Source organism: Cornus florida, unplaced genomic scaffold (assembly GCF_030987335.1).
Source record: "Cornus florida cultivar Cherokee Brave unplaced genomic scaffold, ASM3098733v1 CherokeeBrave_3.0.0_Hap2_Chr05, whole genome shotgun sequence".
Taxonomy (NCBI): domain Eukaryota; kingdom Viridiplantae; phylum Streptophyta; class Magnoliopsida; order Cornales; family Cornaceae; genus Cornus; species Cornus florida.
This window is the reverse complement of record NW_026775575.1, coordinates 96498823-96639964: the sequence shown is the minus strand read 5'-3', so window position 1 is coordinate 96639964 and position 141142 is coordinate 96498823. Positions and strand designations below refer to the sequence as shown.

The window sequence follows — 141142 nt, the reverse complement described above, 5'->3', positions numbered from 1 at the left end:
TAGAGATATTGAATAGAACGGGGTATTTTTTTTGCCGCTATAATTTTGAAAATGAACGTTTAAATGACCCTCAAAAGTAAGTAAATAGATCCGAAACATATAAAATGCGGTTAATCCTGCTGTAGAGCAAGCTATTATTGCAAAAATTGGTAAATACAACCAACTATCATTAAGAATTTCATCTTTGGACCAAAAACAAGCAAGAGGTGGAATACCACAAAGAGAAAGTGTACCTAATAAAAAAGAAATTTTTGTGATTGGTACATGTTTTGTTAAACCCCCCATAAGAACCATATTCTGACTTTTATCCGGAGAATATCCAACAATAGTTTCCATTGAATGAATAACAGATCCGGATCCTAAAAACAAAAATGCTTTCGAATATGCATGGGTAATCAAATGAAATAAAGCAGTTCGATAAGACCCCATACCTAGAGCTAACATCATATAACCCAACTGAGACATTGTAGAGTAGGCTAAACTTCTCTTAATGTCTTTTTGAGCAAGAGCTAAAGTAGCGCCTAATAATGCTGTTATTATACCTATCAAAGATATTAGATTCAGTATGTAAGGTATGACTGTGAAAAGAGGACGAAGCCGAGCTACAATAAAAACTCCTGCCGCTACCATAGTAGCAGCGTGTATAAGAGCCGAAATAGGAGTAGGCTCTTCCATGGCATCAGGTAACCATACATGAAGGGGGAATTGTGCAGATTTAGCAACTGCACCGGCAAATACTAGAACGGCACACACAGTAATAAATGATAAATTGACCGCATTTTTTAAAATCAAGTTATTTACTATTTCGAATAAATCCCGAAATTCAAAACTACCTGTTATCCAATAAAAACCTAAAATTCCTAATAATAAACCAAAATCCCTTACACGATTAGTTACAAACGCTTTTTGACAAGCATTTGCCGCAACTGGTCGTGTGAACCAAAATCCTATTAATAAATAGGAACACATTCCAACCAATTCCCAAAAAATATAAATTTGTATCAAATTTGAACTAGTAACTAATCCCAACATGGAAGTACTGAAAAAACTCATATAAGCAAAAAATCTCAAATATCCTTGATCATGAGACATATAATTATCACTATAAATAAGAACCATAATTCCAACACTAGTAATTAATATTGACATAATAGAAGTAAGTGGATCGATTACGTAGCCCAATTCTAAAGAAAAATCATTATTGATGATCCAAGACCATACATATTGATAGATAGAACTGCTATTCATTTGCTGAATAGACAGATCGATCGAAAAAATCAAGACTATACTTAACAATAGAACACTAGGAAAAGCCCATATACGACGGAGATTTTTTGTTGCCGTCGGAAAAAGAAGAAGCCCCACTCCTATTAACATAGGAACTGGAAGTGGAATCAAAGGTATGATCCACGCATATTGATATGTATGTTCCATAAAAAATAAAAAGTAATTAATTGTTTCCGATTCGCCAGATCTTGCCTTTTTCGAAAGGAGTCAATAAAAAAAATAAAGATATGCACTAACTTAAACTAACTTAAAGAGAATTTTAGAATTTTCTATTCTTATTTATTTTGAGTCTTTCCTAAATACTTCAAATATTCAAATCAAAAAATTAGAATGGTCAAATAAATTACTAGTAAAAAGTGAATACTTAGTTCTTAATTAAGATATTTATGAAGATAGACTAACTTACAATTTTTAGTATTATTACAAAAATTTCTCTCCCATAGAGCAAGGATGAAGAATTATACCAAAAAAGGGTCTTTGATTCTGATATTAATCATAGGATCAACTAAGATCAACAACTTGGCCTAATGAGACAAGAACTCACCATTGTAGTTAGTTTATTCAAAATTATTAACTAGTATTATGTCACGTATCTTTTAACAGATTAATTACCAGTCCCATTCAAATTTGAAAAGTGAAATTAGAAATACCCCTTCCTCGGGCTTGACCAATTGATTCGGGTTTGGAATAGCTTGATTTTTGTAGCAGAAACAACAAGACCATTCTTTTGAATTGTTGCCAGAAACGATTTCAAATGTTTCCAGTGTTCATCAATTGACTTGGAATAAATAAGAACATCATCAATATAAACAATGGAAAAATGACTATAAGGGTTGAAAATATTATTCATGATATTTTGGAATTCACTAGAAGCATTTTTCAATCCAAAGGGCATTACTTTCCATTCATAATGACCAAATGGAGTAGTGAAAGCAGTTTTGTACCTATCTTTCTTTCGAAGGCGAATCTGCCAAAATCCTGACTTCATATCAAATTTGGAGAAAATAACTGCTTGACTAAGGCGACTAATAAGATCTTTCTTATTGGGAATAGGATACCTAATCCATTCTAAGACCTTATTTAGGGGCTTGTAATTGATGACTAAGCAGAGAACACCTCTTTCTATTTCAGAATTTTTCTGAATATAGAAAGCTGGACACGACCAGGGCGACTTACTCTTTTTAATAATCTTCTTATGTAGGAGATCATTAATCTCTTTTTTACAAAATTCCATGACTTCAGGGCTCATTTAAATTGGTCTGGCTTTAGTAGGAATATGTCGTCTCCTAAAGCCTTTAATGTAAGGTAACTTTACAGAATGTCTTTTTCTGTGCCAAAAAGCAATTGGTAGATCAGAACAAACTGTATTTTTAATGTGTTGTTCAAAATCTTGAATTTTTGTTTGGAGAACTGGTTCAGTTAACTGATTATCAATTCTTTTGTATTTGACTTCTTCTTTTAAAAAACTCAACTGTTGAGTTTTGTTATGTAATAAATTTAGTGTCTTTGAAACAGAAGAATCAATAACTGATTTTAACTCATTTCTGGAAAGAGGACTAAGGAACTTAAACTGGACTTTTTGTCCAAAAGGTCGAGTAACTAATCTTTCATTATCAATAGTAAAGGGATAGAGGAGTGTGATACCCCTCGATTCTAGAACCACGGGTGATCAAGTCCGGGCACAGATCCGAAGGATACCAGACAATCAATATATAAACAAGCAGGAATAAAACTGAATTAAGAATAAAATAATTATACGCTGAAAAGAATTCTAATTGTAAAACCTCCAAAATAAAAGTTTTAATATAAATAAACTTTCCAATCCGTACAACTCGGGAATCCATATAGTGGACCCCTAATATTTCCAACTGGTAAAACATTTACAGAATTCAAATCCAAAACCAAAATAAGAAAGAAAATCCTATGTAGTTGGAAGAGTGAGTGATTAACATTTACAGAATTCAAATCCAAAACCAAAATAAGAAAGAAAATCCTATGTAGTCGGAAGAGTGAGTGACTGTATCTGCATCACCACGATCAAACCCTAAGCCTGGTACTCACGAACACCTGAAAAATAAAGGTGGGTCAGGCCCACATGCACGTTCCATCCTACTACAATCCGTACATAAACCCGATACGCAGATACATCCTAGATAGCTCGGCAATATCTACAATAGTCCATAGATATATAAATACACACTATAGGATGCTCACTAGCCTATAACATAGTTCAGCCTGGGTAGAAGGTGACATATAAAACACGCTTTTCAGCGGCCAAGTACCTAGACCTACCAGGGAACATTAGCTATATCTAGCTACTCAACCTTTGCAATATACGCACCCTAACCGTGATCAGGAGACTCAAGCTCGTATCACGGTACCATAAATATATATATAAATTCTTTCCTAATGCAGAAAAGTAAACAAACATCCGTTATGTCGTTCAACTGTTTTAGTTGACAGGACATGCATCCATGTAGGATTTAACTATTTTAGTTAATCCATTCCGTATGTATGGAAGGGGTAGGACTTAGCTTTTTGATCTAATCCATCCCTGATATGTCACCGTCCCATACCGGTACATATAATGCATATGATCCACACATGATGCACACTCAAAATGAACATCAAATATATCCAGAACCAACATAATAAAATCAGATATAGCTAAGCTCCTATCATGCATCCAGTATATGATTATATTCATAGAACCTCATTTTAAATTGTTAAAATAAGAATAAACAATTTAAACCATCCATTTCCATGTAATTGACAGAACAGAAATTAAGACAGTTCAGCAATTATCCTTCATAACATAATATAATGAATATCAGAATTTTAAATTGCACATTATACTAGAATTCCAAAACAACACATCCATACTAGTTCGTTTAAAATGTAAAAATGATGACTAGCATTTACATCCTCCCAAATCCTTTACGGCATGCAAATTTATAAATTAAATCTCATGGCATCTATGTAATTCCCCATTATAAATTTCTGTGTCGGATATAATGACACTCCAAAGTTTAAGTACATCGTATGAAACTTCAAAAGTATTTTGTACCAGTTTCATTTAATTTGCTAACACGAAACTAGCAACTAACCTTCCATTACTCCCGACAATATACAACTTATTAGATACGAGTACATGACGTCATAACCAACATTCCTAGAACTGAACTATGCTAAATATATCATGGATATAAATTCTAAGAATAATTACAATGTCAGTCCAAATTAAGTTGTCAAAACAACTTAGCAAAACAAGCATTCCTCCTTCCTTGACAGTAGGCCTATCATAAGCTTATGTTTTATGATATGCATTTAGGTTTAGTACCTTAGCATAAACCAACTATTTGAAAGCTTTAAGAAGTTAATTTTAATCATTTAAAACCCCCCATCACTTTCCAGTAATTACCTTTAAGCCCCTGACCTTCAGAAAATTACAGAAAACACCCGTAGGGGTTTTTTCCCCATGGGAGCCGGCTCCCCTTTATTGGAGCCGACTCCTAGGCTTCTAGAGCCGGCTCTCCCTCATGGAGAGCCGGCTCTCTCTTCATGGGAGCCGGCTCCCACCATTTAGGAGCCGGCTCTCACCCCTGAGAGCCCCTCTCTGCTTCACTGCTTCGTCTTTGCTTCCGGCAGAAGTTCCAACTGTCTGTCCTAAGTTTCTTAAGGATTTTAAGAGTTCAATTTAAGCCCTAATACTCCTAGAAACTCCTTTGATTTCCTTAAGAATAGTTTGGCAAAAATCTAATTTGAAGACAAAAACAGTTTATGCAAACAACCAATTCAGTTCTTCGCTTCCGGCGAAGTCCAGTGTCATATCCCAAACTTTTGTAGCATTCTTTGGATTCTATTTAAGTTTTTATAGTCCTAGAACCTCTCATACTCCAGTGTAAATCAAACGACAGAAATTAAACTCACAACAGAATAGTTTAAGCAACAACGGGTTTAAACTTTAAAAACACAGAACAGATTTCAGAAATCATCTAGCAATGCATAAAATCCGTTTTTAATAGTTTAATTAAGTTCCTGGAGTTTATATAAGATGCACAGAACACAAGTTTACAGGAAGGAGAGAATGAAACTTGCCTTTAGATAGAATTTTGAAACCTTACAGCCGCATGGTCTCTAAGTTTCAGAATTCTCTTATACTGCTCCCACCTCTGACCATTGTTCCATTCCTCTGTTCTTCCTCCTTAGCTTCATAGATTACTACTACATGAATAATGTTTTATTTTAACCCTTGCAGCCTGCACAAGAATATACACATTGAAGTGTATACAACCTTCTCTATGTATCTCTGTTTTTCCTCTTAAATTACCCCTACGTGAATAGGGTTTTCTCCCAAAAACCCTTGTAACATATATCGTTATATATATATAGACTCCTCTGAAACCCTAATCCCAAATCCAGTAATCTTAACCCTAAGTCCAGCCCAACTACAAGTCGGCTACCTAATTACTTAATCATAACACCATAAACCTAATTATCACCCAATATGGTATAAAACAAGTTACCACAACAGTTACGTTCATTATACATATATCTGGAATAAAATTAACTAACTAATTAATTAATTACCCTTAAACATAATTAAGAAAAAATAAATAAATAAATAATTATGACTAAAAACCACACAGAACACACATATAATTTCAAGTCATATGAATAACAAAATAAAACACACTTAAACAATATTAATTTAAACATACACTTAATCAATCAATTAATTTAACCAAGTACAATAAACACAATTAGTCAAATAAGCAAATAAAAACCCTTAAACACATAGCCAGATAAATCATATTTAAAATGCACATAAATCAACTAATCAATAAATCAATAAAATACACATAAAATAAATAAAGAAATTCCAGTTATATCCTTTTTAAAAATTAGGGGTATTACAAGGAGGTAGATGAATGGAACTCCTAATATTAGCTTATCCGTCATATTTTTTACCAAGACAAAAGATGTCTTAAAACATACATTGTTTTGGCAAATATGAGCTTTTGATAGCTTATATTTTATGTCCATTTTACTACCGTTGGCTGAGCTGAGTCTTTCAGAGGTTTTCTCATAGTATTTAGTTGGTATGAGACCTTCCTGAATGCAATTAAGATCAGCTCCAGTATCGATCAAAGCAATGACTTCAAGTTTGAAATTCTTGTTGATGATAAGGGTAACTTTAGCATACCATTTCTGGAATGAAATGTGACTTAAAGTCAGAAGTTTGTCAGAAGATTCAGAATATTTTGAATTCATCGAATGAGCAAAAGTTTCTTCATCAGAGTATTCAGAAGATTCTTTTCCTGTAAAGGAGATGTATTTGCTATACCAGGACAGGAGATGTATCTTCTTATTGTACCACAAACTGATAGAGGGCCTAACACTTATTTATTCATTCTTGAGGAGGACTCACAGGAAGCGACTGCGGTATCTCTTGACAGTATCCCGGTAGTACAGGAATTCCAGGATGTATTCCAAGAAATTCCAGGCTTGCCACCGAGTCGAGAGATAGACTTCGTCATTGATTTCGCTCCAGGCACTACGCCTATTGCTAAGGCGCCGTACAGAATGGCACCAGTGGAGATGCGAGAGTTGAAAGATCAAATTCAGCAGTTGCTCAGCCAGGGATTTATTCGCAGGAGTACTTCACCATAGGGAGCACCAGTATTGTTTGTTAAAAAGAAGGATAAAACTCTTCGTCTTTGTATTGATTACAGAGAACTGAACAAGGTCACTATTCGCAACAAGTACCCGTTGCCTAGAAATTGATGACATGTTCGATCAGTTGAAGGGAGCTATTTACTTCTCAAAGATCGATTTTAGGTCTGGTTATCATCAGCTACGAGTCAGAGAACAAGATGTTCCAAAGACAGCCTTTCTCACAAGGTACGGATCCTATGAGTTTCGTGTTATGCCTTTCGGATTAACTAATGCCCCAGCTGCCTTTATGGACTTGATGAATAGAGTATTCAGAGAATACTTAGATCAGTTTGTCATTGTTTTCATCGATGATATTCCGGTTTACTCTAAGTCAGAGAGGGACCATGCTAGACATTTACGCACCGTCATGCAGACACTTCGAGAACATCAGTTGTTTGCGAAGTTTGAGAAGTGTGAATTTTGGCAGAAAGAGGTCAAATTTCTGGGCCATGTAGTGTCAGAAGAAGGATTAGCAGTAGATCCAGCCAAGGTTACGGCAGTTATGGAGTGGGGACAGCCTACCTCACCGACAGAGATTCGCAGTTTTCTGGGATTGGTGGGGTATTATCTCAGGTTCATCCAGGGATTTTCCAAAATTGCGGGTTCACTTACTCATCTGACTAAGAAAAATGTACCATTCGTATGGGATGATTCTTGTCAGACTACTTTTGCTGAATTGAAGAGTAAGTTAACTTCTACACCTGTCTTAGCCACACCTCAGAGTGGATTTAGTATTTAGTATTTACCGACGCTTCTCTGAAGGGTTTGGGTTGTGTGTTGATGCAAGAAGAGCGACCAGTTTCTTATGGGTCCAGGAAGTTTAAGCCTCATGAGCTTAATTACCCGACTCACGATCTAGAGCTCGCAGCAGTGGTTTTTGCCTTGCGTATTTAGAGGCATTATCTTTTGGGAGAGACTTTTCGATTGTTTAGCGATCATAAGAGTCTACAGTATTTGTTCACGCAGAGGGAACTGAATATGAGACAGCGCAGATGGTTGGAGTTCGTGAAAGACTATCACTTCTTTATTCAGTATCATCCAGGGAAAGCGAATGTTATAGCAGACGCACTCAGCCGCCGACCCTATGTCAGTCTTTCAGCTTTGTTTGCAACAGAGTGGGATGCTTTAAAGACTGTTGATGAGTTAGCAGACGCTTTTATGGCATGTGTGGTAGTAACTCCTTCTATCATTCATCAGGTCATTCAAGCGCAACTCTTAGATCAACAATGTATTAAACGGGTTTCGGAGTTAGCCTCCGGAGATGTTCCTTTTTATTCTATAGGGACTGATGGAGGATTGAGGTACAAGGGACGTTTAATTGTGCCTTCAGCTAACAATTTGAAAAAAGTTGTGATGAGAGAGACACACACTTCTCAGTTCTCTGTACATCCAAGGGGAGACAAGATGTATCAGGACATGAAACGCCAGTTTTGGTGGGCCGGCATGAAGAGAGATATAGCTATCTTCGTCTCTAAATGTAGCACCTGTCAGATGATTAAGATTGATCATCAGAGACCGCCAGTATCGCTACAGCCACTTCCCATACCAGAATGGAAATGGGAGAGTATTTCTGTGGACTTTATAGAGGGATTACCTACTTCGCATCATAATCATAACTCTATTTGGGTCATTGTTGATAGATTGACCAAGTTCGCTCATTTTCTGCCTGTTCGTTCAAACTTTACGTCAGAACAGTATGCTAAGCTTTATATTGCAGAAATGGTGAAACTTCATGGCGTACCATTGTCCATCATATCAGATAGAGATCCGAATTTTGTATCAGGATTTTGGAGGAGCTTTCAGCAGGCTTTGGGTACAGAACTTTATCTTAGCACTGCTTATCATCCTCAAACAAATGGACAGACTGAGCGAGTTAATTAGATTTTAGAAGACATGTTGAGGGCATGTGTTCTTGATTTTAAGGGTAATTGGGACAAATATTTGCCGTTGTCAGAGTTTGCTTATAACAATAGTTATCAGAAAACTATTGGCATGGCACCATTTGAGGCTTTGTACGGTAGACCGTGTAGGTCTCCTGTCTGTTGGCTTGGAGTTGGTGAGAACAGCTTTCTGGGTCCTGAATTTATTAAGGACACGTCAGAAAAGATCGCTATCATTAGGGATCGGATGCGTACAGCTCAAAGCAGACAGAAAAGTTATGCTGACCGTCGAACTCGTGTTTTAGAGTTTAAGGTTGGTGATCAGGTTTTGCTTAAGGTTTCTCCTATGAAGGGAGTAATGCGGTTTGGGTCAAAGGGTAAGTTATCGCCTCGTTTTGTGGGTCCTTTTATGATTACAGATCGGATTGGGGCAGTAGCTTATCGTCTGGCTTTACCAGATAATTTTCATAGGGTACATAATGTTTTTCATGTATCTATGCTGCGAAAATTTCTACGGGAAGAAGATCGATATCAGCACATTGATGTGGGTGAAATTGAGTTGCAACCCGATGCAACCTATTTGGAACAACCTTACTGTATTCTCGATCGTAGGAATCAGATACTGCGCACGAAGACTATTCCATTAGTACGTGTACAGTGGAGTCATCATAGTGCTACAGAGTCTACTTGGGAACGGGAAGATATTATCTGTGCCAAGTATCCAGAGCTTTTTACTACAGGTATGTAGTGAATTTCGGGGACGAAATTCCTTTATTAGGGATGGAGAATGTAATACCCCGTAGTTTAAAAAGGGCTTATTTAAATTAAATTAAATTATTTCTGTATATTTAATGTGATAGTTATTCATCTATTATTGTGTATGTTAATGTATTAAATTAAATTAATTTAATTGTGCATGTATTCATATTTTATATTTTTTTATTTATTGGTAAGGTTTGTATTAAGCAGTATTAGTTACTTAAAGTAGTATATTCATATGGTAAAGTATGATTATGATTGTAATGTATTCTTATGTAAATATAAAAAAATAATAATAATAATAATATTAGTAATAATAATAATAATAGTTATAATAATAATAATAGTATTAAATCATAATGTCATGATGAAATTAGAGATTAGGATAGGATTTCATTAATGTTTATGGGTAGACTTGAAGCCATATGATTAGGAATGTGGTTACATGACTTGAAGCCATATGGTTGGGAATGTGGTTAGTTAAATGCAAAATTAGATATTTGTAATATTTATATTATATAAATTGTATATAAATTAGTTAGCCTACCTTAGAAGGAATGGACGGGAGTTAGAAAAAGTTATAACTTTCAGTGAGCCATTGTAAAAGTGTGGAAAGGAAGAGAGAGAAAGAAAGGAGCTTGGACCGGTGTAGGAGAAATTTACCCGACTACGCGCAAACGGCGGATTTATTTTAATTCCAAAAGGCAAGTTATTATCTATTTTTCCCCTTTGAATCCATAAATTAATTGTTTAAATTATTTAAATTATTATGGAGCCTTGAGAGCATGTTAGGAGTTAATAAATTATTATTTTTAGTTTATTTAATTAATAAAATTTTAATTATTTAGGATGGTAGATATTTAATTATTATCCTATACAATTAAATCTAGCTAAAAATAATTATTTAAGGCTTCAGGGATTTTTCTAGAATTTTCCTGTAATTTTATGCATTTTCCGGCGAGGCTCCGGCGAGATTTCCGGTCGCCGGCAGCGGGGAAGAAGACCTGAGCAATCCGGTGTGTTGCAGCGCAAGGTAACCTGTGTGCGCATGGATCCATGACCGGTTGATGGGAAATTGATTAAAAGATGGATTCGGTGTAGCGCGGGCCGCCATATGATGGTGCGCGCTAATCATCAGCCGCAGGATGAAAGGAACATAGGTGGATTGATCCGGTGTGGCGCGCATGTAGGAAAGATGATGCAGCCAACCAACCGGAGGACGCCGCGTCAGCAAGAAGCCATCAAAGCGCGCGTGGGAGCGCGTGCACGCGCGTGGAACTCTCCAGACGCGTGTGGGAGCGCGTGCAAGCGCGTAGGAGAGTGGGGAAGGTTGGGCTGCGCGTGGGGAAGCTTAGGGCGGCACGTGGGGGCGCGTAAAGGGCCCTTTCGGCTGCTGAAAATTACCAGACTACCCCTAGGGCCATTTTTGTGAATTTCAGAACCTTAAACTTTGATTTTTAGGGCTTGTGTTGGTATTTACGGGTTTGACGGGCCACGAAATTATTATTTTATTACCCGTTAATTATTCTTATGGCCAATTGATCTTTTCTAAGCATTTATTGGCTCGTTTACAGTACGGATATGAATGTGATTTATTTAACGACATTGTTAAATATAAATAGTGTTATTATCTTATTAAATGGTATCAAACATTACTGTTAAATTAAATAATGCCATGGTTTTAGTCATATAAATTATCCATGATATCTTATGGGATGTTTATACTGTTAAATGATATATAAACCATGATTATTATGCTGTGTGCATTTCAGGAAATAAATGGACTGTTTAATTATGTCGCATGTATATTATATGGATGTGTTGCCATATAGAACCATGTGAGCTGGCTAATAAGTTTAGACTCATTTATACCTTATGCATTCGTTGCGATAGACAGATGTGTGGCTGTCGGGGTATGTGGTTTAATATTATTGGCATGTGTTGCCTAATTGACGTACTCAGTATATTTAGTAATATTATTGGCATGTGTTGCCTAATTTATATGCTCAATATATGACGACGGCCGTTCCAATACGCCAAACTGAATGTAGTGAATGTGTGGTTCAAGAAAAGCCTTTTATGTCAAATTTAAATTTATAAAAACCACTACCAACACTACTACTAACGTAGCAAGAGTGAGTAGGGATCGTCCCAAGGGATTTTACGTGTTGGAATTTCAACTTCGACTCTAGCGTACCAAATGATTGCAAAAGAGAATTGGATTGGTTGATTACTTCTAGAAAAGAATTAATTAAAATGTAATAAGATAAAGAGTAAGTAAGAAGGAAAGGTCTTGGGGTGTAGAGATCACCACCAAACAATACTATTCCAAACCATAATCAAGTGACTAATGAGGGAAATGAATGTGTTGCAACAATGTTGTGTGTGTAAAAGACATTCAATTGGAAAGGGTGACTCAACAAGTGCAAATTGTCTCAATCAACATGAGTGAGGCCACAATACATCTATTGGTAGAGGAATATATTGTCTAGACATCATGTGAAGAGAACAAAATATCAAATCAAGTCACTGAACCTTTCATTAAGCTCATAGTCCAAACAATCCATAAGGATGACTTAGTTAAACATGCATTATCTAAACATCATGTGAGAGGTACAAAATATCTATTGGGAGAGGAATAAATTGTCTAAACACATGTGAAAGATACAACATATCATAACTAGTCATTAATCCTTCATTAAGCTCACAATCCACATACAACACAATATTAGAGGAATATGCCATTTGGACTTATAAGCATGGAACATCAAACATCAAGAGTAGATTGTCCTCCCATCTAACATTACACAACCACTACACTAAATCTACACTACTAGCATGAAAATAAAGCTATCTAGACTAGGGGAGAGGCACAAACCATCAAGAATAGGCATAAACCATCAAATGAACCAAAATAGCATTCATTAAGCATATCATCTTGATAATCTCTAGATCTATAGCATCAATACACATAGACATGCATCAAAAACACTAAATCTAGAGTTAAGCACATGAATATCCTACTCTAGCATACATAGACATATGGATAGAATAAAATAGTCAATTGGAAGCATTAAACCATACAAACCATGAAATAATCAAGATTTATATATACATGAATATCAAGATGTATCATACAACACTAATCCCTCAATAATACACAAGATTAGAGTATAGAAAGCATGCTTGGGGCTAACTCTAGCCCCAAGAGAATGTCTAGACACTCATGGTAGTGATGATCCAACCCTCAAGGGCTAACTCCATGGCTGCTCCTTGTTGGTGAAGATCTCCTCCAATGGTGCTCTAGCTTCCCTCCTTCCTCCTCTCCAAGAAAAGCCTCCAAGATGATTTTCAATGTGTGACAAGAAACTCTAGACTCCTCTCCAAAAAGTGTATCATATTCCTTATATAGGTAGGTCAAATACACCCTATGATGAGCTGTGGTCATGCAAGGCATATTCTCCAATCATTGGATGAAGGACGGAATAAATGAGCTGGACTTTAACTTTTTCTCGCTGGAGGAAGTTCGATCGATCGAACCTTAACTTGGATCGATCGAAGATGGGTTCGATCGATCGAACTGCATCTTGGATCGATCGAAGTGGTCTGACTTCTCCGGATAAGGACAAGGCTGAGATATTTCGAAGATATTTATGGGGAAAAGGACAAAAGTGGTTGGTAGGCGTACAGCTGTGGATAAGATCAATCATTTGAATAGGACAAAATAGGGTTCGATCGATCGAAGGTGATGTTGGATCGATCGAACTTGGAATTTCAGCAAAGGCCAAGGTTGGATCTATCGAGAAGTACTGTGATCGATCATATATGTTCGATCGATCGAACTCTAAGTTGGATCGATCGAACTTTTCAGCTGCACAACTTTGATTCCTTTTTGTTCCTTTCTTTCTCCACTTTGCTCCCTCCTTTGATTTATCTCAGGATTGCTTTAATTAAGCTCTTATTTGGCTGAGTTAGCTCAAATTTGGGATTAGTGCCTGAAAATATAAATAACACGTAATAAGTCTAAAACGGCAAAGTAAGATAAATAAAGGTACTAGAATGCTTAAGCTTAACGGGTTTAAATACGCACTTTTCAGTGCTCATCAGTATATTCATCAGTACTTTGAGAGGTGTTATCACTGTGTAGTTCGTTATAGTCTGTGTTGTCAGTACCGTACACCATGTATAATAGCTGATTTCCCGGGTAGGGAAAGGCGACACTTAACCACCTAGTGTGAGTCTAAGTGATCACCGTCTATTCTGGTTGAGGTTATATTATACATTGGGTAGTTCCCTTAGGATGTATACAGATATAGTACTCATCCAATTCATAATGATTAATTTATTTGATTCTCTGATTTGGGTTACAGTAGAGAGGACTTGCTCGTGGGGTTGACCCACCATTGTTGTTATTTCAGGATACGGTCAGTACCCGTTCCAAGGTTGAGGTTAGCAGTGTGAGACCACCATCCGAACTCATCTACTCTTACGATCCAGTGCAGGGTAGAAGTTTTATGTATTACTTCAGTTTCAGTTTTTATTTACTTTTGACGTTGAACTCTCAGGTTTATATTTAGGGATCCTTGACATAGGATTTCCAAGTTGTAATAGAGTACTGTATTAAGTAAAGGATTGATGGATATTGTATTATTTAGTATTCCTTTCCTGTCTAAATTCTTTTATTATTATCATTTTGTATTCCATGCTTGTATGTTGCCAATTATTTTTGATATCCCTCGTTTTTCGTGTATAAGCCTGATCAACTTATGCGTGGAAAATGTGGGGGTGTTATAGTTGGTATCAGAGCAATCTAGGTTCGAGTGTCTTAGGGATCTGTGATTACTATACTTCCGCATTGTGTATTCTGATAATTAGAGCCTAAGTATTAGGGTTCTTTGTATTCTTTTAGTCAGTCCATTATAATGTACTGACGTTAGATTTTTCTGAATCCAAAAGAAGGATGTCTCGGCATGGGACAAGGAATGCGAACCGTCATCGCAGTATTTCCCCAACTCAAAATGAGAATCAGGAATTTTCCCCTCAAGTTGCTGATATTATTGCACGAGCTGTAGCAGCAGGAGTAGCATCTGCTCTACGAAACCAGCAACCTCCTCCGATAGTACCTGTTCCTGAACCAGTGGCACAGCCAATGTCATGGGACAAAACTCGTCACTCGTTTATCAGAGGGAATCCACCATCGTTTGCGGGGTCCACAGATGTCCTGTTAGCATATCAGTGGAAACAGGAGAGCGAGCGTCATCTTCGGATGGTAATCTGTACCGAAGTGCAGAAATAGATGCTAGCTACGTTTATGCTGATAGGCAATGCGTTGCAGTGGTGGGAGTCTATTACTACTGTCGAAGAGAGGACCAGATTGACTTATGCTGAATTTCAGACTCGTTTTGATGACAAGTATTTTCCTATGTCAGTAAGATCAGCGATGAAGACTGAATTTCTGGATCTGCAACAGGAGGATATGACTGTGGCTGAGTATAAACAGAAGTTCATTAATTTGTCATTATTTGCACCAGAGGAGGTCAATACGGAAGAAAAGAAGAGAGACCGCTTTGTTAAGGGGTTGATATGGCCGATTAAAGTGGTGATCATAGGTAGTCCTGTATATACTACTTATATCCAGGTGGTTAATGTCGCTTTACAGCACTGCCAGATGAGGAGTGATTACCGGAAGTCCAAGGGAGATAAGCGGGCTAACCGAGACTACCAGACAGTGGAGAAAAGAAACAGCAGTGGTACCAAGTCCAATGATCGGGGCAGATTTCAAGGACATCAACCTTGGAAGAAAAACAAAGGAAACCCAGATGTGCAGAGGGATGGAGTCCCTAATCAGGGTAGATAAGGTGGGGTACCTCAGACTGGACAGGAACAGTTTTCGGGAGTCAACAGAGGAGGCAGGCAGGTCCTTTTACAGGACGTTGTTATCACTGTAGAGAGATTGGGCATCCGGCCAAGATGTGTCCCAAAGCTAAGCAGGGACAGTATGGGCAGCCGAGACCTAATCAGCCATTACCTCTACCGGCCCCACCGATGCCACGTGGGCAAGTTCAGAATTTTCCGACACTTCCAGCACCACCATTTCCTCCGGGACAACCTCCACAGCAGTTACATCATGGCAGAGTTTATAACTTCATGCCACATAATGCGCAGGCTCCTCAGGCTATTGAGGGTATGTTTTCTATACATGGTAGAACTGCTCGTATACTGTTTGACACTGTTGCATCACATTCTTTTGTGTCTAGATCTTTTGTTATCTTATCTGGTATGACGACTCAGTTATGTGACCAACCTCTTAATATTTATACACCATTGGGAGTTGGCGCAATTTTACGAGAGTGTAGCGGTGATATCCTTATAGATATGGGCCGGCTTCGATTTCTTTCAAATTTGTTAGTTTTCGATATGCATTCGTATGATGTTATACTTGGGATGGACTAGTTATCTCAGTACCATGATCAGGTTAACTGTTACGAAAAGTCTATTGTATTTGCTATACCAAGACAGGAGATGTATCTTCTTGTTGTACCACAACCTGATAGAGGGCCTAGCACTTATTTATTCATTCTTGAGGAGGACTCACAGGAAGCGACTGCGGTATCTCTTGACAGTATCCCGGTAGTACAGGAATTCCAAGATATATTCCAGGAAATTCCAGGCTTGCCACCGAGTCGAGAGATAGACTTCGTCATTGATTTAGCTCCAGGCACTACGCCTATTGCTAAGGCTCCGTACAGAATGGCACCAGTGGAGATACGAGAGTTGAAAGATCAAATTCAGTAGTTGCTCAGCCAGGGATTTATTCGCAGGAGTACTTCACCATGGGGAGCACCAGTATTGTTTGTTAAGAAGAAGGATGGATCTCTTCGTCTTTGTATTGATTACAGAGAACTGAACAAGGTCACTATTCGCAACAAGTACCCGTTGCCTAGAATTGATGACCTGTTCGATCAGTTGAAGGGAGCTACTTACTTCTCAAAGACCGATTTTAGGTCTGGTTATCATCAGTTACGAGTCAGAGAATAAGATGTTCCAAAGACAGCCTTTCTCACAAGGTACGGATCCTATGAGTTTCATGTTATGCCTTTCGGTTTAACTAATGCCCCAGCTGTCTTTATGGACTTGATGAATAGAGTATTCAGAGAATACTTAGATCAGTTTGTCATTGTTTTCATCGATGATATTCTGGTTTACTCTAAGTCGGAGAGGACCATGCCAGACATTTACGCACCGTCATGCAGACACTTCGAGAACATCAGTTGTTTGCGAAGTTTGAGAAGTGTGAATTTTGGCAGAAAGAGGTCAAATTTCTGGGCCATGTAGTGTCAGAAGAAGGATTAGCAGTAGATCCAGCCAAGGTTGCGGCAGTTATGGAGTGGGGACAGCCTACCTCACCGACAGAGATTCGTAATTTTCTGGGATTGGCGGGGTATTATCTCAGGTTCATCCAGGGATTTTCCAAAATTGCGGGTTCACTTACTCATCTGACTAAGAAGAATGTACCATTCGTATGGGATGATTCTTGTCAGACTACTTTTGCTGAATTGAAGAGTAAGTTAACTTCTACACCTGTCTTAGCCACACCTCAGAGTGGATTTAGTATTTAGTATTTACCGACGCTTCTCTGAAGGGTTTGGGTTGTGTGTTGATGCAAGAAAAGCGACCAGTTTCTTATGGGTCCAGGAAGCTTAAGCCTCATGAGCTTAATTACCCGACTCACGATCTAGAGCTCGCAGCAGTGGTTTTTGCCTTGCGTATTTGGAGGCATTATCTTTTGGGAGAGACTTTTCGATTGTTTAGCGATCATAAGAGTCTACAGTATTTGTTCACGCAGAGGGAACTGAATATGAGACAGCGCAGATGGTTGGAGTTCGTGAAAGACTATCACTTCTCTATTCAGTATCATCCAGGGAAAGCGAATGTTGTAACAGACGCCCTCAGCCGCCGACCCTATGTCAGCCTTTCAGCTTTGTTTGCAACAGAGTGGGATGCTTTAAAGACTGTTGATGAGTTAGCAGACGCTTTTATGGCATGTGTGGTAGTAACTCCTTCTATCATTTATCAGGTCATTCAAGCGCAACTCTTAGATCAACAGTGTATTAAACGGGTTTCGGAGTTAGCCTCCGGAGATGTTCCTTTTTATTCTATAGGGACTGATGGAGGATTGAGGTACAAGGGACGTTTAATTGTGCCTTCAGCTGACAATTTGAAAAATGTTGTGATGAGAGAGACACACACTTCTCAGTTCTCTGTACATCCAGGGGGAGACAAGATGTATCAGGACATGAAACGCCAGTTTTGGTGGGCCGGCATGAAGAGAGATATAGCTATCTTCGTCTCTAAATGTAGCACCTGTCAGATGATTAAGATTGATCATCAGAGACCGCCAGGATCGCTACAGCCACTTCCCATACCAGAGTGGAAATGGGAGAGTATTTCTGTGGACTTTATAGAGGGATTACCTACTTCGCATCATAATCATAACTCTATTTGGGTCATTGTTGATAGATTGACCAAGTTCGCTCATTTTCTGCCTGTTCGTTCAAACTTTACGTCAGAACAGTATGCTAAGCTTTATATTGCAGAAATGGTGAAACTTCATGGTGTACCATTGTCCATCATATCAGATAGACATCCGAATTTTGTATCAGGATTTTGGAGGAGCTTTCAGCAGGCTTTGGGTACAGAACTTTATCTTAGCACTGCTTATCATCCTCAAACAGATGGACAGACTGAGCGAGTTAATTAGATTTTAGAAGACATGTTGCGGGCATGTGTTCTTGATTTTAAGGGCAATTGGGACAAATATTTGCCGCTGTCAGAGTTTGCTTATAACAATAGTTATCAGAAAACTATTGGCATGGCACCATTTGAGGCTTTGTACGGTAGACCGTGTAGGTCTCCTGTCTGTTGGCTTGGAGTTGGTGAGAACAGCTTTTTGGGTCCTGAATTTATTAAGGACACGTCAGAAAAGATCGCTATCATTAAGGATCGGATGCGTACAGCTCAAAGCAAACAGAAAAGTTATGCTGACCGTCGAACTCGTGTTTTGGAGTTTAAGGTTGGTGATCAGGTTTTGCTTAAGGTTTCTCCCATGAAGGGAGTAATGCGGTTTAGGTCAAAGGGTAAGTTATCGCCTCGTGTTGTGGGTCCTTTTATGATTACAAATCGGATTGGGGCAGTAGCTTATCGTCTGGCTTTACCAGATAATCTTCATAGGGTACATAATGTTTTTCATGTATCTATGCTGCGAAAATTTCTACGGGAAGAAGATCGATATCAACACATTGATGTGGGTGAAATTGAGTTGCAACCCGATGCAACCTATTTGGAACAACCTTACTGTATTCTCGATCGTAGGAATCAGATACTGCGCACGAAGACTATTCCATTAGTACGTGTACAGTGGAGTCATCATAGTTCTACAGAGTCTCCTAGGGAACGGGAAGATATTATCCGTGCCAAGTATCCAGAGCTTTTTACTACAGGTATGTAGTGAATTTCGGGGACGAAATTCCTTTATTAATGGGGGAGAATGTAATACCCTGTAGTTTAAAAAAGGCTTATTTAAATTAAATTAAATTATTTCTGTATATTTAATGTGATAGTTATTCATCTATTATTGTGTATGTTAATATATTAAATTAAATTAATTTAATTGTGCATGTATTCATATTTTATATTTTTTTTATTTATTGGTAAGGTTTATATTAAGCAGTATTAGTTACTTAAAGTAGTATATTCATATGGTAAAGTATGATTATGATTGTAATGTATTCTTATGTAAATATAAAAAATAATAATAATAATAATAATAATATTAGTAATAATAATAATAATAATAGTTATAATAATAATAATAGTATTAAATCATAATGTCATGATGAAATTAGAGATTAGGATAGGATTTCATTAATGTTTATGGGTAGACTTGAAGCCATATGGTTAGGAATGTGGTTACATGACTTGAAGCCATATGGTTGGGAATGTGGTTAGTTAAATATAAAATTAGATATTTGTAATATTTATATTATATAAATTGTATATAAATTAGTTAGCCTACCTTAGAAGGAATGGACGGGAGTTAGAAAAAGTTATAACTTTCAGTGAGCCATTGTAAAAGTGTGGAAAGGAAGAGAGAAAGAAAGGAGCTTGGACCGGTGTAGGAGAAATTTACCCGACTACGCGCAACCGGCGGATTTATTTTAAATCTAAAAGGCAAGTTATTATCTATTTTTCCCCTTTGAATCCATAAATTAATTGTTTAAATTATTTAAATTATTATGGAGCCTTGAGAGCATGTTAGGAGTTAATAAATTATTATTTTTAGTTTATTTAATTAATAAAATTTTAATTATTTAGGATGGTAGATATTTAATTATTATCCTATACAATTAAATCTAGCTAAAAATAATTATTTAAGGCTTCAGGGAATTTTCTAGAATTTTTCGGTAATTTTATGCATTTTCTGGCGAGGCTCCGGCGAGATTTCCGGTCGCCGGCAGCGGGGTAGAAGACCGTAGCAATCCGGTGTGTTGCGGCGCAAGGTAACCTGTGTGCGCATGGATCCATGACCGGTTGATGGGAAATTGATTAAAAGATGGATTCGGTGTAGCGCGGACCACCATATGATGGTGCGCGCTAATCATCAGCCGCAGGATGAAAGGAACATAGGTGGATTGATCCGGTGTGGCGCGCATGTAGGAAAGATGATGCAGCCAACCAACCGGAGGACGCCACGTCAGCAAGAAGCCATCAACGCACGCACGCGCGTGGAACTCTCCAGATGCGCGTGGGAGCGCGTGCAAGCGCGTGGGAGAGTGGGGAAGGTTGGGCTGCGCGTGAGGAAGCTTAGGGTGGCGCGTGGGGGCGCGTGAAGGGCCCTTTCAGCTGCTGGAAATTACCAGACTACCCCTAGGGCCATTTTTGTGAATTTCAGAACCTTAAACTTTGATTTTTTGGGCCTGTGTTGGTATTTACGGGTTTGACGAGCCACGAAATTATTATTTTATTACCCGTTAATTATTCTTATGGCCGATTAATCTTTTCTAAGCATTTATTGGCTCGTTTACAGTACGGATATGAATGTGATTTATTTAACGACATTGTTAAATATAAATAGTGTTATTATCTTATTAAATGGTATCAAACATTACTGTTAAATTAAATAATGCCATGGTTTTAGTCATATAAATTATCCATGATATCTTATGGGATGTTTATACTGTTAAATGATATATAAATCATGATTATTATGCTGTGTGCATTTCAGGAAATAAATGAACTGTTTAATTATGTCGCATTTATATTATATGGATGTGTTGCCATATAGAACCATGTGAGCTGGCTAATAAGTTTAGACTCATTTATACCTTATGCATTCATTGCGATAGATAGATGTGTGGCTGTCAGGGTATGTGGTTTAATATTATTGGCATGTGTTGCCTAATTGACGTACTCAGTATATTTAGTAATATTATTGGCATGTGTTGCCTAATTTATATGCTCAGTATATTCATCAGTACTTTGAGAGGTGTTATCACTGTGTAGTTCGTTATAGTCTGTGTTGTCAGTACCGTGCACCATGTATAATAGCTGATTTCCCGGGTAGGAAAAGGCGACACTTAACCACCTAGTGTGAGTCTAAGTGATCACCGTCTATTCTGGTTGAGGTCATATTATACATTGGGTAGTTCCCTTAGGATGTATACAGATATAGTACTCATCCAATTCATAATGATTAATTTATTTGATTCTCTGATTTTGGTCACAATAGAGAGGACTTGCTCGTGGGGTTGACCCACCATTGTTGTTATTTCAGGATACGGTCAGTACCCGTTCCACGGTTGAGGTTAGCAGTGTGAGACCACCATCCGAACTCATCTACTCTTACGATCCAGTGCAGGGTAGAAGTTTTATGTATTACTTCAGTTTCAGTTTTTATTTACTTTTGACGTTGAACTCTCAGGTTTATATTTAGGGATCCTTGACATAGGATTTCCAAGTTGTAATGGAGCACTGTATTAAGTAAAGGATGGATGGATGTTGTATTATTTAGTGTTCCTTTCCTGTCTAAATTCTTTTATTATTATCATTTTGTATTCCATGCTTGTATGTTGCCAATTGTTTTTGATATCCCTCGTCTTTTGTGTATAAGCCTGATCAACTTATGCGTGGAAAATGTGGGGGTGTTATATAACTCTTCTTTTGTGATTTGGGTTTTTGTCTAGATGGAGCTACAGGTGGAAGACCATAATGGTCACAAAAAGTTCCCATTTCATATTTAGCCCTTTTCCTATCATCTTGTAACTGGTTCTTAATTTTCATATCAATACAAATCCTTAATCCTTCCTTTTGGATTAAACTAATGATATTGCCATATGTAAGAGTATCATAATCAATGTTGCCTGTGGCTTTACTAAGAGTATCTCTAATCTTATGACCAAAGAGATTAGGTAATCCATTAATGAATTTCTCTTTCCAGAATGGTTTGTTACTATCATCTCTCATCATAGCTCTGGATAAGAATACATCTTTATACCATCTAAAATCACTCATGGTTGGACAGGAGAGATTGTTAAGTTGGTCATGTATTCTGGAGGTGATGTTACTTGGAGTACCTATAAAATGGTCAACGATGGTATAAACAAGGGTATTGACACCATCAGGAATAGCACGACCTATGGCTTCATCAAAAATGGGAAGACTATCATTATCCTTTTGAATAACATTTTTGATTTGTGTTCTAGAATCTTCAGTTAGATGTTTCTCCCACCAAGATTTTAACATCCTTGAAAATCCTGAAGCAAGAAGAACAACTATTTATAGTTGACTAAGATTATGTGTAGTAACATAGTTATTAGCCACCATGGAAATATGACTAAGTTTATTAAGAATTTCTTGTTCGGATAACCCGTCAATATTCCATTCATAAAGTTTATCCGAAGAGACAGAAAATTGATTTTGAATTTTTCTTTCTTCGTATTGAAAATCAGGAGGTGTTGGCCTGGGGTACCAATTTTTTGTAAGACTAGTGGGATTAACGCGTTTATTGACCAATCGATTAATTTCTAGATTAGAAAAATCATGTTCGATTTGCTGGATATCAGAGGGGTAACTAGAGGTGGAAGAAGGACTATCAGAATCATCCGTATTATGAATAACAGTGATTGTTTTGTCTTCTTTAATAGCTTTGCCTTTCTCCATGATTTTGAGAAGGGTCTCAATTTGGAGAATGACAGAAGGATCAGGAAGGGCTTTGGGAAGGCCTTTGCGATTTGCAGGCATGGAAATAATGGGTGACTCAAGTGGGGTGGAAGTAACTTGAGGAATGGTAGGCTGAGTGAGGAAAAGTTCAATCTTATCGAGTTGGGTCCCAATAGTGTGTAAATATTGATTAGTAAAATTATTTTGTTCAATGATTTTTCGTGTGTCGTTATCGGTGACTGTGGTGGTGACCTTTAAAGGAGAGGTGGGAATTTCTGTTCCCATGTGATCTATGATTAAGGAGTCTAGTGGAGGATGGGAGGAGTAAATGATTGATTTATCTAGTTTTTTCCACTTGACCTTAGTTAAGACATTGACTTGATTATAGCAATTTTCTAGATAATCAAAAATTTTGATTTCTAGTTGGTACTCAATCATGAATCTTTGTCAGTGACAGAGGACTCGTTGTTGTTCTTTCTCAGTATATATATATAATATAATATAATATAATATAATATAAAAAACAATCAAAATCACTTAGAAATTTGTAACAATTATCAATCTTACTATTCATTCTTTATTTTTTTAAGTCCTATCAATTTATTAGATGATTCTTATTTTTTGATAATTTACAGTGGCTGAATTTTGTTGATTTTCTGAATTGTGGCCGAATGTTTATTGTTGAATTAGTAATTCTGAATGTGGTTATTAACAATTCTAAAGGTATTCACTTCAGTTCCAAAAGTACAAAGAAAAATAGATTAAAAGTTCTGAATATATTAGTAGTTCGTTAACTTGATTTATTGTTGTGCATTTGGATTTTGAAATATAAATACTTCGGGATAAAAAAAAATAAAAATAAAAAAAAGAACCCTGAAACTGAACCGAACCAATTAAACCGATTTCTCACAATTTGGTTTGATTTTGTTTCTTTGGTCAAATGGTTCGGTTTGGTTCAAAATTTTCTGTAATCGTTAGAATAGGTTTGGTTTCAAAAAACTTTCAAATCGATCCAAACCGAACTGCGTACACCCCCTATGTGATACCTAGCTCTAACTAATGAACATACATGAAAACTCTCAATTTGCTTTGATATATAAGAAATTGAAAGTTTATATATCTGTCTATTGATAGGGAATACCTCATGTAATAACTCTCGGGTATTATAAATTATCTCCTATTATTTTTTGTGGGTTTTATCACCATGTGTCCGTGCTTAATTAGTATTTGATACCAGGTACATTCATTAGGAGAATTTAAGTTTTTCTCATCAATAGCGTTCGGTCAATAACTCTTTGGTTTACACAACAACGCTCTTTTGGAAATTGGGAGTTCCAATTTTTTAGACTCGGTTTGGTTAAATAGAAATAGCAAAAAAGGAAAGGAAAAATTAATAATAAGCTAGAAAAGTAAAGTAAATGAGAAGAAAATTGATTTTCTAGTATGCATTTGATTATCAAGAATTTTTTTTCAAGAAAGTTGTAGAAAAATACGATTTTATAGTTTAAATAACATGAAAGTTATTAGAAAATATTTATAATTGCCTAAATTGCCTTATTATATAAAATATTAAAATAATAAAATAAAATTGTGTTTCACGAGTTCTTCTATACTTAATTGTTTAACCAATTGTTGATTCCTTATTTTTTATGTTTAATTGAACCGTAATGAGGTCCATTCATAAAATTATATACAAGTTGGGAAGTTTTGTATATAAATGAATTTGAGTATAATACTATCAATAACTAAATAAATAATTAATAATATTATATATAAAAAAAATAATGAAATTTTTGAGTTAATTCAAACTTTTGCAAACTACTACTATTTGATTTCCATATCTCATAGAAAACAATATATAGGGAAATGAAGTCCTTGTTAATTGGGACTGTCAAAAGACTAATAAAACAAAATGACGTTTATATGGATTTTCTCAAAAATAATGAAGTTGCTCGCCTGCCGTTCTTTGAAATCCAGGAGTAGTGAATTGAAAAAGCGACTTGAACGTGATATAAGTATGAAACATGGTAGGCAACCACAATAAAGACTGAAAATTTTTCTTGCGTTATTAATCAATAATATATTGTCACATAAGAAAGAAAGAAAAAAATATATATATTTTAATGAGTTCTATAAATTAGTGATACCACATTATTATTACAAATAAAGATAGGGAAAAAGTCACCGCTGTGACAACGAAAAGAAATTATTTCATAATTTATGGAGCATTGGTTTGATAGACAATTTAATTTAATATTTAATTTATATATTAATTAATAATTCACATGTCTATAATGGTGACCTAATCTAAAACTCTAATTGAAGTTTATCCTTTAAAAACAGTATTAAAGTAATAAGCATGAATTCACTCAAAATATACTCTTGACTACTCCATCTGTCTCACAATAGAAATATATATTTAACAATTAAAATTTTTAAAGACACATGTAATTAATACATTATCTTTTTTTAAAATTATCAAATTATTTTTTTTAATTTAACAAAATAGTTACCAAATTGAAGTTTATTATACAGTAGTAATGCGTGTTTGTGTAAATGATTCCAATCCGCGTGTTGTAAAGTCGCATCAATTCACGTGGTGTGTCTCATCGTGTGTGTTAATGCGTGTTTGTGTAATGATTCCAATTCACACACGATTGTACGTTCTACCCTTCTACTGCAATAATCAATATGTCTTTCAGCTAGCTAATCATAAAATAAAATAAAATAAAATAAAAAAGCAGTCCATCAATGAAGTGTTAAATATCAAAAAGTGTGTGTCAATCGAAAGTGACAAAAATGGCAAAAGCCTAATTCGATTTCGTGATTAAAATATACTATGTACATAGATTGACACATGATACAACATATCATATAAACACATCGGCCGTTTCACCCAACGTTGAATAATGGTGCCACCCCAAGTTGAATAGAGATATGGAGGGGGGCCACCATGTCCATTTCTGATCCAAATCATTTTCTTACTACGGTTAGTGACCATGATTAGTAGTTTAGTGACCATGATTCGTATTGGCAGCTATGTGATGTTGCAGCCTATTCGTAATATTTTTTTAAGAATCTTATATTATTACACATTTTTTTGAATCGGTCAATTAGATCAATTTATATGGATATTCGTTTGAGTATTATGACTGTGAACCATGATACAGACTCCTAACACTCGTATTAGTCTTGTGTGCCAACCACATAATTCAGAATCTCTATCATTTCTTACGAGTCCCTCTCGATTTGGTTTGCTTCTCCTACTATTTGACTCTTCAAAAAAAAAAAAAATCATTAGTTTACAATTCAATTTCGATTCTAGGTCCATTAAGATTGGACTAAACCATAAATTAAAATATATACATATATGATAATATTAATATTATTATAAAACTTAAGATAAATCACACAGTGTACACTAGTGCTTAGGGAAAAATTTTTGTAATCTCATTATATGTTTATTCTACTATTAGCCGTGCTTATTAGTAAATTAAGTATAATCCAATAGTTTTCATTCAGTTTTATATATTTGATATCCGGTGAAATATCAGATTTAAGATTCGACTCTAATGAGTGCAACCAATTAAATATCAACTAATAAAATATTACCGTACTACAAGATTAGTGATTTAATTACCGTACATTTAATTGCGTCTTATTATAAGAGGTTCTTGAATGAAGTACAATCTTTTACGCAATCTCTTACGTTTCAGTTACGTATGCACCCTAGTTTCTCAGCTTATTACTTTGGCGCCATTAAACTTCTATTTACGGCCAGCCCGGCCAGAAGTATATAGCAACTACTCCAGTTATTTTAGTTACTTCATTGCCACACATCCAACAACCAAATATGTCTCCCTTCACATTTTCTGTTCTCTTGGTGCTCATCGGAGCTCTCTGGTCATTCATACATTGCCGCCTAGCCGCCTCATCACCAAGGAACCACCATAAACTACCACCCGGTCCCCGAGGCCTACCGGTTATCGGTAACCTCCATATGTTGGGTAAACTCCCCCACCGAGCCCTCCAAGAGTTAGCCAAAAAATATGGTCCCATCATGTCCATGCAGCTAGGCTCTGTGCTAACCATAGTAATCTCATCGCCCCAAGCTGCCGAGCTTATCCTCAAGCCCCATGACGCAGTGTTTGCTAGCCGGCGAAAAGTCCAAGTGCCCAACCACCTGTCCTATGGTGGAAAGGGTGTGGTTTTTACCGAGCATGGTTCGTATTGGTGCAACGTTAGGAAATTCTGTACACTTGAGCTTCTAAGTGTGACGAAGATCGATTCATTCGCGGGTGTCCGAAGGGAGAAGATAGAGTCAATGGTGCAATTGGTAATGGATGCAGCGAAAGCAAGTGAGGTTGTGGATTTGAGCAATAAGGTGGGCGAAGTGATTGAGGACATGACGTATAAGATGGTTGTTGGGTGCAGTAGAGATGATAGGTTTGATCTCAAGGGTATTGTTCATGAGGCCATAAACTTGGCGGGAGTTTTCAACCTGGCTGACTATGTCCCTTTCCTTGGGGTACTTGACCTTCAGGTAATTAATATATACTGTACCTGTATATGTTTTCATTATTATTATTATTATATATATACACACACATATACGAAAGTTATGAATATTAAAAATTATTATCTCTGTGGCATATTAGTTGTGCATTATTTTATTTTTAAATATTTCAAATTAATTATCTATTTTAAAAAATTAAAGCAAATAAATCTTATCTTATCTTTATTATCCTTTATATTTATATCGAAACTCAAATGATAAAGAAATTTTTTTAAATATTAAATAGACTGACTATGTCCTTAAAAAGATGAGATCAAATCACAGAGAAGTTTTTCTTTTTTGGGGCGGGGTTGAAAACTTGTAGTCCCACCAGACGACCTACCAAAAGAATTTACCATGAGATTGAACTCATGTTAGTTATAGTGAATTATCTTTTAATTCTAATTAATTTTATTGTACATTCAAGTTAATTCATCATGCAATTCATATTGAAATCATAAAATGGTCTATTTTTCTATTTTAAAAGTTGATAGTTTAATTTTCTCAAATTAAATCAAAATAATTTAACATTAATCACAACTTTAATAATTGACGGGACAAGAAAAATATAAGTATGTCAGAAGTGTTAAATCAAGGCTTTAAATTAGCCAGCTAGTGTCTCCTCTCTTTGAAGAAAGTTAAGGTAGCGGGATATATATATTATATTTACATTTTCTTATCAAAAATACAAAAATAAAACGTTACTTTCTTGTCACAATCCTAACCTCTGGTCAAAAATAAAAAATAAATGCAAAGAAATAAGTCCAAGGGGGAACAGTGTTACCATCAACATCATTTCTTTATATTTTTTGTCTATTCATGTTTGTGGATATATATATATGTATTTTACCATATGTTATATACGTATTTTATCATATACTATGTTTTATCCGGATATGATAAAAACTATATACATATAACACAGTAGCATGGAGGCAAGTATTGTTCTAAATGCAATGCAAGCTTATAAAAATCATGTTAATTCAATCATGTTGTCCTATTTATGTTCTTTCCTTTAATTTTTAACATAATTTTACTTTTTTTTTTACCCAAAACGCTAGTACGTTTGGATTGAGTTCAGCGAGCAGGAAACGATCTTTTTTGTAAATCATTCTCTAGGCACAGTAGTTTGTAAATCATTCAAGTGTTAGTTGCTTCTTCAATCTCCATTCACATTGATCTGTTAACATGTCATACTTTTCTTCTATCAAATTGTCACTCAATTAAGCATATGGACCCAAATCTTGTTTGCTCATTAACTGCCATATACTAGTATACATTTCAGGCTCAAATGGCCACATCTTAAATTCGATTTGGGCCTTCACTGAAACCTCAATTATTTCTAATGGCCTTTGTTTACATGTCATAATATTCTACAAAATTAAATATAAACCAATAGGCAACAATATATTGTTCTAACATTAAATAATTTATGATTATAAAAATGTAAATGTCATTAATTTCATGAACGTCCTTCAGGGATTGACTCAACGCCTAAAGGCAACCAGCAGTGCCGTTGATAAGATCTTGGAGGTTATTATTGATGACCATGTTGAAGCAGCAGCTAGAAATGGGCAACAAAGGCCTAACAAAAATTTCATCCATATAATGCTATCATTGATGAACCAGTCTGCATCAACTACCCATGACAAGCTATCGTTCATGATCAATCGGACAAATATAAAAGCAATCGTATTGGATGTGATCGCAGCAGCTATTGACACGTCAGCTATAGTGATAGAATGGGCCCTCTCCGAACTCATTAAGCATCCGAGGGTGACGAGGGTGATGAGCCGGCTCCAAGAAGAGGTAAAGAGTGTTGTAGGAATGCGTCAAAAGGTGGAAGAGACAGATTCGGCGAAATTTAATTACCAAGACATGGTAATTAAAGAGACTCTGAAACTACATCCAGTTGGGCCACTATTGATTCCTCGTGAGTCCATAGAGGACATTGTGATAGATGGATATTACATTTCTAAGAAGTCACAAATTATAGTGAATGCTTGGGCATTAGGACATGATCCTAATGTGTGGTCCGATAATGTGGGCGATTTCTTTCCCGAGAGGTTTATTGGAAGCAACATAGATCTCTGAGGACGCAATTTTCAACTTTTACCATTTGGGTCAGGTCGAAGAGGATGTCCGGGAATGCATTTAGGATTAACGACCATTCGATTAATGGTGGCTCAATTAGTGCATTGCTTCGACTCGAAGTTGCCTGATGGCATGTCATGCGGTGAGTTGGACATGAATGAAAAGTTTGATCTCGCAATGCCAAGAGCCAAGCACTTGCTCGCCGTGCCAACGTATCACCTTGGTGACAAAAACTTATGAAGAAGTACACCTTATGCGAAGTGAATTATCCTTATTTCATGTAATTCCTACCATGCATCTAGATTGACTTACTTGGAAGTTGCATTCATAATTAAATAAAGTCACCATATGTGTTTGTTTGCACGTGTGTATACTATATAATTTAACCACGTGTAGAAAGAAACCAACAATTTGTGCACTTATATGAAAAAATTACATGATTCTTATCACGACGGTGGGAGTTAAGGCCCTGGCCACGAGTCCCTAGATTTTATCTCTCTTATATTCTATATGTGTTTTATAATTATACATATATATTTTTATAAAAATATGAAAAGTGCCCTTCTTGAATTTTCTTATTCCCACATATAACTTTTATATGTTTTTTTATTTTTTTCTCCTAAATTATTTCATTAATCCTTATATTCTATATCTGTAAATTAATTTCATTTCAAAAATATTACTCTCTTTCTATATATACTTATAAACATTGAATTAAATGCACGTACCCCTGAAATTTTTTGTTGGCTCTGTCCCTAATTCTTATTGAGGTTGATATGAATACAAGAACATATATAAGTTGAGGCATGTTACAATGTTAGGTTTGTGATTTTAAGTGAAGTTAAAACATGATTATGGTCTACTTATGGCCTTGGATAGAACTTAAGAGGAATAAGAATTAATGTAGCCAATTTCAAATAGTTGGCACACAAAAATTTTATTGTAGTCTGACTCTTTAGATTCAAAAGTTATAATTTAAGAAGCAAAAACACTTCTAGGAAAAACCATGTTTGTATATGATATTAGTCGAACACTAAAACTCCATGGACTCTCTTAAACACGTTTTCGACACTTCATGATCGTTTTCATTATTTAAAAATAAATTTTATTATTTCGAACACTTAACTGATATATCTTAGACACATGTCGAATACTTCGTTAATAACACTACACCAACGTTTCTTACACTCTTCGTCTTATACAAAATAAACATGAGAAGTAATACTCACACCGAACACTTGTAGTGAATTGCCTAACCAAATAATTTTTAATTGATTATTTATATCAAATACAACTAAGTAAAGGGTTTCACTTCCTTATTTGCTACTGCCTTCGTCCAACTTTAAATATATACCGACTTTGGGACTGTGACTTACAAAATTATAAATTACAATTTTCGAAGTCGACATTTAAAGTGAGACGAAAATAATACATAATTAACCAATTAAAAAAATAAATTTAACAATTTACTAAAACTATTCAATGCAAGATTCATTTTTCAACAAACATATATTGATGAATGCCCATAGCCCATAAAACAACATTATGGGCCTCCATCAATAAATATATATATATATATATATATATATAGTGTCCTGTCATGTTTATTTCTTTTCTTAATTTGTATTCATACTTGTGTCAGTATTCATATCAGTATCTTTGCTTCTTATAAGTTTGTAACTTTGTACCACTATTGGATGGTTGAGATTTGTCATGATTTAGAATAAATAAAAAATAATAAATAAAAAATAAAAATAAAAAAAACGAAAGAAAGAAGGGGAACAATTAGGACTTATGTCCTGTCCATGCTAACCCCTGGCAGGCCTTCATGCAAAAGAGCGATTTCTCAGATGAGAACTCTTTTCACGGCAGAGAGAGAGAGACAAGGAACAGCTAGGTTGGGTTGTACCTAACGAGTCAATTATTCGGAGTCTCATAGTTTTGATCCAAGCAGTGACCATTTGAAATCGTACACAGACGTGAAATCCAATTCCAGATCCTTTCAATTTCTCAAACCCTATTGCATTTTGTCAGATGTAGAAAGCAAATACGAGAGACAAAGAGATTCTTCTTTTTGGTAGGTTAGATACAGATTTACATATGGGAAGAAACTTTGTATATCAAACTACCATTGCCCATAACATATAACTGGTAAAAGTAATCAGAGAGAGAGAGCGAGAGACAGGTTCGTCTATGGCCGGGATCTTTGAGTGCTTCGTTGTTTGTGGGTGAATTGCTTATTGGAACTCTGATGATATTGGAAAGTTGTATTTTGGTTTCAGTTTTATTGACATTGTTCTTTGGACTCTAAATTGCAAAAGAAATTATATGCATGGAGTGAAAAATCAAGGAGCATATATGAGAGTTACAAATTATGGAAAGAGTCCCGATTCCCACAAAAATCAGAGCACTAGAAAGATAAAATATATGCGAATTTGATATCACACCCTTGATGACTTGATGTTCTCCTTTTGTTGCTGAAAATTCCTATTATTGTAATGTTTCTTGATTTCCAAGTAGCTTTCAACAACGGGTACTTACTTTTTGCGATCACTTACCTGATTCCCAATTCACCATTATGCTTGTCGAAAGGTCATAGTACTACCATATCACTTATCATCATCTCAAACCATGTTGAATTAGGTCTTCCCTTTCACATATCGTTACCTTACCCTAGTGCGCTATTCAATTTGGAGACAAACTTAAATTGAATCCTGAATGTCCCAAAGAAACTTTATATACCCAGAAGCATTTGAGTGCAACTAGAAATGAAAATCAAGGACGAGAGAGAGAAATAAAATCTTTTTTTTTTTTTGGGTGGTTACAGAGAGATTCAAATCAAGCAACTGAGTCTGTCTGTATTTGATGAAAGTTGATGATGCAAATCCATCCATGATGTAGTTAATTCACCCACGTTTTTAATGTCCTAGTTTAGTGGGTTTAGTGTTTGGTTGTTAACTGCAAAATAGGAAGTGGAGATAGTTGTTCCTATTTTTATGTTTATCTTTCAGCATGTTCTGAGAAAGTGGGGATGACCACTACATATGTTTTATCTATAAATTAACATATGCCGATGCAATGTATAGTGTGGTTTTTTAGAATCTCGTTTTTTCAGAAATAATATATCAGTTTCAGTTTTTTTTTGGCTTCCAAAACAGAGCAAGTTGGTTCTCCTCTTTTTAATTTCCAACATTTTTGGTATCAGAGCGCCGGGTTCTTTCGTGTTGGGCGCGTTGATGTTTTTGAAGAATTGTTGCAGCAGCAAAATTCAAGGAGTGGTATTTTCTTCAGCAAATTCAAGGAGAGGTATTTTCTTGTATTGAGTAATTCATCATGTCAACTGGTATGAATACTCTTAATCTCTCACAATCTTTAATCCCTATTTTTACTAGAGAAAATTATGAATTTTGGAGCATTAAGATGAGGACCTTTTTTATTTCACAAGATCTTTGGGATCTAGTTGAATCTGGCTATGCAGATATTGAGAGCTCTAAGACTGCTGAGAAGGCAACCGATTTGAAGTCAACTGAGTTGAAAGAGCTTCGTAAAAAGGATGCGAAAGCTTTACTTGTTTTGCAGCAGGCTGTGAAAGATACAATCTTTCCTCGCATCTCAAATGCCACAAAATCAAAGGAAGCTTGGACTATTTTGAAGGATGAATTTCATGGAGACAACAAGATAACCATTGTGAAACTCCATACCTTCCGTAGAAAGTTTGAGACTCTTCTTATGAAAGGTAGTGAATCTGTGCAAGATTTCTTTTCTAGAGTTTCTGTTATTGTAAATCAAATGAAAGCATTTGGTGAGGAAATTTTTTATCAGAAAATTGTAGAAAAGATTTTAAGAAGTCTCCCTTCAAAATTTGATCATGTAGTCACTGCTATTGAGGAGTCTAAAGATTTAACAGTTTACTCTCTTAGTGAACTAATGGATTCTCTTCTAGCTCATGAAGAAAGAATTAATAGATCATCACAGAAAAATATTGAGCAGTCATTTCAGGCCAAGGTGGAGATTTCTAACAGAGAGAAAAGTGTTGAAGGCACTTCCACGGATCAGAAAAATGCAGGATGAGGCCGAGGAAGAGGAGGCTATCGTGGTCATGGAAGAGGACGTGGCAGATCTGGTATGGGTCGTCAAATTGGTGATAGAGACAACCATCACAGTGATAAGAGGAATTACAAACAGAATTATAAGGGAAAGCAATGCTATTACTGTAAGAAATTTGGCCATACTGAAGCTTATTGTTGGGAAAAGGAATAACAACAAGCTAATTTTACTGAATCGAAGGAAGAAGTAAGTAATTTGTTTCTTACTTGTTTAAATTCCAATGAAAGCAAAGATGATATATGGTTGTTAGATAATGGTTGTAGTAACCATATGACAGGAGAAAGAAGTCTTTTCCGTACTCTTGATGAATCAGTAAAGTTGCAAGTTCGGCTTGGTGATGATAAACAAGTTCACATTGAAGGCAAGGGAACCATTGTGGTTAAGAGCAAGACAGGTATTGAAAGATCAATTAATGATGTTTTCTATATTCCTGGTTTAGCTTATAATCTGTTGAGTGTTGGACAATTGGCTCAAAAGGGATATACTATTTTATTTCATGATGATATATGTGAAATTAAAAAGGGGAAATCTGATTTGCCTCTTATTAAAGTTTACATGACTAAGAATAAGATGTTTCCTCTGGATCTTTCATGTTTTTGATGATTGTGCACTGGTTGCCAATGTTAATGATGGGTCGAGGCTTTGGCATTTGCGTTATGGACATTTGCATTTTAATGGGCTGAAATTGTTGAGTCAGAAAAAGATGGTGTCTGGTCTGCCTTCTATTATTTGTATTGATGATATTTGCGAAAGTTGTATTTATGGGAAGCAGCATCGCTCACCATTTTCAGTTGGAAAAGCTTTGAGAGCAAAGATGCCTCTAGAACTCGTTCATGCAAATATTTGTGGCCCAACAAATACTCCATCCTTAAACAATAGTAGATATTTCTTGTTGTTTACTGATGATTATACTCGCATGAGTTGGGTTTACTTTCTTACTTACAAATTAGAAGCTATTGAGAAATTTCAGGAATTTAAAGCTTTTGTAGAAAAAGAAAGTGGGCATGTTTTAAAAACTCTTTGAACTGACAGAGGGGGAGAATTCCTATCAAATCAGTTTGAGTCTTTTTGCAAGCTAAATGGCATCCGAAGGCAACTGACGGTAAGAAGAACTCCTGAACAGAATGGGATCGCCGAAAGAAAGAATAGGACAGTTGTGGAAATGGCTAGAAGTATGTTAAGTGAAAAGCGGCTTCCAAATGATTTTTGGGCAGAAGCAGTGGCAACTTCAGTCTTCCTCCTTAATATATCTCCAACAAAGGCGGTGCGTAATATAACTCCATATGAAGCTTGGTGGAAACGAAAGCTTGATGTAAGTTGTTTAAAAGTTTTTGGTAGTATTGCTTATTCTTTGATCGACTCAAATGACCGTACCAAGCTTGATAGGAAAAGTGAGAAATGTATCTTTGTTGGGTATAGTGATGAAACCAAGGGCTATCGGTTGTATAATCCGGAAACTAAGAAACTAATTATTCGCAGAGATGTTGTTTTTGATGAAAATAGTTTCTGGAATTGGGAGAGTGAAAAAAATCAAATTGTGCCATTTGTTGAAGATGAAGCTAAGCCGACACAGAGTATGGAGAAAGTAACGACTCCAAAATCCTCTCCATCATCAAGTTCTTCGGGGAGCACTCCTTCAAAGGATCTAAGTAGTGAAGACAACAGCCACATGAATCCTACTCTTGATACTGATACACCTCCACGTAAGTTTCGGTCTTTGAAAGAAATTTATGAGTCTTGTACTTTTGCTCTTATGATTTCAGAACCTATGAGTTATGAGGAGGCACAAGGAATAAAAGTGTGGGAAAATTCTATGCAAGAAGAAATGGTAGCAATTGAAAAAAATAAAACATGGGAGCTAGTTGACTTGCCAGCTGAGAATGATGCAATTGGTGTGAAATGGGTCTACAGAGTGAAGTACAATTCAGATGGTACTGTGCAAAAATTCAAGGCAAGGCTCGTTGCGAAAGGGTATGTGCAACAGTATGGTAGACTTCTTTGACACTTTTTCCCCAGTTGCTAGATTTGAAACTATCAGAATGATTTTAAATTTAGCAGCTCAATTGAAATGGCAAGTATTTCAGTTTGATGTTAAATCTGCTTTTTTAAATGGGTATTTGGAAGAAGATGTGTATGTTGAACAACCACAGGGATTTGTCATAAAAGGAAAGGGGGAGAAAGTCTACAAATTAAAAAAGGCTTTATATGGATTAAAGCAAGCTTCACGAGCATGGTACAGCAGACTTGATTCATATCTTCGTCAAAACGGGTTTCATCGAAGTGATAGTGCGCCTACTTTGTATGTGAAGGCAAAAGGTAATGATATTCTCATTGCATGTGTATATGCGGATGATATTATATACACTGGATCTTCTAACTTCTTCATTAAAGAATTTAGAGAGAGTATGATGCAAGAGTTTGAAATGTCTGATTTGGGATTATTGCATTTTTTTCTTGGTCTTCAAGTTCAGCAAACTAATGATGGTATTTTTATCTCTCAAGAAAAATATGCATTAGATTTGCTCAAGAAATTTAATATGTCAAATTGCAAGATTTTTTCTACTCCCATGAATACAAGTGAGAAGTTATCAATAAATGATGGGACTCCAAAGGCTGATCAAAAGGTTTTTAGAAGCATGGTTGGAGGATTGTTGTATTTGACTCATTCTAGACCGAATATCATGTTTCCAGTGAGTTTAATCTCAAGGTTTATGCATAATCCTTCTGCACATCATCTTGGAGCAGCAAAACGGATTCTTCGCTATGTTCGGGCAACAAGTAATTTTGGGATTTGGTATAAACCAGTTCCTAATTTTAAATTGCTTGGTTTTACTGACAGTGATTGGGCTAGTTTTACAGATGACAGGAAAAGCACAAGCGGTTTTGTCTTCAATCTTGGTTCAGGAGCTGTGTCTTGGGTTTCAAAGAAACAAGCAACAGTTGCATTATCATCTTCAGAAGCAGAGTATTATGCAGCTTCATTAGCTGCTTGTCAAGCTATTTGGATGCGAAGAATTTTGGAAGACTTACATCAATGTCAGAGAGAGGAGACAGAGATCTATTGTGATAACCAGGCTACAATTGCAATGACAAAGAATCCAGTTTTTCATGGAAGAACAAAGCACATTGAAATTCGTCACCATTTCATTCGAGATGTTGTTGCGAAAGGAATAATTATGATGAAGTATTGTTCAACCAATGATCAAGTTGCAGATGGGTTCACCAAAGCACTCTCTTATCTGAAATTTGTTAAATTCAGATTTTCTCTCGGTGTTTCCAGTTTTGCATCAAGGGGGAGTGATGAAAATTGATGATGCAAATCCATTCATGATGTAGTTAATTCACCCACGTTTTTAGTGTCCTAGTTTAGTGGGTTTAGTGTTTGGTTGTTAACTGCAGAATAGGAAGTGGAGATAGTTGTTCCTATTTTTATGTTTATCTTTCAGCATGTTCTAAGAAAGTGGGGATGACCACTACATATGTTTTATCTATAAATTAACATATGCCGATGCAATGTATAGTGTGGTTTTTTAGAATCTCTGTTTTTTCAGAAATAATATATCAGTTTCAGTTTTTTTTTGGCTTCCAAAACAGAGCAAGTTGGTTCTCCTCTTTTTAATTTCCAACAGTATTATTGGCGAAAGTAGCGCGTGTGGGGATCAATAATCTCCTGGATCTTTGAGTACTTCATCGTGTCTGGGTTCTGTTTGGAGACTCAAGCCTGGACGGAGAATAGAGGGTTACATGGGACAGGGGTCATGTACTTATTGCCTTCTCTCCTTGAACTAGTAAAAGTCTATAGCTTCCTGCAGTAAAAGTCTGTTCATTTAAGGTTTCTGTATTCTTTTGGAATCAGAATTTTGTTTAATTCATTGTGAAGATATCATAGTTGATTGCTTATTAGAACAACACTAATTCTGGATATTAGTGCTTTGGTTTCAATTGTCTTGGAATTGTCAGTTAGGAACTCTAATATCAGTGAAACTTAATAAAAACAACAGAAGTACGAAAATTTTATGATAGTTACAAATTGTAGAAAGAGCCCTGATTTCCACAAAAATAGATACACAATATCATTGAATTGATAGGCAAAAGTACAGGATAAATTATATGTATGATATTTGAACCATAGATGACCCCAAGTAGTTGGGAAAAAGGCTTGTTGTTGTTGTATTTGAAAACATATCCTTGGATGCTTCTTTCTTGTTTTTGAAAATTCTGTCGTTCTACCTTTTTCTCGATTGCAAAAGCAACTCTCAAGTCTCAACAAAGCATTATCTCAACTATTTGGGGTCAGCTACTTGTTTTTTGTTTCACCATGTTCTAAGGCCATGCATTAGTTAAGCAACGCACTATCATATCATTCCTTATCATCTCAACCATTTAATTTTGATCTTTCCCTTTCCATATTATTACCTCAATGTGGGCACATTGCTTTTCCTTCCGAATGCAGTTATTAGTCTTTGCTGCATGTCATAAATAGTTTTGGTTGATATTCTCTCATTTATATACCGTGGGTTCCACTTTAATTGTATCACGAATTTATGCATATCTAATTTGATTCTTAGTCGTCTCAAAGAACATTTATCTTAACACATTATTGATTTCTCCAGTATGAGTCCGAATTGATTTTTAGATATTGTTGTACCCAATTTTAGTAGTTGCTCAATCAATATTTTATGAACTTTGATAGTACGACTCATAAGTTTACTGTTGCAAAAATGGGTATGACTTTAAATATTTTCTTATTTTAATAGATAGGTAGGAAAATATGTTTTCCCTACCCATCCTACATTTTCTGGTTATGATCTTATTTAAGATTTTTAGCTACCCAAGACATACCATCATGAATCATCCTCAAACACTTCAACCCTCAGTAAGAATGTCATTTGGTCCAAAACCCTAGCTACTTTCATCTTTCTTAATACGTTCTTTTTCCCCACATGCCCTGATAGTCTGAGAAATTTTATTTATTTTTTGTAATACTTCTAAAGTTAGCACATTCATTTAAGTCTAAGCTTTCCATATGATATTCACTCAACAGCTGGTGATGTTCTCCTACACGGGGTGTTCGGAAGGGAAGGCCATAGACTTACCCAACCAAAAATGAAGTGCCCTACTGTTCACTTTTTTAGCCCTGTGTTCGGTGCATCAACAATCAATTAGATTTCTTAATGACTTAAGCGTCTCGCCGTCTCCATATGTACTACAAAAGATTGAAGAAGTGGCTCCAATATAAGAAAGAAATCAAAGGATTGGACAATGAATAATCAAGGAGCCCATTTTGGCCTCCACAAGATATCTCTTCAATTTTATTGTATCCATTGGCAAAATGAGCTGTTTTGGAAGGAACCAAGGATATTCTTGACCCTTGAGGAAAATATTGATCTTCAAAATGCACTGAAGTAGAATGAGGGAACATATCATCATATTAGGCTTTAATACGTCGGAGTACATGCATAGTTTCAAACCTAGGAAGGGTGTGAATATTAGTTGTGTTAGGTCAATAGGACTTGTGTTTGATAAATATAGCAGGTCAAAACATTGAGTTTGTAAAAAGGTGGTGGATGGCGACGAGCCAGGGTTTTGTGAAAGGGTGGTGGATGGAAGGCAAGAGAGAAACAGAAGATTTAGAGAGGTGATGGCAATGAGAGTGGAGTGGTAGTGAAAAGCAGCCATGGTGTGTGTGTGTGAAAGGGTGGTGTGTTTTTCTTTCTTTTTTACTTGGTAGAAGTTACTAAGCTAGGTGTCTAAATTGTTGAACCTATATGCATTGTTTAAGCATGAGGTGCAGGGTGCTACATGCTGCTTGTGTGTGATGATTCTACACATACTTTTCTGCTGTACTCCGAGCTCAATAAGTTGTATGTGATTCTATGCATATATGAAAACTCTAATTGTGAGTTGATATATTTGTCTATTGAGAATATCACATGTAACAACCTTTAGGATATTACAGACGTTCTCTTATTAATTTTTATGAATTTTATTACCATGTGTCCGTGTTTAATTAGTCTGTGATACCATATTATCACTACATTAGGAGATTTTAATTTTTTCTCAGATTTTTTTTTTTTTTTTTTTCAATAAAATTGTAGAAAAATACCATTGTATAATCTCAATAGCATGAAAGTTATTATAAAATATTTTTACTTACCTAAATTGCCCTTATTGAATAAAATATTAGAATAATAAAATAAAATTGCGTTTCACGAGTTATTCTATACTTAATTGTTTAGCTAATTGTTGATTCCTTATTTTTAATTTTTAAACCCGTAATGATCGAGGTCCATTCATAAAATTATATATAAGTTGGGAAGTTTTGTATTTTAATGATTTTGTAAATAAATGAATTTGAGTATAATACTATCAATAACTAAATATTTAATTAATAATATTATATATCAAAAAATAATGATATTTTGAGTTAATTCAAACTTTGCAAATTACTATTATTTGATTTCTATATCTCATAGAAAACAATATATAGGGAAATGAAGTCCTTGTTAACTGGAACTGTCAAAGGCTAATAAAACAAAATGAGCTTTTTTTTCTTTTCAATTTTTTTTTTTTTTTTTTAAGTCAGTCATTTTTCTTTTTATAGAGTCAATATAGACCCCAACATATCTCCATCATTATATATATACTTTATCTATCTATCTATCTATCTATATATAGATAGATAACTTCACCCGTGTATAAAACACTCAAGAAAAAATAATAGTATATCTCCACACACATTAGTGAATTTTTGTAAATAATAGGGTAAAAAAAAAAAAAAAATTCTTATTATATACAAAATTTGCAAAATCTCTTTGGTGTTGAAAAATCTCTTTACATATTTTTAATTAAGCAAATATAAACATATTTTCAATTTAAAGTGTGAATTGAAAAAGCCGTCATATAAGTATGTAGTATAAAACGTGGTAGGCAACCACAATAAATAAAGACTAGAAAAACTTCCTTGTGCTATTAATCAATAATACATCGCACATAAAGGAATAAAAAATATATATATATTTTAATAAATTCTATAGGATTCGTTTTATTAGCGTGAAGTGGATAGAAACGAAAAAAAACAAAAAAATTTTTTTTTTTTGAAGTTTGATTACTTGAAAAAAAAAAAAAAAAAAAAAAAACAAAATCACATAACAAATACAACATGGTTATTAAATTTATACTTTATCCTTTCGGCCATGGTACGTTAAACAACTCTATTATATGGTTTGACATAATTTGGATTCATCATATGGTTGCCTAAAATTTTTGGAGATAAATTAAGAGTTGAATTGTAGAATATTAAATAATATTACTTAATATTACTTTTAATAAAAATATATATTTAATAATTTAATAAAAACATGAGTATACTATGATAAATGAACTATATTCTACATATAAATATAAATAATTATTAGGGCAAATTTTACGAAACCTTCAATACTATTACTTTTTATATCAAATACCATCAACCTACTTTAGAAAACCCCCAACACTATGAAAATTGATCACATGGCACCATATCTGTGATAAAAGGACAAAACTACCCTTTTCATATACCAAATCAATTAAAAAGCCAAAATATGTATTTTTCTAATTACTAAAATACCCTTGGTGACATTTAAGTCACCAGAACACAAAACGACTGTGTTTTGTGTGTCCACTAGATGCGTTCGTTTTGATCAAACCCATTTCTATGCATATATTATAAAATAACACTAATCTTTGTTTACCAAACCCAAAACCCAATTATCAAAATTCTCTTTTTCTCTGTCTCCAATGACACTTTAATTAATCGAAATTAACTTAATCAAACTCTCGCCAGAATTCGTCATTTCTCGCCGTTGAAATGTCAATCTCAATCAAGTTCTCTTCTTCGACTTCACTTGTTCTCTTACCATCCAATGCAATCTCAATCAACCCATCTCTGTCGTCTTCCTCCCACCTGAAACCCATACTCTCCGGCGAGTCCCAGCCTCAGATCACCAGAAAATCGCCGTCCGACGAGCTATCCGAGTCAGATTCCGGATATTACAGCGACAACGAAGGGTATCTCTCGATACCCATTTCACGTCTCCTCCTTTCTCGACCGAAACGTCGTCGTTTCCTTCTCCTTCTTCATCTTCACCTTCGTACTCTTCATATATGACCTCCAATGGCGCTCTCAAGTTCCATTCAACAAACGAATCAGCGTAAAACGGATTTGGATCCAAATCCAAACCCAAACCCGTTTCGAGTTTGGACTATGGGTGTTGTTCACGTGAGACCCATTTGCGATCTTCATCTGGTGATGATAAATCATGGGTTTGTTGTGCGTCGGTCCTTTTCCGTCGTTTGGATGAGTCCTAATTAAGGAAGAGAAAGAAAGAGAATTCCAGTTAAAATCAAAACTGGGGAAAAAACAATTCCGAGGAAAAGTGTTTGGAAATTGAGGAAAATTAGATGTAGAGTGTGACAATGCTCGAGATTAGAGGGTTAGGGGAAAGAGTGGAGAGAAAGGAGATATGGGATTCTAGGGTTAGGGTTTGGGAAGGATGGGGCGGAGGTCGTTTTGGGAGAGGAAAGAATGGGCGGCGGAGGTGGCGGAAAGCGACAAGGGTGATGAGGTGGGTCAGGTTTTCACAGTGACGGTGGCGAAGGGCATTTTCAGAATTTTTGTTTCTGCGTTTGGTGGTGGACTTGGCGCTGCTCTATTTTCCTACACCCACTGCCATGACTGATAGTTGTGCCCTGTCTCTAAGGTGTCAACAGCCAGCACGTATATTTTGAGAAATTGAGGTTGTTATTATACTAGTAATTGAGAAGAAAATGAGGGGTAGGATTATAATTTTTCACCAAGGCTATTTTTGTAATTAGCAAAATACCAATTTTGGCTTTTTTAATTGATTTGGTATATTTTTAGGGTAGTTTCGTCATTTAATCACAAACATGGTGCAAAGTGATCAAATTTCATAGTGTTGGGGATTTTCTAAAATAGATTGGGAGTATTTGATACAAAAAGTAATAGTATTGGGATTTTGTGAAATTTGCCCTAATTATTGTTAAAAACACAAAATAAAAAAAAAATCTAGTAAAACTAAAATGCAGTCCTCCTTAGTTTGTCTGATTTAAAATTAATATAAATAATTAGGTATAAAGATGATTCATCTAACACAAAATTAATTTCTTTTTAATATTTGAAATCGTGAGGGTAGTTTTGATAAGTAAATCGTTTTCTTTTTCCTTTCATGCTATTCAAAGTAATTAAATAATATTTTCTCACAATTTTATTAAAAACTTTTCTTCCTAATCAAATACACGTATAAAACTTGATTTTTTTTTCTTTCACTTTCACTTTCATTTTCCATCATAAATTTTTGTCTAACCAAATGGATCCTACACCATTACTATCAGTGATGTAACTAAGTTTTTTTCAAATAAAAATCGGAAAAAAGTCATTGTCATAGCTAACAAAGAGAAATTATTTCATAGTTTTTGGAGCATTGGTTTGATAGACAATTTAATTTAATATTTAATTTATATATTAATTAATGATTCATAGGTCGATAATTGTGACCTAATCTAAAACTCTAATTGAAGTTTATTCCTTAAATATATTTAAAGTAATAAGCATCAACCTATATTTTTAGATTAAACGCATCAACCTATATTTTTGGACGGCGATCAAAAGTCAAAAGAGATGTCCACTTGTTGCCCTGCTGTGAAGAAGTCTTATCAAGTCCCATGGTGTGTCTCATTGTGTGCGTTAATGCGTGTTTGTGTAAATAGATATTTACCTCTGTTTCAAATTAAATATTATATTCATGATTTTCAAAACATGACACTTAATTTAGGACCTCTGTTTCAAATTAAATATTATATTCATGATTTTCAAAACATGACACTTAATTTAGGACAGAAAGAATATAATATTAATATTATGAGAAATGCTAAAAGAATTACTGTTCACCCGGAAAAAACCGACACACTTGTCAAATGTAGATTGGTACAACTAGGCTGTGACTTTTTTGCCTTCTCTTCACGTAACTTTCCTGTCTCTACCTTCTCCTTCCTCCCTCCAGACCTCTCCACCGCCGCCGACCTCGGTCCAGATGAGTCCAGACGGATAGCTCGGTTCAACGGATTAACCGATGTGAACGACGATTTCAATGAGTGACTGTATTTCGTTGGTGTTCTGCTTGTTTGGGTGGTCACCATTGGCAAGCAAGACTGAACCCAAGGGACGACGACGATTGTTCTTTAGCGATTTGGTTATGACTGGGTTGAAGCTCCCTGGCCGGCCGGCGCCTCAAAAACTTTGGATCTAAGGGCCATGCTTTGCCGCTGCTCTCTATATCGTCAACACCACCCTCTACCGTCACTGACTTCTGCCGCTGCTCTCTGCATCTTCACCCAGAAAAAGCCCACGCTCCTGTGAGTAATCTGACTCGCCATTCACGCGCCCACGCGCTCCTTCATCTACCTATGTTTTCCAGTGATCTTCCATCTGTCGGTGTTTTCATTTTGTGTTTTTTTTTTTGTTTTTTCTGATTCTCTGATTTATTCTATTAGTTGCATACAATTTATCAAAAAAAAAAAAAAAAAAACCTCCACCACCATCAATGGTTTCTCTGTATCTTGAATATGACTTTGAAAACCAAATAAGAACCCAAAAGACGCATCAGCAATATTACCAAACCCCTCTCTCTACTCACTCTCTATCTACATGATAATATAGATGCACAACAAATCTCTATGTTTTTTTAGGTAATTACAAATCTCTATACATATATATATGCTTGCCTCAATGGGTTTGTTTTTGGTTGGGTTGTTGAGGTGAGATTGAAGTGGAGGCCATAGAGGGTGATGGATTGAGCTCTTTGGATTTGTAAATGGAGATCGATCGCCCCCAATTTCATCAAGGGTTTGAGAAACTGAATGGGTCTCTGTATTTTTTTTTCTTTCTGACAATGAAAATGGGTCTTCGTTTCATGTACTGGTTTCTAGAGATAGAGTTTATTGGAGAGGGATAAAGATAGTTTTGATGGAGAAGATGGGTTCACCGGTGGTTGCAGAATGTTCGCCGGAGGAGGGAGAGAGAAGGGGCATCTGGTTCAAAAAAAAAAAAAAAAAAAAAAAAAAATAGAGGAAAATTGCCACGTTGGACAGCCACGTATGACAGCCGGTTAGTGTCGGATGGTTAGTGTCGGATGAATAATGGTCGGGTCGGGTCGCACCGCTCTAATATTATTATAAAACTTGATATAAGATTACACAGTCTACAGTGCTTAGGGAATTTTTTTTTTTTTTTTTGGTACTCTCATTATAAAAATTATATGCATTCAATGTTTATTCTATTATTAGGGGTGCTTATTAGTAAATTAAGTACAATCCAATAGTTTCCATTCAGTTTTATATATTCTGATATTGTATTTTAACTCTAAACGAATAAAACATTTGAATGTCTCATAAAATATTAAATTTAAGATTGGACTTCACTTGAGTGCAAACAATTAAATATTAACTAATAAAATATTAGCAATAAGGTATTACAAGTTTAATGCTACCTCCGTCTTTTATTAATTGTCCATCTTTGGTTTTATAAATTTTTAAGGACATGCAATTAATGCATTGTCTCCTTTTAAAATTATCAAATTATTCTTTTTAATTTAAATATATATAGTTGTTTAAAAAAATGAAGGATAATGATGAAAATGTAAAAAAAATATACTTTGACTTGACTTTTTAAAGAGTACAATTATTTTAAGACATGTAAAAAGAGAGAAATGGACTACTGATAATAAAGGAGGGAGCATTATCAGCTATTTGAGGAGATGTACATTTAATGGTGTTTTATTATAGGAGGGAGGTTCTCGAATGAAGTTCCATAAGTAGGGTTCTGGGTCTGAACAGAACCTAACCAATCTTTTACGGTTCAGTTGCGTGTGCACCCTAGTTTCTCAGCTTATAACTTTAGTGCCATTAAACTTCTATTTAAGGCCAGCCGGCCAGAAGAATATACAAGTACTCCAGTTGTTTTAGTTACTTCAGTGCCACACCCAACAACCAAATATGTCTCCCTTCACATTTTCTGTTCTCTTGGTGCTCATCGGAGCTCTATGGTCATTCATCCATCTCCGCCTGGCCGCCTCATCACCACGGAACCACCAGAAACTACCACCAGGTCCCCGAGGCCTACCGGTCATCGGTAACCTCCATAGTTACACACACAACACTATACTATTTGGAAGAGAATAGAAATGGAGGAAAATATTTCTTATTTCACTTGATGGAAAATGAGTACAATGCATGGGTTTATATAGGCTTCAAAACATAAATGTAAATGAAACTTAAAACCCCACTAACATATCATTTAGTAGGCAAAACTCCCACTAACCCACTAACATGACCATTTACTAGTTGTAACTCTCATGCCCCCCACTAACTCCAATAAAAAACTCATATAAATGTAAAACACTAAATAAAATAAAGTTTAATTTCTAACACCCCCTCTTAAACTTGATTTTTTTTCAACTCCAAGCAAACTCCTAAACTTGTGAAAATCTGCAAACTTGAGGGGCTTGGTGAAAATATCCGCAACTTGATCTTGTGACTTGATGAACTTAAGCTCCACCTCCTTCTTAGTTATATATTCTCTAATGAAATGAAATCTTGTATCAATATGCTTGCTTCGTTCATGAAACACCGGATTCTTGGCCAAAGCAATTGCTGATTTGTTGTCCACAAAAATCTCCGTTGACTCTTCTTGTAGCATGTGTAATTCCTTCAACAAATTCCTCAACCAAATTACTTGACAGACACATGAAGTGGCTGCAACATATTCTGCTTCACAAGTTGAGAGGGTGACAATGGGTTGCTTCTTTGAACACCATGTAAAAGCAGTATTTCCCATGAAAAAACAATAGCCTGAAGTACTTTTTCTATCATCCAAATCTCCGGCCCAATCACTATCACAATAACCCACAAGCTTGAAATCATTAGAAAATGAATAGAATAACCCAAAATCAAGGGTACCTTTGATGTAACGAAGAATCCTCTTAGCCGCCTTGAAATGAGTTATGGTGGGTCTTTCCATAAACCGACTAACAAGCCCAACCGCAAATAATATGTCCGGCCTTGTGCATGTTAAGTATCTCAAGCTTCCAACAAGACTTTTGAAAAATGTTGGATCCACCGTTTCTCCATCTTCATCTCTTGACAATTTAATTCCAACTTCCATGGGCGTGTTCACCAATTTACAATCTTCCATCTTGAAATTCTTAAGAATTTTCTTAGCATAGCCTTCTTGGTGAATGAAAATTCCATCCTTCATTTGCTTGACCTCAATGCCAAGATAATAAGCCATGATGCCAATATCTGTCATCTCGAACTCTCGAGCCATAACCTTCTTGAAATCTTCAAACATTTTTGGATTGCTACCTGTGAAGATTAAATCATCCACATACAAGCAAACAAAAAATACATCTCCATTCTCACTTACTTTGGAGTAAAGAGCATGTTCATATGGGCACTTTGAAAAATTATTGTCTTGAAAATATTTGTCAATTCGCTTATTCCACGCTCTTGGTGCTTGCTTCAAGCCATATAAAGCCTTCTTCAATTTCAAGACTCTGTTTTCTTGCCCCTTTACAACATAGCCCATGGGTTGTTGAACATACACCTCTTCTTCAAGAAACCCATTCAAGAAAGCCGATTTCACATCCATTTGGTGGATTCTCCAATTGTTCTGGGCTGCCAAAGAAATTAACAATCTAATTGTTTCCAAACGAGCTACGGGTGCAAATACCTCATCATAGTCAATTCCAGGCTTTTGGTTGTACCCCTTGGCGACCAATCTTGCTTTATATTTTTCAACTTCACCATTTGCATTATGCTTTGCTTTATACACCCACTTGACACCAATTGCCTTTTGCTCTTTTGGAAGTGTAGCAAGCTCCCATGTGTCATTCTTCTCTATGGATTTAATTTCTTCATCCATAGCATTTCTCCATTTTTTGTCTTGTGCAGCCTCTTCAAATCCTACGGGTTCACAATCCGCAAAGAGACAAAAAAGTGTTAGATCACCTAACCTTTCCGTTACCTCATCTGTTTCGTCATATATGTCACGAAGACTCCTCATGCGAAGTGGTGGTGTGTCACTTGAACTTGATGATGATGGAATTGATTGATCTTGAATTGATGGCGGTGGAGGTGATGTTGGTGGAGAAATGGGCTGCTCCATGCCTTCATTTTCTTGCTCCTCATCTGAAATTGAAAAAATATTATAATCTTCATTTGGAGTGTTCCAATCCCATGTGGCTCCCTCTTCGAATTCAACATCTCTACTAATGACAATCTTCCCATTGCTTGGATTGTACAACTTGTAGCCTTTGGAATTTGCATCATAGCCAATGAACACCATTTTTTCACTTTTGTTGTCTAACTTGGTCCTCCTTTCATCCGGCACGTGCACATGGGCAATGCTCCCAAAAACCCGCAAATGAGAGACACTTGGCTTTCTTCCGCTCCATGTTTCTTGTGGTGTTTTGTTTTGTACACTTCTAGTAGGACACCGATTGGACAAGTACACCGCACAATCAACCGCTTCAGCCCAAAATTCTTTAGGCATTTCCTTACTTTTCAACATGCTTCGAGCCATATTGAGAATGATTCTGTTCTTCCTTTCTGCAATTCCATTTTGTTGGGGCGATCTCGGAACCGTTAAAGGATGGTAAATTCCATTTTCTTCACAAAATTTTTTGAAATTATTTGATGTGAATTCACCACCTCTATCGGATCGAAGAGCCTTTACATCATAGCCACTTTGTTTTTCAACAAGTGCTCTAAATTTTTTAAAAATTTCACACACCTCCGATTTTTGTTTAAGAAAATACACCCATGTTTTTCGGCTAAAATCATCAATGAATAATAAAAAATAATTATTCTTACCAAATGATGATGGAGAAATTGGACCACAAACATCCGAATGGATAAGTTGTAGTGGCGCCGTAGCTCTTGTGGTAGCTTCTTTAGGAAAACTTTTCCTTGATTGCTTTCCAACGAGACATCCTTCACATAATTGATTTGGATTGCTAATGAAAGGCAATCCCTTCACCATCTTCTTTTTGGCCAACAACTCTAATCCTCCAAAATTCAAGTGCCCAAATCTCAAGTGCCAAAGCCAAGTTAAATCATTAACACAAGCCTTCAAACATTTAGCCTCGTCGGCTTGAATATTTAGCAAAAACATCCGGTTCTTTGTCATTGGAACCTTGGCAATCAAATTACCCAATGGGTCTCTTATCGAAAGACTACAATCCTTCATGGATATATTGTAGCCTTTTTCTAAGAGTTGTCCCAAACTCAAAATATTGTTCTTCATATTAGGCACATAATAAACATTAGAGATAAATTGATGATGCCCATTTCTCAAACGAATCAATATTTTACCTTTCCCTCTTACCGGAATTTGTGATAAGTCTCCAAATGTTACCTTGCCATTTATTGATTCATCAATATCAACGAACTTCTCTTTGCTACCACACATATGATTGCTAGCACCGGTGTCAAGATACCACACATCTTCTTGATCACTCCTTTCACATTTGTATGCTAACAACAAAGTAGGCTCCACTTCTTCATCAACATAATTCGCCTTTTCTTCAACATCGTTAGCAACATTTCTACATTCCGAAGCATAATGACCATACTTTTGACAATTATAACATTGAATTTGAGACTTATCATACCTCCTTCCATATGACCTTGAGTAATTTCCTCTACCACGACCTCTTATTTGTTGTGAGTCATGGATTTTTTCTTCATTGTTGGTTGTGTGTTGACCGCTTCTTTCTCCTCTTCCACGGCCTCTTCCTCTTCCTCGGCCACGTGCATTTCCACGTCCTCGGCCCCTTTGATTTCCTCCATGTTTTTCGTCTCTTTCGTTCAACGAAAACTTTGTTTGTAGCACTTGCTCCAATGCTTCTTGTTTCTTCACCACCTTTTCTTCATGAGCTTGCAACGAACCCATGAGTTGATCAACAGTCATGGAATCCAAATCCTTTGACTCTTCAATGGCTACAACAATGTAGTTGAATTTGGAATCCAACGACCGAATGATCTTTTCAACGACCCTTGTATCAGTCATGGTGGTTTCGCCATATCTCCTTAGTTGATTTACAATAGCCAGGACCCTCGAAATATAATCTGAAATTGATTCAGATTCCTTCATATGCAATGCTTCAAATTCACCCCGTAACGTTTGGAGGCGAACCTTCTTCACTTTATCAACTCCTTGGAAGGAATTTTGAAGAATCTCCCATAGTTGCTTTGCATTTTCTGCACTAGCAACTCTTTGTAGCATTCCATCATCCAAACATTGATGGATGGTCATCACCGCCTTTTGGTCCTTCTTTCTCATGGCTTGTAAAACATCTTTTTCGGCTTGAGACAAAGTTGCCTCATCTTCTGGCTCATCATAACCTTTGGAAACAACTTCCCACACATCTTGTGCTCCCAAAATTGCCTTCATACGGATACACCAATTTTCATAGTTATCTTTGGTGAATCGAGGCATTTGAAATGGAACCGAATTGTTTGCCATTTCTTCTCTCTCTCACAAACTAGCTCTGATACCACTTTGTTGGAAATAGTGGCCTAGTTACACACACAACACTATACTATTTGGAAGAGAATAGAAATGGAGGAAAATATTTCTTATTTCACTTGATGGAAAATGAGTACAATGCATGGGTTTATATAGGCTTCAAAACATAAATGTAAATGAAACTTAAAACCCCACTAACATATCATTTAGTAGGCAAAACTCCCACTAACCCACTAACATGACCATTTAGTAGGCAAAACTCCCACTAACCCACTAACATGACCATTTACTAGTTGTAACTCTCATGCCCCCCACTAACTCCAATAAAAAACTCATATAAATGTAAAACACTAAATAAAATAAAGTTTAATTTCTAACAGAGTTAGCCAAAAAATATGGTCCCATCATGTCCATGCGGCTAGGCTCTGTGCTAACCATTGTAATCTCATCGCCCCAAGCTGCCGAGCTTATCCTCAAGACCCATGACACAGTGTTTGCTAGCCGGCCAAAAGTCCAAGTACCTAACCACTTTTCCTATGGTGGAAAGGGTGTGGTTTTCACCGAGCATGGTTCATATTGGCGCAACGTTAGGAAATTCTGTACACTGGAGCTTCTAAGTGTGACGAAGGTCGATTCGTTCGCGGGTGTCCGAAGGGAGAAGATAGAGTCAATGGTGCAATTAGTAATGGATGCAGCGAAAGCGAGTGAGGTTGTGGATTTGAGCAATAAGGTGGGCGAAGTGATTGAGGACATGACGTATAAGATGGTCGTTGGGTGCAGTAGAGATGATAGGTTTGATCTCAAGGGTATTGTTCACGAGGCCCTACACTTGGCAGGAGCTTTCAACCTGGCTGACTATATCCCTTTCCTTGGGGTACTTGACCTTCAGGTAAGTATATACTATACCTGTATATTTTTTCATGCTATATATATCGGAAGCCATGAATATTAAAAATTATCAAATACCAAAAATCAAATCACAAACAAATATTTTTAAATATTGAATAGACTGACTCTGACCTTAAAAGGATATAATCAAATCACAAAGAAATTTTTTTTTTTTTGCGGGGGGCACATTGGGTTGAAAACTTGTAGTCCCACCAGGCCACCTACCAAAAGAATTCTACCACGATGAGATTGAACTCATGTTAGTTATCATAAACTATCTTTTAATAATTAATTTTATTGTACATTCAAGTCAAATCATCATGCAATCCATATTAAAATGGTCTGCTTTTAAAAGTTGATAGTTTAATTTTATCAAATTAAGATGGATGTAAAATATTTTTTTATGTAAAATATTTTTTTATTTTTATTTCTTTGATATTTGAAAAATGTATCCAATAAAATTGAGGTCGAACTTATCGGACGAAACATGTAAAATAAGTTATCCAAAGATAAATTATTTTTATTAAATTTTAATATTTTTTTTCGTAAATGTATTACTACCACATCCGACATCAAAAAATAAATATTTTTTAAAAAATATTTAACGTAGAGCCTAAATCAAAATAATTTGACATTAATCACAACTTTAATAACTGACGGCACATGAAAAATATAAGAAAAATGATATTAGCAGAGGGGTCGTCGGTGGGATAAACAGCACTATTAGTCTCTGCAGACTTCTCGGCGACCGAAAATTGAAGGTCGTCGGTGAAAAAAAAATTGCCAATCGACTCTGTTCCTCTCTGCGCAAACAACTCTGTTCCGAGAGAGAGATTGTTGAGGCGATCCGAATGACAACAAAGATGAGAAGAATGGAGAACCGAGGCCCCTAAACAGCGAACCCCCAAACTAAAAACAACCAACAACAAGTGATGGCTCCGCCGATACACGGCCATCTGAAATATCAAGATGGGAAAAGAAAAAAAATCTGATGGCAGTTTAACACAGCAAAATCTCTGCACCTCTTCAACCAAATCAAGCCCACAAGTTAGTCCACCGAAAACCCTTTTCTTTTTTTAGTTGTTTGGCGGCCTTACCGGCTTTATTGAAGATAAGAAAGAAAGTTGCTCACGTGCACTACTACGTCTATTCTACCAAACCAATCGGCCAAAACCATCGGCATATGTCAGAGACCAAGGCTTTAAATTAGCCAGCTAGTATCTCCTCTCTCTTTGAATTAAGTTAAGGTACCAGGATATATATATTATACGGAGTACTTCTTTTTGCACTGACGTTACTTCTATATTATCGTATCAAAAATAGAAAAACAAAACGTTACTTTCCTATCACAATCCTAACCTATGGTCAAAAAGAAAGAATAAATACAAAGAAATTATTTAAAGGGGAACAGTGTTACCATCAACATCATTTGTTTATATTTTTTTTGTCTATTCATGTTTGTGGATATTTATGTATGTGTTCTACCATATACTATATAGGTATTTTATCATATATTATGTTTTATCCGGATATGCATGATTCGAATAAGCACTATGTATGCATATAATATAATACAGTAGCATGGAGGCAAGTATTGTCGTAAATCCAATGCAAGCTTATAAAATCATGTTAATTTCAATAATGTTATCTATTTATTTTCTTTTTCTTAAAAATAATGAAAGAAAATATAATGTTTAAATGATATTTTCGTAATTTCGAAACTGTCATCAACAATTAAAAGAAAAAAATTATTATTTCATTCATGGCCCATTTACTTTGATTTGATTGTTATCATTTTTTTATTTTTTATTTTTTTAAACAGTAAAACAATATATATATATATATATATATATATATATATATATATTGAGTAGTCAATTTACAGTGTGGCATAGACCCGCCCAACATCAATTTACAGTGTGGCAGCCTAAGAGAGAATAAAATTTCAAGCCTAAGAAGAGGCCCACAAGATATCCCTAACCTTATTAATTACCCAAAGTCATTCATCGTAATAACAAATAGCCGTTGTTAACTGTTGGGAGACATTTAACAATGGATATCCTCATTTGCGGTGAGATTTCAGGCAATCAAAGTCTTATTTTCTTCCCTCTAATAATATTATGATTTTTTTTTTTTTCCCTATCTATCCAAATATGAATAGAGATTATTGTTATCATTTTTTTTTTTTTTCTTTCATAATTAATACTATTCACTCATTTATTTTCTCTACTGTTTATCCAAATGGAGTCTAAGAATATGAGAGAGAGCATTAATCTTTTTGTTATATTTTGGAGTATTAAATTGGTGGCTCCTCCGATTTCAAATTCAATGCGTCAATTCGATACTTTCAAACACAACATTCAAGGACCTGAGAGGCAATAGTTTATCTCGCAATGAATGTCAGTAGTTCGAGTCTGTTTATCTCTGACTCATGAACTTAGTCTATACAAATTAAGCTTTAAATTAATTTAAGTATTAAATTTTCCCATATATAAGTGTTAGTTGCTTCTTCAATCTCCATTCACAGTGATCTGTCAGTATGTCATACTTTTCTTCTATCAAATTGTCACTCAATTAAGCATATGGAGCCAAATCTTGTTTGCACAACTATTCTAATGGCCTTTGTATACATGTCATAATATTCTACAAAATTAAATATAAACCAATTGGCAACAATATATTGTTCTAACATTAATTAATTTATGATTATAAAAATGTAAATGTCATTAATTTCATGAACGTCCTTCAGGGGTTGACTCGACGCCTAAAGGCAACCAGCAGTGCCATTGACAAATTCTTGGAGGTCATTATTAATGACCATGTTGAAGAAGCGGCTAGAAATGGGCAACAAAGGCATGACAAAAACTTCATCCATATAATGCTATCATTAATGATGAACCAGTCTGCATCAACTACCCACGACAAGCTATCGTTCATGATTAATCGGACGAATATAAAAGCAATCGTATTGGACGTGATCGCAGCAGCTATTGACACGTCAACTATAGCCATAGAGTGGGCCCTCTCCGAGCTCATTAAGCATCCGAGGGTGATGAGCCGGCTCCAAGAAGAGCTCAAGAGTGTTGTTGGAATGCGTCAAATGGTGGAAGAGACAGATTTGGCCAAGTTTAATTACCTAGACATGGTAATTAAAGAGACTTTGAGACTACATCCAGTTGGGCCATTACTGATTCCTCGTGAGTCCATAGAGGACATTGTGATAGATGGATATTACATTCCTAAGAAATCACAAATTATAGTGAATGCTTGGGCGTTGGGACATGATCCTAATGTGTGGTCCGATAATGTAGATGATTTCTTTCCTGAGAGGTTTATTGGAAGCAACATAGACCTCCGAGGACGTAATTTTCAACTTTTACCATTTGGGTCAGGTCGGAGAGGATGTCCAGGAATGCATTTAGGATTAACGACCATTCGATTAATGGTGGCTCAATTAGTGCATTGCTTCGACTGGAAGTTGCCTGATGGCATGTCATGCAGTGAGTTGGACATGAATGAAAAGTTTGATCTCGCAATGCCAAAAGCCAAACACTTGCTCGCCGTGCCAACGTATCGCCTCGGTGACAAAAGCTTATGAATAAGTACACCTTATGTGAAGTGAATTATCCTTATTTCAGGCTATTGCTACTATGCATCTAGATTGGCTTGGTTACAAGTTGCAATCATAATTAAATAAAGTCACCATATGTGTTTGTTTATACGTGTGTATACTATATACAATGTTGTTTGTTTATATATTATATGTGATGGCCCTGTTCCATCAACGTGGGGGAATACACCACTTTTCAACATTCTAAGGTTACATCCTCTTTTGTGCCCTTGTCAAAGGCAATTAGGAATTGGTCACTTGTGCGTGAAGGACAAGCTATGCTTTTAGGGCTCTTATTAGTTCACGTAGCCCTAGCTCTCTGCCTTTACAGGCTTTGGCAATCCACTTGGTTAGTGCACCAATTTATAGGATTGCCTTTTCATGTTATATTGTGGGATTTGCTTAGTGGTACTTTTGATAAGTTTGTTTGTGGCCTGGTAACCGCCTTGCCTTAGAAAGGGTTGATTCATGTATTGTTTTTATGTTTTCATAATATGTTCAATGTTTGTTAGGGTAAATATATATATATATATATATATATATATATATATATATATATATATATATAATTTAACCACGTGCAGAAAGAAACCAATTATTTGTGCACTTGTATGGAAAAATTACATGATTCTTTTAAGGGATTAAGGGAGTTAAGGCCCACGGGCTCGTGCCACTTGGATTTTCTCCCTCTCTTATATTATATTATATTATATTATATTATATTATATATATATATATATATATATATTGTAAAAATATGAAAAGTGCTTCCCTAAATTTCTCATTTCATCGTAGAATTTTATGTATGTTTTTTTTATTTATTTTTTTCTCTTAAATTGTTTCTTTAATACGCATATTCTATATCTATAAATTAATTTCATCCCAAAAATATCACTCTCTTTCTCGATCTCTATATATACTCGTAAACATTGACTTAAATACATGTTTAGCTGGGCTTCCTCTAGGCTCAAAACGGACTTCCAAGCCCAGGAAGCCCTTTGTCAATTATAATGAGTGTTTGGTAAAAATCCTGAAACGGAACGGACTTTTAAAAATATTTAATGGTTTAGAAGCCCGTTTGAAAGAAGTTAGGAAAACCTACTTTCAAATTCACTTCCCACAAGTGGAACACTTTTTAAGTAAAATCTCTATCTTGTCCATTATTTAAACCTATTTTTCAATTCAATTGCAAAATTCTTTTTTTCTTTAAATCCATCATGCCACTCGTTCTCCTTCCATACGCCATCTGAATTTTCAGCTATATCCATTTGTTCGATTGGTTATTTCCTCATATCTCGTCTGTATTTTTTACCATGATCTGACTCATATCCTCCTTTGACACCTGAATTTACAAATCTCTATTGAAAGGGTAAACTACATGTTACTCCTACTCACAATTCTCTTCGATTAGCAAAAGTGGCGATTGCAAAAAAAATCGCCGACGAACCCCTTATATTTTACAGGCTATTATTAACTAATATGTCTTCATATACGAGCATTTGTAACATAAAGTGGGTCTATAGAACAATAAATATATATATGTGTGTGTGTGTGTGTGTGTGGAAATTAAAGTCATGGGTTTTGGGAGGGAGGACTCTTGTTACGTATATCAAGGTGAATGAAGTCAACAAAATGCCACTTCTAATTCCCTGTTGGCTTGCACTCAGACTCATAACTCAACCTATTATGTATTTGTAATGCAACCTTTATAAGAAGGTGAATTTCTAAATAATCTATTGATCTAATGCACCATTATTAAGGATGAAATCCATGATCAAATCTTGAGTAGGGGTAAAAATGGGTCTACAATTTTACTGTAATTGGTTTATATGTTAATGGTTCTTTTAAAAATTGTAATGGAGATGAAATTCATAGTACACAAACTTGCTGTTTTTGCTGCATTCTCATTTTAATCAACTAATCTTGCTGTTTTGCTGCATTCTCATGTCGTAAGGTAGTATATTTTGTTTATAAAAAATTTAATTTGGTATTTTTTTCGACCTTCGTCAAAGACGATGGAGAGGGGTTTGAATGGGGGTATTAAGGAGATCGGTTTGAATGGAAATGGTATATATGAGATGTAAAATTGTCAAACAAAAATTTAGTTAATAGTAAAATGACTCTTAAAAAGTACACTCACCGAACAACTTTTTATTGTAAATTTATTGTCCTGATAAGGTAGGACCCAAGCATTACTCTAGCAAAATTCTTGTTGAAAGGAATTATCAACAAAAGGACTTCTGGTGTTGAGAAGTTTCCCCAAACACAACCATTGTAAATATATGTTTATGGTGTATAATACTACAATGTGCCCCTTTGAACCTAGCCCCATCTCTGATTCTTATTGAGGTTGATAAGAATACAAGGACCACTTTAACATATATAAGTTGAGGCCTGTTACAGTATAAGTGGCCTTGGATAGAACTTAATGGAAATAAGAATTAATGTAGCTAATTCCAAATAGTTGGCACACAAAATTTTATTGTAGTCCGACTCTTTAGATTCAAAAGTTATAATTTGAGAAGCAAGGACACTTTTATGAAGTACCATGTTCATGTCTAATATCGTATCAAACACGGACACTCCATTGACTCTTTTAGACACGTGTCCGACACTTCATGATCATGTTCATTATTTTAAAATAAATTTTATTATTTCAAACACTTAATTGACACATGCGGAACACTTCGTTAATACATTTTGAACACCATACCAACGTTTCTTACACTCTTCATTTTATATAAAACAAACACAAATGCAAGAATTTTCAAAGGTCATAGAGCTTCCCAGAGGGTGGTCTGTGCTAAGGTATGCTCTACCATTGCTGCCATTTTGAAGCTTTACTGTTTGTAATACCCCTAATTTCAAAAGGATAGTCCTGGTATTTTCTTTATTGTTTAAATATTTTCTTTATTGTTTAAATTTCAATTTTTATTGTTTAAGTGTATATATGTTTATTTAATTGATTTAGTTGTAGTTAATTTATTTAATTGTTTTACTTATTGATTTAATTGTATTAATTATTTAATTGTTTTGTTTTAATTAGTTGTTTTAATTATTGCTTTAATGGTATGAATTTATTTAATTAAATTTAATTAGTTTTAACGTGACTGTAGGATTGGTTGCATATATAGGTTACACAATTTATAGCCGACATTGATATTAACCTAGATTTTTCTGTGGGCCAAGTTTCAGTTTAGGGTTTGGTTGGGCTTAGGTTTAAGGGTGGCCTATAAATACATGTAGTACGTTCTTATTAGGGTTTTAGAACCTTATTCATGGCATACAGAGAACGGAGAGACGTGTAGAGGAATCTGGGATAAAACGGAGAGGGAAAACCAAAGGATCGCCGGAAAAGCTTAGGAGAAAGACATTGAGATTTTTGAACCAAATCTCACAGGCGAGTTTGATAACTAACTCTAACTCTTTGGCCTGTGTTCTTTGCATCCATAATTCAGTCCCAGGATGAAATAAAGTTAAATTAAAACAGTATGGGTTCTTGTATGTATTTTCTATTCGCTTTGAAACTGTTTTTGCTTGATTCTCGTTCTAATTGAATTTGATTAAAAAGTAATGGATTTAATTAACTCTGGAACACACTAGGGTTTAGTTTTAATCAGTAAAAAACTTGGTTTGGAGGAACAAAGTTGCCGGACATCGCTAGAGTTGGAGAAGATAATGCAACAGGGGAAGAGTTTGCTCTATTTTGAGAAGAGCAGGCTCACCAAAGTGCAAAGTAGGCTCCACCATGTGTGGAGCCGGCTCTTAAGGCCTTGGAGGCGGCTCCTCCATTATTGGAGGCAGCTCCCTCTTTGAGGGAGCCGGTTCCTTCAAAGGTTTTTCAGTTTTTTTATTTTTCTGCGAACCTAGGCTGCTGTGATTGAATTTTTAAAGTTCCAGGCTGAAACAGGAGTTGTTCTTGGGGTGTTCAGTAAGGTATAAACCTTGTTAAATTTTCAAAAGGTCTGGTAATTCATAAAATACCATAAGAAGCTAAAATAGGGACACGGTCTGAAACTCTTAGGGAAGTTTTCAGGTTTACTTCGATATAGATGATTCAAATTGCTTAATTTAAAATTAGCAATTGAATTTGGAATTTTATATTTATATCATGTAACAGTGGTATGGGATTAAGCATGTCAACTTACACAAATGCTGTTATTGCTTAATAAGAAATTAGTTGATGTTTACAAAGAATTGTTTATATCAACTTACTGGATGTTGTGGTGTGTTTACAAGTAAGCATGTTAATTCTGATATTATTATTGTTATGTTTATTGTGGGTTACAGGATGGTTATATTTGGTCTCTGCATTTTAAATTGCTAGAGAATCATGTACTAGTTGTATTGAACAAGCATGTTATATACGCATTCTTGTTATACTCGTATTGGATATGTTGATATTGATATGTTTACTGTCATTTTATTATCAACACTGGATGGATGGTTTGTATGCACCGGTATGGGACGGTGACATACTAGGGGGATTAGCTCAAAAACGCTAAGTCCTACCTACTCTGGATTAAGAATTGGATTAGCTAAAAGTTAAGTCCTATTGATTGTAGTGTCATGACAACGACTAGTTGAACGGCACTACTAGGATACAGGATGGATTTTAAATATATCATTCTGGTACCTCGATATGAGCTTGAGTCTTAAGATCGACGGTTAGGGAGCATATATGCATTGGGATGCATAGTTGGCTACGATGGTTGGAGGTGTACCCTGTTTAGGTTTAGGTACACATGCCCACTTCGTGTGCGTTTTAGCATGTTACCTCTATTCAGGTTGAGACCGGCCTGTAGTCCAGTGAGAGTCATGTAGTGTGAATATATATATATATATCTACGGACTATTTAGTTATTATTGGATTGGTTAGGATGTACATGTGTATCGGGTCTCTGCTTGGATTGTAGTAGTATAGAACTTGCGCGTGGGCCTGACCCACTTCTATTTTTTCAGGTACACGACAGTTCCAGACTTAGACGTGTTCGTGCTGAGCAGAGGTTTCTACTCACTCTACTGACGACGTAGGACTAGGGGTGAGTAAATAATCCGTCAATCCGGTCCAAACCAATCCGATCCGTGTGGTTCGGTTCGGTTTTTAGATCTCATGGTTCGGTGATGGTTTAGAAAATTTGCAATCCGGTATTCGCGGTTCGGTTAACGGATTGGACCATGAAAAAACTGATCCGAGCCATTAACCGATTCGATTCGAACCGTTACCAATCCGAACCGAACCTTTAAATAAATAATATATTATATATATATATATATACACACAATATTGAATATACCGTTTTTTTTTTTTTTTTTGTTTATTCTTTATTCTTTATTCTTTTAACCTAACCCTAGACCCCAAATACATCTCTTATCTCTTTTCAGTCGCGCCTCCCTCACTCCCTCAGCCTTCTTCTCTTCAGTCTTCTCTCTTCACCCTCTTCTCTAGTTCTCTTTGCCTCTGTCTTCCTCCTATCGCCTCACAATAGCCTCTCAATCCCAACACCTCTCAATCCATCGTTCACCCGATTCGAAACAATGGCGACCTCTGCGTCTACCTCTTTTCCAGTGATGGAGAAAAAAACCAATTTTCTGCTTTCTATTTTTTTTTCAATTGCTCAATTTTGATACAAAGATTAGCACTTAAAGTCTTAAATAATTTCAATTTCTTAAAAAAAAACTGACCAGTCTCTTTTAGTTGTTTGTTAATCTTAGAGTTTATTTTCGACTAAGTTGAATCCATTTATCTGATTCCAACAATCTATTCACGTGATTGAATCTACAGGCCTTCGTCATCTGTGTATATATACACACACAAATGTGATTGGATCGGATCTGATCTGGTAGGCTGAATCAACGGTTTAGAAGGCGTCAACAACGATCTCGACTGCAGTAGTGTGAGTCTATGAAGAAGAAAAAGAAGAAGAGCCAAACCACCAGAGATCAAGCTCAAAACCCTAACAACAATCTGTGGAAATCGGACCGATCCGATCCGTTACTTCACGGTTCGGTTTGGTTCGGATTGAAGGCCCCCACAGATCGGTTCGGTTTCAATTTACACCAATCCGTGAGGACCGGTTCGGCTTGATCTTTACTCCCAAACCGAACCGTGATCAAGCTTACGTAGGACTTCTCTCCATAGCTTACTTCTGGATGTTCTATCAGTTATTTTTATTACAGTTTGGTTATTATTATGGGTCCACTAGAGATGAATTATCGAGTTGTTTAATCTATTGGAGGTTTTGGATTATTGGGATTTAAGTATTTATCTTTAAAGGATTTTATTTTAGTCTCTTTCCGCTTTTAGTATTTATTCTTATTTCATTTTGTCATCTGTGTTCGTTTTTAAAATATTAATTGTTTGATATTCCCTTGAGTTTGGGCCTAGGCCTTATCAACCTGTGTCTCGGATCCAAGGAGTATCACACTGTCTTCGGGATTGCCCTTCCTCTAGGTCAATCCTCATGGAGTGGAACATCTCCCCATCTGCTTGTAGACCCCCTCCTCGTCCTCCAGATTGAGTTTTTGGCGGCTTGCTTGAAGCCTCCAGAATGAATTTTGGCATCCATTAATGGCTACATGCCGTTACTGGTAGTTACTCCCATTTTTTTGGGGTTGGATTTGTATCCGAGTGTGGGCTGTTGTTTTCTAGCCCTTGTTGCAAGCTTTGGGCTTCACTTGTTATTATTTTATTTGGGCCTAAGGCCCTCCTACAATTATTATTTAATCTATAAAAATTGTTTTAATTTTTTAAAAAATACATTAAGGCATCTCCAATAGGGCTGCCATATGGGCTGCCGATTCAAAATATAATAAATGGGTCAAAATTAAGTTCTTAAATGGGCTGCTATAATGGCTGCCAAAATTTACCTATGCCATTTCTTGAGCCAAATCTAACAAAACATATAGCAATAGCTATTTCTGTATCTTTCTTGCTCTGTCCGCTGTTGGCGTGCCTTTGGGGTTTTTGAGCTTTGTTCTTTCAACTGCTCTGTGGGCGGGTTCCTCTTTCCTCAATCCTATCGGTCTCTCTATTTTTCGTTGCCCGGTCGTCTCTCTCTGGCTCTTATCCATCTGCAACGACCTCTCTCTCCCTCCCTCCCTCTCATCTGTAACGACAGCGATTATCGACGGTGGCCTGGTAAATTCTCAGATATGTATTTTCTCTTCCCCTTTCATCCTCATATATGTATGTGTGTGTGTGTGTATGTGTGTGTGTGTATATATATATATATATATATATATATATATATATATATATCTTATCAGATCTGTAAATTTTGTTGGAAAAACTCAAAATTTTTATGATTCGTTGTGATACCCCCTAATTTTGGAATACGGGTTGATCAAGTCCGCGCACAAAATCAGGGAATATCAAAATAATTAAAGTATTTAAATAAGCACAGATTACAAAATGAAACAAAAAATAAAATAAAACGCTGAAGAAACTAATAAATAATAAATCCCTTAATAACTTCCAAACGGTTACAACTCGGGAATCTTGTAACTCAAGGACCCCTTAACCAAAAATCCATAATCCAGAAGTTCATTATTAAATACTAATAACAAAAGAAGAAATAATAATATCCTACTTTTAAATAAATCAGAATAGTGGATAAGTCCTCCAGTTGCGGATCCTCAACCTTAAGACTTGAACTTCTAATAACCTGAAAAATAAATCGTAGGTTAAACCCTACGAGCAAGCTCTCTCTACCAAGTCTCTGAAAATCAATAAATAGATCATATCTACCAAAACCATTCCTAATAAAGCTTTTAACTTTAATATACGATGCTATAAATATATATAAACACTTATATATAAAATATCATAAACCTATATGTTAATAAGTTCATTGAATTGTCAAAACCATTTACTAATGATTAATTATTAATCATACGTAGACCAAACCCCCATTTATAAGGTTCATAAAAAAATAAACTCCACTCACCTTAATTCTATCCTAAATATCAATTTAATCATTAAAATAATAAGTTGCAATTTAAGGAACAATCCAATAAATCCAAAACCCAATAATACTGTTGATTGTTTAAATTACATACCATAATTTAGGTTTTGACAAATTATCCATGTCTCCACCAATACTATTTTATTAATATATAAAATAATACATTAACCGGTACATACTAGATTATTCTAATCATCATCTAACCTATACATACAATAACCTTAGATGCAATTTTAATCATCTAAACACATAGCAATATAATTATGCACCGGCAAATCAACCATGCCATTATAAATATATTTATTTATATATTAGCAATTCAACCATGCTTCCTTAAGTATATTTCCTTATACAATTCATTAGCAACTCAACCATGCTTCCCATAAATGAAATTTATTCCTAAATTTCCTCATTTGGCAACTCATCCATGCCTACAATTCAACCATGTACCAACCTTTAAAACCAATTAAACCTTAAATCAAATCATACATAGGCATTCAATGCATAGTAAAAGTATATAATTAATTTAACAACCAGCCTATCCCGATATACCAATTAAATAAGAATTATTAATATTAATTATCCTAAGTGTTATACATATACACATATATTTTCTAATATATACGTGTATAATACATTCCACAATATATACATACATACATACCTATATGTATGTATAACACTACTTCCTACCATACTAATAAGAAATTAAATAACCATATATACTCATATATAATTAAATATATGTGTATATATATATATACTTCCTTCTGTAATAAATCATTAATTTGTTATACTTACACAAATTAAAGGCTACTAAATATTTTAGTAACACTGTATGGCTCTTAGAACACCTCGAACTCCCCTTCTAAAGGTGAATTTCAACACTAACAACCTTAAAATCAATTCAAAGACCTTGCTAGACCCCACAAGAACATTCCGGGACCCAGCACGCCTCCACACGCGCCACCACATGCCCCCACACGCGCCCAAACACACTGCACGCGCCACCACAAGCTGGCAGGTATCTTCACGCACCCCCACGTGCGGTACACGCTCCACCACACGCCTGTTCTTCATTCTGGATGACGTGACTGCTTCTGGTTGGTTAGAAATCCGGACTTGGGTAAGCTGCGTCACACTGGATTAATTTTATGTTGCCTGGCCTAAGTCAACGGTCCAGATCCACACACACACTGAACTCCATGCGCCGCGATGCATCGGATCTATTCTTTGTTGACCAAATCCATCCAAGGGCCTAGATCAGTGTGTACACCTTCTACCCATGTATACACCCACACTGGATAATCCGGAAATCATCAGGACCATCCTAAGGTCCTGATTTGAGGCGCACCGAGGTGCTGCGCTCCGCGACTCACCGAATCAAAGTGCCTTATTTATTGCGCCGATTTCTTTAACCCTCCAGTGCATATATATGTACAATATATATATACAAATTATATAAAATAAATTCTAAAAAACATAAAATAATTCCAAAAAATCTTCATAAAATCCTAGAAAATTTTAGAAAAATCCCAAAAGCTTAATTTAATTATTTTGGGCCCACTTGAACATATATATCTAAATTTAGACCTATTTAATTTAATTAATCATGCTTCACAAGGTTAAAGCAATCTATGAAAATTTTTAAAAAATAAAATTTAATTAACCAACCTCACAAACAAGATTTAAAATTATCAAAACTATTCATACATCTATTCGCATGTTTAAATCTAAAATTTTGTAAAGAATAAACATGTTCTTCTAATCCGATTAATAATTTATTTTTAATTAACACAATAAACATATAATTTTAATACTCGAGGTGATAGGTTTATGAATTTTAAGAGGAGAAGTAAAGAAGAACTTGCCTTTCTTTTCCAAATCTGATCTCCTATTTTTTTGATCCGGCCCCCTTTTCGTTAGCCCTTTTTCTTCTCTCTCTGACTCTCTCTTATTTTTCTAATGTGAAAACTTTTCACAATAAAACATTATGTGTATATTTATACACATAACCCTAATCCTATTACTAGTATGACTATTGAATAAATAATAATCATCCTTTAATAATATAAATATATATACACATATATTATGTTATATATATATATATATATATATATATATATATATATATATACATACATATATACAAATACACATATATTATATTTAATATATATGTATACTTCCTTCTTTAAATAATTAAATCATATGCACATTTATCCATAAATATATATAATATATAATTATATATCCTTCCATAATAATAATTAATTAATTATATTTATATAATTAATTAATTAACCTCAAATAATAATAATAATAATTATATTTATGCACAACAACATCCTTTAAATAACCTCATAACCATGGGTCTCTAATTAATTACCCAACAAGGCTTCATCCAAGCCCAATACCACATCCTTTGGTCCAATTTCCCCTAAGCCCATTCCAATTAATTTAAATAAATAAAATAATTACTCAACCACTTAAAGTATTGAAAACTAATTACACGAAACACATTAACAAACATGAAGTTACAACTAATTCACACCATATCAAGAAAATCAACACGCCAACAATCAAAATATATAATCACGAAATATAATTTAATTAAAATAAGATAATTTATCTACGCCAATAATAAATAAATCCAAACAAATCCTTTAAAAATAAAATAATAGTAATTAATTCCATTTAATAAATCCTTTGAAATATCGGGGTATTACATTCGTCTCTTTGTTTTTCTCGAAAATTTCATTACCCAACTTGTTCTTCAATCTGGGGTTTGCTCACACTTGTTAGTCATTATGTGTTTCGAATTTAGATGTTATTTATTTTGATGAATCTTTGAGATTTTTGTACACACTTAAAAAGTGAACTACTAATGAAGTGTTCTGTAACTATAATTAGATTCCATTTTGTTTCCGATGGTACTATTAGATCTAGGTTTGATATATTTATATCTCTAATAATGATACTCCTGTTATTTTTTATCATCAAATTGTTGGTAATTGATCTGCAGAGTATAACTTGTTTATTATTACATAAATGGTTACCAGAAAAAGACCATAAATTTTACAATCCTTCATACCTAGCATATTTGTTTCAGAGTTGTACTTGAATTAATTTCAGTATTGGTTTTAATTTAATTTAATTTTTTAAGTACCATAGCAAGTAGTAAACCAACCCAGATAAGTTGGGTCAAACCATTGAAGTAAAGAGTTTTTTATTAGCATGAAGTTTAGTTACTTCTCTCATCATAGCAAATGTTAGGTTTCTAGCTGTCTATTCGTCAAATTGATATGAACTGTTGTATAATTAGTGATAGAATGAATTGTGTTGAAATTGTATTAGAAAATTTTACTTTTGAAAGTTATTTGCCTTATAAACTTTACCCATTTGATCACTGGCATTATATTTAATCCTACTAAAATTAAGGTACTAAATGGACTTCTATCTAAAAACAAGCTTCCTATATATGTCATAGCTCGTGAGTTATTCAATAGAAGTTCATGTAATATTTTTCATGGGCTGAAGTAAGAATAACCTCATAACCACTTAACTTGCCAACCATACTGAGTTTTTCGCTCTTCAAAGCCCCTCATTAATGACCAATTCTTGAATGACTAGCCAAGGATCCATTAACTCCAACATTGATTCATTTAGTAGTTGTTTAATCTAATGCTCAATTCAAGTAATTATATGGATTTTCAAGTGTGAGGTCTGCCACCACTGCTGAATCATTTGTTGTCTCCATAAGCAGCCTGTTTTTGAAATCTTTATCTTTCTCGAAATTGCAATCATTTCACAAGTTCCTTCTGCTTCTTAGAATTCTCAATGATGTATGATTTTCTTTTTCATGGTTTCTGAAGTATGAAGTCTTAGCTTTTATTTTCTTAAATTTGTTACTCCGTATATTATTTTTCTCCTTAAGGCTGTTTGGCCCTTCAAGGTGCACCTTAATTCTAAGATTTGCTTGGATAATTGTCTAGAAATGGAAGCTTTATTTCTCAATTTATGCTTCATCTACACTATCGTGCATTTTTTATAAAGGGTTTTGTGGAAATGGTACATAACAATGACTAAGAAACCCATTCTGCAAAGAGGATAAGTGTTTTGAGGGAAACATACGTGTAGTGTTCATGGATTGGTTCAGTCTGCCAGTTATGATGGAGCTGATAGGAAACACGCTAAATTTTGTTGGCATAGATTCTATAGAGTAAAAATGGATGGACTCATGTCTTGTTTCCATTTCTTGCATCTCTCTCAAGTTTACTTCTCATACTGGAAATTATGTGGTCCAGAAGTTCAGCCTAATATTACTTGGATGTCTAAAAATCATACATAAACTATATAAGCATCCTATGTTGTCAATTTTGTTTTTATTATTGTTATTATTATAAATATATGTTTGGGTATCATATTAAATTCCCCGCTATGTTGTGAAACATGCACAAGGCATCGCATAATCAACTTATCACTCTTAGAGAATAAACCTAGCTCTTGAAAATGTTCCACCGTTTTTGTACTTCTACTTTGTAACAAATTCATTCACTACACCAATGGAGACTGATACCTAGATCTCAGTTGTATTTAATTTTAAGCAAAACTCTAATTACTCAAAAAATTGTTTTCCCCTATTCTCCTTTTTAATTCCGCTGGATGTTTTCCCTCTTTATGCAGATATGGGTTATCAGTTGGTGCCCAGCCTTCGGACCCTGTCCAATTCCTACTTTTCAGAGCAAGGTTGCTACCCCTGCCATCGATGCTGGTAATAGGATGCAAAGGAAGGCCACGAGACACCCATCCAATAGATCCTATGACTGGACGTCATTTGACATCTGAGAAGTCAGACAACACTGACCAATCAAAGGACTCTGAAGGTGATGGAGATGATGATAAAGACAGTGCAACCTCATGAAGCTTATACATCTCTGGTTTCTAAGATTAGTATTGTTAGGATTGATCTGCCCAGATCATTGAAGAGTTGTTTGAACTTTGAAGTTGTGTAGCTCGTGAATAACCCCCAATCTTAAGTAACAGAGCAACTTCTGTTGAGATTTCAGTGCTTAATCCAGATATAGGGCTATGATGTATGTTCTGCTACTTCGTCTTGTCGGAGAAAGAACTTCATTTTATATTTATGTTAGCATATATTGGTTTCAATTTTTATCTATTCAGGTCACCCACACACATTCAGAATTGTAGTATTGAAATGCCAAACATGGATTTGATGATTCAAATTTATTTATTTATTTATTTTTAACAAGCAAAATAAAATATAAACACTAAAAAAAAAAAACAAAATTTTTAGTTGAAAAGAATGGTAATTGTGAATGGTACTTGGAAATGAGTGGTGGTTGTGTTAAAAAATAGCATTTTGCATGAAATGCATTATTAAAACAGAATTATTAAAATGTAACATTTTAACACTGCAGTACTTGTCAAAATATAAATTTAATATACAAAAATAGCTTTTAACATTGAAAATGGTCTTATGAACGTATAGTGCCTTGTCCTATATTTTTTTGGTATGGTGTCCTGCCGTTATGGTACCTTTGCTTCTTATATTGTAAGTTTGGAACCTTGTAGCTGTATTTATTATTATTTTTTTCTTTTCTACCTGTATTGGATGGTTGAGATTTGTCGTGATTTTAAAAAAATAAAAAAAACAAAAGAAAGAAGGGGGAACAATTAGGACTCATGTCTTGTCCATGATAACCCCAGGCAGGCCCTCAGGCAAAAGAGCGATTTCTCAGATGAGAAAACTCTTTTCACGGCAGAGAGATAGAGAGACAACGAACAGCTAGGTTGGTCTGTACCTAACGAGTCAATTATTCGGAGTCTCATAGTTTTGATCCAAACAGTGACCATTTGAAATCGTAAACAGACGTGAAATCCAATTCCAGATCCTTTCAATTTCTCAAACCCTATTGCATTTTGTCAGATGCAGAAAGCAAATACGAGAGACAAAGAGAGAGAGATTTGGTAGGTTAGATACAGATTTACATATGGGAAGAAACTTTGTATATCAAACTAGCATTGCCCATAACGTATAACTGGTAAAAGTAGTCACAGAGAGAGAGAGCGAGAGACAGGTTCGTCTATGGCCGGGATCTTTGAGTACTTCGTTGTTTGTGGGTTGGGTCCGGAGATTCGAACCCTAGAGGGGAACAAAGGATTCCATGGGACAGGGATCTTGTACTTGCCTTCTCTCCTCGATCAGTACCCTTCTTCCAATCACTCTCTCTACCCTCCGCCGCCTCCACAGCTTCCCACTGTAAGAAATCAATTGTTGTTGTTGTTGTTGTCAATTGAGTTTTGTTAAGTGAATTGTCATTTTATGTGGTGTGGTTATAGGTGAATTGCTTATTGGAACTCTGATGATATTGGAAAGTTGTATTTTGGTTTCAGTTTTCTTGACATTGTTCTTTGGACTCTAAATTGCAAAAGAAATTATATGCATAGAGTGAAAAAATCATGGAGCACATATGAGAGTTACAAATTATGGAAAGAGTCCCGATTCCCACAAAAATCAGAGCACTAGAAAGATATAATATATGCGAGTTTGATATCACACCCTTGATGACTTGATGTTCACTTTTTGTTGCTGAAAATTCCTATTATTGTAATGTTTCTTGATTGCCAAGTAGGTTTCAACAACGAGTACTAACTTTTTGGGATCACTTACCTGATTCCCATTTCACCACTATGCTTGTCAAATGGTCATAGGTTTAGTTAAACTGCATACTACCATATCATTTATCATTATCTCAAACCATGTTGAATTAGGTCTTCCCTTTCACATATCGTTATCTTACCCTAGTGCGCTATTCAATTTGGAGACAAATGTAAATTGAATCCTGAATGTCCCAAAGAAACTTTATATTTCCAGAAGCATTTGAGTGCAGCTAGAAATGAAAATCAAGGACGAGAGAAGGAAATAAAATCTTTTTTTTTTTTGGGTAGATAATAGGTTAGAGAGAGATTCAAATCTAAGAACTTTATTTATCAAGCAACCGAGTCTATCTGTATTATTGGAGCAGCGTGAGGGGATCATCAATCTCCTGGATCTTTGAGTACTTCATCGTGTCTGGGTTCTGTTTGGAGACTCAAGCCTGGACGGGGAATAGAGGGTTACATGGGACAGGGGTCATGTATTTGCCTTCTCTCCTTGAACTAGTACACTCTTTTCCAACCATTTTCTCTATCCTTCACTACCTCTATAGCTTCCTGCATTAAGAGTCTGTTCATTTAAGGTTTCTGTATTCTTTTGGAATCAGAATTTTGTTTAATTCATTGTGAAGAGATCATAGTTGATTGCTTATTAGAACTCCACTGATACTGGATATTAGTGCTTTGGTTTCAACTGTCTTGGAATTGTCAGTTAGGAACTCTATAATATCAGAGAAACTTTATAAAAACAACAAAAGCATGAAAATTTTATGATAGTTACAAATTGCAGAAAGAGCCCTGATTTCCACAAAAATCGGATACACAACATCATTGAATTGATAGGCAAAAGTACAGGATAAATTATATGTATGATATTTGAACCATAGCTGACCCCAAGTAGTTGGGAAAAAGGCTTGTTGTCGTTGTATTTGAAACCATATCCTTGGATGCTTCTTTCTTGTTTTTGAAAATTCTGTTGTTCTACCTTTTCTCGATTGCAAAAGCAACTCTCAAGTCTCAACAAAGCATTATCTCAACTATTTGGGGTCAGCTACTTGTTTTTTGTTTCATCATTATGTTCTAAGGCCATGCATTAGTTAAGCAACACACTATTATATCATTCCTTATCATCTCAACCCTTTAATTTTGATCTTTCCCTTTTCATAATATTACCTCAATGTGGGCACATTGCTTTTCCTTACGAATGCAGTTATTAGTCTTTGCTGCATTTCATATATAGTTTTGGTTGATTTTCTCTCATTTATATACCGTGGGTTCCACTTTAATTGTATCACGAATTTTTGCATATCTAATTTGATTCTTAGTCGTCTCAAAGAACATTTATCTTAACACATTATTGATTTCTCCAGTATGAGTCTGAATTGATTTTTAGATATTGTTGTACCCAGTTTTAGTAGTTGCTCAATCAATATTTTATGAACTTTGATAGTACGACTCATAAGTTTACTGTTGCAAAAATGGGTATAACTTTAAATATTCTCTTATTTTAATAGATAGGTAGGAAAATATGTTTTCCCTACCCGTCCTACATTTTCTGGTTATGATCTTATTTAAGATTTTAACTACCCAAGACATTGGCTTTGGAGGAGGGTTGTGGCGTGTCGTTTTGGGGAGTTGAGAGGAGGGTGGAGTTCTTTGGAAGTGCAGGATCCTTGGGGGGTGGGGGTTTGGAAATTTATTCGGAAGGGTTGGAATGAATTTTCCAAACACATTCGGTTTCGACTTAGAAATGGGAGGAGGATTCGCTTTTGGGAGGATGTGTGGTGTGGAGATTTTCCTCTTGCTCTCGCTTTTCCTCAGCTTTATAGGATTGCTTCGGATAGGCAGGCCATGGTGGTTGACTGTTATCATCTTGATAATGGGAGACTGGTTTGAGATGTTCGATTCAGGCATTTCTTTCAGGATTGGGAGATCGAGGAGGCCATTAGTTTCTTGGAGTTGTTGTATCGCCAAAGAATTGTGGAGGAGGATTCGGATTGTTGGTCTTGGGTAGCAAACTCTCAAGGCGTTTTGAGGCGAGGTCTTTCTTCAAGTGTCTCTCTTTTGATCCTGATGTTCGTTTTCCTTGGAAGTCTGTTTGGCGTTCCAAGGCTCCTCTCAAGGTGGCTTTCTTTGTGTGGACTTCGGTTCTGGGTAGGATCTTAACCCAGGATAATTTGCGAAAGAGAAGCCAGGTGGTGATCAATCGTTGTTATATGTGTCTTCGTGATGAGGAATTAGTGGATCACCTTCTCATTCATTGCTCTTTGGCTAGAGATTGTTGGGATTTGATGCTCAGCTTATTTGGGTTTTATTGGGTTATGCCTGGATCTGCGAGAGGGTTGATTGAGGCATGGAGAGGTTGCCCTGTGGGGGCTCTCAGTCGGGATGCATGGAGGGCTACGCCGCTTTGTGTGTGGTGGTGTATTTGGCTTGAAAGGAATAGGAGATATTTTGAAGGAAAGGCGATGTCGATTTCGGTGCTTAAATTCTTGATTATTTCCACTCTTTTTTGTTGGGTTTCATGGAGAGATCATAGATCGTTAGAGGAGGTTGTTGATTTTTTGGCCTCTTTGAAGGCTTGAGTCCTTTGTGGCTTTTTGTATTTTTCTTGGGATTCGCTCCCCTTTTGAGCGTTTTTTTTTATAAAATCTTTATTTATCAAAAAAAAAGAAGACATACCATCATGAATCATCCTCAAACACTTCCAACCCTCAATAAGAATGTAATTTGGTCCAAAACCCTTGCTACTTTCATCTTTCTTAATACGTTCTTTTTCCCCGCACGCCCTGATAGTCTGAGAAATTTTATTTATTTTTTGTAATAATTCTAAAGTTAGCAAATTCATTTAAGTCTAAGCTTTCCATATGATATTCACTCAACAGCTGGTGATGTTCTCCTATATAGGGTGTTCGGAAGGGAAGACCATAGACTTTTTTTTTTGATAAGTAGAAGGGAAGACCATAGACTTACCCAACCAAAAATGAAGTGCCCTACTGTTCACTTTTTTAGCCCTGTGTTTGGTTCATCAGCAATCAATTAGATTTCTTAATGACTTAAGCATCACCATCTGTACTACAAAAGATTGAAGAAGTGGCTCCAATATAAGAAAGAAATCAACGAATTGGACAATGAATAATCATGGAGCCCATTTTGGCCTCCACAAGATATCTCTTCAGTTTTATTATATCCATTGGCAAAATGAGCTGTTTTGGAAGGAACCAAGGATATTCTTGACCCTTGAGGAAAATATTAATCTTCGAAATCCACTGAAGTGGAATGAGGGAACATATCATCATATTAGGCTTTATTACGTCAGAGTACATGCATAGTTCAATTCAAACCTAGAAAGCGGTGAGTAGGTATTTGTGAATTTTAATTGGGTTAGGTCAATAGGACTTGTGTTGATAAATTTACTAGATCAAAACATTGAGTTTGTACTTTTACTTAATTTCTAGCTTAGTTTAGAAATTTTCAAAAGTTAGTGAAGTGTCAGTTACTTCTTCGAGTTGAAGATTAACTACATGCTACATCAAAGGATAATTTGGTAATCTTCATCGACAAGGGTAAAAAGGTAATCTTACACAATGATGCACTCAGCATTTAGGGTATATGCATTTCATATCTAGAGTTTCCTAATTTTGAAGTTTCTAACTTATTTTTATTCCTAAATATGTTTCAAGAATGCAAAATTAAAATTTGAAAACTACCTTTATAAAAATTTTCTAGGTATAAATCTGCACAAGGGTTCGATTGATCGAGGGATCGATCAAGGGCTTTTGGAGTAGCGTTGATCGATTGATGTTCAATTCGATCCATTGAGGTGTTCAAAACAACAGTTTCCTAATAGGTTTCAAACTCATCTAAAAACTAATTTTCTCACAACCTCTTGGCTCCCTATGAATAAACTTTTGGGCTGACCTACACACATAAGAGGGACACATCTAATACATATTTTTGAGAGGAAATACTTGTGTGAGGTTTTTGTGTGCACTTTTCTTTTGCATTCATCATATGCACAAGCTAGCTTTGGTGAGTGTATACATGTGTTGATACTACTGCTGCATACTCTCAAAGACCATTCAATACTTTAGTTCCATCCACAATCAGATTGACAAACCGAATGATTAGTGGCTAAGACCGATTCACTAGATAAGCAGATTCGTGAGGAGCGGATGCTGTAGATGAGCGGATTGACGGCGACAAAATTTGGCATCATCTGTGTCTGGAGGTAACGAGGGGTTCAGGACTTAATAATGGATTTGGTTTGCCTGGACCAGGTCCCATGGTTTTTCTCTTATATGAGGGTTTTCCATGGAAAAGTCTGGTGTTTATTGCTTTAATAGCCGTGAATTACATGATTTTTACATGATGCTAGTTTGATTTTCTGTTGATTAAGTTTAATTTAAAAAATGGCTAAAATAATCAAATTGTTTTAAAAGACTTATTCACCCCCTCTAAGTCTAGATCAGTGGACCTTGCGCAACTCTATATTAGAGCCTCGGTTTTCGGTCCGTAGCACTTTCAAAATGTCTTTAACTAATTTCTAGATTTTAGTTTTGACTTGATTATTTTTGCTTCGTTTCAATATATCCACCTGTCTCAATCACAATCATATATGCAATGAAATAGATAAAACAATAGGTAAAAATATTTAAGGGTCTATTTTTACATGAAAAATCCTAGACTATGAGGCCTTCAGTCCATGCACGAACAACCCATTATACTGAGTTTTTTTTTTTTTTTGAAAAGTCATTAAAGGGAAAGGTTATAGCCTAGGAATCAGATTTTACCCCTTCTGGAATAACTCAGTTACCTCTAATTCCGAATTACACACGTTCTCTCACAAGAATGCTGCTGTTGACAACAAACTTGTTCACCCACAAAGTTTGCTCTCCTTGGTTGTTACATTGCACCCTGGTATTCAAAATACTTGATTGATTGATTGTGATAATCTTCAATTTGTTCCTTGCTTTGATATTCTCAATCACATAGACAATATGGTGGTGGACAATGTCGTATGTGCCGACTTAAGTATTTTTTTATTTCCACCTTAATATTCTCTTTGTTAGGATAACCTTTTACTTAGACTAGTCAATACTGTATCTGATCACGTTACAACCTAATTTGTTCTTCTACTTAAATCATTCACTTTGGCATAACACTTTAATTGAGTGTAAATTTTGTTTGAATGCAGTGTGTTCTACCAGCTGGTGTGGAGTTCTATGCAACAGGCTTTGATTCTAATGATGTTTCAACTTTTCCACGGAGTTATCCCATTGTTTTAACTGGTATGCAGGTTCGCATATATTTACAGACATGTTCAAGTGTTCTTTTTTGAAGGTTTGATTCTAAAGTATTTGTACCTAATATGGTTTATTATTATTATTATATTTGTTTTTTTTGGTGTGCCTTCTTTGAAAAATAAAATAACCTTGGCATTGTTTTTGTGTGCCTTTACCTGAGTCTTAGAAGACTGTTTGGCATTAGCGTGAGGGGTTCAGCTAGTCCCTGCGGAATCTATAGTAAACTTGTAATTCTTTGCCTAATTGGTTGTCAACTTGCAATTCTTTTTTCTATATGTCATCTTCTTGAACTTCAAACTGAGGCATATGTTGAGGTAAAGTGGAGGCGGCATAGGTTGAGTAAAGGAAATGAAGGCAGTAGATGAATTGAAGACCTCTCTTCACCATTATTCAATGCATGGAGAAAGCCTTTAACTTTTGGGAGACATGTCTGTGGAAACAAAATTTTCCCCTTTTCGGGAATGATATTGTAATTAATGAAGACACATTTTAGGATCTGGTTTATTTTGAGCTTGATTTTGAACATGAACAAGCAGCATGCACCCAAGCATAATAAGGCAGGAGAATTAGACCAGACTTCAAGTGATGCAGTTCAGAAGAAGCTCAAGGAAAGATAGATTTAGAGAGAGCAACTTGTGGGTAATATGTTTTGATTTTAAAGTGGGACGCACTTAGGAATTTACATGATAAAGCTTGTGTTAGTGGACTACCTTTTTATGTTTATTTTAGGTTCCGCTGCTGCTGATCTGATTCTAATTCTTATATTTTATGTGTCAAGGGTAATTTAGTAATTATGTCTTTTCTTGGAAGTGAGATGTTATAGGGATCCATGGATTATCCTTTGGGTCCCGTTATGGTGTTGAATATTTATTTGGTGGATTTTAATGAGTTTATATTGTGTTTTACTGGTCTGACAAACTAGGTATTTAAAAATAGAGTCCAACCCTATTAGAATTAGGAATACTTGAAAATTAATATATAAATATGTAATGCTTTCAATCAAATGGATCACAAGTTCTAGAGAATTTTTTTTAGTAGTTATGCTTTTTGTGGATCATGTATGCTATTCTAGGTGCAATGCCTATATTGAATCTAGGGGTGGTGTTCAAGTCATAACTAATCATTTTACTTCTTTGCAATTTTTAAGCCTTTAAAAACCCTACAACCAAATCCGTTTTAATCATTTCGGCTTTCAAAATCCTATTCAAGCCCAAATCTCTTCCTTCAAATTCTCATCATAGCACACGGGACTTGAACTCCCAAAGCTTACTGGTCAACCATTATCAAACCTTCAACCATTATCTCTTCCTTGTAGCCTTTATAAACCCCTTTTACCAATACACAATGATTGTAATCAGCCTTAAAAACCCTTTAATCCATTCAATACAAGGGGATGAGGAGAGTGAACATAGCTACTGACTTTCTATCCTCTTGCTTGTCTTTTATTAATTTTCTTTTGTACATTATCACAACTTAATACGCAAGTGTATTCTTATTGAAATGATCAGTCTTCTAATAGAATATGGCCTATTTACTATCCCATTATACTACATAATATTTATTATCGTTGAAGAAGATTATAACTCAATTTATTTGACACCAGTTTATCAAAATTATCAAATTTGATTACTTTATACAGAAATGGTTTCTTGAAAATCTCTTCATATATATATATATATATATATATTTTCTGTTGCTTTCTTTTCTTGTTTATTTAAAATCCAGGGTTTTCTCTCCAGACTTGTTTTCTTGAGTAATTGTTTTCTTGGATGTGATTTTTTCTGCAGAGGGTGATGGGTCTAAAATCTATGTCAGTTGCATTGCTTTTCGAGATCCAGTTAGCGAGGATATTGCTGAAGCTTATCGCATTAATGCAAATTCATTTGCTGACAAATGTATCTGTCTTGTTTCACGCTCGCCCGGTTTTCGTATCCTTCGAAGTGCTTTGGAGGAGCTTTTTGTACTTTGTTTTTCCCCTACGGGGAGTAGGTAAGTTTTATTTAGTGATTAAAGCTCGATCATATGTGATATAGTTGGCAACTATGTGAATTTAGACTTTTAATACTGCATTGTTGTTCAAGAATCTATATTAGTATTGAAATATTAAAACGCGTGCCTAAAACACTTAGTTGTAATGTCATCTTCTTTCTTTTACTGCTTACATTTTATTCAAAGAGGAAAGCTAACATACTACTTCCTGGAGTACTTTAGTGACATTTTCATACTTTTTAGGACTAATATGCCTTTAGGTTTGTTTTTATGTTGCAGTATTAAGGAGTTTTTAGTTTTACAAAGATTGGCAATTTGGTTGTTTCAACTCAACCTGTGCAGAGAAATCCCCTCCATTATTCTCCTGGACTTCTCCATCTTTAGCATTACAGCAACACCCATCTCTCCGTCTTCACCCTATCTTCTCCTCCATCCAACAATGTTGGGGCCATTGTTATGACCTGGTGGTACTTTGGAGCATCTCCCAAACTGATACAGGTCTTGATATTCAGGACCATGGTTCTATTGTGAATTTCTCCATTCTCTCAGTTTATTTTTAATTTAAGGATATTAGAAGGAATGTGCTAAGATAATGAGAAAAATACAATAGGAAGATTAAACTTAAACCTACAGTGTCGATGAAACTTAAATCTACAGTGTCTTTTCCCATCTACTTGGGTTGTGCTACATGAATCCTTTTTTTATTTTTTGTATTCTGTAATATCTGTGGTCATAACCTAAGTCACACAATTCTTCTAAACGGGTGCCACCCTCACGCTCCGCGCCACTCCCGTTCTTGTGGTCCGCGCACACTCTTGCTCCCGTTCCCATTCTGTATGACTTAAATTTTGCTGCTTTCGCGCTCCCGCTCTCGCACTCGCTTCTGTTCCCGCACCCACTTTATGTGACTTAGGTCATAACTACAGTCATACTTACCCCTAGCATTACCTTCAATGTGGACCACGCCGCTCTTCCTAACTTGTGTACTTACTAGTTTTCTTTGCACATTAACATAACCATGGAGTTAATAAGGAAGAACATAACCAGGGAGCGAGGTTTTAGAGAAGCCTAACCATAAGAGATTGTGGGATTAGCATCCAAAAAAACTCAGTAGGCGAGCAAAAAATCCACCAATGAACCTAAGGATGAACAAGTGTATCCCCTAACAGTTGCTAAAGTGGTAGCCCCTTGAAAATGAAAAGTCAGCTCTCTGATTGACTGATTTAAAAATCTAACTAATCTTTCTCTAAGAATGAAGACAAATTTTTAGTAATTCTAATAAAATGACCATACACCATGGTTATACCAGCAACTAGTCTAGCTTATGTTGACGGGGTGTTTGCTCTTACAGAATCATCCAGATTAAAATCTAGTTGATTCTCTCAACTTCTTGTTTTCTCATTTTTTTTTATGGTAAGAGAGAGAAGGGGCGGAGAGAATAATTTTTGCCCTCAGAATTCCAATTGTCAAGTGGTGATTTGTATATGATCATTTTTAGTCAAACTAAATGTGGGGCACATCTGATAACCGCCAAGAGTGAGAAGACCAGCTGTTAGTTCGAGTGTCTCCTGCTACTGACTGGAAGGTGCTCTGTTCAAGTTTTGGTTTGGACTTGTGGCGTGTGTAGTACTTCCCAGAAAGGAGAAAAAATTGACCTCCTGGAATGCGCAACATTAGTTTTCTGCAAGGTTAAATAAGTCAATCCTTTGTTTGCATATGTGTGTGTGTGTGTATATATATATATATATATATATATTTTTTTTTTCAAGCAGACACTAGTACATACGCACACAAGAAACCACTGGAGAAGAGAGGCAATAAAGTTTACCCAAATTCGATTAACCGTGGATAGCCTGGTCCTAACTAAATATGCATTTAGATATAATACATTAAGCGTTTTCTTTCATTTTTTTTTTTTTTTTTTGGAAGCTAAAGCAAATGCACACACCTATTATCCACAATATGTCCCTAGTGGGACTCGAATTCTCAGTCTCCCCCTTTGGGGAGGGGAGATCATACCATTAAGATAGAGGTTCTTTGGTACGTAAAGCATTTTCTTCTCCTGATTGTAGAACTCTAATTTTCCCCAACAAAAAAAAGTTTTCCATATATTCCCTTCTATTCGATTAATATGCTCAACTCTGCAACAATTTCAGCAAGCCACTATGGGATGTTATATCATATATGGTATCCAATGTACCTCTGCCTACTCCTGGAAGGGATCGAGTTCTGTTTGCCATTGAGAATAGCCTGCTTGCTGTTGAGGTTCCACCAAGAGAAGGGCTCCCACATGCTGATGTATGTCGTCTAGTAACTACTTTGTTAAGTTAGCAGTGCTGCCTTCCTTAGTAGTGTGATTCAGTGCTTGTTGAAAACTGATGATTTTGTCTGATAATTATCGTCTTTCACTTAATGCAGATATCGTTTCAACCTCTGGTACAGTGCTTAGACGTCGACAATTTCATTAAACTATTTACAGCTGTCTTGCTAGAAAGGAGGGTCTTGCTTCGATCTAACAAGTATCTTTCTGACTTTGAACTGTTAAAAATTATTTTAGTAGATTAATTTAAATTATTTGCTTGTGATCGGATCAAATTGTGGTTTTATACTTGTGAACTTCTTTTTGTCTGAACACCACTTTTTTTTTTTTTTTTTGATAAGTAAGAACACCACTTTGATATAATGAAAATCAGAAGAAACTTTTTAGATACCCATAATTAAACTGGCTTGGTCTTAAGAATTGCTTTTAATATATTAATACTTATTTCTTCTCAAGAAATGAATTAATAGCATTAGTCATTTTTTTGCCAATTTTTTACATGCTCAGCTTTGAAATATGTTGAATGGTTACAACGCTGAAATAGTTAATGCTTTTTTTTTGGGGGTCAAGACGTAGGGCCTTGTTTGATAAACCTGATTCAGTGCTTAACGCTGAACATGGGAAGCGATTTTAAAAATTCAAAGTACCCCTTAAAACAGGCTAAAATTTTAAACTATATTGCAGATCGAGGTCAGTGGCATTTTTTTTTTTCAATAAAATTATATTCACCCATTAACCCTCGTATAATCGTGAGGCTCGTGTGGCTCTTCATCATTTTCCAAGGCTCCGCAGTAGTTTATTTTAAAAAAATTTCTAATTGACAATTGAGCCTCGTATAATTGCAAGGCTCATGAGGCTCTTCATCCCATTCCCCAAGGCTCTTCATTGTTTAGCAGGTCACTTATCATTTGAGGATAATATCATTTTGTTGGATTTTAGATGGTAGGTAAGACTTGAAGATAGTAGGATATTTTATAGATTGAATAGTTGAATGGAAGGACAAGTAAAACACTTGGTAGAAAGAGAATTTATTTTATTGCCTGTAGCAGTTGATTATTCAAAGAGTTACAATATTTTGTATTTTTTTCTTTCTAGATATTTGTACACATATTGACATGTCATTTGTCTAGAAAAATGTAACTGGATTTTATTACTCCAAATCTAGAGTTATTTTTTTTGTATTTTTTCCTTTCTAGACATTTTAAAACATTTTTCACGTCATTTGTCTAGAAAAATCTATTTAAATTTTATTAGTCTATAGACAATATCTTTTTTTTTCCCTAGCTGATACTCGCACCACTTTTCAGTGCTTAATTTTCAGTTTTATCATTCAGCGCTTAAAATTCAATACTTGAAATTTTCAGTGCTTAATTTTCAGTTTTATCAAACAGCGCCTAAATCATTGTCATTTTGGAAGGCTGTGTTACACAACGGTTGGAGCAGTCTGTTTTGCCCAATAATCAACCTTGTATTTGCTTATGTATGAGAACAGTTACAGGTGATACCAAATTGATAGTTTGGTGTCTAAAGCTTAATATTTTATTTTGGTGTTAATGATGACTGCTTTTTATATATATTCCAGACTTTTGTTTATGAATGCTAAGTATGCTGACATTGCATGGAGCAAACATTATTCAGTAGCTCTTCCGAAAGCTACAACACATCATGTGATACCACTTCTTTTGTATCTTTATGTGCCTAGATTGGTAATTGTTTTCACCTGCCCTTGACTAAGGATTGTAGGTGGTGTAAATTTGAAAGATGGATATGTTGTCGTGGGTTCATTTTATTTTATTTTTTAATTTTTGGGGTGGGAAGGAGGTGGTGGATGGACTTTATCCACTGTGCTCAGGGCTCATGTTGTGCCATCTTCTTATTAAAGCATATATCACGTAATGTTTTTGGAGCTTGACTGTAATCATTTTTTTATCTGCAGAGAGAATATGGGACTAGAAGCAGAAAGTAGGAATGATTTTTTTTTTTTTTTTTTTCATCACGATTGGAAGCATTTTTTGTAACACGATGGGAGTTGAATCATTTTTTTTTACAACTGATTAAATTTTAGTGCTTGCGTATTTATCAAAAATAAATAAAGAAAAAATTTAGCTTGCATATTTCAGCAGGACTGGATTCTAGTTGCTTTGAATGAATTCTCTACTGTCATATATTATGATGTGCTGTGTCATTATTGTTTATACATATGCTGACATCATTTTATGTTGTTTTTTATTTTATTATTTTTTGTGGGTGCGACATCTTAGACATGAGATGGAAACACATGGAATTGCTCAAGATTAAACAGCTACAGAAATAGTAAGAATAGATGGGTACAAAATTGTTTATTGGGATAAACAAAATGTTTAGGGTTAAGGTTTCAGGATTACAAGGACTAATAATATATGGATAAATTTAATGGACTTGGAGTGAAGATGAAGAAATAATGAACACTGATGGGCTAGGGGTATTCAGAAGAGTCTGCTTATGTTAGATTGGATAGTTTGTCCACCGGGAGGGGAGACTGAGACGGCGAGACTCTGTTGCCCATACTTTGAAGATGTGTTGCTATATTGTTTTATGATTGTTGCCAACCATGCTTGATGAGGTTGGGTAGTCAAGAAACATGTCAAAAAATTAGCATAGGTGAAATGACGTGCTGAGTGCTGATTGGATAAATGGCAAGGCATGAGAAGATAAATTATTAAAGAGAAGACATTATTAGTGGAGTGGATGAACGTTGGCTATGATGTTTTGATCATGTGCAACAAAGACTAATGAACTCACAAGTAGGACTGGTTTGGTGCAAGTTAGTGGTGCTACAGGGACAAAAGGTGGGCCATGATTTACTATACTAGACTTTTTTTTCCTTCTTCTCTCTATCAGTCTTGAAACCTTGACTTGGAGCTTGAGAGTTAAGACCAAAAGCCACCAGGACCACAATTGTTAAAGGCTCAAGGTGCATTAAGGCGCCAATGTCTCCTGGAGCCTGAGGCGCAAGGCGCAAGGCACAAGGTGAGGCACTGGCCTGACTGAAGCGAGACGCAAGTTGCTTATCAAAAAAAAAAAAAGGTTGTTTTGGGAATGTTTTCTCATTTAATTCATGAAAGAACACCTCTAAAATGCATATACTAAAATTTGATTATTATTTTTTTGGGAAAGAAAATTTGAGAATTTTCCAAAAGGCAGTCTGATCATATACAAACTAATGGAATTGAGATTTGAAATACATGGTATAGATCATGAGTAATGGATGATTTTGAAAACTAAAGGGCTTGTTAAAAAAAGAAAAGAAAAAAATTGCAGAACATATTCTGCTGAAGAAAAAGTGAAGCTGCCAAGGGGAGAGAGAGAGAAAAAAAAAGGAGAAGGAAAACAGAGCAGAAGTGCAGGAAAAAAAAAAAGAAGAAAAGGAGGGGAGAGAGAAGAGAGAAGAAGAGGGGCTTACCTGAGAGGCTGAGAGACAAATTGTACCAGTTGCACTCCTGCGGCTCCTGTCTTTGGGCTGGGAATTGTATTAACAATTTTTTTTTTTTTTAATTATTATTTTTTTATTTTTAAAAAAACCAAATGTATAGGATTTTACTGTTAGTAACTTGGTAAAACAGTACAAAATAAGTTTTTACTGTCAGTAAGCGTATAGGATTTTACCGTTAGTAACTTGGTAACATAATATAATAGAGCACACAAACACCACCCAGCATTTGACACGCACGAGGAGAAAAAATATACGTTCTTTAACTAGGTGCGACTTGCCCTTGGCATGCCTGCAACAATGGCGCTCGCTTTAGTTAAATCGACTCGCCTGTGCTATGCCTGCGCCTCTTGCCCCCGGTGCGCTTGGTGCGCACCTTTAACAACTATGACCAGGACAAAGGTAGGCAGGTACTATACATGACTTCACATATGCATTTAAAAAATATGTAGAGCTTTTGACTTGTGAAGAGCTTGAAGCATGCCATCTTGTATTTTTTAAGTTCCATTTTGCTGCAAGTGGTTTCTAATTGGTGAATTATACAATTTTGTTCCCCTAGTGTATGGTGCTTTTAAGCAATTTTGATACTAATTTATATAACTATAGAATTTTTTTGGTGTATATATATATATGTATATATATTTCTTTTACAGCTTTGGATTGCGTTAGATTGACCATTGTGGGTAAAATGGCTATTGTCATGTTATCAAGAATCACATATATAATTGTTCACTTAAATGTGTTTTGCAGGTATTCTCTTTTAACTCTTGTCTCAGAAGCCATATGCCATTTAATATATCCATTTCGGTGGCAGGTAACACTGGGATCTTGCTAGATTAGTACCTTTTAATATGTTCCCATTATTTATATGCTGCTAAGTTTGTGATTAAATGTCAGCGAAGTTTCTTTGATATTGCTGGACATGGCAGTTAATTGATTTTGATATTTACTTAATACCAGATGTGCTTATGTAGTAGCGTTGCCATTAATTAATTCTGTAAGTGGATTGCCATCTAATCTCTCTATGTTTGTTGTGCTGAAGCATGTCTACATTCCATTACTATTTTTCAGTGGAGTAGACTATATTGATGCTCCTACACCATATATGATGGGTCTTCATTCAGGTGTTGATACTACTGGTCTGACAATGGATGGTGTAAGTAATTTAATGTGCTATTTTGAGCTTCCATTATTTATTTTTATTTTTTTACCATAAATAGTTCTTATCGTCTGGGTGCCCACCATTCCTTTTCTATGTTGTCTTTCTTATTATTAATACTCTGTACATGTTAGTCTAAGATTGTTAATAGTTTCTCATTTATGTCTTATTTTGTCCCTTTCTGAGGAGTTGTTAAGGCAGTTTTTTCAGTTGGTTCATCTTATCCCCCTTATTTTTTTCAATTTTTTTTGAAATTATGTGTCCGCTGTGGCATCATAATTTAATAGCAATGTCAGTACACTATCATAAGGCAAGAATTGTGTTATGCTGTTAATCTTCCTGGAGATAATTAACCAAATTAGAGGTGCACAAAAAAAAAAAATGCTGTGGAACCGGTGAACCTGTCTGAATCATACAGTTCAGTCTGGTTCCAGGTCCAAAAATAGAGAACTGTTAGCTTAGGGTTGGTTCTGTTTTGGGGACCATTAGGACCTAGCCGAACCAAACTATTAACTAAATTTTTTTTTTTTTTTTTGATAAGTGAAACTATTAACTAAATATAAAAGACTTAGTTGACTAAGAACAACTTTCGTTAGTACTTTTGTTTCAAATATACTCTGCAGTATTGGTTAATTTCCTGGAGATGGAATATATATGCATATTATCATATTTTGATAGGAATGACATCACCATATTATAGAGGAAAACAGTTGTACAATGAGAGGATGAGGAAACCTTCCTCTTTTTATCAGTTAAGGACTTAAATATCAATTCTTGCTGTTCCTTGTCAGAATGTGTGCAACTTTCTCTCTGTTTTCAACTGGCCTCTTTGTCTGGCTGGGATAAATACCTCATACCTTTCTGTTTCAGGAAAAAAAATGTTTACAACATAAGTAAAATATATCTATCGTGCCAAATTTTGAATCCAACTTCTTCTGCATGCTTTACATTGAAGAAAAGACACTGATGTTCTTTTCTGTTCTTTTTTTTTTCTTTTCTTTTCTTTTTACGGTTGCTTGGCTGGAGGATCAAGAGAACCATGCTTGGTGTGAACCTCTGCCCATATTCTGAGTTTCTGACCATTTCATACGACAGAGATGATAAAAGCCTCTCTAGGTGCCCTAGGATCAAGGTGGCAAAGAGGGGAAACTGAAAGAAAGATTCTTCAAACATTATACAAGTGTAGAAAACATAGGAATATGTATTTGTTCTTCAAACATTTTTAAAACTGGAATCTCTCAAGCCTATCAATCCATATAGAAGACCAAATCCCAATCGTTGCAATGAAAGTCTCCCAATTTGATGATTAACTGCCTCCTTTGCCTGTCAAGCTGTCACTTGTGGGCATTTGATTTTTTTATTCTACTTGTTTGAATTTGTCCAATTTGTTGTCCATAGTACAAGTAAAGCCATGCGGGGAACCATAATTAAGGTATTTGTTTATTCATTTTATGTGTTTGATTGATTTTGTTTCTCCTGCTTCAGCTTAAGGATCTTTTTAGTATCAGATTTATAATGCTCATACACCTTGTATTTTGTTGAATACCCTGATGAATCTTGTAGCAATGACAACGTGCGCGCGCGCGTGCACACACGTCATAGCAACATGTTTTCTTGAATTAAAAATACACTGCATCCCTGTTTTTGTAGGTAGTTGTTGTGGAACTTGAGCATAATCGCATCACCACAACGGAGGATATTCCTCCCTTACCAGAGCCAGAATTAAGTTCTTTGCGTGTTGAAATAATGAAGTTATTATATCCAAATGTAGTGGGGATAGACCAGATGAAGGCCAGCCTAGTGAATTCATCTGAGCAATATCCCAGAGGTTGCAGCAAGCCTTGGGGAGAAGATCATGACCTTCAACTTAGGTGATACCCGGACGCCATATGGACATTTTTGTGATATAGTCATTGCATTCCTAGAGCTGACTGTTCTTACTTTTATTGCAATTTTCTGAAATAGTTGAATTAACCTGTATCATTCTTGCTTTTAGCAGTTCTCTAATCTGTTCTGTTCTTAAGATGCGTCTTTGTGTAATGGCAGACCAACTCTTCCCTTATGATTTGTGGTATAATTATAATATGATCATGTATAATCGCGATGTGGGTTTCTGTCATGATTTTTTGTGTCACACAGAGTGGGGACATCACACGTTTTTTTTTTTGAGAAGTAAGATTTGTATTAGAAGGCACTAAGAAGGAGTGCAACCCTCAAAAGAAGCACAAGGCCAAATAAACAGTCAAAAGAGTCCAAAAAATCAACTGTCTCCTCCATGGATTTACAATCTCCCTTAGAACCCAACAAAAAAGAGCCTAATTATGTAGAATTTCAACGTTCCTATAGGAGTCTCCTTTCCTTCAAAAGGAAACCTATTTCTTTCAAGCCATAAACACCACCAGACGTCCGAAGGCGTAACCCTCCACAAACCACGGACCACTGTACAACCTTTCCAGGCCTCAACTAACCCTTTGGAGGACCTGGGCATAATCCAGTAATCTTCTAGAGAAGGAAACTCCAACTAACATGTTCATAAGCCTTTTTAACGTCCAGCTTGCACAAAACCCCTGGAACCCCACTACACAATCTGGAATCCATACACTCGCCAGCAATAAGAACTGAATCAAGAATTTGACAACCTCCAACAAAAAGCATTTTGTGATTGCACAATTGATATCCACTGAGAATGAGAGAAATTAACGCTTCATTTTGAGTAAAGGATTTCAAATGAACGACTTTTTGTTTGGTTATTTAAGAAATATAGCTTAAATTTGGATTTAGTAATTTAGATTATTATTATTTTTTTGATAAGGGTAATTTAGACTAAAATTTTAGCAACACGCATGGATTGATTTGAGAGGATTGTATGCGTTGACTCCAAGTAACAAGGCATAGTGAGTTTCTTGAAATTTATGCCAACAAGGATTTAGTTGAACAATGATTGGAATTAAATGTCTCCATACCTCTATTCTAACATCACCACTTCCGAATTAACTTTGATTCCAATATTTTATTTAAGCCCAAATTCCTTGATTTCAAATCAATTTTCTTAGGTCAATAGGACTAGGTTGGCAAATTTTGATCAAAATTAGAGTTTGTATGTTTATTTTAGCTTTTGATTATTGTTTCAAAAGTTAGTCAGATTAGCAAGTTGAGTTACCTCTTGTCCAAGGGAAAAACTGGAATTCAAAGCATCAAGCAAGAGCGAACAGGTAATTTCCGACTCTCAAATTGTGCATACACCAAAATTAGGGTTCATATGCTTCCATTTATATCATTAAACCTGTTAGGGTTTTCAAATTACTTGTTTTGATATTCAAAACATTGTTTTAGAATACATAAAAATGTTTTGGATATATATATATATATATATATATATATATATATATATTTTAATCCTCGAAATCATTAAGGAAAAGGATTGACGAATTTTGGTAGATTGATGGATCAATTGAAACCCACTGGACCAATTTCGACCGCTTGGGCTTATTTTTGGTCAAGCTAAATCTGCGGAAATTTAGTTAAAAATCATCCACATATGAACACATGATTTTTAAAATGCTTAGTTCTTAACGTTGAAATTTAGTTAAAGTTGGTTTAAAATTTGAAAATCTGTTAAAATTTGTTATACCTATTCACCTCAATTTAAGTCTACTTTGTGCCTTTTTGCATACTTTACTATCAGAGCCTTGTGTTACAATCCTTAACCTTCCATTCTTTTATCCATATGAACCATTAGTGATATGCAAGTACCTTGTAAATGTTTTGTTAGGTCTTGCATCCCAATTCTTTTCAAGCACTGGTTTATTTTTTACTGTATCTTCTTTTTTTTTTTTTAATAGTGTACATTATCTTCATGTGTCTTGTGATTTGCTAATTTTCCGTCCTTGAGATACCTTGATTTAAACTACTCCGTGTAGTTTAGAATAATGCTCCGTTTGGTCGAAAGGAAAGAAGAGGGGTGGACGGACGACTGGATGGAAGAAACAAATTTCTTTCGTTTGGTAGTGAGGAGACCATGAGAGAAGAGAAAAGAGGATGGATGGGTCATCCTTCCTTCTTCACAAATTTTCTTCCGTCTATACAAATATGGACGGAAGACATGAAGGAAGAAATACAATGCTATCATAAATGTTTTTGAATTACAAAACTTTCCTTATAATTAGGACTTTCTGTTCCCTTCTCTTCCATCCAACCAAACAAAAGAGGGAAGTATAAAATCTCTTCCCTAGGGATATCTTTTTCATCTTTTCTTCTCTTCCTTTCATCTAATTTTCTTCCATCCTACCTATTAACTACCATCTACTCTAAAAGCTTAAGCTGTTAGAGAGGGTGTAAGTTAAATATATAAATCCTTCAATATGCCCCCTCACGTGTGGCCTTTCTTTTGGTCCAACACGTGTCTTTCAATTTTTAATTAGGGTGTTGGTGAGGTTTGAACTCGAGACCTTTGGCTTTGATACCATATTAACTACCATGTACTCTAAAAGCTTAAGCTGTTAGAGAGGGTGTAACATAAATATATAAATCTTTCATCACTACCAAATGGAGCATATAGCTTTGTTGTGAAGTTGACATGCTTTGTTCCCTTGAATTAAATATCATTTGGAAGATTTACGTGTTATCATCTAACGGAACTCTGTATGCCGTATAGTTATGCTACAAATTAATTCACAATCATACACATATTTTAGACAATGGTAATGTGTGTTCTATTTTAAACTGGTTATTGCCCCAAGTCTCTGCTATTTTACAAGGGAGAAATTGGGGAACTCTAGTTGTCGAAACTAGATTGAGTTGCTCTTTGATTTATGTGTGACGTCCCACATCGCCTGGAGGGAGAAGTTCATGGCATTTATTTGTGTGGACACCCCTTAACCATGTAGACGCGTTTTGAGGAAAACCGTGAGCACCGAGATGAATTATAGTTGTTCGTGTAAAAGATCGCTACTATAGTTAAAGGTAACAGAGGCAGGCAGCGAATCATGTCTGTAAAACCTGTTGGTTCCGTAGTTTGAGAATGATGTTGACCCACAGAAGGAACCACTATAATAACCACTATGTGCATTTCATTCTCTTCGATCTTCTCTTTGATTGCTTTTTATGAAGTCGCACCGGGGGCTAGTGCTTGCTATCTTAAAATGGCTCCATAAATCTCATCGGAAATGTTTGATGCTAGTATCTACATGGGTTGGTTCGGGTCGTGGCAAATGGTATCAGAGCCAATCCCTAGCTGGAAGTTGGGGCACCGTGCACAAATCCATGAGGGTTACGCCAACGAGGATGCTAGGACCCAAGAGGGGGTGATTGTGACGTCCCACATCGCTTAGGGGGAGGTTTGATGACACTAATATGTGTGGACACCTCTTAACCATGTAGATGCGTTTTGAAAAACCGTGAGCAATGAGAGGAGAGTATTCAAAGCAGAATTTCTACATGGGTTTTGGGCGGGCTGGCCAGCAAGGACGCTGGTTCCCAAGAGGGGGTGATTGTGATGTCTTTCATCGCCTAGGGGGAGAAGTTCTTGACATTTATATGTGTAGACACCCCTGTAGACGTGTTTTTAGGAAAACTATGAGCACCAAGAGGAAAGTGTACAAAGCGGACAATATCTACACGGGTTGTGGCGGGTCGTGATACTATCTGTTATGCTTGAACACTGCAGTACTATGGTATTGTCAAACATCCATATGCCATATTGTCAGAAGCACAAACTGATTCACAAGCACATATATATATATATATATATGTATGTATGTATGTACATGTATGATGTATCCATATATATTTCTAAACAATATAATTGTGTTTTGTATTGTAAATCGCTTATTTCTATAGCTGTTCTATTTGTTAATAGGGAAAACTTGGGGAACTTTGTTGATGCTCGACTGTAGTTGCTTCTATAATTTATCTGTTGACGCTTTAGTACTGCAGAATTGATAGTGTTCGATATGAAACATCTATTTCTTATCCCACGAATAATATTTATGTGTGCAGGTTTATATTCCTGAAGTTTTTTGCCTCGATTTTAGGTGGCTACCGCAATTTCATTGTATGAAATTTTACCTTATTTCTCTTTATATGTATATATATATTTCTAAATGTTTCTACAGTGTTCTTTGAAGTAGCTTGATGAAATCAGTATATGGCAGGAAAATACAGGAACTCATGTCTTCAACTCTCAAGCATTTTTGAAGAAGCGTTCTCGGTCAACCAACCAACCATCGGATCCCATGGTGATTTTATGTCCTGGCAGTTGTCATTATATTTTTCAACCACTGACTTACAAACTTCTAGTTTTCTTTATTGAAGAATCCATTAATCCATATACCAGATGATCTTCTCTCTCTCTCTCTCTCTCTCTCTCTCTATATATATATATATATATATATTTGTCATGCTTCTTTTGTGACTGAACTTCAACCATCCTTGAACTGAGATGTTTCTATCTTTGTTGTTGTGAACAGTTGTCACAGTTTTTAGACACACAAGGCTTCATGGACTATTTGGAGAGAGGTCTAGGTTCTGATGAAAGCATGAATAATCTTCTTGACAAGTTACAAGATGCAACTGGAAGAGGTCAAAATCCTCTATCAATTATACCCACTCCTTTGGCAGAGCCTGAGACTATAACCATATCAGATCCCGGTGTAGGAATATCAGGTGCTTTTTTTATAACCATTTACTAGAGGTTTTCAGTTTGGCATGATTTCAATAAAGATTCAAACATAAACATTTTGAGCTGGATATAATATTATTTGGATTCTAATTCTGCTATTCGCATCAGGGTCGGGTGCTAAATATATTTATGATAGATTTCCTACAAATATTAGAACAGAAGAGCAGGAAGAAAAGAGGAGGCAAATTCTTGCAGCAGCAATTGGAGCTGTAACTCATGCTCCCAAGTATATATAAATGACAAATTAAGATGTTACTCTCCATTTTTATATAGAGATATAGGCTGATTGTCAGACATGCTGCTTGTGCAGTTTTTTGCTTGTTCAAATTGTCCCTAATCTTCTATTCTCTCATTTACCAGTTCACCTTCTGTGGACCCCAAAGCAGAAAGTCTGAGTCCAAGGGAGAGGGCTGTAAGTTCTGTTCAAATCTTCATTATCACCAGTAACTTGAGTGAACTTCTGCAATTATTCAAAATCAAAACATTAATATATGTTTTACAGGCTGAACGGGAGCGCATGGTTTTAGACATAAAAGTGAAGCTGCAGGTGAAACACTTAACTTTTGTTCTTTTCATTAGATTTCCAGGTAGTTCTAGAATTGTACATATTCAGTGTTACCTTGATTCCATTTTAATTGGTTTTATATATTTGAATTGCCCTTTTTTTCATTTTTCCTTTTTGGGTTTATTATTATTGTTGATATTATTATTTTTGGGAAGGGGGAGGGGAGTGGTTTTTGCTCATCTTGTCTTCTAAATATGAGTGATTCGTTGATCCTTATGTACATAATATGTTTGAGTTGATGAACTCTAGTGATGAGGAAAAACACTAATTTTTGTGTGGAAGCTTTTTATATGGAAAACATTCGGCTGATAAACATGCTGTACTTATATGTTGATGACAGGTATAAGTACATTATTTGAAGCAAATATGGTCCTTTATTTTCCATCTTTTGTGTAAATTAGATTTTTGTCTACCGACATGAACAAAAGAAAAAACATGGAGAAAAAGACTCAGCCTCAAGGTCAAAAAGGGAATTTAGGGAGGAAGAATTACTGCCAACAGCTTCCAGTATAATCGAAAGCTCTTGCTTGACAAATATATATATATATATATATATATATATATATATCAGCTTTTTTTCCGGTATGACGGCCCCAGAAGTAGTTCGAGACAAGATTTTTGTTCCAAGTGAATATTAGTCTTCGCAGCAGTTACTCATAGAATACATATTGTCCCAAAGGCTTGAGCTGATAAAGAATCATTTCCACCATTGTGTATTAAACTCCCAACATTCTCCCTGGAGTGTTGGCTCCAGTGTGCATGTGGCGAGGTAAATAGACCAACCCAAAACCAAAACAAAGTTCAAACATGCACATAAAAACAGGGTTCAAATGCATATACGGAAAACAATGCATATATGGAGACTTGAGTTGAAGACCTCCCAGAAACAAAGCTTAGAACACCAATTGTCCCAAAAGTTCAAGCAATTAGAGAATGAGCCTAATAATGTATATCATGCTGGAACACCCTCCTTCATGGTTGGCTCCAACAGCTTCTGATTCAGTATTCTCAATTCCTCTTTAAAGTCCAAATGGTGTTTTGTAGAGGCCTTCTCTACTGATATGGGACCTCTGGATAAATAGAGGAATGGAATCCAGAAGTGCTTGCCAACCTTGTAGTTTCAGTCAAGAAATTTTCTTTAGCTTTTGTGGGTGTTCGTTAATACAATCGTGCTACAAGTAGCAAGGTTGATATCGAAAACACAAAATATGAATGATTCAGACAACATAGAATCGGAGGTGGATTGAGAGAGGTGGAAGCACAGGCAAGCTCGAGAGAGAGTATAAAGATGGCAGTGTAATGATACACTATTGACTCCCTTGATAAAGGTGTATGGAGAAAGCATGAGGGAGAGGCTCTCTCCATTTGGAGGTTGTTTCCTCCCCCTTCTGCTCTTCCCCTATTGGCCTTGGAGTATTTCCTTTTATAGGCCAAGTGAGAGGTTGGGTGATGTCTATGATGACATCACCTGTGGGCCCATTAACATGAGATGGGTTTAATTTGTATGGGAGTCATATATTATTTCTCTCTACAAGCCAGGTCGAGTGTTGACTCGACGGACCCTAGACTTCAGCCACCAAACCAAGTACCTCCTCGGATCCTAGATAATCCTGAGTCCTACTCCCAACTCAGGTTTTCAAGTCCTCGATCTTTTGTTCGGGTTATACAGATGATGTGGCAAGTGTCACTTACCTTTGACCGTTGACCGTGTGACTTGTGGGCCATTGTTGATGATGTGGCCTAGCCATGCAGACTCAGCCAAATCCATCCCCTACAACTTTATCTTATTTACGTCTTGGAATACAAACCATACTGGATTTTTTCCATTTGAGACTGCTGCTGGTCATTTAAGCACCTTTATGATCTATCATCACCACCAGAATTTTGCATCTTTGGCACCAGTAGTTGCTTTAGGATCTTGTTGCAAGATGTATAACAAAAGCTTTACAGAGCAATGGCTGCACTTTGAAGCCTCTGGGGGAGATCAGGCCTAACATTTTTCGTGTTACTATTTGCTAACACCAAAACTAGGTAGGAACCCCACTTCTGCTGAAATCCTCTCACTATCTTCGGCAAAATTTAGGCTCTTATTTAGTTTTCTTGATTCATCAAGGTAAAGAGACATATAACTCTCTCAGGTATGCTATATTTTCGGTTGTCCAAAACTCTAGCAGCATAAAAAGTAACCTCCACCAGTAGTTCTGGAAATTCTTCATAAGATTTAGGTCTGGATGCCAACTATTAATTATGAGAAATTTATGAGCAGATACAATGGGATATGCTCTGAAATTTTAATACACTTTAGAAATTTCATATGAAACTCAAAAAACTGTTGTTTGGGATATAACCTCCAGAAAATCGAATTTATTTTGATGTTCCTCAGCCCAATGTGGACCACTAAAGGGACTAGGTGAGGCCATGGCCCCTCTAAACTCTCATAAAACTCTGATAAATGGCCCCTAATTAAGTCTTGGGTTACGTAATAACAGCCCACATCATAATAATACACTCTTAACATACGACCTCAAACCCATTAAGATGTATCTTCTATACTCCATATACACAGTATTAAAGCCTATGTTACGTGGACTCGGGTACGTGTGTCAAGTACGGATATGCATCCACGCGTCGGATGTTTAAAATCCCTAAAGAGGACATATGGACACTACTGAATATAGGTATTTCTTAGTGTTTAATATAGGCATTTCACTCATTTTGAAGTAATAATATTGAATATGTTTTCTGGGTGCTTGTCCAACCAAAAGTGTCAGAACACATATTTCATATCCATGTCAGAGTAATGTGTTGCCGACACGGGTACTTCACCTACTTTTGAAGAGTCCATGTAACATAGATTAAAGCTCAATGTATATTTTAACTATTTTCCACTACATAATATGTACACAATACTAAAACCCATTGTATATGTTCTTTATGTTTTTCTTGTACATTGTTTATTTGGTCATTTTTCTCCATATTTCTCATGCACTTACTTTTTCATATTTGTTACAGTGAAGTCTATAGCTTGTTTTGTTAATTTAATTCTTTCCACACAGCAAGAGCACATTATTTTATTTGGTTATTTCAAAATTTCTTGGTTACTCTTGTCGGATTGATCTATGTGATGTATTAAGGAAAATATCAAATTTTCTGCAATTTTTTTATTTTTTATTTTTTTTCAATTTATTCCTTACTATGTGTTTTTTATTCATATATAAATTCTTGTCCTATGTGCCTGTGAACTGCTGGATTATTTTGATGTGTTTATTTGATATGTATTTTCCACCTTCTCTAAAAGGCCGTCGGGCACAACTTTGATAGTGGATATTTAATCTTTTTATTTAGTTTTTTTTACAAATTTATGTCATTCTTGACTAGATCTATGACAATAAATTTTTATCCATTTTTGTGCATATGTATACCATAATTAGCTAGGCATATTTTTGTATGTACTTAATGGAATATGAAATAATTTTAATTTATAAATGAACTAATTTTAGATATTCTTTACATGAACAGTTAGAACTCTATTTAACTCAGTTCAACAAAGACTTTTTCCAACTACTTTGGGTATTTTTCAATTCTATTCGATCTAAGGTCAGAGCCTCAGTCAAGTCACATGTTACCAAATATTTATTTTACTAACTTTATCCATCTTAATTTTGAGGACTATGCCACTCTTCTAACTAGCACACTTGGCACTATCTTGTTTGCACATGTCCAAACCATCTTAATCATTTTTCTCTCCTTTTATTTCCAATTGGTGATACTTCAATCATTTCATGATTGTGTTCAACTCTAATCTATCCTTGTCTTGCCGCACATCCGTCTCAACATTTGTAATTTCTTTATAATCATTTTATTCACATGTTGTTTTTCTATTCCATAAAGAATGGTTGGTCTAATAGCTGTTTTATAGTATTTCCCTTTCAATCTTAGCGATATTCGTTGATAACGTAATATATATGATGCACTCCTCAATTTAATCCATCATGTCTTAATTCTATGATTAACATTATCTCCATCATTCATTATGAATAATTGAGTCTTAACAATAAAAATGAGCATATTTTGTACCTCTTGATTCTCAAACTTCACCACATCCCTATTTGTATTTTTTAATTAATTAAAGTTACACTCAATATATTCAGTTTTCTTCTTACTTCTCTTAAACCCTTTTAATTTCAGAGCTTCCCTCCAAACCTCCAATGTGGCACTTACTCCTCAACAGTGACTACAAAATCTTTGTGTATGTTACCACTTCCTCCCTCTCTCTCTCTCTCTCTCTCTCTCTCTCATCTTGTCTGCACTGCTGACATGATGTTTAGTCAGAAACTCAAAATACAAAGGAAACTGAATTCAAGTACAATTGCACTACTTATGGATAGGGCTGACATAATCTGGCATTAGCCAAATTAGGTCTAGGACCTCCAGTTAGATGTTTCAGCGTTCATATTATTCGAGCTAATGAACAGTTAAACTTGACTGTGTCGAGGATGTAGTTTTGAGTTTTTTATTTTTTTGTCCTTACCTTTTTAATTTTGGGGATGGGTAGAGAAAAGCTGATCAACTTCAAAATAACTGCACTATCTTTAAGTTATGTACTGTATGTGATTTTTATGATGCTTCTGGTATGTTTATATATTTATTTATGTACTTATATGTCTATATATATACACATTGCTTGGGCTTGCCTGGTTTGAGTTTAATCAATGAACAGGTTAAATATCTCTGTTCCCATAATGTTTTGTTCACTAAGAGGGAGCAATTTCACATGAATTTAAGATGTTCTTCCCCTCCCGTTTTTTTTCTTTTTTGCTTTCTTAGTTGGTACTCACACACACATGCCTCCACTGAGACTTGAACCCTTGACCTCCCTTTGGGAAGTAGGGGCCTGGTATCGCTAGGCCACTGGCATGTTGGTATCTTTGCCTCCCATTTTGCTCTCCCACAGTGGGAACAAAGACCAAAAACGCATCATATTAGTGAAATCATCTTTCTGGGAGATGTTTCCATGTAGCAAATAAAGCCTTAATTTTTTTCTTCTTAATCCCCCCCCCCCCCCCCCCCCCCCCCCCCCCTCCACTCCTTTTTTGGGCTGGGTGGCTTCCTACAACAACCAAGCCTTTTCCCAATTACTTGGGGTCGGCTACATGAATCCTATGTTTCCATTCCACTCTATTTAAGACCATTGCCTCAGTCAATTCACATGTTATTTACGTTAACTTTGGTTGATATTGTTGCAGTCTTTGCCAACCCCAAGTAAGTGGGAAAATGCTTGGTTGTTGTTGTTGTTGTTGTTGTATCATTGTTGTCTTTCTTATGCTGAAAATTTTATTTTATTATAATCGTCATTTTGGTTCAAAATGGTTTGCTGTGTCAAACAGGGTTTATGGCTTCGTCTTTTGAAATTGGGACCAACTGACGATCCTCTTTCATCATTTGAATATGGAACTATCCTGGGTATGATTTCTAGAGGAGTTCGTTCTCCCTTAGATGCTTTCTGAGGCAAACTGTTTGTTTCATCTGTTGCAGATTCTGTCTGCTTAAATCGCACAAAAGGTCTTGTAAATTGACTTGTACATATATATCGGCTTTGCAGCTTTGATTGAGTCTGATGCTGAGGGGATTGGCGGTAGTGGCTTTGTTGAATGCATAAGGGAGCATATACATTCAGTATGTAGCTTCAAGATGATTTAATCAATTTTCTGGGCACAGCATTTATCTTACATTTTTCTGTATTTGTGCTCTCAGGGATGGCTCTGTCAATTAACTGAGGAACAGTTTATTGCTGTGAAAGAACTGGTATGCTAATTTTTTTGAGATTGTCAAAGAAATTACTCGCTACTTTTCTAATGATGTTTATTCTTCATGTAATAGTCAAATGATGTAGTTTTTTTTTTTGTTCTATATCTGTCAAAGAAATTATTTTCATCGTGGAATTACCACTATTGCTTGAAATTTCAAATGTGGAATTACCACTATTGCTTGAAATTTCAAATATTAGAGATTCTTAGTGGTTTGGCCTTATTTTATTTTCCCTTCTTTTTAAATTGTAAATTTCGATCTTCTTCATTCTTGAAGTTGTTAAATCTCGATCTGTCCATTTTTCCCATTTTCTTCATCCAATTGTCTTTCTCTTTCTCCTAATCTGAATTTGTGTTACTTCAGCTTAAAACAGCAATCACTCGTGCAACCTCCCGGAATGACATGGCGACTGTTAGAGATGCGCTTGAAGTGTCTTTTGAAATGTATAGAAAAGACACCAATTATGTTTCAGACTATGTCCAACGCCATCTTCGTTCTCTTTCTATCTGGGAGGAGTTACGGTAGGTGTTTACAATTTCATTTTTTCTATAAATAACTTCCCATCATTGTATATTTGCTTCCAATTTGTGCTGTTGTACTTTTTATTACTATTACTGTATGTTCAAACTCATTAGTAAGCTTATCAAGCGATTGTGAGTCCCACCAGAATGCTTTTTCATTTCTTGGGTTGAGCCCGAGCACAAGCATAGTGTAGACCCACACCTAGTTTCTACTCTCATCAGTCATAAAGAATCTCATTGAATCTTTTCCAGTCTATAAGGAAAACTCATCCTAAAGAGAGAGAGGTAGTAAGTAGGAGGGTTGTAAATCGAGCTGATAATCAAGCGAATGTGAGCCCAATACTAAAGCTCATTATACTCGACGACTTCCAATGGCAATATCGCCTTATGTACAGATAAACATTTATTTACTGAATTAGAAATTTGGCAATTAGGGATTAAAGGAGCACTGAAAAGAAAGCCTTTTATTTTATTTATTTATTTATTTATTTTTATGTATAATACAATCCATTATTAATAACAAAGAAAAGAAAAATAAAATAGAAGAGCCAACATGACAGGTGGCCGTTGAGGTTTTGTATGGAATGTGGCTCCCGTTAGTGATTGGTTGTCCTAAGCAAACTTGGATGCATCAATAAAGGCCATTACCTTGTGCTGGTCCCACCTACATGAGGTGTCAGAAAGGGAAGACTGTAGATAGGCCTAATGTTTGGCTTTATTTCGAAGAAAGTTATAGTTTTTTAGGCTTGAATCCACATCCACAGCTTGTCCACCAAGATTTTATATTGCACCCAAGAATTACTGTCAATTACCTACTTGACATGCGTCAATGCATCTGCAATACTCAAATGGCTTCTAAGGGAACATGTTTTTGTTGGAAATTCAACAGTTGAGGTTTATGTGAGTTTTCCTTCTTTACCAAACTTTTAATTGTCTTGTGTTTTGCACTCACATTTATTTTGGTTTTTGTTGAAACTTCTATTAATTTTGCAACATTAGCATTTTAAGGATGTTTACTTCATTATGATTGATACATGATGTTGACTCTTGAAGAAAATGGATTTTATGTTTCACGTCCTTTCCTTGATCTTTTAACAATTTCCTATGATATTATGAAACCTCTTCGAGTTCTCCTAAATCTGACCACTAGCTTCCCAGAAGAATGAGTCAAGCCCCAAAAGCATGCCTAGTATTTGTAGAAAAGAGGATTCACAATGACAGTAAGCACAGTTCATTTGTGTTGATCAATCGAGTTTTGCCCATTGCAACAAAAATGAAGCTCCGTTGCACAAACATGCTTTAAAGCTCAATAACAAATGCTTTTCTAACTGGATATTAAGCCCATTGAGGTATGCACCAATGATATTGCTTGCCTAAGCTTAAGCGAACCAGCTTTTAGATAGGGCCTTCATTGACCTCCAGAAGAACAAAGTCCTTGGAGTCGAAATTCATAACCAAGCACTGAGTCACCAGCAGCGATTGTAAAGCCCAGTTTTATGTCTAAATTCCGGACTATTTTGCTATCACAAGATTCAAGTTTGTAATCCTGCAAATTTTTAGTCTACCTAAATGCTTTAATGTGTTCCTCTCATTCCATGACCCACCCAAACCCTCTCATCTCAACTTGAAAAGTTTTCATTTTCCTAGAACTGACTGAAAATTCTTCTTAACATCCTTCTTGCAACATCTTTCATTCTTAAAAAATTAAATCAGCAAAATTTAAACATCTTTCAACCTCAAAATTTGTTTGCCTATTGAACACTTTCAGCCCCTTAAAGTGCTTGGTTCCTAAAGCCATTTTTTTTTTTTTTCTTTCCTGACATTTGCAAGAATCCTAACTCCTAATTTTAAGGATTTCATGCAAGGCTTTGGACTCAATTTGGGTTAGAGAATTTATAAAGGGATATCACCATCTTCGGTGTGGTCAGGAACTTTTGGTAAAAAAATTGATGTTAATTTGTCTTGTAGGAAAACTACTAAATTCTTGGCAAATGCTAGTGGAGGTCGCTTGAAAGCTTTAGTCAGCTTTACACTTGCTAGAAAAGTTACCACTGTTGCGTGGTCCTCGCATCAAATTGACCATGAAGGCAACAAATTCTTTTCCTGGACAACTCATCAGAAGAGGGAAGCGGTGTTGGAATAACTGAACTTTTTTTATTAACCAAATTTTCATAACGAAAGATAAAAATAAAAAGGAAAAGAGAAACAGTTGATTAACCAAAAATTCCGACAGATCAGATGGTCAAGTCAAAAAATTGCCATGGTCATTGGGCATTGGTGAATTGCTCAGCCATGATGTTAGTTCCACGCGAAATTATTATACTGGGTGGAAGTAGCTTTGTTGAATAATGAGCAGCACAAATGCAGGATTCTATTTTAATATAATATTGATGAGAGTAAAATTTTTTGTGATGAGTAAAATTCTGTTATTTTCTGTAGAATGTAAGACCTAGGAAGTACTCCCTTGTCCGACATTTTTCTTATATAACGCTCTCTTGTTTTTTGAGGACTCATGTGCCTTTAATTAAGAATGGAATATAAAAAGCTTAGAAACCAAAGCTCATCTTTATGACCATTGAGTCACCCTACTTTATGTAATATTCCTGCTCTCATTATTATTCACAGCGTCTTTTTTAATTTTGAGTTGCTGCTTTTTCACATAAAATCACTTCTGTTAATTTTTTTTTTTTTTTGTATTTTGATAAGGGGTTCATATAAATGAAGCTTTTGACTCTCTTTGTATTGATTATGTTGCAGGTTTTGGGAAGGGTACTTCGATTATCTAATGGATCGCTCTTCAAGCAAGTAAGATTTTTGTCAAATAAAAGTCTTAGTTAAGCTTCCACCAAATTCTATATAATTGCTTCTACATCATGGTATTCTAAATTTCTCTCCTTCTTCTTGGTGCCTACTTTTTTCTTTTTTCTTTTTTTGAAGCTGTGCATACGTTTTTGTTTTGCTGTTTCGAGGGTATGATTTTACTGAATTTGCGTTTTATGTGAGCAAGTAGTTTGTAGCTGTTTATGGAATTCATTTGCCTTCTGGCCTAAGTTTCTAACGGAACCCCATTGGTGTATTGGCCGTGCAGCGTTATGTTATACAGGATGCTGGTTGTTGTTCTTTGCTTGTTTCTTAGTAAGGTTGCAACTCATTTTAGGTTCTGTTGGGCTTCGAAGCAGGACTAAGCCAAGCTTTGGTTTGATTAATAACCTGAAATGTGATTAGAGAATTTAGCGTTGTTTCCTAAAACCCACCAAACACTGAATTTCGAACCGAACTAAACCCACTTTGCTCTTGGGGTTAGGAAGGTTAAGTGACCCAATGAAAACTCCTATTCATTGGTGCATGGGATTCAGATGGAAATTTTGCTTCAAATTTTGTTATCTGTATCTGTATTAAGTTTCAACAAAATTCAGCAATTATATAATAAGAGTGAAGGTCAACCAAATTAGGATAGTATGACCAACGGGCCAGTGGCCTAGCGGTATCAGCCTCTTACTTCCCAAAGGGAGGTCCGGGGTTCGAGTCTCAGAAGAGATGTGTGTGTGAATACCAACTAGGGAAAAAATAAAAAATAATAAAAAATAAAATAAAAATAAAAATAAAAATAAAAATTAGGTTAGTATGAATATGTTACTTTTTCCAGATGAAAATGTCACAAAATTGATTAGTATTTTTTTATTCAACTAGAATCAAATGACAAATTTTGTATTGGAGTTGCTTCTTTGGTTGGAGTACAAGGTATCAATTTAAAGTGAACCTGGTGTAGTAAATTTGTTGTTTCCTCCTGCACTGATTTTCTTGATTTCTCCAGCGAGCGAATGTTTCCATCAAATTTAGTTGTCAATGATTAGGCTGATCAGTTTGATCCTGGTTTGGAGCCTCAGTTGGGACTTGCAAGGGACCTTACTTGGCTTTGCAGTACTAAAGTCCAAATGTGCCTATGCAGACTTGTTCAATTTTTTATTTTATTTTATTATTTTTTTATCGATAAAAAAAGATTTGTTGGAAACTGAAAAACTTGATAAAAAGTGGAAAGTGTGTCCTATTAATGAGGATATATATATATATATATATATATATATATATATATATATATATGTAAGCTATGTGCTTCTCATTGGATGGTTTTATGCCATTTAAAATGATGCAATTGAATTCAGGAGTAATCCTACCAGACATTTAAAAGACTTTTCCCCGAAACCGTACAAGTACTGAGGTTCCCCGATGAGAATTGTAGAAATTGCTTTATTCGTTGTAGAATAGAAATATCTTTTTCTTTTCTTTTCTTTTTTCCTTTTCTTCTCCTCTCTCTCTCTCTCTCTCTCTCTCTCTTTTGGTTGTTGTTGTTATATAGCAAGTTCAATCAATTGTTAAACAGAGCTATAAAACTCACTAGACTTTATTGCCAAGAGCAAAAGCTCAGTTTTAAAGATTTTCCTGCAGTTGCTTGCAGCTGACTTTCACACCACCAAAACACAGATCAGTTGCCTCCTCTTATCGAATTTTTGGACTCTTTCAGAGTTTTTTCTTCTCATGCAAATTCCCTACCTTTTCATGTGAAGCACAAAGCTGAATTTGTGTTTCCATGTAGGCAATCATCCAGACTTCTTGCTAAAGAACCGTTCTAAAATTTCAATCAATATAGTACTTAAAATGATGTCACTGTTATGTCAAGAAAGTAACAAGTCTCTTTGAGAAAAGCATACCATTACTCTCATGTTTGCATATGATTGTTGTTATTTCAGGTCAGCCAATTATGCGACATTAGTATCAGCACAGCTAATCATAGTTGCAATACACATGGTAGTCTCCATTTTCCTCTTCTTCCTTTCCCCTACCCCCGAACACACACACATAATTTTTGTTGTCCTCTACTGTAAAGTTCTGAACATCTTGTTTATGTTGTCAAGGCTGGGTTAGGACTTCCTGACAATAATGCTTGGTATATGATTGAAACAATTGCGGAGAAGAACAATATTGGATACAAGCAAATTGTAAGTTAATTTATATTTATATATTTTTTTTTTCCCACATGTTTGTATGCTTGCAGTGGCTGGCATGTTTTTATGTGAGAAGTTATATAATTTTTAATTTCCTGGGTATGAAGTTATTTAAGTTATACATATATATTTGTGGTGAAGTTCTAGTATTTGTGTTTTTCCATCAATTGGTGATATCTTGTTCCTGTGATTAATACTCATAGTTATGAATACATAACCTAAGCGGAGGATTTGCTTTTTCCTTATTGGGAGGATGGGGGTTGAATTTCAGCCACCCCCTGAACTACTAATTTTCAGTTAACCTTGTGATTATCATCTATTAGAAGAAGGCATGAACAGCTATTACTATGCTGATTGTTCTCTCAATTGACTAGTTGCACCATCTCTTCATTTGGTCTCTCTCCCATGGGAAGAGTTAAGTTTGAATCCTGATTTATGATGGATGCTTTCTTAGCAACTTAGGGAACTGGATATTGATGGTATTTCAGAAATTGTAATGAAGAAGTTGCCCCTTGTTTTCTATAGACTGGCAGATACTGTTTAGCTGTCAAGGCTGAGATTAAGGGAAGCCAGGGAGTTGGGGTTGTTTAGATTTTGTGGAGGTATCTACCCAAGAATTCCCTAGTTAACCTTAGACGCTCCGCTTGAGCTCTGCTGCCAGTCAACAAATCCGCTCCTTATTTGAATCGCTCTTCCTTTCGTGCTTTGATCTCCATGACTAATCATGTCTGACTGTTTGTTTGTTGTGTTATTTGGTGTTGATGTATTAAGCTCCACAAGTTGATGATCACTCTAAAAAGTAACTCACCATATGTGCCTAGATTCTTTCTATAAAAATCTCTCATATTGTATGTAAAACTATATAGTGCAAGAGCATTCCCTAGACTAAATATAATCCCATATCTATAGCCAGTACAAGAGTCTTATGTGAAATAGAAAAATAAAACCAATTAAAATTCTTTCCTTCCTGGTCATTTGAAGTAAATTTCACTAAATCAATTGATTTTCCCGGAAGATTTGATTGATTGACCTCTTGATCAAAGCTCTCTGGTGTGATTTTGGTATCAATTGAAGCTCACTGTTTTTCTAGAAAAAGCTGTTCAAATATATTCACTTGATCTGGAGACAATTTCATGTACTCAAAACATCTATTTAATGACTCAAAGTATCTATGCATTGTGCCATAAGAATGCATGATTATGATGAGGGATGGATGACTTGAAGAGGCATATTTGGAAGTGGTTCGGCGTGTAAATTGATTTGAAAAAATCAAGCTATTTGATCAAACTTGAGTAGAGGTTAATTTTTTAGTGACAATTCAGAAAAATGCTTTATCTGTAAGAACTGGGAGAAAATATATAGCGGACAATTTCTGTGACAAATAGTTCATTGTCTTCTTAAGGACATTCTCCCTTTTGTTGGATAGATAGAATGTATGCTATTAAGTGCTAGTTGTTTGCATATTCCCTAAGATTATGGAGTCGTTAAATAGGTTCTATAAATTATTATTTGGGCTCAATGTCCTCTGTAACTTTTTTGTTATATGTTTCTTTTTTGAAATTCTTTTTTCTTTTGCCTTATTCTCTTGATTAGATTACATTGTAAAATAATAAGATTTTTGTTTACTCATGAAAGTTCCTGCTAATCTGTTTTTCCTCTAATTTGTTTCAGATAAAAATCAGGGGAGGCCTGTCACATAACCAGCAACGGTGTATTGATTACTGGGGCACCTATGCCTTAAAGGCCCAGTCATTGTCATCCTATGGACTGCCCTCCCCACATTCACAAGATGCCAGTGATGACAGTCAGCAACCTGCTGAGGCTTCTGGTGTGGGTAGGAGCTGGGTCCAGAGCATGTTTACTAGGGATACGTCATTAAGAGCAAACTCTTTTAGTCGTGTTCGTAAATGGACTTCTGACAGTGGTACTTTAGCTATATTTTTTAGGCACTGAATTCCCTTGCATTCATATATTCTATATTCATGTAACTATTTCATTACACAATTCATTTTCTTGAGTACAGCTGCAAATGAGAATGGGACTCCACGCAAGCATGACCTACCTACTGCTGGGCAAAAGAAAATACAAACCAGTGTTCGCATTCTTAGGGGTCATAGTGGTGCTGTGAGTGCTTTACATTGTGTAACAAGAAGAGAGGTGTGGGATCTGGTGGGTGACCGTGAAGATGCAGGTTTCTTTATCAGTGGAAGCACTGACTGCTCGGTAGGCTAGCATAGTTGATTGTTCATTGAATCATTGTATTTTAAATTCCCATTATGGTTCCGGGAGGCACAGTTGTCTGTGCTGTCATGACAATCATGCCTAAGTTTATATGAAGTATCATATAGCCTTAATCAAAAAGAAAACCTGCTTGGACTATTTGAAGCATATAACAAAAAGCACTGAATTTCATTCAGTTAGGTTGTGATTGGGATTTCTAATCCTCTGTACATGAACTTCTTAGAATGAGTGTTATTGTGTTCTGTGGCACAGGTTGTAAAGTAAAATGTTTTTACTTTTTGTCATAATCATACAGGTTAAGATCTGGGATCCTAGTCTTCGTGGTTCTGAACTTAGGGCAACTTTGAAAGGACATACAGGGTATTCCTATGCCAATTTATTTTTTATTTTCCTTTTCTTTGTATTCATAATTTATCAAAATTATTCTACTTCATTCTCTTCTCAATATTTGTTCCTTTTTGTGCTTTTTTTTTTTTTTTTTCTTTTCAATTCACATATGTTCTAACTTCCCTCGTTCCTGCCATTTCTTCCAATGCAGAACTGTCAGAGCAATAAGTTCTGATCGAGGGAAGGTGGTATCAGGATCTGACGATCAATCTGTGATAGTATGGGATAAGCAAACAACTCAACTTCTAGAAGAGCTGAAGGGCCATGACGCCCAGGTTTTTATCAAATCCGAAGTTTGCTTAGAATGCATACAATATTCTAAACCAGAATGTCCACTGAAAAGGTTACTGAAAAACAAAAGGACAAAATTCCTTGCATGTTAAAATTAAAGAAGCCTAACCTACAAACATCAGCAGACAAGCATTGTTTGAGGTCATCCTTAAGTACAAATATTTCCCATATTTCCTTCAGAAATGTGCACCAAAACCAACGTGGCAGCCTCAAATATGGTTCCAACCAACAAATGTAAACCAAGAGCATATGCTGGTTGCATTTGTGGCTTAAAAGCTCGATATCTCTGCCATTATGTTGACCAATTTCACCTCTTGAAGTTTGACTTACAACTTCAAGTTAATCCACATTTTGTTCTCCTATTTTATATTTGGAACTGACAAGTGGCCCTCACATTTCTTCAAGATAATGCCATAAATATATGGGGAATGTTCATAGCAGAGAATGTGTTGGCACTCTTGTGGTTGACTTTAATGAAAAGCTATATGGCTTTGATGTTCCCAAAGCATATTTTGCATTTAAACACCTTAATATTCTCATTCTAGATCTGTCCTAAGGACTGCTCTCGGTTGTTGTTGGATACATTAGATATACCTGTACACCATAACTATTGCATATAATCTACTAGACATGTGCAATCATTTAAGATATACCTGTTAGATTCATTAGATATTCCTCTCTTAAATATGACTCTTTTGGTACGTCTCATGCTTTGAATTGCCTAAGCAGGGCAAGCATTTAGTGATTGGTAAATACTGTTTCGATGGATGACTGTAATGGTGATTTATTCCCTCCATTCATCTTGTAGGTTAGCTGTGTGCGGATGCTGTCTGGTGAACGTGTTCTCACTTCTGCGCATGATGGAACTGTAAAGATGTGGGATGTAAGAACTGATACATGTGTTGCAACTGTTGGCCGTTGCTCAAGTTCTGTTCTTTGCATGGAATATGATGACTCAACTGGAATTTTGGCTGCAGCTGGCAGAGATGCGTAAGTAATTATTATTATTTTTTAACTGCAGTTATAGTGATGAACTTATGAATTGAAATTTTAATCATATAGTGGCCGCTGTAAGTTACAAAGTTTCGATATATGTCTGTAACATCTTAATTAAAAAATCCTTACATTGTAAATGCTAAAATTTGAAGGGTTGCAAACATTTGGGACATCCGTGCAGGCAAGCAGATGCACAAGCTTTTAGGGCATACGAAATGGATCCGGTGAGCTAATACAGCACAGAAATTGTTTCTAGTTCCTTCTTATCTCTCATACTGATAAGATTTATATATCAATGTGCAGGTCAATTAGAATGGTTGGGGACACTTTAATTTCTGGTAGTGATGATTGGACAGCACGAGTGTGGTCTATTTCTCGAGGAACATGTGATGCTGTTCTAGCTTGCCATGCTGGTCCTATTCTGTCTGTGGAATACTCGATATCAGACAAAGGAATAATAACAGGTTGGCACCTTATTTCTGTCTTTTCTTTTTTATTTTTCTTGAAGTTGCATTGATGATTTACTCGTGCATTTTAGAAAAAAAAGTTTTTTTTTCATAGTTCCGTCACAAATGGCGAAGTAAATTTTTTTTTTTTCTCAAACATGATTGCCATCTTTTCAGGTTCAACCGATGGACTGCTCCGATTTTGGGAAAATGAGGATGGTAAGAGCACAACTAAAATCTGTCAATTCAGTTGAAAACTCCTATGCTGTAGCAATTGTTAAGTTGGATACTTGTTGAGAGGATACATAACATACATGATGTTTCTGATGGCTTTTTGGACACATCAACCATCACATATGTCTTTTCTGCTTGATACTGTGCATAAGAATGTATTCAAGACACTGACTCACCATTAATCTGTGAATTCTTAGTTTGTTTGATAATTTACTATGAACTGGTGCTTAAAATCATGGTAAAGTCGTATCTTATGACTAATGGTTTTTTAGAAAAATATAAAAAACCACTTGCCATATAACCCCAAATCTATCTTTGACCTTCATGCCTTCTCGCCACTGCACTGTCACCATCTCAGGCAGCCATGCTCTCCGGTCCGCCACACAACATATTTATATATTCATACCATCTCCTATCTTCGCTGTTTGTCTTACAGTCTTACTTTTTTCTTATTTGTCATGTCAGTATATCCAATTCTTATGTCCCATTGCTGTGTCTGTGTTGCATGGTTTTCCAGCTTTTTAGTCTATTTTGCCACATCTAGAATGAGCATTTAGCCCAGACTATTTCATTAAACTAGGACTAGACTGTAGAGGTTAGTGGTTTCCAAGTATTCCGTTCTCTGCCAGAAAGTAGATCCCTTCTGTAGCAGCTTTAGGGATGCAACATCATCCGAAGGTGAACAGTGCATGCTGTTTATGCATGAATATGGCCTTCCAATTTAACTCATCAATCATTGGCATTGTATGACCTACTCAAAACAAATATGTGACTGCTTATGGATTCAATTCGTTATATTGGGAGTTGGGACTGTAAAGTCGTCTCTCATTGGAGAATGGTAAATTATACGTGCATCGTACTGCAACATCATTCGAAGGTGAACAGTGCATGCTGTTTATGCATGAATATGGCCTTCCAATTTAAGTCATCAATCATTGGCATTGTATGACCTACTCAAAACAAATATGTGACTTCTTATGGATTCAATTCGTTATATTGGGAGTTGGGACTGTAAAGTCGTCTCTCATTGGAGAATGGTAAATTATACATGCTTCCAACTTTGTCCATCACCTGCAACAATATATTCTGCTTTTAATCGTACTGGATTCATGGAATACACATGGAACTAAAAATATTTTATTTCTCATGTATGCAGGAAGTATAAGATGTGTCAAGAATGTTACTATTCATAATGCTTCTATATTGTCTATAAATGCTGGCGAACATTGGTTGGGGATCGGAGCAGCTGATAATTCAATGTCCCTCTTCCATCGGCCTCAAGAGAGACTTGGTAGTTTCTCTAGCACTGGATCGAAGTTAGCAGGATGGCAACTCTATCGAACACCACAGAGAACAGTTGCAGTGGTATTTATTCTTTTCTTTCTGCTATAGATATTTCTTAGAATATTCACAAAGTCACATGTTCCAAAATTGTTGTACCTTCTCTAATCTGTATTTTGCCTTATTATTTCTATTCTCATCCTGTATGGAAATTTACCCATATAAGTTTAATTTTACCTCTCTCGTAGTGTGAATGCGCGTATGTGTGCGTGTGTATGTGTGTGGTTATGGTAGCAGCAGGTGCGGGTAAATAATGCATGACCTCTGCTGTCTGAAACATACTACTCAAATTTATGAAATTGTTCTTATTTATTTGTTTGTTTATTTTGTTATTAAGATTGTGTTGCATAAATAAAAGATGATTTTGCACACTAGAGAAAAGGAGCACGTCCCTGGAAACCTTCTTCTCTGTAAATATTGGATACCCGGCTGCTAAATAAATAGTATTTCTTGGCTTCCATAAATCAATGGGCCTTTTTTTTTTTTTTTTTTTTTTTTTTTTGTGGTGAATTCTTTATCTGTGTTGACAATGGTCTTTTATTTCTATGGTTTCAGGTAAGATGTGTGGCATCAGACCTTGAAAGGAAAAGGATTTGCAGTGGTGGTCGTAATGGGCTGCTTAGATTGTGGGATGCCACTATCAACATTTAAGTTTCTTTTGTACTTTATGTACATCTCATACTCTAATTTTGTATCGAATCTCAAGCTATTACTTTTTTCACTGCTATGGAAGCGTATATGTTGTGTAATGCCGTTTGCTTGGTTTTCTTTGTTTTACTAATCCTGTGCCAATTATTGTAATCTTGTCGATTCTATGTTAAAAAATAATAATAATAATAATAATCAGGCGACACCCTAATTGTTAATACAGTTTTTATTCTCCTTGTAGGGTTCTTTGGTTGCTAAGAAAACAGGACAAATAAATAATTATTACTATTTTAAATTAATAAGAGCTAGAAATATTGTTATTCTGAATCGATCCAGTTTAAAGATGCCTTTTTTATTTTCCTTTTCCCTTTTTCTCTTCTTTTCTTTTTCCTTTTTTCAGTTTACTATATATGCACTTTAGTAGGTACAATAATTTGGTTGGTAAGTACAGAGGCATATAAAAAAATAAAAACGAGGGATTTCTTTGGACTATTATTTGGTAAAAGAAGTGTTGATATTTTTAATTTTGATTTATGGAGGACGTAACTTAAAACACGTTCATCTCGTTTAAATGGAAATGATTATGAAAGTCGTAGCTAATGTATGTAGGATAATAGTTGCCTACTTATAAACTGACACCTAATATGTAATTACAAAATAGGGAAAATAATAAATAAGGGAAATAATTTTTGTTTTCCCTTATTTGTAATTGGACCACATTATTTGTTCTTCTAATAAGCACTTCGTTTTACTGTTCAATCAGTTGGCAAGGGGTTGATTCTACCCAAAAGTTGTCTGAAAGGTCAACCCAAGTAGAGTAGGTTAACAAATTATTTTGTAATTGAGGCTCACCATCTATGCTTCATATTTTTCCTACCCCGCCTCGGAGTGTCTATGCTCCATCAAAGGTGTAGATTGAACCACGAAGTGGGACTCACTTATAGTAATATAATAGTTCAATCTTATCATGTGATAATGTAATCTATCGTTTATTAAAAGCATGGTAAAATAAATATGAAACAAAAACCAGTACCATATATATTATTTTCCGAGTTCCATTCTTGTCATATTTTTGTATACAAATTAAGTGAATCTTTATTTTTTCTGACAAATAAAAATAAGACATCATAGCTTGAACTTGGGAAAGCAAATTAATACAAACGAGCAATAACAACAACATTTAAAGGGACACGGCACGACACGACTGTTGAGACGTTTGCTCAACCCATCATCATTGTTTGGTTCGTTGGAGGCACCATGCCAACTTCTTGCTTCTGATGCCCGGCCAAGTTTCCCTGCCATCCTGCAAATTAATATATATATATATATATATATATAGTGTTTTAGTGTTTGTATGTATATATTATCACCAAAACAAACCAATACATAGGCAATATATATATAAATGTTAAAACAAAATCAATCATATATATATATATATATATTGTATAAAAAAACATTTAATTACCTATAGAAGGATTCAATCCCCTGCGCTGGAGCTCTCTGTACTCTTGACAAAGAGCACACCACTCGCAGAAGAAGTGAGTAACCCAGTCCGGTCCCGGAGATTCAACAAGTCCATAACGACTTCTTAGCTTTGTCCGATAAGTGCATGACATTATGCATGGCAACCCAATGAAGGCTGCAATTAAACCATACAGCAATCCGCTCGTTCCACATGCTGTAAAATTGATATGCCAACAAATTAATATATATACATATATTGATTAATTATAACTTCAATCTTCGATCTTCATCCATGATATATTTTACTTACATGTGTGCCCATTGTCCACGATTTCTGCTATCTGCCCAAATGTCACGCATGGAAAGAATGCCGTTGCAATAGCTGAAACATGATTCAGAAGCTTGCGTCACACACCTATTAAATATTAATTGTCTAATACTCATATTGTGTGTGAGTGTGTGAGAGAGAGAGCTATGAAATAATTACCATTATTGGGGTCATCCATGCAATCAAATAAGCCTGTACTCCAACCCATGTCACCAGGAGCCGGTGTTGCGTAGGGAATTGGAGATTGTCCAACTGTGGGTTGTTGGTACTGTACTGGAGTACCCATGCTAGTTCCATTCATTTGAAGAGTCTGTTTAATAGGAGAAGGCTGCATTGTCGGAAACCCGGGATGTCCACACATCTGTGGCGGCGGCTGAGACTGTTGATAACCTGCACTACTTTGTGGAGGAGGGAATGCTACTGGCTGAAGTTGAGGTTGAGGAGGATAAGCCTGTGGATTGGCCTGTGGAGGATAGGTTCTTGGCGGTGTCCATACTGGTGGACTTTGTGTTGCATTTGGTGGTGGACCTTGTGGCGGGAACGGCACAGCCTGGGCCGGTACATATGTAGGGTTAGGTTGTGGTTGTGGTGGTGGCTGGAATTGTTTCTGGGGCTCATTTTCCGATGGATTTGATGAATTGTCCTGTTTTTCTTGGCTGTAGTAAGGCTCATAAGGCTGTGGTGGTGGTGGTGGTGGAGTTTCTGGTTCATAAGGTGGTGGTGGTTGTGGATATTCTTGATCAGGCTGAGTTTGGTCATTGTAGTAAACAGGAGTGGGATCTTCTTGGGTACGTCCCATTTTAGCTCTGCTATCTCTCTTTGCTTATGGAGATGGAGATAGAGAGAGAGAGAGAGAGAGAGAGAGGTGGTATGGAGCTTATGGGCTAAGTAGACGAGGACTTATAAATGCCCTTAATCAACGGAATGAGAGACATACTCTCACACTTTCTTTGAATTCACGGTACCGCATTCCCATTAAAAAAAACAATTTATGCTATAGGGGTCGATTACTTCAGCGGATGGTTTTTGCATTCACATAACATAATGCATACCCTAAAAGTACTAACTGTGAATCCCTCACAAAATGTGTCATTATATATATATTTTTTTTCCTGATATTGATCTTTAAATTTGGGTCATGTTTGGACGACTAATAAAACTTAGATCACTAAATTGGTGATATTATGTGTTTTGATACTATAATTGAGAAATTTTAAAAGCAATATAATTTCAATTTATACCCAAAATATTCTCTTAAAAAAAAATTTGTTATTTTGATATTGATCAAAAATATCTGTTTAAATATCATTTTTCTTCTTAAAATAGATTTCTCAAACTCATTAATGGTGAAGGGTTCAAAAGAATAAAAGCCCTTTCACCTACTTACATCATCTTAAAAATAAAATAAAAATAAAAATAAAAAAAGCTAAATAATATTGCCGTTTAAACATATGAATGATCAAGTCAACCAGCCGTACGACATACTCCGTGAAAGAAAATTGGAGACGGAGTGGAGGATCATGATGCTAAACATTAAAAAATGAAAAGTGGAATAATTTTACTACGTAATTCACAAGTTGGACATAAAATAAAAAGATTGTGTGAACCTCGTAAAACAGCTGTAATTGGTTAGAAGCAGTGAGAGAGAGTGCAATTGTTTGACTTAGTTTGAGTTGACTTTATGTAAATTGGTAGTGACAGATAATGATGAAAATGAGATGATGATAGTGGAATTTGAGAGGGAGTTGACGTTGACGGAGTCAAGTCTTTCAGATAACGGCTGGCACCGCTCCGCACTTAGGGTCGAACCATGTGCGCATAACCTTTCAGGATACAACACCATGTGTACTCAATTGAAGCCTTAATTTCGAATCAATTAAATTAAAATAAGTCAAAAATAATAATATGAAAAGTACACGTAAATAGTGTCGCGGTCAAATATATATATATTGGAAATCTCATTGAAATTCTGGCGAGAAAAGCACCGGAGGTTGCCGGAGGTGGCAAAAGAAATTGCCTGGAAAAGAGTTCAACGTTTGAAGCATACCCTCGTTAAAATAAATTCTTTTATTATATCATATATGTTTCAATTCAATCAAAACTTATTTTGAAGTTTCTTTTGTAATATCTTTTTAAACTCTTATGACTTTATATATTATTAGTGCAAACATGTACATATTGGTATGGATTCACGTACAACGTTAAATATCTTATTTAAGAATAATTATAAAATAACATTGTCTAACAGTTAAATTCTCATACAAGTGCGTGAGTTTGCTGTCAAGGTTAAAAAAAATAATAATAAAGTGAGAATTCAAATTTTAATAAAGATAAAGTGAATATATATATATATATATATATATATATATATATATATATAAAAATATGAGTTTCTTGGCCCCCTTACAAATTGAGAAGAGTGTCATGCTTAAAAATTTGGCATCTCGCACTACATATCTAATGCACCATACATGAACTAATTAAGCAGAATTTAAGTTCTATTGTTCTCTTTGTGCAACCGATCGAGCTTGGTAAGAAAACCAATCAAATAATACCATTTTCGTAATATATACATTGTATAAGATACTTCTTCAGTATGTTAATATATCTTTCCATCTTTTATAAATAGTAGTCACAAAAATTAGAATGACCAGGAAGATTATGCCGCACGTGGGAGTTTTAAATTTTGAGTGTGACATAAGAAGAGTCTCGTGATAAGAGTTATGAGGTCTCTTAACTTTATGTACAACTAGAGGTTGGATTCTTAATTAAGGAATAAAAATCGTTTCCATTCGCATCTCACTGGAACTGGTCTGGGCCCTTGGCTGATGTGGCAAAGGAGGTAAATTGAGTAGTCACTGTAATTTTGCTTATACAATTTCTGTACATACTTCTACCCTTTCTGTACGCCCATTATGTAGTCTTTCCCTTTCTGTATTTCATTTTCAAGTTAAAATTCGCCCCAAAACCAAAATTAAGGTTGCCCCCAAAACTGATCTGATATATATGTACAAGTATATGCCTCTGCTCTGCTCTATAAATCAAAAACACAGATATATGCCTCTGCTCTGTAAACCAAAAACTCTCTGTTTAGACACATAAAGATGAAGATACGGAATAGGAAAAGGTGTTGATGTAGTAGTAGCAGCAGCATAGGGAAAAGAAGAGGGAAAAGAGGGTGTTTGGTCAGCAGAGGAAAGAAATGGGTGTTGGCGTTCTGGACTTCTGATCTTCTTGAGAGGCCTATTTGACATGGAAGCTTCATAAAAAAACCGGCTTCGATTGTCGGCCAATATGAACACCCATGCCTTGCTGTTTTTCCAATTCCATTTGATTCATGGTCTCAGATTCTTTAATAGACTTCTTTGATTTTCCCCTGTTCCAATCGTCAGCCATACCTCGTCGCCCGTTCTCTTTCTAAACTGAGGCCCTGATATTTCTATATAAAGGGGATACAGAATTTGAGAAGGATCACCAAAATAACCAACACTAAAATTCAAATTTAACAAAAACCCGAAGTGAGAAAATTTCATAAACCAGATTGAAATTTAACCGGAGAATAAAAAACAAGACCGATTTTTTCAGAATCCGGGTTTGATTTTAATAGCAATTTTGATCGAACCAAGACAAATGAGAATATAAAAAAGTTTTGAACTTGAAGTAACCCATCCCAAATCTCTTCAAAGAGAGTGAGCTGCTTTGACGAAGAGCATAAGAGAGAGCACCAAATGGGTAATTCGGGCCGTTTTGTGGTTTTTGAGAGAATCTGAAAATGGAGAAAACAGAAAGCAAAAGAATAGCAATTGCAGGCGATTTGTTTTAGAGGCCAAAAAAAGATTTAGAGGGAGGGAGGGAGAGAGAGAGAGAGCACTTTTGTTCTAGAGAGAGAAAGTATAAAGGAATTTTTAACTTAGTCATTAAATTTTGAATTTTCGAACTGAAGACAAAGACGAAGATGAGACTATAGGAGTTGAAAGGAAGAAGAACAATGGAAGAAGGTTCACAGGAGCAGATTGTAAATTATGTATTCTGATTTTGTATAATATATAAGTGTATGGTGTATTAGTATAAGTGTATAAGGTATTCGTACATGTGGTAAATGAAAATAGTACATTAGTAATTTTTTTGTATAAATGCTGACTGGGTGCTGACTGGACGATGATGTGGCAAATGGGCTGAGGTCGTTTCACCTCAGCCCTTGGATCTGCTCCAGTGAGAGGTGCATTAGAGCAGATTTGGATCCGTAATTCAGGGGAAAAAAAATCATCTCCATTCGCATCTCACTGGAAAGTGTCCAGTGGTGGGCCTTCGGCTGATGTGGCAAAGGTGGTAAAATGGGTAGGTACTGTAATTTTTCTTATACCATTTATGTACTCTGTAGCTTCTACCCTGTATTTGATTTTCAATTTCAAATTCCCCCCAAATCAAAATTTAGGTTGCCCCCAAAACTGATACTGATGTATATATACAGATTCTGAAATTCTCTTCTCTTCTCAAAGAAAGGAAAACCAAGAAAGAAAGCAGCCCACCACCTCTCCCCACCTCGCCGAGGACGAACGAGAGAACAAACAGCCTGTCGGTCTAGCGGCGTTCTCTTCCCCCCTCTCTATCTTCCTCTTTTCTTTCTCTATATTTTTATAGATATGTGTGTGTGTGTGTGTGTGTGTTTCTCTCTCTATATCTAATTCTGTATCGACGATTCCCTCATTTCCCGGTTGTTTAGCTTTTTGTTCGTGCTCGAACTCAATCTCATAGACTTCACAACGGATAAGGACACAAGTTTCTATCAATATTTCGCCCAATATAGCTCCAGATCTAAGCCAGTCCGATTTTGTTGTCAATTTCTCTTCTTTTTTATTATTATTATTATTTTTTTTTGTCTGAGTCCTAATTGATATTATTGTTTATGGGTTTTAGAGATTGTTCTTCATCATCAGAAGATGAACTTTTCTTCACCGGAAAAAGTTATTCCAAAACAGGGCCATCAGGTCTTCCCCCCCCCCCCCCCTATCTTCCTCTTTTCTCTCTCTCTCTCTCTCTCTCTCTCTCTCTCTTTATATATATATATATATATATATATATATATATATATATATATATGTTTCTCTCTCTATATCTAATTATGTATCGACGATTCCCTCATTTCCCGGTTGTTTAGCTTTTTGTTCGTGCTCGAACTCAATCTCGTAGACTTCGCAACGGATAAAGACACAAGTTTCTATCAATATTTTGCCCAATATAGCTCCAGATCTAAGCCAGTCCGATTTTGTTGTCAATTTCTCATTTTTTTTTTTTTGTTGTATGAGTCCTGATTGATACTATTGTTTATGGGTTTTTAAGATTGTTCTTCATCATCAGAAAATGAACTTTTCTTCACCGGAAAAAAGTTCTTCCAAAACAAGGCCATCAGTTGATGTCTGCTCAGAGCATTCAGATTGCCCAATACACAACTCCATAGTCGTCGTCGGCGTCGTCCCAGACAACTGTTTCTTCCATGTATCAATCGCTGAAATTAACACCCAAAAAAGAAAATTTAAAACTCATCACGAATATATATATAGAGAGAAATTAATCTAGAAAGATAATGTGTACCTTGAGTGACGAACTCTAAACACAGAGGAAGCTCACTTCGGAAGACCTGAATCTTCCGACGTTCCTCTTCTAAGGCTTCAATATAATCACGAAACCTCTGCATTTTCTCTGTATAATTGTTGTCCATGGTTGATTAACTTCGATTATATAAATTAAGAGATTAAATTGAGAAAAATTGTCTCAGCATAGATAGATCCGGAGATGGGAAAAGGGGCTGGAGAAGTGGAGAAGCATAAAGGGATCTATGTAGAATCAGGAAATGAATCTTTGATGGGTTTCTTAGAGACAGAAAGTGTATTTTTGTGTTAGAGATATATAGATAGAGAAAGTATATATGCTTGTATATAAAAGGTAGTGGGTTGAATATTCGAGGATGTGATTCCTCATTCGTCTCTAAAACCTAGCCATTAAATTTTTAAATTTCGATCTTGAGACGAAGACGAAAAGGAGACTACAGGAGTTAGAAGGAAGAAGAACAGTGGAAGAAGGTTTAGACGACGCGACAAAAACTAAGAGCAAAGGAGAGAGATTAGAGTCTGAAGGTAATTTTTAACAAAAAAATTTTAAATGTAATTGTAAATTATGTATCCTGATTTCGTATAATGTATAAATGTATGGTGTATTAGTATAAGTGTATGGGGTATTCTTATATGTGGTAAATGAAAATAGTACATCAGTAACTTTTTTATGTAAATGCTGACTGGACGATGATGTGGCAAATAGGCTGAGGTGGTTTCACCTCAGCCCTTGGATCTGCACTGGATCTGCTCCAGTGGGAAGTGCACTGGAGCAGATTCGGATCCAATTCAGGGCCATTATTGGGAAACAAAGTTCTTGTTCATCGTTACCAACCATTTGAATTGACAAAGAACATATCAGAGATGGTTACTTAGAGCACACATCCTGTGCAGAACACCTCAATATGCGAACCCATGTTGTAGAAGAATGCAAAAGTTTCTGCAATAATTTAATTTGTTCCCTTTACCATATTTTCAGGAAGGAAAAAAAAAATTTGAATAGAATATTAATTTAGGAGGTAGAATGAGAATCAAGGGTTGCAGAGAACTCTTATTTTAAAAATTATGAATCTGTTTGTTTTTTTTTTTTTTGAAAGGTAAAATTAAATTAGATTAAAATAAGGAGATATACAATTAGCCTGAGGAAGGGTATGGTAATATTACAAGACCCGGCCCAATAAAAGTCAGCCCAGCCAAATAAGCAACTAACCCCAAAGAATAACCACTTCCAAAGAAGAAGAACACTTGACTGGAACCAGTTTACAATTCGGTGATCAACAGAGACTGCAGCAAGGTGACAATTTCACCCTTCATCGTTTAATCTGGCGGTTTCGGAGGTGGCCGGAGAATGGAAGATGGAATTTCCCATTCATGGAGGATACGTTTGTTAATCAAAGAGTCTAATGGTGGATCAGTCATGATTTTAAATTTGATTGTCTCAATGATTTGGCGGAGAAGAGAGTTTGACGAAATCTTCTTTTTCTTGAAGATTCGTCGGTTCCTTTCAGCCTAGATGTTGTAGACTAGTGATGATAATGTTAGTCTGGATTTGGATCCTCTGAAGTCAAATAAATTGTTCCTCCAATGATGAGAAGCCCAAGATACCAGTGCATTCCAATTAGATGGTAAAATATGAAAGCCATATCTTAATTGAATGAAGATCCAGATAGGTGCATGAAAGGAACATTGGAAGAAATAGTGGTTGTGAGATTCTGGTAAAGATGAGCAGAGTGGGCAAAGGTTGGGTGAATTAAGAAAGGATGTGCATCTTCTATCAAGGGTTGATAATCTAGATTAGATAGTCTGCCAAAGGATGAAGGAATGTTTGGGAATCATAGGTTTGGACCAAATCAGCTTTTGCCATGGTACAAAGGGAATATGTTGTGATATGAATTTGAGTGTTTGGGCAATAGAGAACTTCCCAGAGGGTGATGGGATCCAAACGATTTTATCAACATTGTTAGGTTTTGGGGATGGAAGTGTGTTTGGTAGGAGGAATTGAGGGATAAGGTTAGTGATTTCTATGGGGAATGACCATAATTGTCCAACAATAAAAGATTGAACCATTATATTGGTATCAAATGTGGATTGGGCTAGCTGCTGGCTTGAAACCATGAGGTAAAGACGGCCAAAAGAAGACTAGCTGTCATACCAGAAATTGGTGATCATTCCATTGCCAATTTCAAATCTGACAAGAGGTCTAATGGCTGGTCTGAGCTGGAGCAATTTCCTCCAAGTCCATGAACATTGGCTAGTGATTTGGACCTCCCATATGCTCCTATTTTTCAGCAAGTAGGTGTTAACCCATATGACCCAAAGCATACCATCCCTTTGCTTAATTGATAATGTTCCACAAATACTTTATGATTGCAATCCTGTTCCATGGCCTAAAAGAATGAATCCCTAAACCCCCAACTCTGATTGGTCAGCAAACTGAACGCCACTAAATCTTTGTTCCATGTTTCTTGAGCTCTGGACCTGTCCAAAGAAAAGCTTTGAAGATGCAAGTCAGTTCATTGATAACAGACACTGGAAGGATAAATTTGGAACTCCAATAACTTTGTGTGCTATGAAGAATGGATTTTAGATGTCGGAGTCTCCTAGTAAAGGATAATAGCTTGCTTGTCCAGTGACTTATCCTAGCTGTGATCTTATGTGTGAGGGTTTTGCAATCAGTGGCCTTGAGCAAGGTTGAGATGATGGAAACTCCCAAGTATCTAATTGGGAGAGAACCTTTCTCAAAGCCAGCTAAGTTGAGGATTTCAACTTCTACTTCAGGATTGACCCTAGCAAGGAAGATGTTATTCTTGTGTTGGTTAATTTAGAGCCCAGACAAACTAGTAAAAATCTTTGTGGCATTGAGTAGGAGTTGGACAGAAGGTAGGCTTCCATGGCAAAATAGCATAACATCATCAGCAAACACCAAATGAGTGAGACTCAACTTCTTACACCTCCAGTGATATTCGAATGAGCTAGAGGCTGTGGACATGTTTAATATTGATGAGAACACCTACATAGCAAGAACAAAAAAGAAGGAGATAGAGGATCCCATTGTCCGAGTTCTTTTGCATCCTTGAAAAAGCCATTGAACTCTCCATTTACGGATACAATGAATAATGTAGAAGTTATACAAGATTGCACCCAGTTAACAAATGTAAAAGGGAAGCCCAACAATCTTAGAATGTTAAGGATAAAACTCCATGAAATTGAGTCAAAAGCTTTCCTTAAATTAAGCTTTAGTGTACATCTAGGTGAACACGAGCTTCTGTGGTACCCATTGAGGAGCTTTTGGGTCATTAAGATACTATCCTCAATACATCTACCTTGCATAAATGTTGATTATGATTGACTAACAATGGATGGGAGAATTGGTTTGATCTTGTTAGCTAGAAGCTTGGATATACATTTGTACAAGATTGGGCAGCATGAGATTGGTTTGAAGTCCTACATAGAAGAAAGATTTGGAACTTTGGGGACTAAAGAAATGAATGAGTTGTTAATTTCCTTGAGTAATTTGCCTGTGGTAAAAAACTCCTTGATGGCTTGTGTGACATCAGGCCCTATGATTGGCTAAGCTTGTTTAAAAAACACAGCATTATATCCATCAGGACCAGGGGATTTTTCATTGTTTATGGAGAACATACATTTCTAGATATCATCATTGAAGGGAATAACGAGGAGTGAATGAAGGTGTTCAGGGTTGATGACTTGAGTAATGTATGGTGAGAGATTATGATGATTGGGGTAAGTGTGAGAGGTAGCACCTAATGAATCTTGGAAATAATTAATTACCTCTTGCTTGATAAGCACATCAGTGTCAAGGAGAGAACTATTGAGCTCAAGATACTAGTGATCTTGTTCTTGTTGTACCTGGAGTTCATGGATTTGAAAAAGTAAGTGGTATTGGAATCACCTGTTTTGAGCCACTGAATTCTGGATTTCTATTTGAATGTTGACTCCTCGGCTTCTTTGAGCTTCTTGTAGGTAGAGAGAAGTTCCATTTCCTGCATTCTCAATGAGAGGTCATTGGGGAGATTATCAAGGGCTGATTGGCAAGCATAGAGCTCACCCTTTGCAACTTTCATTTTCTCTGAGATGTCAGAATAGGCGGTGGATAACTGCTATTTGAAAGGCTGCTTGAGCATTTTTAGTTTTGATATAACTTGAAACATTTTATGCCCTGTGACTGGTGTATCCCAAACAGACTTTACAATAGCCAAAAAGTTACCATGCTTGCTCCAACAGTTAAAAAATCTAAATGGAATTCTTCTTTGAGGGTTATATAAGTGCCTAAAGTAATGCTTGTAGGAAATGGCAACTAGATCCCATAAGGGTGGAAATGGCAACTAGAGAGTGGGAAGGTTCTGTGCCATTCATCATTTGTGAGAACTCTATCTAACTTCCTTAAGATATTAGCCCCCCTTAAGCTTTTATTAGTCCAAGAGAAGAGTAATCCAGTGAACTTAAGATCATCAAGGTTAGCCTTATGCAAGCACTCCTTAAATTCCATTATGGGTTGAGAGACACTATCAGAACCCCCAAAATTTTCATGTGGTGACCTAATGATGTTGAAGTCACCTACTAAGATCCAAGGAGATATGGTGAGAAAGGTTAAAAGTCCTATGATGTCACTCCAAAGTGATTTCTTCTCTTCAGCAGCATTGGTACTATAGATGAATGAAATAAAGAATGTGGTTCTTGAGCCCAGAATGGCTGTAGAACAATGGATCATTTGCCTTGTGTGGTCGATTACTTGCAGGTTAATTGTGTTGTGGTTCCAAAGAATCCATGTTATTCTTAATGGTGAATGATTGTAATTATGGGTTATGCTCTATGAACTGGCCAAGAAATTATAGTTAAAAGTCTTGTGTTTTTTCTTCATTTTACTGGCTGAAGTGGTAGTTATAACTTCTAGGTTGTGTTTCTCTATTGGGGGAACAGGTGAGCTAGCATCTGAATCAGGACCATCTTTATATTCTGACTATGAGTGGTCATTTAAGCTATCTTCTACTACAGGAGCTATGTTGGCTGATTTGAAGGATGACAGTAGCCTAAGTGGAGCAAGTCAATGATAAGTTTCTCATTGCCAGTGAAGTAATGGATTACTATGCTTTTGGAAGATGAAGGTAGTGAAGAATGTGGTGCATTCAGCTGGGGTGGTTTGGAAAAGGGAACCATCTGCCACTCTGTTGAATTAGTTGAAGGAATAAGGGATGGATTAAATGAGGGGTTGGGGTTTTAATGTGAATGATAACCAAAGGAGTGACATGATGAACAGATGGGGGAATGTTTTGATATTCAAATATGATGTGGGCTATTTTCCTTGATTGTAGCTTTAGCTTGAGTAAGGTTGGGAAGGTTGAATTACTTTCCATCTCAATATACAGCCTTGTAAACCTGGTTTTGGTTTTGCCTTCAGTGATGGCATTAGCAAAAAGTGGTTTGCCAATGGCACTTACCACAAAGAGTAGCCCAGGTCTTGTCCAGTAGTGTAAAGGTAGTCCATAGATCTTTACCCAAACTATAATGGATGAGGAATGATTGTCCATATTGAATTTAGAGTCCTATTTCCTAAAGATTAAAGGCTTGTTGGCAAAAAACCATGGTCCTTCAGCAAACACTAAGTCACACTGACTGGGGGAGGAAAAATGAAATTCAAAGAAGCCCTTGACTGAGCTTGTGATCTTAATGAGCCCCAATTTACTCCATAGAGCACTGGAAATTGATTGAACCATTCCAAATAGGAGTCTTTTGTGTACAAAGAATCCCAAAAGGCTACATTTCATTGTTGGTAATCCTGCAGCTTCAATGTCAGATGGAGGGGATATGAACTCCTCATAATGGGGATGATGGTGGTAGTTGAGAGCCATTTTTGGTAGAGGATTAGATATAATAGTGGCCCAGGAAAGGGTATTGGGTTCAAGGTGTGGTGTATGACAGACTGTTGGGGTTGGTTCTATCGGTGAATTCGAGGTAGGATTGAGAGGTTGGGTAGGGTTAGTCCTAGATGAGGTCTGGTTGTTTGGTATGGGGGACGTATACGTTGATGGACCATTATGTAAAAGGGTTGGAGATGTGACTTGGGTACTATCTTTGGCCAGCTTTTCAGGATTTGCAATTTGATTAATGATATTGAAATTTGACTTGTTCAAAGTAAGTTGAGCTGACTGAGCATCATCGTGGTTATAGGATATGATGCTATATGTGGTAAAGCATAGGAAGTAGGTAAAAGATGAGGCAAGGGCATACCTGGTTTCAAGGGATTTGAATTTGAATTCAGATTTGTGTCAGTAACTATTGTGGAGGTGGTTTCCTAACCGTTGCAGTGGTGGTTCTGGTGGTGAGAGGTGGTGCCGCCTTGCTGGGGAGGTGGATGCTGCATGTCACTGCCGGGGTTCCATCACCATGGTCTAAAATGTGGTTGTGTTGTATGATATTGTCACTTAATTCTTTGATACGTGCATTAGGGACCTCTGGTGCTTTAATCCATCATTAATGAGCCCCCTAAGCCATTCAACCTCTTCAAGCAAATAGGTGTACTTATAGTTGCTTTTGAATTTAGCAAGCTTTACTCTGAGTTTGAAGATTTCATCCACCATGGCTTGGATATTACTCGGATCAACATCAGCAAGGATATTGTTGTGATCATCGATAAATCTGGATTTGGGGTGAGTTGGTTTAGAGGCAGAGAAGGTAGCATGTTTTGGCTTGTGATTATGTGATGCTTTGGTGAAATGAGTGGTTGGTGCATGAGCATTGTGTGTTTTTGAATCCTTTTTCGAGGGGTGAGGCCTCTTGAGAATGGAGATGGGATGTAGTGGATTAATGTGGCTGCAATTAGTGGATTGTGATACTGGTTGATGTGGGAAAAATGGAGGCTTAAGATGGTTTGGGATGGGGTTGTGTATGAAGGGAGTTTCAGAGAGAAGAAGCATGTTGGGTTAGTAAGTAAAAATTATGATTCTGTTGCTTTGTGTCAATTGTTGAGATTTTCAAGGATGTTATATTGGATAATGACTGAAAGACAATCTCAATGTGAACAATGAACTGAAACACACGAGGGCAACATTACTTTACGTTTGTTTAGACGAATTTTTTTTTTTTTTTTTCTTTTTCATATAAGATATTTTTTAATTTTTGGTGATTGGCAAAGGTCTAGGTTGTAATTGAGGTCGAATCCATCTGGTAAAGCAATAACAAAAAAATACAGAAAATATTTTTTGAAAAATATTTTACACTCAAACAAACGGAGCTCAATCTCTGAAGGTGAATTAATGAAAGAAGGGACAATTAATTAGTCCATATGCATCCATATATCTTTAAAGAACTGAAAATTACAAAATTGTATAAAAACTCTACTTACTTTAGTTTTTTGAAAATTATTTTTTAAAAACTCAGGCATAAAAATTTCTATTTTCAAAGCTCTTAACACAGTTTTGTTTTCTATGCATGACAAATCAAGTAAGCCTTTAATTTTATGTTTAGCAAATTTCGATATTAAAACTTGTATTGATTGAGTTATATTTTTATTCTTTATATGAGTCAACAAGCAACACCATGAGTTTGGCGAAGACATCATCTAGAATTTTTATTTATTTATTTATTTTTATTATTTTTTTTTCCTGATAACCAAAACACCACTACATAACAAGATTACATAAGTCTTCCTTGCCTACTGTAAGGATATCAATATACAAATATTCAACAAACATAGCATACATGAGGTCAATCCCTTACACTTTGATATTAGTCTGGCCAACTGAACTTGCTCAATAACATATGATTGAAAACAGTTCGAGATGGAGCCAAGATATTACAGTAAGAGTGATGCTCTCAGGAGCTCCAAAAGCATCCCCTTTTTCCTCGAGCCAAGTTTTGCACCAAATCACCAATATCCACTTGACCTTTCACCAACCCCAGCCAAGGCGATTGCCAAACTTAAGTCATTGCAAGCTGCAAAAATCCACCAGCAAGCTGAGCACATTGGACGTTAACTTCAGAAGTATTTCATTACCCATTACATAAATTTAACTCCACCAGATGGTCCCCTACTATATCCTCACACACAAGGGTTGAATAAGGGACATAACTCACTAAAGACGTGGGCTCAATAGAGTCAACCTAATCAGTCAGTGGGTTCATATTTTCACCTTGGCCCAAGCCCACTATTGGAATGGAGATAAAAATCAAGAATATGCCAATAGGGTAAACCATAAAGCCTAATGTCCAGGGGCCCAGCAAACCTATACTAGAACCTTCCAGTAGTATGTGGTTCAAAAAGTAAATGTATACGATACGCCAGTCATGCAACGTAAGCAACACCAATGATGACGTAATGGCTATCTGCCTGTACAGTATCCCGAAGCATTTGGGTTCACGGTGAACCGAATTCAGTGAGCTTGATGAAAAAGATAGCAAATCGTCCGGTGACCATACTCGGTCCACTTGTCCAAGATACAAGGAGACCAAAAGAGGGTAGACTTTTATATGGATAGCAAAAGAAGAAAACAAACAGAGAACACAAGCAGCATAACAACATATATAGAACATTGGATCCAAAAAAGAACCATGAAAAACGGTAGAAATACCTGGATCAAACGAAAATATCGTCAAACAAAGGACATCAAGTGTGCCACCGTTCCAAATTGCCCATGAGACGAGCAAAATCACACAAGAACCTATCCATCCAGACAAATAATATGATCTTCTTCCAGGATTGTAGATGACAGCCATCCCCTAAAACACACCTTTGGAAAGAATTCCAAATTCTGATGAATAGAGAACCTCTACGGGGAGAGGAATAGACAACTCTGATGAATAGAGGATAGACTACTTTTTCCTACTAGAATCAGTAAAAACAAATTGAATGAGCCATTTAGAATTAGTGTGAGTGTGATAATACATGCATACCAAATTGAAGTGAAATAAGATTTTCTTAATAGGGTTAAAATCATAAAATTTCCTTCTATTTTTAAAATCTTGCATAAAACTTCAATAGAATTAGAAAACTTCTTGAACGAACAATACCGAATTCAAGTGAAATAAGATTCTCTTAATAGAGTTAAAATCATAAAATTTCCTTCTACTTTTAAAATCTTGCATAAAACCCCTATAGAATTAGAAATTTTCTTGAACTAACAAAATTTATCAAGTTACCTCTAAATTCACGTGATAAATGAGTTATGAAATGTCAAATATGACCTTGCTACTTAATATTAAGTTAAAAACTATAATTATTATTTAAAATTACAAACATGCCCTTTTGTTATAATATTATTTAAGAATTTTTTTTTAAATTTTTAAAATAATAATAATAATTTAAAATTTAATATTAAATAATAAGATCAAATTTGACATTTCATAATCTCTTTTTAACATGTCAATCATAGATTTGTGGGTGACTTGATAAGTTTTATCAATTGAGGAATTAAAGATTTTATGTACTTACGATTTTGATTTTTTTTTTTTGATTTTTTTTTTTTGATTTTTTTTTTTGGGTATGATTTTAACCCTTAAAACAAGTTTTGGTTAGATTTCTAACTCCTTTTTCAACCAAAACTCTATGGATGTCCAATAAGATTTCAAAACATTAATTTTTTTTTTTACTTTTCTTTGGATTCCCTTGTGTATTTAAACTCCAATATTCTACAGCTCTACACAGGTTTGACACATATTTTTCAATTGTCAGAGCTTTGAGTGAGTTTTTGAGAGATCTCATTCTTTGATTTTTCCAAGTATCTTTTTCTATTTTGTGAGCACACATTATAATTATAGGAGTGAGTACTATGAGAACGTGTTCTTTCAGCAACCCATCAGCAAGATCCTAGGAGTTAAGCTTAAACCTGCATCTCCCAATTTGGTTCCTTTCAGCGAATGTGGTTTTTCTAAGTCCGAGTAAGCTTAGTTATCATGACTCTTATTTTCTTATTATTATTTTTTAAAGGTTAACTATGATGTTTTATAAATAAGAATAATAGTTAGTTCATATTTAAATTATAAAAAAAAAATTGTGATCTTCTTAGGTTTCTAAGTTAAAAATAAAATCTATGCCGATAATCATTAATTATTTAGTTAAGCTCATATCATTCTAAAAAAAATTCTCTTCATCTATTAAAAATTGGAAATAATTTTAAATTTATTCATAATGGGTTTGACCTTGTGTTGATTCAAAATTAAGAATATGTTTAACATTTCCAAGTGCATTTGGTTATAAAAAAGAATTGGGACGTTTCTAATTTATAATTTATTGAAAGTGATAAATTTTGAAAAATAAATGTGGTGAAATTGTAACGCAGGAACTCTAGCGGATTCGGGTCCTTTCACCTTCTGGTCCCACACAGTGACACTTTGAGTCGCAGGCTTTCCTCGTTCTTCCCGCCAAGTGGGAAGAAAGAGAGCCTTAAAAACCCAACACCACCAACCTACCAACCCAGAAATCACCAACAAAACAATCTGTTGGAATTTTCTCATTCGCTCTGTTTGGGAGTAAAACTTAAACCAGCCATGGTTGTCAGTCGTACGCCTGCTTCAAAACAAACACTTTCTGCTTCTCCAAACACTACTAAAACCACAATCAAGAACAACAACACTAAAAGCAAGACCAAGATGAAGACTCGGAGCTGGACTCGGACCGAGTCAGACGACAATTCCCAACAAAAACAACTCACTACTCCTCCTCCTTTACCCCGTAAGCGGAACAAATCACGTGTAGTTCGATTCGCCAATGGACGAATCTACGATTCGAAGAATGGCAAGACTTGTCACCAGGTAGATTACTAACTACTAGATACGTATAACTATACACACATATATATAAATAATACCCGTATATGTTGGTGCAGTGTCGGCAAAAAACCATGGATTTTGCTGCATCTTGCAAGAACAAGAGGGACAACATGCCTGCATGTTCCATCCATTTCTGTCACAAATGCCTCCTTAACAGGTTCACTTTTTAATCTTCATTAGGGTTTTTTTTTTCTTTTCCCTGTACACACACTCTCCCTCATAAGTTTCTCTCACAGAGTTTATAAATGCAGTGTATAATTCTGTTTCACTTACAAAAGGCTTTTCTGTCTAAATGAAATGGGTCGAGTTTCTCTCTCTCTAGAATTTAGTTGGTTGATTTGATTGGGTTTGGAACAGATATGGAGAGAAAGCGGAAGAGGTGGCGGCATTGGAGAATTGGATGTGTCCCAAATGCAGACGCATTTGTAATTGCAGTCTCTGCATGTAAGTGTTTATTGTACTAATTTATAGATTTTTTATTTATTTATTTTTCCACAAAAGTTCAAGCAAACACAGTCCCACTATATATTTTTTAGAAGATGAAACAATCAAACTCCCCCAAGAGGGTGGAGAGCTTATACCATCTATGCCAGAGCCATTTAATTAATTTATAGAATGTTCATTTCAGACACTTTTGGCTTTTTTTTCCCTCTTTTTGGTGGAACTTTTTTTTTTCCCCCTTTTGTTTGATTTTGTTGAAATCGTTGAATTTTAGATTGATGAATTCAAAAAGCTACTTTTGTAGGAAGAAACGAGGCTGTAGGCCTACTGGAGCGCTTGTGCACTTAGCAAAGGTAACTGGGTGTTCCTCTGCTGCTGAATTGTTAAATTTGGAGGACTCTAAAAAGGTGGTGAACGATGTGGGTGCTTCACCGAAAAAGCTGATTGCTCCGAATGAGGTCCAACAATTTTCATTCTGTAATCTAGGTTCCCAACATTGAAATGTTCCTTTAGATGCGCGTAATTGATGTTCATAAACTGTTAATCATTTCTGTAGATGCTAAGAGAGTATTCGACAAGAAAACGGTTAATGGAAAGTGAATTTGATGGGAAAATTCATTCAAATTCTGAGAATAGGCACCCCACTGAGAAAAATATCATAGAAGATGCAGGTGCCTCATCAAAAAGGTCAACAGCTTCAAACAAGGTTGGTTTACGTTTTTTTATTCATTTTTATGCATTATGTGTATTTAACCTCAAAAGTTTCTGGGAATGTTTGAGCAATACATTGTGTTTCTTTTTGCTTATAAACCTTTAATCTCTTCTTAGCAGCTTGTTGTAGCTTCAAAAAGAAGACATAAAGCAGGAAATGGCTTGGAGTTGGATGGGAAAAGTGATCCAAAATCGCAACCCCGGCCTCTCGAAACGAATGGCAATGAGAGGGAAACTAGGAGCAGCAAGTTGAAAAAAACAAGACTGGCTGATGAGACTGACAATTCATTAGAGATCAATAGGAATGATGGTGCATCTACACATAAGGCGAAGGCACACAAAAGAGATGATGCTGGTCAGTTAGTTAAAATGAATTCTGGCGTGAAGGCTTCGAAGAAAAATCATACAGGACCAATCAAGGTAGAACGCAATGAAACAGAAACGGCAAATAATGCTGCAGGCAAGCGTAAGCGCGACAGCAAGAAGAATATTGTGGAAAAGCAGAGCAAAGGTTCCTCAAATCAAATCTCACTGCCTCATGGCATTGAATTAACAAATGTTGCTAACATTGACATGCCTGCTGAGGATATTGGGGATGCATTGCAATTCCTAGAATTTTGTGAAGCTTTTGGACAGGTTAAGTGCAATAATGAGACACTGACCTTTGCATCTATTGAACTTTGATGTTTTCTTTTATATTGAGTTTCATCTGTGGATGTCTGTCCAAGTCTTAATGCAAGACAACTTCCAATTTTTCTGGATTCTGTTTGTTACTCTTTAGGCTCTTCATCTAAACAAAGGTCAGCCTGAAAGCTTACTCCGAGATTTAGCTGGTGGGAGAAGTTCACTTCGAAGAGAGGATTCATCAGTTGTTAGGTTTCATATCAAATTGCTCTCTATGATACAAAAGGATTCAGGAAAAGTGTATGTACGTTTGCTTGCATTACTTGGCAAATTGTGTAGGCTTTTTTATCCTAAACACAACTTTTTGCAGATGTCCCTTGAAAACTGGAGTTAGAAATTCATGGTTGCAACATCTTAGTAAATTTATCTCCGAATCCCTGTGTCCATCTAAAGAACTCCTGTTGGATAGTTGGAATGTGGACGCCAATGGATATGAAGAGTTGAACTCCTCAAGAAGGCTCAGACTCCTTAATTTTCTATGTGATGAAGCTCTTGGCACAGCGTAAGTGATAATTTGCTGCTATGAAATTTGTTTGTATTTTTCTCTTTCAATTGAAGAAAATACATAAATAATTTCATGATTTTTTCTTTCAGAGAGTTAAGGAGCTGGATTGATGAAAAAAACTCGGAATTTGTTGAAGAAGGGAAGAAAAAAGCACTTGCTGAGAAACAGACGGTAATTAAATTATCCTGACGACCATCTTTGGGAGAATATGTTTGATATTAAACTTGATATTGGTGACATTACGGGTATGGTGCTTTTTGTAGGAAAAGAACATGAAGAAGAGACTGCAGGATGAGGTGGCTAGAGCTATTCTCCTGAAAAAGGGTGCTCCTCTTTCCATTTCTGAGAATGATAATCTTATCTCAAAAATAAAAGCAGAAGTGGCTCAAACTCTTGCTGAGACACTAGAAGCAACAAGCATAGGGATGAAGAGTATGTTCTGGTTACCTGATTCATTAAGGACTTTGAGAATAATTATTTGAAGCAATGTAGGGTATATATGTTCCAATGAAGCAGCATACATTCATTATAGAATTTTCTAAATTCTTCTGATAATTCTTTTATTGATTCATATAGCTTGGTGTTCCATTTATAGCTATAGAGGTCTTATATAAATTATGTCTTTGGACTTTTTTGGCTTTCCTCAAATCTATTGGTTTCAGTCAATATCTTTACGATATCTGTGTTTTAACTGAAAGTGTTTGTTTTTTCTTTAACTAGGATATGTTTTTATTAGTGTCTAGGATGCTCTTAACCATACAGTAATAATTGGTTGATTGACAGGATTTCAACCAATCATTTGGGCCATGGAAACATATCATCATCCTATGGGGAAGCCCAACATTTCTGTTGTCATTTGTTTTGTTTTGTTGTTTCATGCTTTTACCATGCTTCTTTTAGCTTCGCATTTCATGTGTTAAATCTTTTCACAGTTAGGCTTCATTTAGTTATTCATTTTCTTTTTTCTTTTTTTGAAAATGCTTGTGAAGCAAGGAAAAGAATGAGTTCATTTTTCTCTTTTGGAAATTGTTATGTAGAAATAAATAACTATGAAGGAAAATGCAGGAGAAGAGTTGGCTGCAAGGCCTGTATTGGTGGACTGCTTCTAGAGGCTGTGGCATCAGTGGAACAGCAACGATGGGGTTGAGGTGCTGCCAAATATAGAGATGTTCAGGGGTGGACCTAGAAAATTCTAAAAGGAGTGAGGTGTATAAAATCTTTTTGGTGAGGGCACTGAAACAACGTGTAGACTGGGGAAGGAGGTAGTTGTCCAATTCCGTCCTTTTAGAAAAGGCATCCATATGAAAAGCTACAAGCCTACAAGTCCCAATGCGTTTCTTTTTCGTTCTTCTTTTCCTCTTTTTGGCCCCAGTGGGTATTGGTGATACTTTAGATTTCGAAGAAGCAAATTTAAGTATGTGATAGTAATTAGACCAACTATTTTATATAAAGTGTTGAGAGTTGAAAGAGAAACAAGAATAATACTCAACTAGCAAGAAAGAAATTTAGGGTGGTGCATATTAGTGATAAAATAAAAGATAGTAGACTTGGGTGATAAGGACATATTCAACTTAGACTCATGGATGAACCAGTAAGGTAAGGGATATTAGTTTGTATAAGAGATAAAGAACCAAAATTAACATGGAATGAAATAATGAGCAATGACTTCAAAAAATTAACTATCATAGAGATCTGGCTCGTAATAGAAATGAATTTTAAAAAGAATTAATGTGGTCGGCCCCATTCATAGGGATAAAGGCAAGGATGATGATGATGTGCTTAAAGAACAAGAATGGTATGCTTAGTCTAAAAGAAATTATTTCTGACTTTTTTCTCCCAAATATTTCAACCTTGCATTTCCTGATTACCAAAATTTTGCTTTGACATCCTTGTGTTTCAAGAATCAAGACCAAGAAAACTAGTTGTAAAATGCAATGAAATGTGCCTTTTTCTCCCTTCACTGCCTGGTTTTTTATTTTCTTCAGGACAATTCCATCAGCTAGTAAGGGGGTTATTTGAGTTTTAAGATAGAACGTTGATATCTTCTAAATTAGTATGAATTATTTTTTAAATTTAATGGCATTAAATCTAGTCCTTCATGCAAGAAAGAAACATGTGAAGAACAACGTTCAACATTTTATTAATCCACCAAAAAGTACATTATCATTGGAATTAGGGAGATGTTGCAGTATTGGTTGTTTGGGTGCAAATAACCTGGGATCCTTGTCCAAGGTTATAATTTCCTCAGTCAGGAAAATGTTTTCTTTTACTTTTTATTGGATTCTCCATACTTGAATATTATCTTTTAACTGCTTCCTGTGTGAAAGCTACCTTGGGCTCAGATGTTAAGTCCAAGAATTCTGTGATTGTAATCGTCACCGGAGGGTGCATGTACGGAGTACACTTGAGAGAAATATAAAATGCTTTAAGTTATAGAGAACACATTCCACTTTGTATTGCATGCTGATGATGAGGTATTTTTTATATCAATAGGTTGCTTCATTTGTAGACACGTGGAAAAGTTCAAACACAGAGACATAGCTCAATGGAGATTAATGGTCATATTTTCCCTCCTCTTTTAGGGCTATGTCTTCACTTCAATGCACAACCTTTTGGCCTTAAACTAACTTCTCCTTTGTAACACCTTCAAAACATGAACTGTATTATATTGTTATTGATGTAGTCAGCAGTCTTTGTTGCGCGCTACTTAACCAACTCATATTACTTTATCTAGTCTTGCCCTTCCCCAATTGATGCTCCCCAACTTCTAATGAATGCTCATGTTTAGTTCCTTTCTCGCCAAATGCCAAGAGCTTACTGCTGATACATTTAATTTCTCTTGGACTACTTTTGATGGTTTAATTTAACCCTACTTTACCTCTTGGTCTGATTGGTGGACTAATCAAAAGGTTGATCTATCTAAAAATCTTGTATAATTTTTGCCTTACCATCACATTTGCATTTGGCTCGTGAACTCATGGAAAGTGTTCAGCTAACATTTTTCTTTGCAACAAATGCCTAAAGTGGAACAGCGATCGGATGCTGTTAGAGCAGAGCCTATACTTTCTGATGAAAATGGTCGGAAATTCTGGAAATTGAGAGGCTACTCCCATGAAAACAATATTCTGCTTCAAGGTCTGTGTTCTCGAATACGAATGTTTGGTTGATCCGACTAGATTTCCTTTGCAATTTTTTCTTTCCTTAATGTGCAGATGTTGGAGATTGGGATCCGGTTACTTGTAAGGAAAGATGGTTTATCTATGATGATGTTGAACAAAAGGCAAAGGTTGAAAATTATATCTCATCTTTAAGGTATGGACAAACTGTAAATTGTGGATCTATGTAATTTAATTGGGTATACATATTAAATTTTGCATCTGCGATAGCTTATTGTTACTGAAATAACAATCTGAGCTTATGTGGAATACATATTTTTATTACTAAAATATAATATAAATTGATTTACTGTCTGTAAAGAGCTGTTGATGCTTTATCCTCCCATTGTCGTCATTCTTCTTGGGGACGTTGCGGTTTCTGTGGACATAAAATACTTGGATGTTTGACAAAATCAAATTTTAAATTCAAATTACACATTGGGGATGCATTTCTTTTCCAATTAGAGATTACAGTGATCTGGTGATTTAAAAATGAACATCCCTTCTGACCCTTTTTAGGCTAATTAGGTGAAGAATTAACTGATTGTAATTCTTGTTTGCTTGCTCTATATTAGTGATTGGATTTTTTATCAAGTAATCATATGTATGGAAATAATTATTTGTGTTTTTGTGTATGTATGTATGAGTATGTGTAAGTGCATATATAAGTCAAATAAATTTTTGCTATTGATTATGATTGCATAGGTTTTTTCAGACTGAATGATTCCATCAAATTCATGAATTGGCTTCTTTAATAGGTTAGGAAATGGTCTAGGAGCATTGCTGGTTCATTTTAGGCTGTAAGCTTCTCTATTAGCCAACAAATCCTGAATGAAACACAACAGGCCTTATTACTGCAAAAGAGGCTGATATATTTCTTCAAGCATTGTACTTTGCTTGAGATTTCGAAAACATCATATTTGGCTGAATTTGAAGATTCTATTAGCGTAGTTCAAACTGTGTGTGTGTGTGTATGTATATTGTGTGTTTGTGTATGTACCGGGGTGTTTGGGAGCGAATCAACTCCTGAATCTCATTAATATTGTTTTGACTTTAACCTGCAGAAGTAGAGATAAGAAAGAGACAGAGTGTGGTACCAACGTATTGGAAATGGGGAAGAAGAAAAAAGTGGTTGCATCACATCCAGTCTGAGCAACTTCCTTTAAAACCAAAGGGGTGTTTGTGGATCTTATTTTTGTGCATCCCTCTCCTTTTGTGATTTTTGTGTGCATCCTGGTATCAAACAGTCAAGTATCAGAAGAGTATCCTTTTTGCACTTGGAGATGTCATCATCTTAATGAAGTTTTGCTGTTTTTGGTTTCATAATACAACTTTTTCTCTCTTAACACAACACACACATTTTGTCTCTAATTAGGATAGAAAATGGGAAGGCATGTAGAACAGTTTTGGGCGCATAGATATTGGTAGTGCCGTCAACTGCTGTGTCTATTATGCTGTGAGATTCATCATTTCATCAAGACCTACTGAAGGAGAAATGCGTTACGGAAGGTTGTTTGTCTGAAGAACCTTCATGTAATTGGTTGTAACAGCATTTCAAGCTGGTGATGTTGACCTTCCGAACCAAATTTGTGATTATCATGTTTCAATTTATTTATTTTCTTTCTGTCCTTGATCTTCTCTTTTTTTGTGGCTTGGAGTATAAAAGTGGAAATGCAGATTCCTTGTGATGGTAAGTGTCACAGCTACTATCGCAGTGGGTTCACAAAAAAATGAATTTATGGTTGTTTCGGGACCTATAGAATTGAAATTATTGGTGTTTGGGGCCAATGTTTGCCACACAAACCTGAATGGTTGATCTTGTTTCAGCTGCTTTGCTGAAGATGGGACTGAACACAAGAGAGAAGAATCAAATTGCCGTGCATTTTTTGGTTTCAGTTATTCCTTTTTTTCTCTCTAAAATATCCTTGCCCTCTAAAAAAAACCAGTATGGTCACCGTCCTTGGTTTCAGGGTGGTCCGTGTTATTTACTCAAAACAGATGTCTTCATGCTGAATATCATCTAGCCGCCTGAGCTTCTATCATTGCAATGTTTTGTCATATGTACTAAACAGTCTGCTGTGTGTGTGTGTGTGCGCGCCCCATGCGCGTGTTGGGGATAGGGAAGAAACGAGGAACACTAGAAATTTCCTCCTAGCCACTGGCGTGTGGCACAATAATAGTTTTTGATGTGTCCTTAAATTTCAATTATGTAGAGGAAAAACTGATTTAAGCTTTACCTTTCTCTTTTGATTTATGAAGGAATTGACAAGAAGACACTTCAAAGACCTTGATTAGGTACATTTATACTAAGAGATGAAGCCCATTATTTGATTGTGGCACATACACCAATGTAAATGCAGTTATAAGATAGAATGACTAGTTAACACGATTTGATTAGAACAGAGCAGACTCGTGCCCTTGTTCTTTAGAAATTAGCCTCCCTGTGGGGGTGTTGGTCCGTCTTAGTTCACTTCCATGTGCATGAATTAAGCACAGATGAGAGAGAAAGAGAATGAGAGAGAGAGAGAGAGAGAGAGGGACCGTTGTTATTGTTGCATTGTGGGCGGTGCCATTGGGTATGCAAGTGGCACAACGTAGGGGGGTGGGTGTCCAGGAGGAAGCATAACAGGAGTCCCAACTGCCGACGGCATATGCCCCGGAGCAGCAGCAACTGGATGTCCTATTGGTGCACCATACATGCCCAGACCCGTCGGCATATTTGGCTGCTGAAGCCTCTGCTTTACAGCCGTTCCAATTGCAGGCGCTGCATTCGTGGGATTTGGGTTGGTCTGTTGGCCGGTAATTGGCGCCTGATGAATTGAAACATCTCCTCCATTGTTCACACTGGTAATGTCATGAATGCTGGATCTCCTCCTGTCTCTGTTCATTGAGTTCAATCGAATGAAGTACTTTTGGGCATGGCTTGCCACTTGTGTAGGAGTCCTTGATATCACAAAATTTCTTGAAATGCTTCTCCAATCCCCTTTCCCAAACTTGTCAAGACCAAGCAAAAACAACCTATATACAAGACACCAAAGTACACCCACATCAAATTTAGTAAGTACAACCTATATCTGTATAATAATAAGCAAAAACTTGTGTTTGAACATGTGAATTGACTAAGCACCATCACAATTAGTCACAACTTAGTGATTAATTTACCTGTGCTCTTCTTCTGTCCATGGAATTCCTTTGCGCCGTTCTTGGTCCGACCTCGATCCTCCTCTCCCACCTTGTCCAGTGGAGTCATGGCCTAACCCCAAGAACCCACTTCCATTATGACAATTGGATCGCTTGTCGGTGGCGGCGACCCCATGGTTGTCCTTGGTAGATGATGATGATATTGATGCTTCCTCTCCAGTATAAGTAGGAAGCGGTATGTGTCCAGCCTCAATTGCACTCACATCCTCTACAAGTAGTTGGTAGTGTTGCTTCAACTCTTCAATGGTTTTGGTAGGAACCATTGAAGCAATCTTGTCCCATTGCTCTTTTGAGTCCTCCTCTGCCCAGTGCAAAGCAATGGCATTCTCGAAAGCTTTCTCTTCTTCTCTGCTCCAAACCCCTGAAGCTGAAACAGCTGCAGACATGTCTGTTGTTTGATTAAATTAAAATTTCGGAATTTCTCTTTTTGGTTGGCAATGTTGTTGGGTTTGTTAGCTGGGGGTTAGAGGAAAGAAAAGAGAGATGGGCGCGTAGGATAAGAGGAAGGGAGAGAGTGCAGGATAAGGATGGGCATCAGAGTATTAATTGGAGTGGACCACTTTGAGGTTGAAGGGATGGGATAATTTGCCATGTTCATACAAAATTACACAAATCTCTCTCCCTGTCTCTCTCTCTACTTTCTCTCTCTAGCTCTACCAATGTTCATTCTTCTTCACACGATATCAGAACGAAGACGCTTGCAATGATTGAGTGAGAGAAGGAAAGAGCGTTGAAGGCAAAGCACTGAGAATCTTTCTAACGACCATCATCACTCAACACTCTCAGCCACGCTTTACTTTGTATCGTAAGTCGCGCTCACAGAAAATGACACCTCTTGTATATGTGTATAGAATCTCTCCCACAGTCAACAATGGGGGCCTTCCCATCCACAAAGTCTCTATGGAAAATTTGAAAGGGTAAATGTTTATGTAGTAACAAAGTTACCATAACACTACTGTTACCGCAGACAGAGTCGGGAGAGGATTATGTACATAATTTTACCTCTACATGCTGAGAGGTTGTTTCTCGCGGTCACCGTAACCTGACTGTTGTAGCAGGACCCACCCTTTTCTACGGAAAAATCTTAGCGGATTCTGTAGCATTCGTAGTGAGAATGGAATGCATAATGGCTCATTTTCCCTCTCTCACACACACACAAAGACACAGACAGACGTGGCCATTTCCCTATTTCTAGTTTTAAAGGCTAAAAAAATAGCTCCTAACAATATGGTTTATTTAAAACCTTGTGAATCCTGTCTTCAATGATTGGGTTATGTTAAAGCTAATATACATCTAGCTATTAGACAATTAAAAAAATGGGTCTGCCGGGATCCAATTCGTCGACCTTCAAGGTAGGTTTTCTTCATCCTGAAAGAGTGTGCATCACAAAAACTAACTGACACAGAAATTTGGACGAGAAATGACACCCATCACAGGTGAAGTAACTGACAAAGAAATTTGGACGAGAAATGACACCCATCACAGTTGTCTCTTCAATTCTCAATAATAGAATATGACAACCTCAATAAAACCTACATGAACCACTGAAGATGGATGGATATTAGATCGTTAAATAAAACCAAAGCATCACTTTCTTTGAAAACATAATGTATGCTTGATATTACGCTAAGTCACCGGTCTCATCAAGCAAAGGAGGAAATGAGGTCCCAAAATTGAGCACAGCGTGGAATCTTAGATATCCTGAGATTGGAAACCAAAAGAATTCAAGAATGTCACCTTCAACCGTCAACTCTCACATAGCAATATGACATTAATTGGTAGGGATAAGAATACAATGATTGTGGTCCATTTTACAACTTGATCTTTTTCTCTCCATAAAAAAGGATGGAATCTTAATAAACCTGGACAACCTAATAGGAACTTTAAAAGGGATGGCATCTTAATAAACCTTAACTATCAATAATCTTGCACAAATTTAGTATATAATCAAGGTTCAAAACATTTGTAATTGTGCAAAATGTTTGATACTGCAATCAGGACTACTGAACTACACATTGTAAAGCAGAAAAGAGGCATATTGTGGAGCATAATATGGCCCCCCTTTTTGGGCAATCTGAAAAGGGCTGGGTTATGGCCCTCTTCATTTAAATGTTCCAACCCATTTCACTCGTGATGAGTGCAGCTCAGCTGCCATCTTCACTGGAACATAATCTTAGCCGGCAAGTTGGTCATTAACATAGGTGAATTGGAAACCACTTCTAGGAAGAATAAATTTCATAACTTCTACAGTGTTACTGAACATCTTCTGTGATTCTAATCCTAGCTACCAGGTATCAATTACACTTAATGGTAGCACTGCTTAGTCTTTCCTATGAAATACAAGGATTATTTCAACCAAAATTCATAATTCTGATTGTAATTCAAAGAATTGCAATAGCTAAAAAATGTAACAAATATGCCAACATTTAAGTACCATTCAACATCTTCAAAAAGCAGCTTTTACCTAATTTTCTCATGAATCATCTTGGCAGGGAGTCCAAGCAAACTGCATAGCACAGCCTCGTGAGGCACGTCACTTAAAATGTATTGCTTAGAAAAATGTTTTCCCCGTTGGTTGCTTTTCTTCCCAAAATTTGGTTCTAGCCGTGCCACTTGTGCCACAACAAAATCCTTTCTCATACCTACTCTGGATGATGTTTCAGTTACTCCACCAGAAAAATGAAAGTTGAACCCACTGCTAAAAATAAAAAATACAAAGTTGAAATGTAACCCAACAACTGGGAGCTTTACTCTTGAGTTTTGAAGCTTTCCTCTAGAATTTAAACAACATGAATCTTCAACTTCCATTATAAAGGCAGACACCAACCTCCCATGAGTTGTCAATCATCTTTTCCAGATTGTTCTTTTGACCCATAATAGGTTGAAATGTGAAAAAAAGAATGTTGCTAAGGGGGTGCTTATGGGAGTTGCAATTCAATTTTGCCTCTAAACCTGGAGAAAGGAAAAAAGCAACATATAGAATATCAATTCCATAGCCCAACAAAGTATCAGGAAATAGATGAGTACTTTAAGAAAATATTACCGACCAAAAAAAGAAGTATGCCCTAAGATCAATGAAGTTCCCCCGATCTGATGACTGAACAATGTATGAAAATGCAAAAAGTTGGGATGTCATTCATGTCTATAGCAGCACTTGAAGTCCCTCTTTGCCAGAGCCCACCTAATACCTAGTCACACTTTTAATATTTTCTAGATGAAGGGGAATAAAAGAAGCCAACTTCCACCAAGGACACTCTGGAGGTTATGTCCTTTCAGAACTTCCCAGCAGAAGAGTTGCCCTCTGAGGGTTCATGAGAAGAAGCTGCTGCGTGTCCTTAGGAAGAACATTGAACACCGCCTGTAGATCTCCCTTCAGTTTCTGGCAAGTTGCTGCAGAGACTGCTTCAGCACTCTCAGACTGTTGCAGCCAAAGAAAACATTTAGTGAAGAAATAAACACAATGCTATGAAGTTGATTTACAAGAGCATAAACCGATAACGAGTCTCCTATAAATCAAAAAAGCATGGTAACAGTCAATTATGTCTTTGACAAAATTTGTATATTTATGGATGCATAAAGCGTTTTAGGAGGTGGTCAATGAGTATGACACTATAGGAATATAAAAAGGGGGTGGGGAGGGGTAATTGGTGTTTTCAAATGAGTAATTTTCCATAGCATTTGTAGGAGTTTATCTTTACCACTCAACATCAATTACATTATAGGATTTTGACATATGAACCCCATTATTAGAGTTTGCATGACAACACATGCAACATACATGTACCCGTGATTCAGCCATGATAGAAAAATAAATACTATCACAACCCAAATTCAAGTCCAAGTTGATTACCCAAGTACTCTTTTTGTTTTAATATAAAGGTTGTTACATGTTCAAGAAACTCTACATCCACATATTGTACACAGACTCCTATGCCGGTATGAACTTTTATTTCATAAAACATTCCTTCAAAGCATAAACATTGATAATAAAACTTAAACCTTAACCCCAAGGGGTGAAATTGCTTGTCATACACCTCTAGTTAACAAAAAATAGAATACTAAAGCCTTTACTTTAACTTGAAAATGAGAAGGGATATGCCCGCTTACATTTTCAATATGCTTATTAATCAATAATATATCAACATGCAACATTAAACCAATGAACAGTTTTGTAGGTATTCTATGTATCATTATTGATGAATGGAACAAGAAAACTCCATCAGTATCAACTACTTTGTTGTGAGATGCTTTTTGTATTCATCAAAATACATAATGACTCGTAGAACCAACTCCATCCTATATATACCCTACTCCTTGGTTACTCTTAGCACTGATGCCATCCAATCCTCATCCTACTCCCCAACCTACCTCATGAGCTCTGAACACACTATCTATCCACACATTATGATTTCATGGAGACCCCTTTGGTCATACCCACAAATTTGATTAATTACTCAACTTTCATACAAATAGAAGTGGATTTAATCTCGTGGTGGAACATATTCATCAGTCCCCAAGGTTCAGTTTATCTGATGGACATTTCAAACAGTGGGATTAGCTGGTGAATGGTTCAGTTTTTTCCCACAATTTTATGTAATTAATAATTACCTAAAAATAAGACTATACTTTGTTAAAGAGACAATAATAACTTGACGTTGCCGAAAAAAGTGAAATTACCGCCTTGTGACCTTGTCATGTCTCCTTGTGCCTAGATAATTCCAGTTCTGTTTGCGACTTGTACCCATGCTACACACAACTAACAAACTTGTACCCATATTACACACAACGAACAATCTATCTTCAAATGTAGATTTTTTCAAATAGAATAATATAGTACGACATGTATACTTGATCGATACAACGTCCCAATGATAAGCAAACTCTAATTATTATAGTTCAGACACAAACTCGAACACAGACGCAATGTAACAAACACGGGGCTGTTCGGGCCGGGCATAATGTAACGAAATCGGGCGCCGTGGTTATGATTTTTTTTTTTTTACCTCACACATATGGTCCAAAATGCACAGATACACATTTCATTATAGAATGAACATGGTTTTTGATGCAGGACAGTTTTATTAGGGTTCATATTCATATTATTATTATTATAAGAGAAAGTTTAATATTAGGTAATTTCTTTTCATTTTTAGTTTGCTTATATTAATTAGATTTCTTTATGCTATTAGTTTCCTTTACAGTTCTAAGTTTTTATTTATTATAAATATATGTACTAAAAAGAGCAGAAGAATAATTCAAATCAATTTAATCAATACTATTTCAGAATCCTCTACGAATTTCTTCAACTTTGTGGATTCAAAGTTACCTCTCGTTCCTTTTGAATGATTCATAGCTTCAGCTACGTCAGTTTTCAATGATTTTTAGTGATTTTTATTGAAATTTTAAAGATGACTGAAAAAATAATGACTAATACATGAACTTTAATTCATGAACAAGTTCCGCTCACAAGAAATTTGGTACCATGTTCAATAGCATTATATAAT

General features: G+C 35.8%; 5 protein-coding genes and 1 pseudogene across 5 annotated transcripts in view; 3 read left to right on the top strand and 3 right to left on the bottom strand.

The window, feature by feature from the left end:
* Positions 1-26684: 26684 nt before the first annotated feature.
* Positions 26685-29820, top strand: LOC132310375 (cytochrome P450 CYP736A12-like; annotated as a pseudogene).
* Positions 29821-45451: 15631 nt separating this feature from the next.
* LOC132307795 (cytochrome P450 CYP736A12-like) lies at positions 45452-54852 on the top strand. Its single transcript, XM_059805660.1, has 5 exons — positions 45452-45817; positions 47744-47748; positions 50047-50076; positions 50586-51092; positions 53841-54852. The coding sequence occupies exons 1-5, from the start codon at positions 45670-45672 to the stop codon at positions 54687-54689; spliced, it is 1539 nt and encodes a 512-aa protein (XP_059661643.1). The 5' UTR covers positions 45452-45669; the 3' UTR covers positions 54690-54852.
* A 13496-nt stretch (positions 54853-68348) lies between these two features.
* Positions 68349-108974, top strand: LOC132307794 (DENN domain and WD repeat-containing protein SCD1). The gene is made up of 31 exons (XM_059805659.1): positions 68349-68954; positions 74547-74640; positions 76443-76644; positions 78801-78942; positions 79063-79163; positions 83184-83247; positions 83476-83589; positions 85243-85463; positions 89590-89644; positions 89745-89828; positions 90060-90255; positions 90380-90497; positions 90632-90683; positions 90774-90818; positions 96224-96299; positions 96439-96512; positions 96591-96641; positions 97008-97165; positions 99923-99970; positions 101914-101971; positions 102079-102162; positions 103840-104092; positions 104192-104391; positions 104705-104769; positions 104948-105071; positions 105896-106077; positions 106236-106307; positions 106387-106547; positions 106707-106748; positions 107920-108128; positions 108660-108974. Exons 1-31 carry the CDS (start codon positions 68781-68783, stop codon positions 108753-108755), a joined length of 3615 nt encoding a protein of 1204 aa, XP_059661642.1. The 5' UTR covers positions 68349-68780; the 3' UTR covers positions 108756-108974.
* A 793-nt stretch (positions 108975-109767) lies between these two features.
* LOC132310374 (protein PLANT CADMIUM RESISTANCE 4-like) lies at positions 109768-111526 on the bottom strand. Its single transcript, XM_059808553.1, has 4 exons — positions 110707-111526; positions 110530-110601; positions 110221-110433; positions 109768-110055 (listed from the first exon to the last, which is right to left on the bottom strand). The coding sequence occupies exons 1-4, from the start codon at positions 111344-111346 to the stop codon at positions 109973-109975; spliced, it is 1008 nt and encodes a 335-aa protein (XP_059664536.1). The 5' UTR covers positions 111347-111526; the 3' UTR covers positions 109768-109972.
* A 23188-nt stretch (positions 111527-134714) lies between these two features.
* On the bottom strand, positions 134715-136557 carry LOC132307793 (transcription factor MYBS1). The gene is made up of 2 exons (XM_059805658.1): positions 135600-136557; positions 134715-135455 (listed from the first exon to the last, which is right to left on the bottom strand). The coding sequence occupies exons 1-2, from the start codon at positions 136022-136024 to the stop codon at positions 134984-134986; spliced, it is 897 nt and encodes a 298-aa protein (XP_059661641.1). The 5' UTR covers positions 136025-136557; the 3' UTR covers positions 134715-134983.
* Positions 136558-137855: 1298 nt separating this feature from the next.
* LOC132307792 (uncharacterized) overlaps positions 137856-141142 on the bottom strand; it is a 7706-nt gene continuing 4419 nt past the window's right edge. The window contains exons 4-5 of the mRNA XM_059805657.1: positions 138686-139056; positions 137856-138590 (exon numbers count right to left, since the gene is read on the bottom strand). Of these exons, the coding sequence (XP_059661640.1) occupies positions 138901-139056 (156 nt within the window). The 3' untranslated portion in view covers positions 137856-138590; positions 138686-138900. The remainder of the gene's footprint in view (positions 138591-138685; positions 139057-141142) is intronic.

Coding starts and splice junctions, on each gene's coding strand:
- LOC132307795 (XM_059805660.1), top strand. CDS start 45,670: ATGTCTCCCTTCACATTTTCTGTTCTCTTGGTGCTCATCGGAGCTCTA. Junction 50,077..50,585: donor CTCATCTTCTGGCTCATCAT/AACCTTTGGAAA, acceptor TTTCTAACAGAG/TTAGCCAAAAAATATGGTCC. Junction 51,093..53,840: donor TTGGGGTACTTGACCTTCAG/GTAAGTATATAC, acceptor AACGTCCTTCAG/GGGTTGACTCGACGCCTAAA.
- LOC132307794 (XM_059805659.1), top strand. CDS start 68,781: ATGGCCGGGATCTTTGAGTACTTCGTTGTTTGTGGGTTGGGTCCGGAG. Junction 104,392..104,704: donor GTGGAAGCACTGACTGCTCG/GTAGGCTAGCAT, acceptor ATAATCATACAG/GTTAAGATCTGGGATCCTAG. Junction 106,078..106,235: donor GCTGCAGCTGGCAGAGATGC/GTAAGTAATTAT, acceptor TAAAATTTGAAG/GGTTGCAAACATTTGGGACA.
- LOC132310374 (XM_059808553.1), bottom strand. CDS start 111,346: ATGGGACGTACCCAAGAAGATCCCACTCCTGTTTACTACAATGACCAA. Junction 110,602..110,706: donor CATGGATGACCCCAATAATG/GTAATTATTTCA, acceptor ATCATGTTTCAG/CTATTGCAACGGCATTCTTT. Junction 110,056..110,220: donor GGGATTGAATCCTTCTATAG/GTAATTAAATGT, acceptor ATTAATTTGCAG/GATGGCAGGGAAACTTGGCC.
- LOC132307793 (XM_059805658.1), bottom strand. CDS start 136,024: ATGTCTGCAGCTGTTTCAGCTTCAGGGGTTTGGAGCAGAGAAGAAGAG. Junction 135,456..135,599: donor TGGACAGAAGAAGAGCACAG/GTAAATTAATCA, acceptor TCTTGTATATAG/GTTGTTTTTGCTTGGTCTTG.